The sequence below is a fragment of the Carcharhinus amblyrhynchos genome, chromosome 14 (genome assembly GCF_965287045.1).
Source record: "Carcharhinus amblyrhynchos chromosome 14, sCarAmb.v2.hapA, whole genome shotgun sequence".
Classification (NCBI taxonomy): Eukaryota; Metazoa; Chordata; class Chondrichthyes; order Carcharhiniformes; family Carcharhinidae; genus Carcharhinus; species Carcharhinus amblyrhynchos.
The window spans coordinates 38,913,393-39,040,064 of record NC_137337.1 but is presented as its reverse complement, the minus strand read 5'-3'; the positions used below and the strand labels follow the sequence as shown (position 1 = coordinate 39,040,064).

The window sequence follows — 126,672 nt, the reverse complement described above, 5'->3', positions numbered from 1 at the left end:
CCTATGAGGACATGGGGAGAATGTGAAAACTCCACACAGTCACCCAAGGCTGGAATTTAACCCAGGTCCCTGGCACTATGAAGTAGCAGTGATAACCACTGTGCCACCTAAGTTAACATGGAATAAGAGAAATAAAGTTTTGAGTAACATTAATATCTCACATCTAACTCTGAACAGTGGGACAAGGTCCTTCATGCTCAATCAATGTATCTGTGCTGTGGACAGGTCTCCAATGTATATTGAGTTTGAACAGCCTTTGTCAATTCCATGTCAGTTTTGATCACAATGGCACAAAATAGATCATAATAGACAATCACTCTCAGCAAGGTTGCGAGGATAACTGTGGTAAGAAGAAAATTGTGACAACGGTGCCCTGAAGTGCATTCTTCTCAGATTAGAAATATTGAGCAGGACAAAAGAAGCCTCCACATCAATTCTGCAGTAGAATCATTCTCATTTTGAGTAAATCTAGTGATTTTTCAAATTGGCATCAGTCAAAATCAGATACTGTGAAGACCAGCAGTATGCAGTGTTAAAATTTGAAATGCTGTTGATAATAATCCTATGATTTTGTAAATCATGTAATGTAAATAATATCATTTGATGTGAAACAACCTGATCAGCAAACTGCAATTACAAAACACCGGTTGTAGGTTATAGCCCTTTTTATCTACAAGCAAAAAAGAGGTGGTACACATACATCTTGCATTTATTAAATATACTTTTTAGATCACTGTCTCTTTTTGTGTTACTTAACTGCCCATCACTCATTATTGCTGCTCGTATAGTAGACCCACAACTTCATTTTCAGAGGTTTGGAAACATTTTTTATTTCCCTCCTGTAGGACCATTTTTACTAGTGTGCAATTTAGGTTTAAAAACTTCTAAGTTTCATTACCACAACATCATAAATTGTCATAGACATCTCAGTGGAACCTTGCTTTGGGACAGTGGCACAGTGGTTAGCACTGCTGCCTCACAGTGTCAGGGACCTGGGTTCGATTCCCAGTTTGGGTCACTGTCTGTGGGAGTTTGTACATCCTCCCCATGTCTGCATGAGTTCCCTCCAGGTGCTCTGGTTTCCCTCCACTGTCCAAAGATGTGCGGGTTCAGTTGATTGGCCATGTTAAATTGACCTTAGTGTCGGGGAATTAGCAGAGTAAATATTAGCATTTACAGGGATAGGCCTGGGTGGGATTATGGTCAGTATGGACTCAATGGGCCTAAAGGCCTCCTTTTGTACAGTAGGGATTCTATTCTATTTGTTCACTCAGGAAATTGATACTATACAAAAAAAAACTTAATTTTCACAAATCCATTGCTTCATAAGAACACAGATGCAGTGAGGAATGTGTTAATTGCATTGCTCCTCAGTGAAACTGATTTGCCTTAAAACTGTAATCATTTTTTCACATACTTGCTTTGTTGTATAATAAAAACTGTTTTCTAAACATAATGTGCTTTTAAATGTGAAGAATGAAAATATTTCTTGAAATAAGATAAACTGGGTATTCATTTATTGGGACAGGTACAAACTTGACACTGATTACATACAATCAGTCATTTTACAGTTGAAGTTATTATGTCATCTAATTGACTCAATAATCATAGTATAAACTATAATATTGTAGAAACCCTGCAGTGCAGAAGGAAGCCATTTGGCCCATCAAGTCTGGACCGACCACAATCCCAACCAGGCCCTACCCCCATAACCCCACTTATTTACCCTGCTAACCCCCTCACGCTGAGGGGCAATTTAGCATGGCCAATCAACCTGACCTACACATCTTTGGAATGTGGAAGGAAACCAGGGCACCCGGAGGAAACCCACCCAGTCACAGGGAGAATGTACAAACTCCACACAGACAGTGACCTGAGGCCAGAATTGAACCTGGGATCTTGGCACTGCGAGGCAGCAGTGCTAACCACTGTGCCACCCCCACTGTGCCACCAAATAAGTATTTCATAATACTTATGAAATCATAAGTATTAAAAATGATGGTAAGTTTTAACAGAGTACTCAAAGCCTTTTATAGTTGGTAAATAATTTGTAATGCTTAGACAAATAAAAATTTTTTGTGATTTGGCTACAACAGGATTTCATTCATGGGAGAAGGGCATTGCTGTCAAGGCCACCATTCATTACCCACCCGTATGCAATTCAGTAGCTTGCTACTTCCTTTCAGAGGGCAATTAAAAGTCAACCAGATTGCTTTGGGTCTGGATTCACATTGGACTGGATTCACTGACTTTGTAAGAATGTCTGATTTCCTTTCCTAAAGGATATTTGTAAATCAGATATGGTTTTATGATAATATTGTAGTTTCATGGTCGCCATTACTGATGTTAGTTTTTTAAAAATTGCAGATTTATTGAAAAAACTGAATGTAAGTTCTTGTTGCTATGGTGGGATTTGAATTTATATCTTCAGGGCTTCTGGATTACTACTCAGTGATATAGTAACTATCACATAGTGTGGCAAGAGGATTTGGAATCACGCTGTCCACAAATTATGCAGGATTAGAATTACTGAAGGTCATTGCCACTGTCATCTCCTGTGATACAGAAATGTCAGGCTACGGGCACAGTATCATAAATAGAATTGGCGAAAGGGCATGCAATAATTTCTCAACACCCTGTTCCATGGCAGCACTCTGTTGTGCCTTTTGTACTTCTGCCCTTAAAATGTAAAAATACAGACCAATTTATTTTGTCACTGTCACCTCCCTGAATACCCATTTTTCAATTTTGTACTTAGCCTAACTGGATACTTGTTCTCAAAAGGAACATTTACTGCTGAGTAAATGTGCAGGTGAAATATAATTAAAATATCAACAAGAATGTGCAAATCTCCAGGCGTGACACTTTTAGACACAAGAATGATGTAATAGCTGACTGTGAGAAGAGATATTTTTATCACTGTATTTGTGCTGTGCATTTCTTGTTCCTTATTAATGATAGCTTGAGGATCCAAGTCATGATTTCATGCAAGTTTTAAAACCCTGGCTCAGAATCATGAAACGGTGTACATTTAAAATTTTGAAAATGTGTTTTCACGATAAGATTAGATTTAGGAATTGCTTCATAAAATTGTCCTGAGGTAAAACAGAAACAAATCTGTTGCTGCATTTATAATAGTGTTTAAGACTAATCAGAATCATAGATTGGATACAGCACAGAAGGAGGCCATTTAGCTCATCCCACACATGCTGGCCCAGGTGCTGCATCTGGTCCTGTTGGCATCCCCATTCTTGTAACCACTCGAGTTTAGCTGACGTGATTGAAGGATCCTGAGGGTGAACGTGGAAAGGTGTTTCCCCTTGTGAGGGAATTTAGAACTAGAGGCCACTGTTTAAAAATAAGGGTCACCCATTTAAGTCAGACTTAAGAGAACTTTTTCCTCCAAGGTTCTAAGTCTTTGGAACTCCCTTCCTCAAAAGGCAGTGGAAGCAGAGTTTCTGAATGTTTCCAAGGCAGAGGTAGATAGATTCTTGATATACATGGGAGTGAAAGAATCTTGGGGTTAGTTGAGAGGTTACAGCCAAGTCAAAATCTTAACAGGTGGTAGAGCAGGCTTGAAGGGTCTGTTCCTGCTCTTAATGCATACACTTGTGTGTTCATATGTTCAATGCTGTTAATGCCCAGCAAATCGGGGCAAAAGACTGAAGCATTTGCAACAATGTTCAGCTAAAATTGATATATGGATGATCTATCTCAGTGGCCTCAAGGTCCCCTGCATCACAGATTTTTAACCAATTTGATTTACTCCACATGCTATTAAGAAACAGCTGAAAGCATTGGATACTGCAAAGACTATGGGTCTTGACATCATTCTGGCAATAGTACTAAAGTATTCCAGACCAACCACGCCCCGAGTCAGGTTGTTCCAGTGCAGCTACAACACTGGCAACTAATCAGCAATGTGGAATATTACCCAGGTATGTCCAGTACAAAAAGCAGCACAAATCCAATTACTGCCCCATCAGTTTATTCTCAATTATCAATGAACTGGTGGAAAAATGTCATCAACAGTACTATCAAGCAGCACTTACAAAGCAATTACCTGCTACTGATGCTCAGTTTGGGATCCACCAGGGTGACTCAATTCCTGAACTTGTTACAGCCATGGTCCAAACATGAATAAAAGATTTGAACTCCCAGAGGTGAGAGTGGCTGCCCTTGACATCAAAGCAACAGTTCATAGAACCATAGAATCCTACAGTGCAGAAGGAGGCCATTTGGCCCATCGGGTCTGCACCAACCACATGTGCACTCAGGCCCTATTCCCATAACCCCATGCATTTACCCTAGCTAGTCCTCCTGACACCAAGGAGCAATTTAGCACGGCCAATCCACCTAGCCTGCATATCTTTGGAGTGTGAGGTGAAACAGGAGCACCCAGAGGAAACCCACTCAGACATGGGGAGAATGTGCAAACTCCACACAGACAGTGACCCAAGCCAGGCATTGAACCCAGATCCCTGGAGCTGTGAGGCAGCAGTGCTAACTACTGTGCCACTGTGCTGCCCCATCTGAGTGTGGCATCATGCAGCCCTTAAAAAATGGAGACTGTCTGGGAAAACACTCTACTGGTTAGAGTCATATCTAGCACAAAAGCAGATAATTGCAGCTGTTGGGGATTAGTGATCTTACTCCCAGAACATTGTGACAGGAGTTCTGCAGAATACCGTCCTAGATCCAACCATCTTCAGTTGCTTAATCAGATACCTCCTCTCTATCATGAAGTCAGAAATGGGGATGTTTGCTGATGATTGTACACTGTTCAGCATGATTCATGACTTCTCAGACACTGCACAATATTCAGGCTTGGGCTAGCAACATGAACATCACACAGTTCCCACGTATTGATTATCTCCAACGAAAGAATCAAACCATCACCCCTTGACAATTGATGGCATTGCCATTGCTAAATCCACTACTATCAACATCCTGGGGAGTTATCATTGACCAGAAACTGTGGCTAAAGAGCAGATCAGAGACTGGGAATCCTGTGATGAGTAATTCACTTCGTAACTCCCCAAAGCCTGTCCACCATCTGCAAAAGCACAAGTCAGGAGTGTGACGGAATATTCTCTACTTGCCTGGATGAGTGCAGTTCCAACAACACTAAATAAACTCTAGATCATCCAGGTAAAAGTAGCTTGCTTGATTGGCACCCGTTCCAGCACCTTCAACATCCATTTCCCCCATCATGCACCACACAGTGGCAGCACTGAGTACCATATATAAGATGCACTGCAAGGTGGCACGGTGGCACAGTAGTTAGCACTGATGCCTCACAGCACCAGGGACCTGGGTTCAATTCCTGGCTTGGGTCACTGTCTGTGGAGAATGCACATTCTCCCCATGTTCCAGTTTGTTCCCAGAGTCCGAAAAACATGCTGCTTAGGTGCAATGGCCATGCTAAATTCTTCCTCAATGCACCTCAACAGATGCCGGAATATAGCAAGTAGGGGATTTTCAAATTAACATCATTGCAGTGTTAATGTAAGCCTGTTGTGACACTAATAAAAAACTTTAAACAAGGCTCCTTTGACAGCACCATCCAAACCTGCGACTGATACGACCTGGAATGACAAGGACAGCAAATGCATGGTTTTTGATAAGAGAGGGGATTAAGGGTTATGGGGAGAGGGCGGGAATGTGGAACTGAGCCACGACAGATCAGCCATGATCTTATTGAATGGCGGGGCAGGCTCAAAGGGCTAGTTGGCCTACTCCTGCTCCTATTTCTTATGTTCTTATGTTCTTATGAATACCACCTTCTTCATGTTCTCTTCCATGACACACACCCTCCTGACTTGGAATTGTATCGCTGTTCCTTCACCATTGCTGGATCAACATCCAGGAATAGCATTGTGTACGTACTTACACCAAATAAACTGCAGTGGTTCAAGAAGGTGGCTCACCACTTATCCTCGAGGGCTATTTAAGAAACAAATGTTGGCTTTGCCAGTGATACCAATATCCTGAGAAAGGATTAAAAAAAACAGCCTTTTTAACACCTCCACTTCTCCAACTGTTAGGCCATTAAGTATCTCAAACTACTTCCTCTTCTACTATGACTTCTGCAATATCTTCTTGCTTGTTAAAGACTGATTCAAAGTACTCATTAGTACCACAGTCATAGGCTTTGTCACCATGCATATGCCTCTTTTTGGCTCATTTTACTACAATTTTACTCTTTGTATGCCTAGAAAATACTTTTGGATTCCTTTTTATGTTAGTTGCCTGATCTTCTAATATTCCCTCTTTGACTCTCTTGGTTTCTTTCTCACTTCCCCTCTTGTTACGAAATGGAAACCTATTCCAGGGGAAGACTGAGGATTCCATTTCTGGCAGGCTCAGGAGTGCTGTACGTGAAATAAGCAGGGAAGAGTGACAGGCAGCTAATGCTCTGCTTTGGGGTTTGATTTGTTCAAGGGCTCAGCTATACTATATAGTACAGTTCAGTTCAGATCAAAACAAGAATCTCGAGACCCAAGTTTTGGGTGTCATAATGAAGGGATCCCAGGGGAAGTTCATAGAGAGGGAGGACCTCCAGGAGAGGAGCTATCAGGAGGAAGACCACTAGGGAGAGGAGCAAAGAAAGGGATTCCAGGCAGTAAAATTGTCAAGGTTGGCAGGCTCCAACTAGACTTGGTAGAGAAAGCTCAGAAGAAGGCTTGGAGACTGAAAAAGCAGTGGAAGATTGGTGACACCGTGCTGCGTGCCATTGGGGTAAAAATAACCTATGGTTCAGTGGTGTTCAGCTTAGCCAAAGAGCTGGAGTTGAGCCAGTGAATCAGTGCTAGAGACCAACGTTGGGAAGTGAGTGGAATTAGTATCAGTTGAAGAAATTAAACCATCAGGAGGTGTGCAGTTATTGACAAAGTCTGAATCAGAGCAACATTTGGAAGGAATTAGGAGGCTGCATCTTTGATAGTGAAGATCAGAAATCCTTTGTGAGGGAGGCAGAGTTTTAATGAAAATTAATTCATAGCGAACATTGACATCCTGATGGGCTGTAGAGAAATCCGTGGGATCTGTCTTGTCACTTATGTCATTTATCATGCAGTACCATGTGTTTGACCACAATTTTCTTGTATATTCACATTTATTCAAACGTTCAGAATCAACATGAGGTATAAAATTAATATTGTAAATTGTTTTACTTTTCCAACTTGGTATAGTAATTGGTTTCGTTTATTCAAAAACAGTAGAATCTTGTGGTTTTATTCTCTTACTAAGTTTCTTGGATCTCAGACTTTGTCTACTTTAAAGTAAAATGTTACTGGTCTGAATCAATTTGAGGATCTGATCGAGGATCACAACACTTTGTACTTTCTATTTTCAGCTAATATGTTATCATTTGTATTATCAACCTGTTATCTGTCACACCCTGATCTTATTTTCTATCATCTGGATTTGTTTGCCTTACTTCTTCCCAATAGGCGTATACCTCAACTATATCTGAACCATCTCTTCTTAAAAGGCTGCTTATTCCTTCCTAAATCTACACCAAAACTGACAACCCAAGGGAAATTACTAGGCACGTGTGCACTTAAATTTGAATCCAAGGCAAGAGTGAACCGTGGTTGACATGCTATAATAACTTTCCTCAGGTTTCTTAGTCAAAATTATCACCTTCCCCTCATTCAATGTATTTTAACAGGGAAGGATGATGGCTTAGTGTAAGCAGTTGCGGCAGAGAAACTAAATTCATCCACATCACTTTGACAAACTCTTACAAAGAATGAATAACAAGTAAGAAACTGTTAAAGTGAAAACAAAGAAACAAAACTTAAGTAAAATTCCAAATAAAAGACACAATATAACTAACCACTTCTTGGCACCAATTATGCAGAAACGTTTCACATAGTTTTTAGAAAAGATATTCTACAATCTAGTAACGAATGTTTGTTAAGCACAGCAGGAATCCCATTAAAAGGCAAAATAAATGTAAGTACCCCATGAAAACTTAGGGCATCTAACAATACAAAATTAAGTTACCATACACAATAATAACAGAAAAGTAGAATCAGGTCAGTTGGTTTTAGTAAAGAGAAAAGACAAGTTACAATTAAATGTATATCTCCAATAAGTTCTACATTTCCTTGGACTGACTTCCAATATCTCCTATTTATATTTCTGATTTCCTTCATTAACAGCTCTTCCTTCTTATTAAGTTACCTCAGCTTTTGAAAATGAACTGAAAAACTCTCTTCCAGTTTAGTAATTCTTGCCTCCTCACCATGCCCCATGTCAGGAGTGATGCCCCTCAAGCTATGTAATCAATTGTCTCTCTCTCCCTCTCTAACGGTTTGATTTGATTTGATTTATTATTGTCACATGTATTTGTATACAGTGAAAAGTATTGTTTCTCACACGCTACACAGACAAAGCATCCTGTTCATAGAGAAGGAAAGGAGAAAGTGCAGGATATAGTGTTACAGTCATAGCTAGAGTGTAGAGAAAGATCAACTTAGTGCAAGGTAGGTCCACTCAAAAACTTGATGGCAGCAGGGAAGAAGCTGTTCTTGAGTTGGTTGGTACGTGACCTCAGACTTTTGTATCTTTTTCCCGACGGAAGAAGGCAGAAGAGAAAATATCCAGGGTGTATGCGGTCCTTAATTATGCTGGCTGCTTTTCCGAAGCAGTGGGAAGTGTAGACAGAGTTAATGGATGGGAGGTTGGTACGCGTGATGGATTGGGCTACATTCACGATCTTTTGTGGAGTCCTTCGTGAGCTATGGTTAATTATCTTCCTTGCCACCCTCTGAGCAATTATCTTCCAAAAAGGGAAAACGCATATCAAATAGCCAAAAAGACTCCAATTGGTTTGTCAGAGACAGGTATGAAAGAAAGATTTGCATTTATATCACTTTTCGGGACCACTAATAGAACTCAGAAATTAGATACAATCAAAGAGAGAAAGAATAATTACTTCTAACACTGAAAACACATGTTTAGGAAATGCAATTCAACATTACCCTGGTTTACTAATGCTTTGGGAAGCCTGGCTCAGTGATAACACTCCCTCTGCGTCTGAAGTCGTGGACTGAAGCCTTCTTTGCAGAATCTGAATACAAAATGTAGGATGGCATTTCTGGTGCCACATAAAGAATGTGCTCCATTTTTGGAATTGTCATATTTCGAGTGAGACTTTAAATTGAGGACCCATCTGCCTGGTCACATGGATGCAAGCGATCCAGTAGCACAATTCAAAAGAAAGGCACAAGTGTTCTGTGACAAGAGAAAAATATTGCAGAGGCTGAAAAACTGAAATAAAAACAGAGAATGCTGGAAATAGTCAGTAGGTTTGGCAGCATCTATGGAAAGAGATGAAGAATGAACATTCCAAGTTGATGACCTTTCCTCAGAACTGGTCATTGACCTAAAACGTGAACTTTATCTCTATAGATGTTGCTAGATTTGCTGAGTATTTCTAGCATTTCTATTTTTATTTCAGAGTTTTTTGGTATGCTGATTAGCATTCATCCTTAGCCAGCCCCACCATAAATAGATTATTTAGTTATTTACTTCGTTACTGCTTCTGGAACTGCACTTCAAAGATAATTCATTGAATGTCAAGTACTTTTGAGACTTAGAGAACATGAATGGTGCTAATATAAAAGCATCTTTCTTACGCTCTTCAACATTCAAGCAAACGTTTTAGTAATCAAATTAAATGAGACAGAAGGGTCTACACATTATTGAACTTTATTTCCCAATATTCTCAACTAGTCCTTCCTTCATTGATTACATCCTATTCCTTAATACTACCACACTGCATTCTGACAGCTCTCTTAAAGGACATAAATCTTTCAGTTGATCCTTGCTATTTGTTAGAATTAAAATGGAAGGATACTTGAACAACAATGTTTGTTGCTTTTCATGGATCGAATCTGCTGTTTAGGTGTAAAGTACATCCCTGAGGAATCATCCAGCACATTCTGATATTCAAATAGAACCGACAAATTTGTACTGTTACAATTCTATTTGATGCAGTTAGAAAATAAATGTTATGATCCTGTTAAGGACCAATAAGGCTTGTAGAAGAAATTCAAACATCCAGTCATTAACTGATAGAACGTAGCCGCAAGATTTCACATTTTTAAAGAAAAACAAATTTTAGTGTATGTAGAAAGAAATTAAACAAAGCAATCTCCACTAACTTAACCCAAAGTTTAACAAAACTTATGCTATTAATTCAGTCCAGCTTTTTATTTCATTCCAAGAGTTCCCTTATCACATGAAACCTTTATGGTTTCTTGGGACCAACCCAAAAGTTATGCCATAGTCCTCCAAAGACAATTTGAATTCTCCTTAGCATTCCTCCAAGATAAAATTCCATCGGAGTGCTTCCCATGAGCTTTTTTGTACTCTTCCACATTTTTTTTCCAGAACTCAGGATAGTGGATGCCTTAGCTCCTTGTTCAGGTCCAATCAGATCTAATTATCTTCCCATGGTTTTCCAAACTAACAGTGCTGATTTTTCTTTACTATTAGGCTCTGTGAAGGTCATTGAAGATTTTTCCCACTAGCTGTGCTAAAACTAATCGTCCCCCATGAAATCCAAACTGGGTTTGAGCTCCAACTTCATTCCATGCAGTGAAAGATGAAGTTAGCATTTCTGCTCTTGAAAAGCTGGTCTAACTGAGCATCACCACCTGTTGCCTCTCTCGATATAAGGTGTGGCCTCACCAGGGCAAAGCCACAACCACTTCTGCCTGTTCCATAACTGAATCACCCACTTCCATCAACAAATACACACAGATAAATTAAACAAACATTCTGGCTAGGATAAACCCTGAATCACCAGCTCCGTGGCAACCTGTCACAAAGAAATATAAAATAATTACCTTTTAATTACAAAGTTTTCCTTGATTCTTGGAAACCTTATGTATAACCTCTATCTTGAATGGATATTTATGAATGGATTTTATGACCTTTTCTGTCAGAATTTTACGGAGATAACAATAGATACCTTGGCTCTACCAAGAGGACCGGAAATGGGCCATTCATTGTTTAAGTGTTTAGACCTCTCTCTCTAACTTTATAACATAAACTTTGACCTATAATAAATTTTCAGCCTTTTTGAATTACATTCCTTTCAGGATTATTACCAGATTCTCAATCAAGATTTTCCATTTATCTTACTCTACAACCTCCAAAACTAAAATTTATATTCTAAATTATGAAATAAATATCAACGAAAGACTTGCTGATTAAATATTAATTATAGCAGAACATTAATTGCCTTTTGAAATATACTGATTTCCCAGATTTTCTATTTGATTGCATGAGTGCAGCTTCAGCAACATTGAAGGAGCTCAGCACCACCCAAGACAGAACAACCTGTTTTATCAGCACCCCAGCAACCATCTGAAACATTCACTTCCGCAACCATCAACACAGTGATAGCAGTACATTCCACCTACAAAATGAACTACAGCAACTTGCCAAGTCTCCTTCAACACTACCTTCCAAACCCATGACATCAACTGCTTAGAAGGACAAGGGCAGCAGATGTATGGGAACACCACAGCCTGTAATTTTCTCTCCAAGCCTGTCCTTAACCCCAGCATCAGGCAGGCAACAGCCTTTGGGACTAATGGTCCCATCTTTCTGTCTATATTTCCCCCTACATTCCTTTTTACCCCCTCTACTGAATAGCTCCCTGCGCATCGGTGCAATGGTCAGTTTGCTCATCAGTGCCTACTCTCAATCACACAGCTTACATGAACTTTGAAACTGTTGGAAAAATGCAGGGGCTATGGCTCCTCCATTGCTACCTTCTGGGTCCCCACACTCATTTCACTTGGAGTTACACCCTCTGTCCCTGACCAGATCATAAGTACCTAACCTAAAGTAGCTCGACAGACTGGAGGGACTGATTGTGGACAAGTCCCCAGGACCGGATGGAATGCATCCGAGGGTTCTGAAAGAAATGGCAGAGGTGATAGTGGATGCCTTGGTGGTTATTTTCCAAACGTCGCTGGATTCTGGGGAAGTGCCAGAAGATTGGAAAACGGCTAATGTTACGCCGTTGTTTAAGAAGGGTGCCAGGCAAAAGGCAGGGAATTATAGGCCAGTCAGTTTAACGTCTGTTGTAGGCAAAATGTTAGAATCCGTCATCAAGGAGGAAATAGCAAGGCATCTTGAGGGGAATTGCTTGATAGAGCAGACGCAGCACGGTTTCGTTAAGGGGAAGTCGTGCCTGACAAATTTATTGGCGTTCTATGAGGATGTGTCTAGGGCGGTGGATAGAGGAGAGCCGGTGGATGTGGTATTTCTTGATTTTCAGAAGGCGTTTGACAAGGTACCTCACAAGAGGTTATTGCAGAAGGTAAGGGGGCATGGAGTTGGGGGTAGGGTGTTAGCGTGGATAGAGGATTGGTTGTCAAATAGGAGGCAGAGAGTGGGAGTTAATGGGTGCTATTCAGATTGGCGGTTGGTGACTAGTGGAGTGCCCCAGGGGTCGGTGCTGGGGCCTCAGCTATTTACCATTTATATAGATGATCTGGAGGAGGGAACCGAGTGTATGGTGTCGAAATTTGCTGATGACACCAAGATTGGTGGAACGGCAAATTGCGCGGAGGGTGTGGAGAGTCTGCAGAAGGATCTAGATAGGCTGGGCGAATGGGCCAGGAACTGGCAAATGGAATTTAATGTTGGCAAGTGCGAGGTGGTCCACTTTGGTAGGAATAATGGTAGAAAGGACTATTACTTACGTGGCAAAAAACTGCAGCAGGCGACGGTGCAGAGGGACCTCGGGGTCCTTGTGCATGAGTCGCAAAAACCCAGCCTGCAGGTGCAGCAGGTGGTCAGGAAGGCAAATGGGATGCTGGCCTTCATAGCGAGGGGGATTGAATATAAAAGTAGGGAGGTCTTGCTGCAACTGTATAGGGCATTGGTGAGGCCGCAGCTGGAGTCCTGTGTGCAGTTTTGGGCGCCGCACTTACGCAAGGATATTTTGGCCTTGGAGGGAGTGCAGAGGAGGTTTACTAGGCTGATACCGGAGTTGAGGGGGTTGAGCTATGAGGAGAGGCTGAATAAACTAGGCTTGTACTCGTTAGAGTTTAGAAGAATGAGGGGAGATCTCACTGAGACATATAAGATGATGAATGGGATGGATAGGATAGAGGTGGAGAGACTCTTCCCGCTCAGAAAGGACAGTAGGACTAGGGGGCACAGCCTCAAGATAAAGGGGGGGCGGTTTAGAACGGAGTTGAGGAGGAACTTCTTCACTCAAAGGGTGGTGAATCTCTGGAATTCTCTGCCCGTTGAAGTGGTGGAGGCTGCCTCGCTAAATATTTTTAAGATGCGGGTTGATGGGTTTTTGATAAGCGAGGGGATTAAGGGTTATGGGGAGAGGGTGGGAATGTGGAACTGAGCCACGACAGATCAGCCATGATCTTATTGAATAGCGGGCAGGCTCGAAGGGCTAGATGGCCTACTCCTGCTCCTATTTCTTATGTTCTTATGTTCTTAAATACAGATTAGGATTTTCCAGTTCCATTCATTTGGACAGGTTCAGCAATGTGAATGGAAAATATCTCGAGAAGTGCAAAGTCACATTTTACAACAGCGTGAAAGCTTGCCATGAACGTCGCTCAGGCCACGTTTCCTGCCATTCAATGTCAGGAACCTCATTTGAATACATTAGCATCTCATTGTCTGGTGCACAGGCCTGAGTCATACATCCCGTCAAAAGAATCCTTCCACGGCAGCACGATGTCAGAATGGCGCAAAGCACAACTTCCTTCAGAAGGCGTTTACACCTCCAAGGGGATCTCAAAGGTGAGCGCACTTTTTGTGAAGCGGTTCTGTGTTTTCCCACGAATTCCACTTGCAGTGGATTTAAAGGTGTGATGTGCTCATCAGACAGTGACCCTGAAGCTAAAACAAAGCCCCACTTAGGTATGTGTCTCTGTACTGCTGGAGTCAGTGTGGGTGAGCGCTGTGATGATTCTTCAATACTGGGGTCCATGAACACCTCTTCTGTGCTGGTGTCATGGAACTGACTGACGAACACTCTGGGCTCATTCCCAGATGCCTGCAAAAGAAAGGAGAGATCATTAGTGCATGGCAGAGGCTTGGGAAACAGGAGACAGGTCTCACAGCACGGTAGTCTGATGCAGGATTCAGAGCTGAAACCTCACTTGGTTTATCACCACTGACCTTGCATCAGCACAGGAACAGTCAGTGTCCTCCTTGGCCAGCTGAGGCATTCAGTCCTCGAAGTAGGTGAAGATCTTCAGTGCTAGCATCTGCCTGTCTGGATTTCTCCCTCTTGTTATGTGCCAGCGTGTCCTGCACGAAAACAGATGGAGAGAGTGTAAGCAGGATGTTCGTCAGGGCAGATGATCACGATGCCTGTCATGTATGTCTCTTCTTTGGACACAGGTGAGGTCCCAGTCTACATAAATGACTTGGAAGAGAGCGTAGGTGGTGTGATCAGCAAGTTTGCTGATGACACCAAGACGGCAGGGTTGGCGGGTACCGAAGTGGATTGTGAGGTGATACAACAGGATATAGATAGGTTGGTGCATTGGGCAGATAGGTGGCAGATGGAATTTAATCCTGACAAATGCGAGGTGATGCATTTTGGAAGGAATAATGTAGAGAGGAGCTATGTGATTAAAGGTAGACAAATTAGGAGTATAGAAACACAGAGGGACCTGGGAGTGCAGGTTCACAAATCCATGAAGGTTGCGACACAAGTGGAGAATGTTGTCAGGAAGGCTTATGGAATGCTAGCCTTTATAGGAAGGGGTATAGAGTTTAAAAGCTGCCGTCTAATGCTTCAGTTGTACAGAACGTTGGTTAGACCGCATTTGGAGTACTGCGTCCAGTTCTGGTCACCTTACTACCGGAAGGACGTGGAGGCTCTGGAAAGGGTGCAGAGGAGGTTTACCAGGATGTTGCCTGGCATGGAGGGGCTGGGGTACGAGGAAAGGTTGGAGAAACTGGGACTGTTCTCCTTGGAAAGACGGAGATTGAGGGGGGACATGATAGAGGTATATAAGATACTGAAGGGAATAGACAGAGACAATAGTGAGAGACTGCTCCCTAGATTGGTTACAAATACAAGAGGACATGATTTAAGGGTGAGGGGGGAGAGATATAATTTGGATATGAGAGGAAGGTTCTTTACGCAGAGAGTTGTAGGGGGTATGGAACGCGCTACCGAGTAGGGTGGTGGAGGCGGGAACATTGGACTTGTTTAACGTTCAGTTAGATAGGCACATGAGTGAAACGAGGATGGAGGGTTATGGTAGGGGTTATTAAATAAGGGTTAGAACCTCGGGAGACACCGGAAAGGCAGGCTTGTGATTAACGTTTTTGTCTTTTATTCCGCAGGTGGAGGTCCACCTCGTTGTCAAACGAGGGGCATGCACACGGTGGGTCGTGCGTGGGCTACTCTTGGAGGTTCCAGGAGTGGCCTAGTACTTCGTGTCGGTGTGTGTGCTTGATCCTGGACCGGTAGAAGGGCGCCACAACAGCTCAGTGACTAGCACTGCTAGCTGTGCAGATACATGGATTTGGGCCTGTGTCTGTGGGAGTTTGTGCATTCTCCCTGTGGATGCGTGGGTTTCCTCCGGGCGCTCCGGTTTCCTCCCACACCCCAAAGATGTGCTCTTAGGCTGATTGGTTTTACCAAATTGACATTATTCTCCCCTGAATCTGGCTAAGTCAGGGGTTCTATTCGTAGACACGCAGGGTAGAATAGGTGTGGGGTGATGCGGCGGCGCGGGCTTGTTGGGCCGAAGGGCCTGTTTCCCGTGCTGGGTTGTTCTTTGTTCTTTGTTCTTTGTTGTATGGGTGTTGAGCAGGTCCAGTGAGGTGACCCACAAGGGAGATAAGTGGTGGTGCTCCTTCAGCTGGCAGTGAAGTGAGACCCTTGTAGATGAGTTGAAAAATCATTCATCCTCTTCCTGCACTGGATGGCTGTCCTCTTCTGTAGGGCATTAGCATTGACCACTGCTGCCACAGCTTTCCTTGCTAGCTTTCTTCCTGTAATGTAGAGGCCCACACATCGAGCAGCCTCTCCAGGGAGGCGTCTAAATCTGGAGGTGCGTCTATTGGTGGCCATCACTTCCCAGCAATCTGTGAAATGTGGTTGCTATGTGTTGGGGCAGCCTTTAAATGTGGCACCCCAATGATGGCAGGAAAAGCTTCCAAGCTGCAGACCAAAACCATCAAATGTTGAAAAATGGAGTCATTCTAGAGTGGTTGACAAAATATTAATTCTTTAAAACTGAGAGATGTCCTAAACAGAAGTATTCAAGTACTTCTAACGCAAACAAAGAATCATAGAATTATAAAATGATTAAAGCATAGACAAGGACCATGCAGCCTGTCAAGTCCATTGTGCTGAGAATTTATATTAAGATTATTTTTGCAGTTAATATGTTACAAGTCTAGCTAGGAAAGCTCCAATGTTGCATCCAGTTTCAGATAATTAAATGAGATATGTAAACAGACCAAAGATGGAACATCATTTACAAGACGGTCATTATAAAATAGGTTCACAGTTAGAATAAAGAAGATACAGATGTTGAACAATGGAGGGAGTTAAGCCCTTCACAAGCAAGTGTTTTCCATTTTGATTTTCATAAAATTGTTCAGTTTAAGTATTTCTGAAACTGTCTAAGTATATTGAACATCAAAATAGGTGGTGTTGTCTTCAATTCTCAAAACGCAAAGTAAAATAACTTTGGAATAAATTGAACTAATTGCATGGATATTTCTGGGGAACAAGTGATACAAACCCAAATGACTGAATCATGAAATGGTGGTGCAACTGTCACTATTGAAGAGGATGACCACTGTTTTCAACAAAGATGGAAAACCTATTTTCATTCAAGTGGCACAGAAGGAGTAATTTCCTTCGAATGTTCTACACGGGATATAATCAGCAACAGACAGGGTCCAATAGTTCAAGGCACACCTTATAATGTAAAAATATAATTGTCCGGCTCAAAGTTTCTTTTGAGTTATCTGTTTAAGAGCCAAAGTTCAGTCACATGGACCAAAAAGTCAACATTAATTCAGTAAACTTCCTAACAGTTGCATTACGTTCGGTTGGTACGCAGCTTAACGAAACAAATGGAAGTATTTGGACTGTCAATACAACTTATGACAATATAACATGCAACTCAACTTGTATCTATTGGCTCAAAAATAGGTGCAGCAAAGCTGTCAATTTGTAGCAGAGTCTTTTGATGCGCTTAGACCACAGTTAAAATTAGCCACTCCTTTGAAAGCTTTCTTATCTTAAAGACAGTTTAAAAGGCAGTTTCTCCTGGAATTAATCCACTTGAGTCATACATCCTGGTGTGAGGCTAACACCATTTACAAAAAGGCTTGGTGTTTATATTTGCACAGTTAAAGGACAGTGTATAAGACATAATGGAAAAAAATTGAGAGATAATACATTTAAAGCTAAGGTTCAAACAGATATCTACATACACGCTGGATACACGAGGAACAGCTCAACATGTACCTCAGAAGAACACAATCTAAGCTGGCTTGCTATATCTCTGGGCTGTGACATTGCTTTCTGATCAAAAGAATTGAAGCACCTGTAACTCAGAAGAAGCCAGAAGTGCTAAAATAGAATAAAGGAATATCACATGGTTCTTCCAAAGAAAATGCTTTTGAGAGAGCATTTCAGAGATTTTTTTGTCGAACTTTATCTGAATGATACTGTTTGAGTTTTTCTCCTTTTCTCTCTGGCAACTTGCTATTAGATCTCCTCCAATAAAGGCTGCTAAGTGATTGGAATCATAGAATGCTTACAGCACAAAAACCTATCATGTCCATGGTGACTCTCTACAAGAACAACTCACCTAGTCCCATTTTCTCCCCATAACGATTTTTTTCTCTTCGGATAATTTTCCAGTTCTCTTTTGAAAGCCACAATTGAATCTGCGTCCACCACATTCTCAGGTAGTGGATTCCAAATCTCATCACTTGCTGTGAAAGAAAGTTGTTTCTCATGGTGTCAGCGCTTCTTTGCCAGTCACCAGAGTCCTCTGGTTCTCCCCCCTTCCACCATCAATGGGAACAGTTTCTTCCTCACCACATTGTCCAGACCCCTCTTGATTATGAATATTTCTTTCAAATCTCCTTTTAGTCTTCTCTTCTCTAAGTACAGCCCCACCCTATTTAATCTATCCAGGTACCAGTAACAGAATTTCCTTATCCCTACCTCCATTCTTGTGAATCCTTTCTGTACCCCCTCTAATGCCTTCGCATCCGTTCTGAATGTGGCATGGTTAAACTGCTTCTTCACAGTGCCAGGACCTGGGTTCAATTCAGATGGTAGAGCGCTCACTTTGCATGTGTGAGGCAGTGGGATTGATGCCCACATTCTCTACTCTGATTTTGGGGTGGCACAGTGGTTAGCACTGCTGTCTCACAGCACCAAGGACCTGGGTTCAATTCCAGCCTCAAGTGACTGTCTGTATGGAGTTTGCACATTGTCCTTGTGTCTGTGTTGGTTTCCTCCGGGTGCTTCGGTTTCCTCCCACAGTCCAAAGGTGTGTGGATTAGGTGAACTGGCATTTAAATTGTCCCTTTGTGTCAAGGGGATTGGCAGGGTAAATACATGTGGTTACCAAGATAGGGCAAATGTGGGATTCTTTTTGGTGCAGGCTCGATGGGCCAAATGGCCTCTTTCTACACTGAAGGGATTCAATGATTTATTCTAAGTTTGGTGGCCTGAAATGGACATAACGCTGTAGGTGGGGCCAAGTCAGTGTTTTCTACAGGTCTAACGTAACTTCTTTGCTTTTGTACTCTTTGCCCTTATTGTTAAGGCCTCCAGATGCTCTATGTCTTAACCTCTCTTGCACTCTCAACCTATCCTACCATCTTCAGGAATGTATACATATAACCTCAGATCCCTCTACTCATGCACCCTTTTAGATTTGTATCTTTTATTTCTTGTACTGTGTCTCTTCATCGTTCTTTCCAAAATGAATCATTTCACATCAACTCCTTTGCATTAAATTTGTATACCATTTGACCACCCATTCCACAAGCCTGTTATATCATTTTGATCACTATCCTCCTCATGGTTCATAAAACTTCAAAGTATTGTGTAATTTGCAAATCTTGTAAATATGTCCTGTACACCCAAGTGTAAGTTATTAATACATTTCAGGAAAAGCTGTTGTCCTACCACTGACCTGTTGAATCCCACTGCATAACTTCATCCAGTCTGAAAAGCACTGTTCACCATCACTCTATTTTCTGTCTCTCAGTCATTTTTGTATGCATGCTGCTACTGTTCTTTTTATTCCATGGACTCTAACTTCGCTATCAAACATGTTATGTGTCACTTTATCAAATGCCCTTTGAAGTCCACGTACACCGCATTACTTTCATCAACCTTCTCTGTTACTTCAAATAAAACTCGAAGTAAACACAATTTGCCCTGAACAAATCCATGCTAGTTTTCCTTATTTAATCCACATTTGCTTAACTAACTGTTAATTTTGTCCCATTTAACATTACTAAAAGCTTTCCCACCACTGGGTTAAGCATACTGGCTGCTGATTGCAGGGCTTATCTTAGTACCCCTTCTTGAACAGATGTGTAATATTTGCAATTCTCCAGTCCTCTGCCACCAGCCCTCGATCCAGGGAGGTTTGGAAAATTATGACCAGTGCTTCTGCAATTTCCACACCTTACATCCAAGGATACTAAAGGAAGTATCACATCTTGGTGACTTATTAACTTTCAGTGCAGCCAGCCTATCCAACACTCTTTATCAATTTTTAGCCCATCCATCTCAGCTATCTCCAGTTTCACTATGACTTGGGAAGCGTCATCTTCTTTGGTAGAGACAGATGCAAAATACTCAGTTGAGTACCTCGGCAATACCCCAAGCCACTATATGGAACTACCTTTTTAGATCGCTAATTGCCCCCACCTCCTCCTTTTACTACCTTTCTATTGTTTATATGCCTGTTGGTTACGTTGCCAGCCTCTTTTCATACTCCCTCTTTCCTGTCATTTGTTTTTCACTTTCCCGCTAAACCTTTTACATTGTCTGGTTCTCAGTTGCATTATCCACCTGACGTTATCACTTGCACTCTTTTTCCACTTCATTTTACTCTCTAACTCTTTCATTGTCTAAGGAACTCTGGATTTATGTGCCATATCTTTCGCCCTCATGGGAATGCATCTTGACTGTACCCAAACTCTCTCTTCTTTAAAGGCAGCTTATTGTTCAGTTACAGTTTCACCTGCCAATTTTTGATCCAATTTACCTGAGCCAGATTCATTCTCACCCCACTAAAGTTCAGCCTCCCTGCAATTAATTATTTTCATCCTGCGTTGCTCCTTGTCCTTCTCTAAAGTGAACCTAAATCTTATATTATGACCACTGTCTTCTAAACATTCCCATCCTGTCATTTGATTCACTTCATTCCTCAGAACCGTACCTAGCAATGCCTCCTTTCTTGTTGGACTGGAAATATAATGGTACAGAAAATTCTCCAAAATACACTTCAGAAACTCTTACCCCTCTCTGCCCTTCACACTATTATATCCACTAAGTATTATGTTGATTAAAATTTCCCCTTGTAACTATTTTATAATTCTTACACCTCTCTAATTGCCTAGCAAATTTGTTCCTCCAGATCTTTTCCATAGTTGGTGGCCTATAGAATACACCCAGCCATGCAATGGTGTGATTAGAGCTAAGAAACAATTTCCAGGACAGTGGTTCCCAAACTTTTCCTTTTATGCAGACCACTAGATCATCATCAAAAGCTTTCACGGACCACAACGCATGCAAGATGTTTTAAACGTTTTTTACATAGCCTATAGCTGACAAGAGTCAAACTTACACATCAACGGGTGTTAAAAAAAAAGCAGCTTTTTCTGATAATGATGCACATTCTCCACAAATGCATTGCACTTGTCATAGCATATTTACCTTCAGTAGGCCTACCAGTGGAAACAGATACCTAATGAGAAGGCTGATGCTGTTTCGCAGACATCAAACGCTGCATATCAGGTTCCTGGGATGACAGCCTCAATCAGAGATCTGGTTCAATGTTGAATTTATTCCAATATTGGTCTTCAATGTGACAAAGTCTGAAATTCCAGTTTCACAAAGGTAGGTTGTGGGAAAACGTATCAGAAACTTGACAGCCTAATCAGACAGTTTTGGTTATTCTGAATCAGTCTTAAGCCTAAAGTCAGTCAAGTAGTTCCGAGAAAAATCTGGCTTTGAAGCACTGTCACAGGGCTGCTCCATAAGGCTGTTATCACTTCTCTCAAGGTCAGGCTTTACAGGATATCATCATCTAGTCTCACAAAGGGGGATTCTGTATCCTGGTCAACTTTGTGTCAGGAACAGGGAAATATTTGCGTAGCTATGTTTTCAAAGTTTACAGGTGCTCACAGATGTCATGTTTCACACTGTAATGGAAGCTGCATTTCTGCCGTGGCCAAAAATCTGACAAATTCACAAACAAGTTGCAATTTGGCTGTTCAAGTCATTTGGTCCTCATCTCTATTTTCTTGATTTTCATTTCTAGTTTGTCCAGCACATAAAAAACTGTAACTCATTTTCCCTGAAGACTTAGATTGAGGCCACTTAAGTGATTGACTTAAGTGCCAGGTTGGCAAGTCACTGAAGCGTTGTGAGAGTTCAAATTTTGAATCAAATAAAAAAACTCACTTCATCATGCAACCTGAAAAGATATGTGAATATCTTTCCTTGAGAGAGCCAGTAGACCTTGGTGTACAGAAATAGTGGATGTTGATCACTGCTGTTACAGGAATTCAAATACCCTGGAATTTAAAACACTAATAATGACTATTAGAACCCTGGATAAAACAATAATGAAGAATATTAGACCAGAGTAGATTAGCTTAGGATAAGAGTCACAGGCTGCCTTATATGTTTATTACAGAGGTACTGTACGCATAGATGCGCATATAACCACAGCTAGAGAATTTAAACATGTATTTTTGAAAGTGTATTATTGAGTAGGCATACATCTTGGCTCGTGGAACAGGGCTCTAAGGCATCATGAGAAATAGGCCAGTGAGTGAACCACATTCCTTATAACGATACACCCAAAGAAGTATAGCTCTAATCGGCATGGACTTTAGACAGCCCTTATGAAGAGAAAATTCATAAGCCAAGGAAAAAGGTATCAAACTCAGACAGCTTAATGAGTAGAAAAAGCCTTCAACCAGATAGGAGGGTCTGGGGAAGGCAAATGGTGGCCATGGGAAAGTCAGGCAGAAACAACTAGAACTTATGGTTCCCATGCTGTCAGAGAATATCTGTAATCGGTCAAGGTACATGGCATTTACTAATAATGATTGACCTGTACTAATATGATTGGTTTATTTCCAACTGGGGTGAGGCAGGGGGTGGGGAAAATGCCTTTTGGAGGATGTATAATTGTACTGCCACTGTGATGTAACTTCAGAGGGGTGTTGGACCACCCAACATTTTCTCTCCCTGTATGTTGGTCAACAAAGAACATCTTTCGCCAGGATACCATGGTCGTTAGTCTTTGTATTAGCTAAAGTTAAGCTCAATACCTAGTCTCTGAAAAAAAACCCCTACAACTGCAATCATTCTTGAATTTATTAGAAAGACCTTGATAAAATTAATTATTTTAACTGCTTCCCCCAAAATGATCATGAGATCAGCAGGCATTTTTGTTACAGCTAACACCTCCCAACGGATGCTGCTGTGAATGGATATTGCTAGCAGAACCACTGCTCTTACACCACATAACCCCACCACTGTGTTAGAACAAAGAACAAAGGACAGTGCAGCACAGGAAAGAGACCCTTTGGCCCTCCAAGCTTGCGCCACTCACTGGTCCAACTGGACCATTTGTTTGTATCCCTCCATTCCCAGTCTGTTCATGTGGCTATCCAGATAAGTCTTAAACGATCCCAGCGTGTCTGCCTTCACCACCCTGCTTGGCAGCGCATTCCAGGCCCCCACCACCCTCTGTGTAAAATACGTCCCTCTGATATCTGAGTTAAAACTCGTGCTCCCCCCTCACCTTGAGCCTGTGACCCCTCGTGTTCATCATCTCCGACCTGGGAAAAAGCTTTCCACTGTTCAACCTATCTATGCCCTTCATAATTTCATACGCGTCTATTAGGCCTCCCCTCATCCTCCGTCTTTCCAGGGAGAACAACCCCAGTTTACCCAATCTCTCCTCGTAGCTAAGACTCTCCATACCAGGCAACATCCTGGTAAACCTTTTCTGTACTCTCCCCAAAGCCTCCACATCCTTCTGGTAGTGTGGCAACCAGAACTGGATGCAGTACTCCAAATGTGGCCTAACCAACGTTCTATACAGCTGTAACATCAGATGCCAATTTTTATACTCTGTGCCCCATCCTATAAAGGCAAGCATGCCATATGCCTTCTTCACCACCTTCTCCACCTGTGATGATGCCACCTTCAAGGATCTGTGGACTTGCACACCCAGGTCCCTCTGTCTGTCTATACTCTTGAAGGTTCTGCCATTTATTGTATAGCTCCCCGCTACATTAGTTCTATCAAAATGCATTACTTCACATTTATCTGGATTAAATTCCATCTGCCATTTCTCTGCCCAATTTTCCAGCCTACCTATCTATATCCTGCTGTGTTGGCCTAATATCGCACAGGCATCCATCTGTGATAACTCCTAAAACATTTTGACCAATCCATCCCATTTTGAATTATGAAAGTTTCAAAATGTCAAAAATAACCGTTGTTGTTAAGCATCAGGGCAACAATTTACAAAGAAGTTCTCATGTATTTCTCCATTGTGTTCATACATTATATACGTGAGCAAGTTTGAAGGCTTAGCTGTGTCCAGTGATTCATACAGTTGAAGTGCATCAAATCAACTTGCTTGTATTCTCGCAATTAGCTGATCACTCACACTGTGGGTCAACTCATCAATTCTGTGTTGGACTGTGCTGTCTGACAATGAAATTATGTTAATTTGCTTGCAGGCTTTCTCTCCCAGTATGATATCCACCATCTCCTTAGCCACTGGAAATTTCAACTCCTCCCCGATTATGTGCAGCTTACCTGTCTTTGCTATAAGCCGAGCTACCCAATACGAGGCGTCCACTGCCTTAGCATTACCATTTACCTGTTCCTGTGCATTCCATAATTTTCTTGCCACTCTGAAATTCTTTGAGCTTGTTTTGACAAAATCAGATTGTCTTGGATACGTATCCCCCATGTTTAGTCTCAAGATGATGGCAAAGATTAGTAGGCTTTAAGCTTCCACTTGATAGGACTTCGTAACACATGACACATACTGGCAACAGTTCACTTCAAGTGCCTGTGAAAGTAAATCCCAGTTTTAAGTTTTTACTCCACTTCTTTTCTTACTTTTATTGTACTGAGTTTCATTTGCTGATGCCTGTCTGTAATTTCGACCATCGGTCCCTTTTCTCTTAAGTGTGGTAGATCAAAGCCACCAATCTATTTTTGACTTTGTCAGGCTAATGTTTCTTAACCATCGCATGTGCAGAGGGAAGTGTCAGTTCAAACTGATGTCATGCAAAGGTGCCATGCAACATTGATTACGACACAATACAGTTGGCTGCTTGTGCTTAAAGAGACTTCACTTGACAGAAGACTTGCCACTTGTGCAATTTGTCTTTTACAATTGAAAGAAGCACCAATATGCTCTTCATACGGAGAAGACAGATACCCAGAAGAATCGTCATTCACTTGGACTTTCTCTTTAATGCCTTCTGTCGGACATATTCCCATATATGGGACACCGTTTGCAGATGTCCCTGTGTGAGCCAGAGCCAGAACTTTATGGTTTGGAGTCATTGTGTCCATAATAATGGCCTTATTATCAGGACCTAACATGCCTTTGGGTTCACCAGCAAGCTGAACTGAGCTGCCCTTTTTAATGTCTTTGTGCTGCCTATCTCTGAGGGATGGAACTCATTGATTGTTTTCAGGTTTGTTTACTTTGTTCATGCCAGGTTCACTATCCACTGCAGTACACTGCAATTCGATGTCACTTTCAAACCACCTTTTAAGCCACTGATTTTCTTACAATGGGGTTTCAGCTCTTTTCCATTCATCTCTCGTGGCTTCAGTGCTGATTTCTCTTGCTCCTGTTCTTCAGCACAGTTTCTTTCCATAAGTTGCCACTTAACGCAATGGGATATTCACCTTCGGATTCAGTGTAACTCATGAATGCCTGTGTGAATGCCCCAGTTACCACATGATTCATTTAGAAATTCTACCTCTGCTATTCTCTCTGTATCGTCGGATGCCATTGTTAGAATGTAACCAGTGACAACTTTGTATTGGATGTAATGTGACCAATGAAAACAAGCTGTAAAGGTCAGCTGACCCAGTAAACCATAGAACCAATTACAGAATGATGTGATGGTCAACTGATTCATTATAAATTAAAATCTGTTGGGAATCGTGCAGAGCTTGGATTGGACCAGAGCAAAGCCCCAAGTTTAAATTAATGAAGTTTCTTTATTAAACCCTTTCTTTGATTTATAAGTTGGAGTAAGTTTTGTTATATTTTTATTATCTGCATTTGAAGAGTTCCTTCTGAGGAAACAGCCATGAACTTGTTATATTGCTTCCACTTTGCAAGTGTCACTTTTTGAATTCTGAATGATATCTCTTTTTCACCGTTGGAAGTTGGTTGTTCAATGGCAAATCTTCCCATTTACAGTTTTTGCTGAGCTGAGGACATGGATTACTTGATACTTTATTTAACGTATGTTGCAAATCATTTTTAGAGATTCGTCTACATGTATCATCAGCTGCATTTGGTACCTATCTGCAATGCACATTTAAATTCACAATTTTCTGCTGTTACTGCAAGTTTATTAGTTCCTGGAACTAAATTCCCTCTTATTCTTACCCTATTATTTTAAAAGATCTCCATGCTGTTTTTCAACTCTGTGATATTCTCCACTGTACTCTCAAGTTACTATTTTGAACAGTTAGTTCTGTCAATGTGTGATGCTGATTGTTTTCTGCAATAAATTCATTGCTTAAGTAAGGTGGTCTGCTGGGAATTGCTGTTTGACTGTCTGGGGTTGATCATTTTGCACAGATTGATGCTGAATTGTGTTGGGTACTTGATGGTCTAGTAGTATTATAGCTAGACTATTAATCCAGAGATTCAGCTAATGTTCAGGGGACCTGGGCTCGAATCCTGCCATGGCAGATGGTGGAATTTGAATTCAATGAAAAAATATCTGGAATTAAGAATCTACTGCTGACCATGAAACCATTGTCAGTTGTCAGAAAAATTAATGTTCACTAATGTCCTTTGGGGAAGGAAATCTGCACCCCTTACCTGGTTTGGCCAACATGTACTCCAGAGCCACAGCAATGTGGTTGATTCTCAACTTTCCTATGGCAACTAGGATGGATGGGCAATAAATACCAGCCAGCCAGTGACGCCCATCTCCCAAAAACATCTGCAAACTCTGAACAATGATGAGACCAGATTTAGTTTCTGTAGGAGGTGGAATTTGTTGACTGAAGCTCTTGGGAATTGTGGCTGTTGTGGCCAGTTCTGAACTTGCTTTCATCTCCTTGTCCTTTGACATTTCAAACAGATGTTCCCAGTCAGTTGCGAAGAAATTGAGCAAAGAGTCCACATTGTGAGTTCATCACAAGCTTCATCTGTGCATTTACTTGAGGTGACTTCCTCCAGCTGAAAGTTGGAAAATAATCTGTATTTGCTGAACTCTCCACTTTCCCAAGAGTTCTGCATATATTTTGAAGCCACTACTTCTTCTTTTAATGGTGACCCAACTTTTCAGTTCCCCTTGGAGTCCTCTATTACTGTAGCCACCTCATGCCTGTATGCAATCTCCACATTTTGATCAGAGGAATGATCAACAGTGCTAAGGAAGTTGAGTATGTTGACTTGTTTACCAATATGTGTTCCTTGGAGGTAATAGACAGGAAGACTATTTGCCTCTGGGATTTGGTGATGCATCTTTAACCACACATGTTTATTTATTGTCAAGAGAGTTTTGGAGCTCTCACTTCTATTCTCCAACCATATTGTTAATTTCAGGAACAATTTCTTCAATCAGGTCAAATCTCTGTGTAGTTACATCCTACCAGCAGCACAACTCAAATCCATAACTAGTTGTCTGGTGCTGCTGTGAACCTCAGCACACCCCCCATCTATTTATCATTCATTCCTTTTGAATCAGATGGTGTGGTTTCAGTTTTCTTGTGTCCCAAGAGACAGCCAGCAGTGGACCTCAAGACCAGTTCAGTGCTGCAACCACCGCCATGTGTGAGAACTCAGGAGCAGGGCTATGTAGCTCCTTCTGCAGAACCAGGTAAGGTGTATGAATAAGCAACATCATGAGATTTGGACACAATGGCACTGCAGCATTTGTTAAGGCTGAGTTAATTCTGGTATCTTTTGTAATACTTCTCATATTTCTTAAGTCTGCAGCAGAAGGCCTTTCTATCTGTTCTGCTTAACATCTTCAGCAACTGAATCTTTGAGACTTCTTGCCGCACAGCGCCAAGTACACTGACTACTTTTGCAATTCATATGTTTGCTTCACTTCCGTAATTTTATGTCTTCAAAAAAGTATTTGTCGAGACAAGGTGGAGGTAATTGCATTTTTTACCCATGGACTAGGTGCAGTACCCTCGCAGACCACAAGTTGGGAATCACTGCTCTATAACATCTGTTTCCTATAGCATTTCATGCTTTCCTTAAATCAATACTACTGCCCTTTCTCCTTTATTTCCTTCCCTCAACAATACCCCAGAATATTTAATACCTAGTCCTGCCCTTTGTTGAGCCAGGTCTCCAATTATCACCACAACATCATATTTCCATATGGCTGTCTGTGCCTGCAGCTCACCAACCTTATTTACCACACTGTTGCACATTCACATACATGCACAGTCAATCTAATTTAGACCTTACTACATTCCCTCTCACTCCGACTTCAATTAAAACCTCCTTATCCCTGCCAAATTAGTTTAAGCCCTCCCCAATAGCATTCGAAAATTGATTGCAAGAACATTGATCCTGGCTCTGTTCAAGTGCAACATGTCCAGCCCTTACAAGCCCTTCTCCCCCAGAACCAGTCCCAAAATCTGAGGAACTTAAAAACCTTCCTCCAACCAGGCATTTATCTGATTTATTCTTCTATTTCAATACTCACCAGCACAGGGTACTGGGATGATCCAGAGGTTACTATTTTTGTATTCCTGCTTGTTAGTTTCTTCCAACAGCTCCCTAAAATCTTGACCATGGCACCAGGGGGTCTATGTAGCATCCTGAGTACATATCTGTAGCCTCAGGAACAGGCTAACTATGGAATCCCCTATCACTTTTGCTTTTCCAATCTTTCACCCATCCCACTGTACAGCCAATTCCATGTACAAGGCTGTGGCTACACACACAGAGGAATCACCACTTTCATCGTTATTCAGAACAGAGCACCAGCAAGGTGCACTCGGTGGACTCCTACACTATCTGACTGGTCCTTCTGACAGTCCGGTGGTCGCCCATTCACTCTCTGCCTGCATATTCTTAAGCTGTGCAATGACCATATCTAGAAATGTGCTATCCATGAAACTCTAATTCTTGCAGAAGTCCTGCAATGCTGCCACCTGTTGCTCAAGCTCCAAAACCTGCAGCTAGAGCTCCTCCAACTGACGACATGTCCTGCACGCGTGGTTGCCCAGGACACACGATGTGTCCCGGAGTTCCTACATGGACAGGATGTGCACTCAAGTCTAAGCTGCTCCACCATGCCTCCATTTACTAGCCTCTTAAACTTATGACTTAAATAAATAAAGATATACCATCAATCAGTTGCTTCTCCAAGCTGATTTTAAATTGTAACTGAAATATTTTCATTTAACTCCTACTATCCAAAAGCCTCAGATTTTAATTGATTAAAAATGCAGTCATCTCCTTCGTTAATCTAATTGATTAAATGAGCGCTGATTTTAATTATATAATAAATTATCAAATGGGATTTGTTTTTATTCTAATTAATCAATCAATGCTAACTTTATAGTTGATTCATTTAGATTAAATTAAAAGTTTTCCAGTGTATTCAGATCAAGTGAAACCTTGTCCTTAGAAACTCCTAAAATTCTAACACGATTAGACAAGGTCAATTCAGAAAGAATGTTTCCAATGGTGGGGAAGTCCAGAACTTTGCGTGGGGGGGGTTTCTTCCACCATAGGGTGGTGAATGTGTGAAATTCACTATAACCAAATGTAGTTAAGGCCAAAACGTTGTCTGATTTCAAGAAGAAATTAGATGTCGTTCTTAGGGCTAAAGGGATCAAGGGGGAAATCAGGATATCTGAATTTGATGATCAGCAATGATCAAAATGAATGCAGAGCAGGCTTGAAGAGTCAAATGTCCTACTCCTGCTTCTAGTTTCTATGTTTGTCCTGTGATGTCACTTTGCGATTACGTTTCTTTTCTCTCCTCTCCTGTTCAATTCAGACTCACAGATCACAGCCTGATTTACAGTAATCCTAGTCTGCTCCAATGCATTATATCACAAGAGGGCTGGAATACAAAGTGATAGAAGTTGTGCTTGCAATTGAGCAGAGCTCTGGTTCTATCACATTTAATGTAGTGTTCAGTCTGGGCACCACACCTGAAAAAAATTAAATTGGCTTTGCAGGATACAGTGCAGATTCACTAGAATGATATTATGGTAACAGCAACAAGTTATGAAGTTGCATAGAGATGGTGAAAGGAGTAGGTCCAGTAGATAGAGGGGAATTATTTTCTCCTATCAGGTAGATGAAAGCAAAGAAACATGAGTGTAAAAATAGGGCTAGGCTTTTCAGGTGTGATGCTAGCACTTCTTTAAAGAAAAAGATCATGGAAATCTAGAATTCCATTCCCCAACGGGTAATGAATAATCCATCCAATTTAGACATCTTGGGACAGTAAGGGGCAATTTAACATGGCCAATCCACTTAACCTGCACATCTCTGGATTGTGCGAAGAAACCGGAGCACCAGAGGAAACCCACACAGACACGGGGAGAACGCGCAAACTCCACATAGACAGTCAAAGCCGGAATTGAATCTGGGTCCCTGGTGCTGTGAGACAGTCGTGCTAACCACTGTGCCTTCGTACCACCCCAGGGTGGCCACACGTGCGGCGATACATCAATTCTAAAATTCTCATCCTGTTTTCAAATCTCTTCCTGCTCCCACACCATTGCCTCTGATAAGCCTGGGAATTGACTCTTGGCTCTCCCATTTCAAAGCTAGATGCTGCCCCTTGGCAACATCATCCAGAAGTTCAACATCAGTACACACACATTCACAGCATCCAACTCTGCCTCACCACCATCTCTCTTGAGTACACTGTTGCTAAATTATTAGACTGTTTATTTGACATCCACTACTGAATGAGCAGAAATTTCCTCCAATTAAATATTGAGCAAACTGGTGCCATAGTTTCCAGTTCCAACTCCAAAACTCTGTTCCCAGCTCCCGATTCCATCCTTCCCCATGACAACAGTCTGAAACTAAAGAGCATTCGCAATATTGGTGTTGTATTGGAAATCAAGATGAGCTTCTGACTACATATCCAAAGACAATCTGCTTCCACCTCAGTAACTGCCCAGGCTCTGCCCTTCCCTTAGCTTACCCACTGTTGAAACACCCATTCTAGTTTTTGTTACCTCTATACCCGACTACTCCAGGGCACTTCTACATTCCATTAACTTAGTCTCATCCAAAACTTGGTTGCTGGATCCTAACTAGCACAAAATCTCATTCATCCATCACCCCTGGACTTGCTAACTGACATTGTAGAATAGATAGAATCCTACAGTGCAGGAGGAGGCCATTTGGCCCATCAAGACTGCACCAACTCTTTGACTGAGTATCTTACCCAGACCTCTGCACTCCCCATCCCCTAATCCCACACATTTACCATGGATAATCCATCTAATTTAGACATCTTGGGACACTAAGCAGCAATGTAGCATGGCCAATCCACCTGACTTGTATATCTCTGGATTGTGTAAGGAAACTGGAGCACCCAAAGAAAACCCACGCAGACACAGGAGAATGTGCAAACTCCATATAGATTGTCACCCAAAGCTGGAATTAAATCCGGGTCTCTGGCATTGTGAGGCAGCTGTGCTAACCACTGTGCCTCTGCCCCAATGCAGCCACAAGTATGGCAACACGTCAATTTTAAAATTCTACTCCTGTTTTCAAATTCCTCTATGGCCATTTTCCTCCCTATCTCTGTAACCTCCTTTGGCCCCATAACCCTTCAAGGTCTCTGCACTCCTTAAATTCTGGCCTCTTGCATATCCCCAATTTTAATACTGCACCAAAGCTGCCATGCTTCCAGCTATCTAGGCTCCAAGCTCTGGAATTCTAACCTAAACCTCCCTTCCTCTCCTGTGTCTCCTTCATTACATCAACACTTCTTAAAATCTACCTCTCTGCATAAGCCTTTGGTCACATGTCTTAATATCTCCTGTGTGACTCAGGGTCAGTTTTAATGCTGAGTGTGCTTTGGGACATTTTGGTACAGAAATGCAAGTTGCCATGTCATTCAAAGTAGTTAATTAGAAAATATCATTTTAAATGCACAGGACTTGTGAATTTTGGCAATTGCCTGTATTGTTCTCTGTTGATATTCAACAAACTTCAATGCCCGCAGCTAAAAAACAAACACATTTATGCAAACTAAAATCAAGTTCTCATTCAGAGAGAGGCTGCCTGCCCCTTCCTTTGCTTTTTAGCTGTTTAGTGCTCTTTTTTCTCCCTAGTCTGTCTTCCACTGATGCTGTATATTTTCTGGCAAAATAAATAAACCTATGACAAATGTCAGACTGAACATTGGTAAGTTAATCTCGGACTTCAGAAGGTAACTAAATAACCTGCATGTAATGCATCACTAACAAACTTCTGTGACCCAAACACCTCCAATAAACACGTCTTTCTTACCTAAAGACCTTCTCAAAAAGACAGTAACGTCCTCATGTTTTCCAGTTCCAGCCATAACCTGTTCCAGAACAGTCAGAAAAAAGAAAGAGATTCTTTGCCTATGTATGTCATCCAAGTTCATCCTTATCCATATCCATATACAAATACACTCTCAATTCACATTCATTCAATCCAAGGACATATAATAGAAGTCCAGCACATCCATCACACATTGAAGTAGCACAACATGCCAAATACGTGTTATACTTCCACCTTGTGGAACAGTCACAAGTAGGCTGACATTCACACTTCAATGAAGTCACTGTGAAAATTCCTATTCACCACACTTCGGTACCCGTTTGGGTGCACTGAGAGAGAATTTAGCTTGGCCAGTTCATCTAACCTGCACATCTTTGGAGTGTGGGAGGAAACTGGAGCACCCGGATGAAACCCAGGCAGACAGAACACGCAAACTCTACACAGACAGTGACTCATGTCAGAATTAAACCCGGGTCCTTGGCGCTGTGAGGCAGCAGTGCTAACCATTGTGCCATCAATAATCATATTCAGAGAATCATAATCAGACTGTCTTTTAAAAAGAGGTAATTGTTTTCTGCTAAACTTGGGATGTCCCCAAAGGGAGTAAACAAGTACCAATTTAACAGCATCAATATGCCAATTCCCCTCTCCTCCTTGGGAAGCAGGATAGTATTGCTGCCTGACTACTTTATTATGTTAAAACAAATTTCTTAAATATTGCTTTATACACTAAAAAAAAACAAATTTCTGTTTGCAATTCAATTAACCTTTAATTGACCATGCAACATACCCATTAGGACTCCAAATACAGTTCGGAAGTAACAGACTGATTCAACATTTATAATTTCAAAGAGACAAGTTAGCTTACATTCCTTTCCATTTGGGATGAAATTGAATTTGGATCCTTGGATATAGAATTTGATGAAGTACTTCACCTACTTTCATTTTTCAGTGTTAAAGAAACTTCATGGCTTCATCTAACTAATTGTCTTTTCCTCATCAATAGAGAGTACAGATATACAATTGTTATTTTTAAGTCGTAATTTGCATTAGACTTGTGTTGCAACGTGCCTCTTTTAAAAAGTACATTTTCCTTGCCATTATATACTTATTATGAAACCCCATTTTCGAGCCATACTCGAGGCTGCAATTCCCATTGGTCTACCAGAGGGAGCTGCTACTCAGCTTTTGACGGCATTTTCTCCCACATTTGATTTTTGAACATTCATTGCATAAAGCAAATAGATTAAAGGACCTGCTGATCGATATAAATTGTGCATATATCTGCAAAGGGACTCATTAACTCTTGCGCACATTCAGTTAGCTAGTTTATGTTAGGGTGGCTGTGAATTGTCACAACACAATATCCAGTGATCTGACCCTCTGCTATTATTAACTTTGAAATGATCATTTACGTGATGGGCATTTAAATAGCAGGCATATCATTGTATTGAACAGACCGCCCTTTTGAGGCTTCCCCTCCCAGATTAATGATCGCCTTGTCCAGAACAGTGTAATATACCTCACATTATTGAGCTGAATTGCACCAGACTAGTACTCACAATTACTCAATCAATCCTGAGCGTCGGGAAAATATATATATTTCGACCTACGCATACCCAAGACAGGCCAAAAAGATTGGTACACTAAGGACATGGAAAGCGAAATGAAACTTTGAAGGTTAAAGAGATATGAATCGAATATTGCGAGCAAGAAAGGGACTAATGCTCAGATTTGATTAAAAAGATGTTTAATTGTCAATTACTTACTTGTAGGGGAAGTAATTGTATATTTCAGCTCTGATTGCGCTGTGTTTAACGGATGCTTATTCACTTGGAAATAGTATTCGATTTAAACAATATAAATACCAAATCGCAGTAACTTAAAAGCTAATCTTTATAGACGATGGCGACACACAAGATCCAAATTTCTGTCGACTGCAATTTAAATGTTTTATGTGTAATCGAAGACCACGTGGGGATTGGGATGAACAGCTTCTGGAATTGCCAAGGCGCAACCGCAGATAGAAGCGTTGCTTTTTACCTACCGCACTGAAATATTGCTCACTTATTTAAACACCAGTATGGAAGCATCGCTGGAAAGTTATTTTGATCAATCTATTGAAAATGTAAGTGTAATTTCTCCTTTTAGGAATAAGTAGTAGTAAGAAGGAGTGTCAAGTGAGGGAGAAACTTTTGTTTTGTCACAGTTCTGAATGTAAATGTTGGTGAAGCTACACCGAGTTTTTCAAAGCCAGTTGATGTTGATTGATGTAGGGAAGATAGATTACTAAAAGTAAGATAGTTAACTTTTGTATTTCTTGGGTTAGCAAAGAGATTGAGCCCTTTATTGTATGATATTTAGGCCATGGCCTTACTACGCACCCTTTAAAGTAGGTGGTTCAAATATATTAACACTGACAAAAATAAAACAGCTCCATGTATTCCTGTTTAACTCTGTTTATTAAATAGTAACTACAATTGTATATTTTAGGATGTAGTAACTGGAGGAGTTTCCTAAATCAAAGCAATGTAACATAAGATTATATGGAAAATAATATTGTGGCCATTGATTACAACTTAAGTTTCCAAAATACTTAATTTCCAAGTCTACACTAGAATAAAAAAAAGTTGGAAAAAAAAAGATCCGGGAGGCCAGCCAGCATTTGTGGCAAGAGGAACACTTTGGATCAATATGACTTCACCAGAACAGAGGAAAGATTAAAAATTAGATTTTTGAGCAACTGAGAGGGAGATAAAGGGTGATGGGCAGGAAAGATTGAATGACAATGTTTCATAGTATAAAAGGAGTTATAATCAGAATTCCTACAGTGTAAAGGAGGCCACTCAGCCCATGAATCTACACCAACTCTGACAGCATCCCACCCAGATGCCCCATGCACTTACCCTGCTAATTCCCCTTGCCTACACATCTTGGGACAATGGGAGAATTTAGCATAGTCAATCCATCTAACCTGCATACCTTTGGACTGTGGGAGGAAACTCTTGCACCTGGAGGTGGAGGATGTGCCATCAAGATGGCTATGGAAATCTATGTTATTAGTAGTGAATGTTAATTGATGACCCATCCCTAGAAATGAAGACAGATGTTCAGGAAGGAAAGTGTTAAACCAGGTGAAGGGGAGGGAAAGATGGGAATTGGAAGTGCAGAGACAATGAAATTTTTCTCTTGTTCAAAATAGCCTATAAGATGGCTCTTAGCAATAGCTGTACCTCCTTAGTTGGAAGAGGAGTGGGAGGGTGGTGGTGTTGGGAGTATTAGGTTAAGTGCTTAGATCTCCTCATGATTGGTTTGAGTAAGTTTTATTTCATGTAGTATTGTATTAGAATAAAAGCCTTTTATGTGAAATTTTAAACCTCTGTAGATTGCACTGATGTGTGGTATAATGGAGATTAATCCCAGTTATTCTGATGGATATCTTCAACTGTAACAAACTTTATTTTTGTCAAGAAGCATTAATTTCATTTAAAGGTTTTTACTCTTCAATGCGTACTGACATACTGCCAATGGGTTTTAAGAAATGTCTCAATGCAAAAGGATGTTAACTATTTTTCATGTCTGTTATATCCTTCTCGATGAGGCTGATTCTAGTATTAGGAAAGCAGTCTGCAGCCAGGAGTAAGCATGAGGATATCTGGAATGGTAGTGTTAGTGTGTGTGGAGTTTTTCATGACTGGACAGCCTGGAGTGTCCCTATATTTCGAGAGTAAACATCACCCAGTACTGGAATTCCATGAAGGCTTCATGCTCCCTTCAGGGAGATTTATCAGTAATTGTATTAAAAGACACACCACTAATCATGAAGACATTATTCTCTCTATGTTGTCAACATATCTGTCAAACTCATTCTTTGACATTACAGACTTTACAAGGAAGGCCTTTTGTATCCACTGAAATAAGACATAGGAGCAAAATTAGGCCACTCGGCCCATCAAGTCTGCTCCACCATTCAATCATGGCTGATATTTTTCTCACCCCATTCTCCAGCCTTTTTCCCATAACCCCAGATTCCCCCTTTATTAATCAAGAACCTATCTGTCTTAAAGACACTCCAATACCTGGTCTCCACAGCCTTCTGTGGCAAAGTGATTCACCATTCTCTGGCTGAAGAAATACCTCATCTGTTATAAAGGATTGTCCTTTTAGCCTGAGGTTATGCCCTCTGGTTCTAGTTTTTCCTACTAGTGGAAACATCCTCTCTATGTCCACTCTATCCAAAGCTAGTATCCTGTAAGTTTCAATATGATCTTCCCTCATCCTTCTAAACTCCAATGACTACAGACAGAGTTTGCGGAAATGTCCTCCGTGCCCTTTTCCAGCGTGCGGAGGTGTTTTCTGTACGGGGGGCTGCTGCTGCACACCTTCCACTACCGTGTCCTTGCCTGCTGCCCGGATACACCTTAGTGGGCCTTGTTGCCGGTGGAGGTCCCTCTACAGAAGGACCTTCCCCCAATTACTTCAGGGACCTGCAGTGGAGGCTGCTGCACACAGTGGTGCCGTACAACCGTAGGTTTTTCCGGTTCACGGGCTCCCGAGACTGCCCTTTCTGTGGCCACGTGGAGTCCACAGACCATGTCTACGTTTCATGTTATAGATTGCATACCCTTTTTGGTTTTCTCAAACACCTCTTACTGATGTTTTGTTTGCACTTCAGTCCCACGTTCCTGATCTACGGATACCTGGTGCGGAGAGGGAAGAGTAGGGATGCCGACCTCCTCATGAACCTGCTCCTGGGCCTGGCAAGATGTGCCATCAATAGGTCCAGGCAGCGGGTGATCGGGGTCATCCATCCTGACTGTCTGCCCCTCTACCGTGGCTACATTCACAGCCAGGTGTCCCTGGAGAGGGAGCATGTGGTGTCCGCAGGCGCAGTTGACGCCTTCTATGCCTGCTGGGCACCGTAGGGGCTGGGGTGTGTTATAGACCCTGACAATCACATTTTGATTTGATGTGTCTTAAGATTCCTTTGTACTTTTGTTTTTGTTCGGGCTGTTCCCCTTCCTTTTGGGGAGCTGCCCCTTTTACTTTGTCCTAACTTAATTTGAGTTCCTCTATTTGGTTGACCTTAAAAGAGGACAGACAGAGTCCTCAGCAGTTCTTCACATGACAGGCTCTTCATTCCAGGGATCATTCTTGTGAATCTCCTCTAGACCTTTTCCAAGGCCAGCACATCCTTATTAAGGTATGGGGCCCAAAACTGTTCACAATACCCCAAATGGAGTCTGACCAGAGCCTCAGAAGTATATCACTGCTCCTGTATTCTAGCCCTCTCAACATGAATGCTAACATTGCATTTGCCTTCCTAACTGCTGACTGAACCTGCCACTTTAAGAGAATCTTGAACAATGACTCCCAAGACCATTGTGTTTCTGATTTCCTAAGCATTTTCCCTGTGTAGAAAATAGTCGATGCCTCCATTCCTCCTTCCCAAGTGCATAACCGCACACTTTTCCATTGTATTCCATCTGCCACTTCTTTGCCCAGTCTCCTAACCTGTCCAAGCTCTCCTGCTTTCTCATTACTACCTGTCCCTCTACATCTTTGTATAGCGACCATGCCACATGGAAATAGTGTTTTCTCCCCGTTACAACTGTTTTCTTATCATGTGAGCTCATTATTCCTCCAGTCTCTAATCTGATGTTCAGTGTTGATATTGTTTCTGTTTCCATCACAAACCCTGAAGGTGAATTCCACAGCCACACCTTTTGTATGAAAAGGTTATCCGTGCTTTGTTTTTTAAACTATCACCCCTTGTATTTGATGCTTAGCTATCAAAAAGTCTATTTTTATCCACCCTGCCCGTTCTTTCCATTATTTAAACAATTCCTTCATACTGTTCTTTATTGGACTGGATGCATCTTAAATATTTTTTTCACAGTACCTGATTCAGGAAGTCTGGCAGCATGGCGTTAACTATCTTTGGGATGTCATATCTACTTTGAAACAGGTATCTCCATACCAATGTCTTCTCACACTTGGTTGTCTTGAAGAATACCAATTCTCCAGCCTATTGAGAGCCATGTGTTGCAGGTATCTAGGCACAGTGATGAATCTAGACCCGCCATCCAAATGTTATTATCATCTTTGCTGAACTCTGCCCTTTTGCAGTCAAAGTGCATCCTACATTTGAGTGTTACTGGCAATGCCAGCTTTTGTTACTTGTTCTTAATTGTCTGAGTGGTGGTGCATTGCTTTCTCATACTGTTGCAGTCCATCTTCAAGTTGGGGCCAAATTTTCACTTGGGAGCTGAGACTTTTTTTTAGGACTGCATCCTACCTGAGGGGGAAATGATAGCTGAGCTGGGATTTTCACATAAGGGTGACAGCCAACCAAAAACGCCAGCTTGAGCAGAGGAACGAGTAAAAGGTAAATAACTGAGAAGGTACTTCAATTCACCAACTTCTAAATGTTTAATTAAGTGGGGGGGGGGGGGAAAAGACCAATGCAGACAGGCCTCCACTGGGGGAGGGTAGGTAGTGGGAATCCTTCATGCAGGCAACGTTTGGCTGCACCTGCACACAGGCAGGGAGGGCCAAAGGACTGCATGGAATACAAGCACCCAGCCTCCTCTGAAGGACTCCTTCCAGGCAGTTAAACTGCACCCTCGACCCACTTCTTTTCCATCTCCCTCCACCCTCCACCCCCCCACCCCGCCAGACAGTGGGAAATTGGAGGCTGACTGAGTTGGCCTCCATTTAATTGCTTTTACTGAGCCTTGCTGGCTGGCCACTGTAAAATTAGACCTCAAATTACCACAGCATAAATGGCTAGGAATGGGTCAGGAAATTGGAAAACCAACTGGTGCCAGTATTTTCAGACCTGGTCTGTCTCTGTTCCTGACCTTGGTGCAGCCAGAAAATCCTACCCTTGGTCTCTAACTTTCATATTTCAAACAAGAAGAAAAATTCTTGTTTACAATCTCGCTCTCGAAGTAGATATTCTTCCCACCATGCAAGTGTAAAATGTGTTTTAACTATCTGTGGTTAAGGATTCAGTAGTTATTTTTTCTTGTACAAAACCCTCAGTCACTTGAGAGATTGGATCATGGAATGGATTTTCGCATACTTGTTTTGTGTGGAGGAGTTATGAACCTTTGTCATTACTAAATGTCTCTAAGTCTGAATGCTGTGGGTACAAGCACCACTTCCTCAGGACTTAAGCATATAATCCAAAATGATACTTCAGTGTCTTACTGTGGAGTGCTGCTTTGTGGAAGTGTAATCCTTCAGTCAAGGTGTTCGGTTTCATTGCAGATAATATTGAAGTTCCCTTGCACCGTTTGAAGAATAAAACCAAGTTCTCCTCAGTTCTTCCCTCAACAGCAAAAATAGTCTTGTCTTGTTGCTGGTTATTAGTATCTGCATTGTGAAATGGTGATCCTGTTGATCCTCACAACAGTATGTGTACTGACTTAAAATAATACAGAATGGGCAGTTTTTTCCCAGCGAACTTCCCACAGCCTAAGGTTGCTGATGCCTTCATTAGTACAAGAGCAAAGTAATTCAGATACTGGCATTCTGAAATAAAACTGACAATTCTCTGTTAGTCTGGCAGCATCCCTGGAGAAAACAATGATCTTTTGTCAGAACATTGTGGATTCCTTGTTGTGATGTCAGTTGCCTTCTGGTACTTCAACAGTATCAATCTGCAAAATTCCTGAGACTTGCAAGACCTTTTAAATGCAGACATTACAAAACACAAACCCACTGTTATCCTTGCCTGCTAACCATGCCACAAACTTTTTGTATGGCTAACCAAACAGGGTTGAAACAGAACCATTGTGAACTTGTCTCTCTCCTGAACCTTGGGTATTGAGGGAGAACTCCCATACATCTACCATCATCCCAGCTAGTTAATGAAATCTGGAATACCATAATCAGTATTGTTTAGCAGCCAGCTCAACGGTCAGGGGATTCACAAGTAAGCACTTGTACTTGGTGGAAAAGGATGAATTTTAAGAAATGTTATGAAACCTCTGACCACTCATTTCATGCTCTGTGTTGTGCAGAGGATGTGGTGTGAATTATGACTTGTCCTTTTTTTTCAGGATGATCTATCAACGAATGATTCCCATGTCTATAATCCTATGATTCCTTATGACTCAGACTTAATAATTGAGGACTCCTGCTACGCTCCTCAGCTTCATCAACCTCCAGAACCAACTACAGAGCTTACTTCAGCAGATCTTAGTTTTCTCAGTGACCAAGAGGAAAATGATGATACAAGTCAAGAACCAAAAGCGGAGCAGAGCCAACTGCTGTCAGAAACCCAGAGGAACAGTGGGGTTGCTACACCTGGACCTGGAAATGCTACCCAGTTGTACCAGTCAACAAATGACCCAATTTCCACCCCAATTAACAATGAATCGCCTTCAATTTTGCCAATGACACCAATGACTCCAGTAACACCAATGACCCCAGTAGAAAGTTCTGGAATATGCCCTCAGTTACAGTAAGTACATTTATTGCCATGGTTATTTCTTTCCAAGATGTACCTCTGTAATATATTAAACATTTTTGAATTTCCTGCAACAGCCATTTGTCATACTGTTACCAGTATGTCATGGTTGAACTTGCCCCTTAACTTTTCTTGCCTTGACTTGAGACATCCAGGTTTTGTTTCCAAGATGTATAACTGTAACAGAATTATCTTAATCCGTGTCTCCAAGCTAAATGATGTTGTGGTGAGGCTGGTTCCATTTTGGAGCCCCTATCATCAGGAACCAGGAAAAAATTTCAAGTAATTTAAATCATAATGAGCAGTTTTAAATTAATTTTAAAATCATAAGTTCCTGCTGTCACTGGGTTTGTACGTGGAGGGGCAGGATTCCCTATTTGAGGATTCTAATAATTTTGTGAAAGTACTATTACCATACAAAAACCTACATTCTCACTGGTCTGAGTCTGGATTCATCCCACAACGTAAAACATGGTTCCTGCTGCAAACAAAAACATTTGTTACTTGAGCTGTTTTTAAAGCACTTAATTACATTAAAGGTATTACTGAAGGTGGGGATCCATTTTAGTACTTGGATTTTCTGCATGTAAAATGATGGGGTTATTTTTGCTGTTTAAATAAAGTAGAGCATGCATATTATTCTAGCAAGCCATTTTCCTTTGCCATGCTCAATTCTAAACCCTCAACTATAAAATCTTGTTGCTCTCATCGTAAGCATGAGTATCTTCTCCATCTCCTCCTCCTCCAGTTTTACCCACTGGAATACACCTACAATTTAATTCAATGCTAATAGCCCTCCACCACCCAGTGGAGTTTTATATTCCTTTTCCAGGATTCTCCAGCATCTAAGCTGGCTGATCACAGTCCTTCTCTTCAATTATGTGACCAAACCTAATGCTACAACAGTCCATGATTCCCACCCTCCTGATATACACTGGGCTGCATATTGCCCTCACAGTAGCATGCTGGAACTATATTCCACTAGGACTTCCACAATTTTTGTACCCCATAGCTCAGCTTGGTCTTCCAGCACCTCTGGATTTCATTCCTTATCAAACACTAACAGACAAATCAAGAAACCTGAAATAATTGAAGCCCTACAACAACTTGACAGATAAAGAATTGAATTACTTATTTGAAGCAAACTATATACAAAGGAAGTCAACTAAGACCTCCATACTCTCCAGCTCCTAATGGCCAACTGTCAGCTCAACTGCTGTCCTTTAACTATTGCAACATGAGCTTGGACTTGTGCTGCAGGTCCAAGAATATTAACTGCCACCCCATCCTCAGCCACATGTTCCACCACTCCCAAACTTGTGCTTGACTCTCATGCTCCATCCCCCTTTAAATTCTTTGCAAACTAACTTGTGAGCAGAAAACTATTTAGAGGAGTGGACAAAATTATTTTTTAAAAAGTTTGGGTAATGGTCTCAAAGTTTCAGCCTATCAGGTGGTTTTCCAATTCTCTGAGAACATTTTTTTTTGGCGAACACTGCCTCTGAAGGGGCAGCATGGTAGCATAGTGGTTAGTGCTGCTGCATCACAGCTCCAGGGACCTGGGTTCAATTTTGGACTTGAGTCACTCTCTCTCGTTCTCCCCACGTCTGTGCATTTCCTCCCACATTCTGAAAGATGTGTTGGTTAGGTGCATTGATCTGAACAAGTGCCAGACCACGGTGACTAAGGGAATTTCACAAACTTCATTGCAGTGTTAATGTAAGCCTTATTTGTGACTAAAGTTCATAACTTTTTTTTAGCAATGTCTTTAGTGGTTGGTTGTTTTGCAATTTCAGTTCCAATTCCCATGGGAACAACCCTAGTGACTTCCACTGAATTAAACGGTTCCACTGAACTTGGTATTATTGAAAGAATGTTGATGGACGCTTCTGGATTATCCTGCTCTATCTTAATTTTCTAGCTTTTTTTCCTTGCCATGTGAATCGGATAGAACACGAGGCCTGTCTTTATGATTTTTCTCCCAGAGACCCAGGCTGGACCAGATTGAAAGTTCTGAACAAATTCTAAATCATTTACCTTGAATGACCTTTCACTCTTAGCACGATCTTGATTTATACCTTGTTTCAATTCTACCTTCCCTGCTAAATGTGGAAACAGCACATGGCCAAGTCTTTCCAGATGCACCTCCTCTTCAATCGTAATGGTGTGCCCTTTTTTTCATTGATTTAAGTCCAGACAACTCTTTCTGATGGGGCTGGATAATAAGGCGCCATGCACTCGTGTTTTGTTCTATTATTTTTCATAAACTGCTGAAACTCTCTGTTCATATAAAGGCAGTGCCATTATCAGAGGAGGAAACTTGTGGCAGGCCATGCATAGCAAAAGTTTGTTGTAGTTTTTCAATCGTTGTGTATTTGAGGCTAGAATTACACTTGTCTTCCCCAGTTAAATAGTTTGGCAGGGCTAGTGGTCATGCACTTGGCCCATCCTGCCTGTTAGCAACATATTGTGCTGGATGAATTCAGCACATGATGAGTGAAGTACAGGGATATTAAAAAAAAGTCTCAAGAAACTTGATACCATAAATTATTATATTTGTCTGCCATATTGGAAGCTTTGGCCATTCAGTGCCAGATCCTGCTCTTCATATATATATATATAAATATACTAAAAACAAATAACCTTCCAAATGTGTTATATTATTGTGTGTGTGTGTGTATATATATATATATTAAAACTGGTGCACATGACATCTCCTTTTCCAGAAATATTGTTTCAACTGTTAATTTGGCCTGCAAATTGGACCTGAAGAGAATAGCTTTATGTGCAAGAAATGCAGAATATAATCCAAAGGTAATTCTTTTAAACAAGACATAATTGTATAATAGTGTGATTTTTCTATCACAGTTTCAATCTTGTAACCATTTTACTTGGGAAATAGTGGAATTTATGTAAATGATTTATTTTTTCTGGTCCACTGAGCTGACGATGCATACATTCCTCCTGCAGCACTTTTTTTTTGCTATAAAGCTTATAGATATGCAGTAGTGGTCTTGGCTGGGTCATTGAAGGTGGAAGCTTCTTAGCATGGAGAAACTAGTCCTTTTCATATGGCCATCTTGAATATTGTTTTACAGCAATTTGGGACCATTCTTCTTTTTGTCAGACAAATGGGTATAGTACAAGGAATATCAGACATTGAAAAAGTAATTAAGTGAAAAAATTGAATGTGAAGTTAATGCTCCCCATTTCTGTAAGATATAGGAACAGAATTCGGCCATTCAGCCTATTGAGTCTGCTCTGCCATTTGCTCACGACTGATATGCTCCTTTTCCCCGTAACCCTTCAACCCATTACCAATTAAAAAGCTGTTTAACTCAAATTTACTCATGGTCCCAGCATCCACTGCACTTTGAGGTAGTGAATTCCACAAATTCACAACACTTTGGGAGAAGTAGTTTTTCCTCAAAGGTTTTAAATTTGTTACCCCTTATCCTAAGACTATGACTTCCCATCCTAGAATGCTCCCTCTTGTGGGGCATCCACTCCACGTCTACTTTATCCATATCTTCTATTATCTTGTATACCTCAATTTGATCTTCCCTCATTTGTCTGAATTCCAGACACTATAGGCCTAAATTGTTCAATCTCTCCTTTTCAAACAAAGGGCAGTGTGGACAAGTTGGGCCAAAGGGCCTGTTTCCATGCTGTAAACCTCTGACTCTATGACTCTCTACGCAACTGGAATCAATCTCATGAACCTCCTCCGAACTGTCTCCAATGCCACTACATCTTTCCTCAAATAAGGGGACCAAAACTGTGCACAATTCTTCAGGTGTGGTCTCACTAATGCCTTGTATAGTTGCAAACATTCCAATTAATATCCCATGATGGAGTTGTGGTCCTTTGTGATTAGAAGGCAAAAGATCAGTAGGACGTTATTTGTTCTTTATTTCTATATTTTGTTATTCCTGTGTCTGTGTTTAAAATGAAAACTGTCAATGGAATTGCACCCTACTTCTAGTGATGGCACTAGTGTCTGGTATATAAAATAAATTATGATTAGTTTCTATGAGAAATTTCTGTTTATAATAGTGGAAAAATGGGCTTTGTTTTTGTAATTTTTTTTTAACTGGAGCTTCCAGAAGAGGCTATTTTGCACTAAATTGACATGTATAGGCTCTGTAAAATCTCACTTTGAGGCAGATAAAAACAAAGTCCCAAATCATGATTTACTTAACCCTTCCGATCTACCCATTTCCTCCTTGGGTTATCACAGAAACTCCCTGCACTCCAGAACATAGGAAAAGAAAATATTAGTCAGATTTCCCACCCAAATCATGGTTAACAGCTCTACTGAATGGGAAAATATCCACATTATTTGAGGCTAGGATTGCTCTGGTGTCTCTCACAGTTAAGTGGACTAGCAGTCAGGACTCTCAAATAATGGTAACTTGGATGTGCTGTGAAATGGCAAGTGTTGCCCATGGAGCTGCCCTGGTGAAGGAATTTGGGAGTAGAGAGAAAACATTGGAACAGAAGATTTTGGATTTTTTTTCACCCCGTAGAAATTTGGTGCCAGTGAGGAGTGTATAGTTATACAATACACAACAATGATGTTGAACTAAAATTGTGTGCAGCACTTGCAATTTACTTTACACAATGTTACTAGTCAAGTAGATTTTTATGACTTTGACCCAAGGTTTTTTCTGACTTGCGCTTAATAGCGGTTTGCTGCAGTGATAATGCGAATAAGAGAACCCAGAACTACAGCACTGATCTTCAGTTCAGGCAAGATGGTTTGCACTGGAGCCAAAAGGTATAATATCCTATTTCTATTTTGAAATCATTAAAAAATAACATTTGGGAAGGTTACTCATGTACAGGATTTTAATTAACATGGATTTTTTCAACTTAACAGTGAGGAACAGTCTCGATTAGCAGCTAGGAAATATGCACGTGTTGTTCAGAAACTTGGATTTCCAGCAAAGTTTCTTGATTTTAAAATCCAGAACATGGTTGGAAGTTGTGATGTGAAATTTCCCATCAGATTAGAGGGTTTGGTTCTTACGCATCAACAGTTCAGCAGGTACAGAACACTCCAGGACTGGCTTTCTTGTAAATCATCTTGGGCCTAAATTGAGTCGTTTTGCACAAGATATTATGATGGACGTGTCGCTGTTGTAATGTTCTTAAGTCTAAAGTTTAAAATGGCCAAAGAGTGTATTGGTTTTTTTATAGAAAAAAAAGCTACAGACTTTTGGGTGATTCTGACATGCTTTAACAACTTGCAGTTATTGTGCTTATTTACTGCAATAAAATGTCTCGCTTGAAAGAGGTAGGTAGGAACTATACATGAAGCAGAGAAGAGTAGATATTGGGAAGATAGTAAACATGATCAACGATAAATTTTGAAGAAATAGCAAGGCTGAAGAATGAAAGCCTTTCAAAGGGTTATGCTCTGACGCTTTATCTGTTTTGTTGTTTAAATATATTGCTGTGAAAATTCTGTTAATGTGGTGTTAGCCTCTTGGCCAGCTGATTTTGTAAATGAGAATTGGCTCTCAATTGACTTACCTGGCAAAATAAAAGTTCAATCAAATAAAACTGAGATAGTATGGAGTCATGTTGACTAATGAAGGCTGTAATTCAAATTGAGGATGGAAGAGTGCAGGGTATGTTTAGAAATAGAATGGTCCCTTAAATTACAATAAGAATTTTGAAGGACTGGGGGAACTAGGACTAATGAAGGTTAGCAAGATAATGGTAGGAAAGTTGGATTTACTCAGAATTTTAACATTTCATACATTCTTGATTTTATTTCATCTATACATCTTTAAAATGTCATGCGTGAATATCCCAATTCAACTGGATTGACAATTATCATTAAGGAGAGTTAATCAGGAAGTAATTTACAAATTAAAAATCCATGTGTATCACTTGTCTTATTTTTCCTCCTCGTGCCTTTTTTATTTGTCGTACATTTTTTGTTTTTGGAATGTGGAGATTGTATGTTCGATCCAACTCCATCCGTGTTTATTTTGAACAATAAATCATTCTGATTTGAAGAGGAAACAAAAAAATCTCTTCAGGATTGTTACAAGTATTAGCTTCCATGCCAAGTTGCTGCTTCTGATCAAAAGAAGTTGATCAGAAGGTGACCTAGCTATTCTGTTGGGGTTACTTCAAATTGATATTTCAAATTAATTTGATACTTCTATATAATTTCTAAGCAGCAAACTTAATCTGGATTATACCACCCAAATATGATTTAAGAATCTTAAAGCTCCTTTTTATGCTCCATCCTATGCATTTAAACCAAGACTACATATTGTTGCCTTTCACCTTTTTTGGTACATAAGCTTCTGTGGTCAAAGGATCATTTCTATTTTTGATAGACTTGTTATAGCTCCCTTCCTTTGGATTATTAGTGTCTTTGTGTAACAACTATTGTGTAGTAGTTTAAGCTATTCCTAATTAGTGAATCAATTTTTGGAAGACCTTCCCCCATCTATCAATATACTATTCTAAGATTTACATACAATTGTGAATCTTGGATGTTTTGTGAGCACGTATATATCTTAGAACAATTGATGCTACATGTTTTGATCCTCCCCTAACTTCTGAATAATCTGCCTTTGGTTTGGTAGAGCTGAAAATATCTCCATGAAATGCTCCAATAATTCCAATGCACATAATGAAATTGTTGAATTTATAAAGTTAATCTCATCTCATTTAATTTATTCCAAGTCTGCCCCACCATTCAGTGAGATTATTGCTGAATTTCTACATAAACAGCACTAATCTCCTTTTATTTATTGATTCCCTTGGTATCCAAAAATCTACTGACTTTCTGTCTTGAAGTGTATATTTGTCTCCTGAACATCCACAACCCTCTTGGGTGGAGGATTCCGAAGGTACACAACCCTTTGACTAAAATTTCTCCATCTCGGTCCTCAATGGCCAACCCCTTATTTTAAATCGCTAACTCGCCAGGTAGGGAAACAGCCTCCAAGCGTTTATCCTGTCAAACCCCTAGAATTGACCTTTTTGTTTTGCTAAACTTTGGGGAATCTGGACCTAGTCTACTGTACCACTCTTAGAACAATCCTTTCACGCCAGGAATCCATCTAGTAAACCATTGTTGCCTGTCCATCCCTACACTCAAAATGTATCTTTCCTGTAAGAAAATGAAAACTACACAGCATTCCAAATGTGGACTCTACAAGCCTATGCATAAAACTGTTTTACTCTTGAGCCAACAATTCTTTTGTAATAAAGACTAACATACCATTTGCTTTCATAATTGCTTGCTGTACCTGCATGTCCACTTTTTGATTCATTTCAGACACCTGGATCCCTCTAAATAACAACAATTTTGTAGCCTCACATCATACTTCTCCATCTTGTATACTACTGGTCACATTTATGCACACTCAATCTGCCAACATCCCTTTGCCTCTGAGTCCTCTGTACAGTTTACTGTCCTGCCTGTGTATCACTGGCTAACTTAGACACCATCCCTCATCCAAGTCATTGATGTATACATTGGTTCTTGTGTCATTCTGTAAATGGCCTGTCTATCCCTACTCTCTGAATTCTGTGTAAGGAATCATCATTCCATGCTAATGGCCATGATTTTATTTAATAACCTCCTGTATGCCACCTTTTTTTTTATGGGGTACCTTTTGAAAATCCAAGGGCACAACATTCACTGGCTCCCCCTATCTACGCTGCTACTTACAACCTTAAATCTAAGATTTCCATTTCATAAACCCATACTGACTGTCCAGTCAGAGTCCCCTGTTGTCATATTCATAATAATAGATCCTATCAGTTTCTCTGCTCAAGATGTTCAGCTACCTTATAGTTTGGTATTTTTTTTTCACACTCCTTTCTTAAATCCAGGTTATAGTTTCTACATTTCAATCTGGGAACCACTTGAAACTGAGGAAATCTGGAAGATCAAGATTCACTATCTCAAACCACCTATTTTGAAACCACGAAGATATAGGTTGTCAGCTTTTAGGCCTCTTCCTGGTACTACTCTTGCGTTTCTCATTCTCAGACCCATAGTTCTTCACTATTTTCAGAAAGTTTCTTGAAGTTTGTTTAATGTACCTGCCATTTCTATAGTATAATTTCTCCTGTTTCTGCCTCCCACATTTATTTTCATCAATTTCTTGTAACCATTAAATGTGTCATGCTAAGTTTACTAATTTAGTGATGGTAATCAGTATGGTTAGTACCCTCTTTAGGATCCTAATTTGGCATGCAAGATTGGAGGCCCAGACGTGAATCTGTGAAGGTCTGGATCTAATTGCAGTCTCTTTACCGAAACAAAAAGCATGTTATCAAAGCTTTTCAACTTGCACTCATCAGGACAAACACTCTGCCAAATTTCAAGTTATCATAGTTTGTACTACAGGAGAAAAAGATTATGATTGGATGAGATTCTGTCATGGGATTGTCCTTGGAAAGTGTCATGACCCCAGTTGGTATTATAACTGGATGGCAAGATCCCTGAATAGAACCCTGGCTCAAAGACCATAATGTTTTTAAAAAAAATTAAACCTGGGAAGGGTCACAGGACAACTAATTAGTTTTTACCAATAAAAAACATTTCTAAGCATGAACAGATTATAATACAATTATCCTTTACTTTCCCCTTGGTTTAGCAAGGGCACAGGTTTTAAGATTAACATGGATGACCAAGTATATTAGAAGCTACAGTGGTCTCATTAGCACACAACTTTGTGATTGAATTATTCTTCCTCAGAATTTCCCCAGATAATTTTCATAAGTGAGTTTTCGCTTCTCTTTTTAGCAGTAATTCCTGTCAGGATTTTGAACCAACCTTTTCAGTTTCCTCGGTCTCAGTTGGCTTACTGTTTCCTCTCACGATCAATTGTTTTGACTCGGGTCCCACCTTCTTTGTCAAATTACTTCAAAACTTCAGTTGCCTCTGAAAGTCTTCTAACTCTAAATTGAATGACTTATTTCACTCTGTTCTTGTTTGTTGTCTTTGATTTCTTCTGCAGCATATCTTATTCTCTACCCATCTAGCTTTGGTATTCTGAGGTCTATTTTTGTCACTACCTCTGAACTGCCATGTTTAGCTTCAGTTTACTCCATTGTTACAGCTTTTCTCCACCCTGAGCAGAACTGAGACCCTGACCTTTCTCCCCCAGCTCCTTTATCACCCTCAACATACCTGCTACACTTGGTGATCTGGTCGTACCCCTTCTCTCTCATTTCTAAACTTGTTGCTGGGGCAGATTCTATTGGATTTAGTTAACCCCTAGATAGCCAAATGTATTTTTAACATGAAACCTATCTGCAGCTCCTTTCCAGGCATACACCGATGAAACTAAATCTACTTAAATCTTTACCTTCTAACACTTTACCCATCAAAATATAAATCCCCTAAATCTATCATTGTTCCTTAACTAAAGAAAAGATGATATATAAACAGTTTCTATAGTTTGTGTGGATATGTTCAATCATTGCCAGAGGGCACCAGGTACTTATTTCTGTCATTTAACACCAGTCCATTCCATTGAACATCCAGGTAATTTGAGATAGACAGGCACTTGGATCCAAGATGGTGGCCTTTATCCCATTTGTGTGAAACAGTGAACAACAATAAGGTTAGCGGAATATCCTGCAGAATAGTTTTGTACTGTTTCTGAGCTCGAATTGTGAGTAAATAGCTAGGGCCCTATTTATAAGATTGCTGATAAGGTCAATGTTCTAATACATCTATACAAATCCCAACAAATTTTTGACCAGGGAAGGTAGATTTGTGGGAGATAGGAGTGGAGAAACTATTACTTGCATTTCGAGTAAAAGGAGCAAGTTAGATTGTTTCAAGGTGAATTTCGGTGTGGAGGGAAGTGTGTAAGCAAATCCTTACAGCTACAGATTCAAAGGTGTATTATCACATATAAAAATATGCATGGAGTAGGAGATTAAGGTTTGTTCCATCAGAAACCAGCTTTTCTCCAAACAGACAAAGTTAGCAAGCACTTCAGAGGGAATCACATAGCTACTTTTTTTTTGAATACTTGGGAGCATGGGGACCTTTCTTTCCCTGAGGCTTTCCTTGTCCCAGTGCCTCCGCCAGACTGAGTCAACTTGCATTTTCTCCTATAGTATAAATTGTGATTGTTTGAAATTTAGCATTCTTGTATTTGTCATCTTTTTGAATGCAAGACAAGAGCTTCAGCAATATTTGAGGTAGTAAATGATTCCTGGAGGTTTTTGAAATGATTTTTTAACACTGGTGGTATCATCCATACTCCTGCCATAGTGCAATATTTTTAATATTCAAATTGGTCATGACAGTAAGTGTAGTACAGAAGCAAAATGTGACTTGTGGATCTAGCTCCGACTCCCCCAGAGGTTTTCCCTCATCTCTACATTTGTACAATAATTAACCATAACTGACATTAACTTGATTATCATTGTATCCTGTGTTCCAGGATGGTATGTGAACGAGATGAACTCCATTTTTTTAAGTTCTATGATATGTCATGGGTCATAGTCCTAGTGGTTTACAGCATAGAAATAGGCCCTTCAGCCCAACTTATCCATGCCTTTTTTTTTTAAACCCCTAAGCTAGTCCCAATTACCCACATTTGGCCCATATCCCTCCATATCCATCTTACCCATGTAACTGTCTAAATACTTTTTAAAAGATAAAATTTTACCCACTTTACGACTGCTTTGGGGGTTGGGGGGGGTAAAAAAAAATTGCCCCTCTAGACACTTTTGTATCTCTCCCTTTACCTTAAACCTATGTGCTCTAGTTTTAGAGCCCCTTACCTTTGGGAAACGATATTGACTATCGAGCTGATCTATGCCCCTCGTTATTTTAGTAGACCTCTAAGATCATCCCTCAGCCTCCTACGCTCCACAGAAAAGAATTCCAGCCCTTCATAAGTCTGGGTAGCATCCTAGTAAATCTTTTCTGCACTCTTTCTAGTTTTAATATCCTTTTCTATAATGGGTGACCAGAACTCTACACAGTATTCCAAGTGTGGCCATACCAATGTCGTGCACAGCTTCAAGATGTCCCAACTCCTGTAGTCAGTGTTCTGACCAATGAAACTAAGCCTGCTGAATGCAGTCTTCACCACTCTGTCCATCTGTGACTTTACTTTCAAGGAGCTATGAACATGTACCCCTAGATCTCTGTTCTGTAACTCTTTCCCCAACACCCTACCGTTAACTGAAGCAGTGCAGGACTTACTCAATCCATCAATGCATCACCTTGCATTTATTGAAGAATGTTTGCACACCATTCAGTCATTAACTTCTCCAGGATCCATGCAACAATCCCCAAGCACAACAGGGTCACAATGTTATCTTTTCTCTTAACCTTTCAGAGTAAACTTGACTCTAATCCTATCACCATTTGCTGGTGAGCTTTCTCCACAATTCACTGTGTTCTACAAAGGTAGCTCACTATTGGCCAGCAGTGGGATCTTCTGGTCCTGCCATTGTCAACAGGGTTTACGACTGACTGTCCTTTTACCACTGGGAATCCCTTGGGAGTGTGGTGTCAACAGGACCAGATCCCACTGGTATGAACAGCTGGAAAATTCTGGCTATTGATTGCCAGAAATAAAGATTAGGCATATCTAAGATGTAATATTTGCATCACTGCACTTGTTGTTTCAACAATGACAGTTGTATGAGGCAAAATCCAACTAACATTGCTGACTGCACGATGTATCATTGTTTTTAAAAAAAAATCTTTGGCTTACCAATGCATGAAAATAAATCACAGTTGAAAATATCCAGTTAAACTGACTACTAAGCTTAAGTAATCATTGTTCCCTCCCAAGGGGGCAAATGATTTGACTGTTCTCCAAAGTTTGTTTATTTTAAAATACCTCCAACTTCTGTTGTGGCCAAGAACTGAAGCAAATTTTACAATCATCATTCCATATAAAACATAACAAACCATTTTTTGTATGAATCAATGAGAACTTTTAACTAGTTGAACTAGAAACTAAATTTGGAAACTTTTGAAAGCGCTTACATTTTAAGGGATTCTTGTTTTTAATTTGCGGAGGTCCAATAACTTAAGCTTTGATCATGACAAAGCAACTTCCCTTCTATTTCCATGACTGGACTAATTGTTTCTACTTCTGTGACAGATTTGTTTCCCCAATTTTTGATTACATTAGTGAGTTATTTTTAATATATTCCTTGAAACATGCTCCTTGTGCTTGTATAGTGCATTTATATCCTAAGGCACTTTGCAAAGCATAATTGGACATATCAACACTCCCTCATATTAGGAAGGGTGACTAAAAGTTTGAGTTTTATGGAGGGAAATGGAAAGAGAAATCTTAGTGAATAAATAGATGAGAACATGATTGTCAGTGATGGTATGAAGAGAATGAAGCTTGAGTTGGAGAAATGCAGAAGTTTGAGCAGACTAGGCTGGAGGAGGCTATCATAGGTGGGGTCAAGGCCACAGTGAATTTAAGCATAAAAATGAGTAGGCTCCTGCTACCTTTGTAAATCTTGCATTCCTAAGGCTTATTTCCAATTTGATGTTTCTTGTGTGTTTTGAGGGTAGATGCAACATTGCTTCGTGTGAAAAATGCACCTTGCTCATGTTTCCTTGTCCTTTTTATAATGCAGAGCCAGAAAACATGCTGTTGCACCTGAATTTTGAACATGCTGATGGGAAAACATCTCGGAGAGAAAATTGAGAACCTGGCAGCAAGTAACCAAAATAACTAGGTTATTCAGTCAACATTTTAGTCACCCAAGTAACAACTGAAATCTTTCAGTAGTACCATCAAATTTAGGCCTTAAAAGGAGGCCATTTTGCCTCCTGTGTCTAATTTTTTTCAATTAAAGATATCAAACTTCTTGCACTTTCTAATATCTTTTTGTTGGAAATATGTAGAACTATATCTCTATTGATGATATCTATACTTGTCAGCCACGGCTCTAACTTTTACAGATACAACCAGAAAGAATGCTTTCTATTTTGTATCATAGTTTGGTCTGGCTGCTGCTCTGCCCAAGGCAGCAAGGAGTTACAAAAGGTCAAGAACATAGCCTAATCCATCACGCAAACCAGCCTCCCATCCATTGACTGTCTACACTTCCCGCTCCCTTGGTAAAGCAGCCAGCATAATTAAGGACTCCACACATCCCCAACATTGTCTCTTCCACCTTATGTCAGGAAAAAGATACAAATATCTGAGGTCACATACCAACTGACTCGAGCAGCTTCTTCCCTGCTGCCATCAGACTTTTGAATGGACCTACCTTGCATTAAGTTGATCATTCTCTACACTCTGGTTATAACTGTAACACTACATTCTGCACTCTGCTTTCCTTCTCTATGATTGGTATGCTTTGTCTGTATAGCAGTGTTCACTGTATGCTAATACGTATGACAATAATAAATCAAGTCACTTTTTATTTAAGGCATGGAACCATGGTGGGAATAATGTAAGTCATGGTGTATAAATTGACCCAGCAATAATGTTCTATAGGTTTACTTGGCATGTAAATTGGTCTTTTTGACCATGACATGTTACACTCGTGCTAGTAGTCAACTTTAAGTTTTCACCCCTCAAATGCATGTTTTACTTGCTGTTGCCTTATCTCGTGGAGGAGAGATCAAATGGGCAATAAAAGCTGCATTGTGAAGAAGCATGGGGATTTAAGATGCCCATTACTTTCATTTGAATGCTGATGAGATTGCAAAATGGTGACCACCTATAACAGTTGTTCACTCTTTTGCTTATCCATTGCCCCTGTTCTCTGGGGGAGAAAAAATTTGAGGCTTCAAAAGTTGGCTTGTTGATATCTATGGTAGGTAATATAATTTTTTTATGCTTACTACTGAGCAAACTATTATTTGCCCTCTGCTCCCTTGTTGCTGTTTTGACAGATCACAGCTGCTTCAGTCCTCAAAGCTCAGCCTGTGTCCCAGAAATTATTTTGTTCAACTCATTTTTACTCCTCAATGATTCACCAATGTGGGTACATCTGTATTCATGCAAGACCAACAGGGAAATTTTTGCTATCTTCCTCGTTTTGACCAGAATAAGCATTGAGTCCAATGTTTAGTTCCTAGTACATTGTTTGAAGCCATTGTGTAATAATATCAGAAATGTCTGTGTGCACTCACGTGGGGTTAGTGCTGTTTAATGAAAGAAGGGTGTCTATATTTCAATTAAATCAAGCTACTGAAACGCTTTGTGGCAGTTGGCATCAGGATAAGCTTTTAAAAGCCCAAATGGCTGTTGGAATAGCATTTCAAGCACACAACTGCAATTTGCCAAATAATTTCGACACTTGTTCAACTGGAATCTCCTACACAGGACATTTTGGTTGCGGGGAAGGGGTGGTGAAATCTGGAGCATGTAAAAAGAAACCAGATACTACAGTCTTTTGAGCCAGGTAGGTCAATTGCAACAGTGCCAGTGAACCAGTCTGGATCAGCTTATTGGTTTACAATACTTAGTACAGGTAGTTGATTTGTTTACAACTTTGCACTACACTGGCATCTCCATTTGAATGACCTTGAGACATCTCCCCCTGTGGACAAAATGTGTCTGCCATAAGGCTGACTCCAGTTCAGGATGCTGAATGACAGACTAACATAGACTGCAGTCAGCGTCGTCATATTTTTCAATTTCTGTATGATGAACTTTCCTTTGACAAAGGACCAAAGCTGAACTTGACATTGGTACAAATTATTTACCTTGCAACAAATGAGAATTTAAATTTGCATTGTTCTATAGAATCCCTAGAATGCAAAAGGCATTTCAGCCTATCAAGCATGCATTGATGCCAATCCCATCCAGGCCCTATACCTATAACCTCATGTTTACCCCAATGATTCCCCTGACACTAAGGAGCAATTTAGCATGGCTAATCCACCTAACCTGCACATCTTTACTGCATATTCTTTGTCTGTATAATTTTAACAAATTTGATGAATGGTTTAAATGTAATTATACCATTACCTGTGACCAAAAATATAGGCAAAACCCAATTTTTACACAGAATCCCTACAGTGCAGAAGAAGACCTGCACAGCCAACTGCCCCACTCAGGCCCTATCCCTGTAACCCCATATATTTATCCTGCTAATCCTTCTGTCACTAAGGGGCAATTGATCATGGCCAATCCACCTATCTTGCACATCTCTGGACTACGGGAAAAAACTGAAGTACCCAGAGGAAACCCATGCAGATATTGGGAGAATGTGCAGACTCCACACAGATAATGACCCAAGCTATGAATCAAACCTGGATCCCTGACACTGAAGCAGCCTTGGTGCCATCATGAGAATTCAAGTGTTAATGTTCTACACAAACACAGTATAAAGTTTATTTTTGATACGTTCACATTTGTACTTCCTTTAAATACAATTACGTGTTTGTCTTCTCTCAAACAAGCAACCATCTGCTTTAACAATTGAACAGAAACAACCACTTTCTCATCATCATGATTGAGGTTTCATTCAGATTTACTTTACATAATCCAGAGTTTTTAAAAGTCTCTTGAGCTGTTAACTTGCAAAATCTGGATGAAGCAAACTGCAATTAAATGCTCAAGATTGGGGGAAAGGCAAATTGTGCGGAGGGTGTGGAGAGTCTGCAGAAGGATCTAGATAGGCTGGGCGAATGGGCCAGGAAATGGCAAATGGAATTTAATGTTGGCAAGTGTGAGGTGGTCCACTTTGGTAGGAAGAATGGTAGGAAGGACTATTACTTACGTGGCGAAAAACTGCAGCAGGCGACGGTGCAGAGGGACCTCGGGGTCCTTGTGCATGAGTCGCAAAAACCCAGCTTGCAGGTGCAGCAGGTGGTCAGGAAGGCTAATGGGATGCTGGCCTTCATAGCGAGGGGGATTGAATATAAAAGTAGGGAGGTCTTGCTGCAGCTGTATAGGGCATTGGTGAGGCCGCAGCTGGAGTACTGTGTGCAGTTTTGGGCGCCGCACCTGCGCAAGGATATTTTGGCCCTGGAGGGAGTGCAGAGGAGGTTTACTAGGCTGATACCGGAGTTGAGGGGATTGAGCTATGAGGAGAGGCTGAATAAACTGGGCTTGTACTCGTTAGAGTTTAGAAGAATGAGGGGAGATCTCATTGAGACGTATAAGATGATGAATGGGATGGATAGGATAGAGGTGGAGAGACTCTTCCCGCTCAAAAAAGACAGTAGGACTAGGGGGCACAGCCTCAAGATAAAGGGGAGGCGGTTTAGAACGGAGTTGAGGAGGAACTTCTTCACTCAAAGGGTGGTGAATCTCTGGAATTCTCTGCCCGTTGAAGTGGTGGAGGCTGCCTCGCTAAATATTTTTAAGAAGCGGGTTGATGGGTTCTTGATAAGAGAGGGGATTAAGGGTTATGGGGAGAGGGCGGGAAAGTGGAACTGAGCTACCACAGATCAGCCATGATCTTATTGAATGGCGGGGCAGGCTTGAAGGGCTAGATGGCCTACTCCTGCTCCTATTTCTTATGTTCTTATGTTCAAACAAAACCAATCTGTCTGGATCCCCAACAGACAATAAGCCACTCTTAAATTCTGAGTTACTAAACTTGAACTGTTTTAAGTATCTATAATAATAGCTATCCATCAATCTCTTTCTGGTCCAAAACAATTTTAAACTGGAATTTCATTCCTTCAGAGTGAATTGTTGAATTTAAAATTGTCATTTTCAAGTTTAACATTTTCTAGTTTTTTTCTCTCAACCCAATCTTTCTTTCCCCTAATGACAAGGGGTGCTGAATGATGAACTGTGTTTCACAGTCCTTTAAATCTCATTAGTTAAGGAGCTGCACTACTGATTTCCCCTACATCTGCTTATAGTTCAGCAAGTTTGGGAACAATTTGAGATGAAAGGAAAAAATACAACTGTACACTGGAGATGCTGTTACAAATATTTCAGACCACTGGAATATGAATTACACCTCTTTTACTCCAGCTAGTCTGAAGGGTTCTCTTCTATAAAATGAATTCATTTCACTTCTAATTCAGACCAACCAAATCAATTGCTTATTACACAAATCAACAATTCCCCCATGATATTTCAAGTCTCTCTCAACTACTAATAGCTTATTTTGTATTAACCTTGCATTTGCTGTCAATTGAATAGAGCATCAGTATTCCTTGGTATATTTCTGCATAAATCATTGAACGTGGCAGGATGGGTTAAGAATATAGTTTAATAGGGAGATAGTGTACAAAAGCAAGGAGGTCTTGTATACATGACATTGGTTTGGCCTTATCTAGAGTATTGTTCTCAGTATCAACTTCAGTAAATCCAAGTTAGTAAATTCAACTTGTTGAAGAAAAAAATTTTTTTGAATTGAGCAAATAATACAACAAGCAAAGTGAAAATTTAGTGTTTTTCTGCACTAGTAACTTGGAATTAAGAGTTGACTGGTGTCATTCTTGTTTTCAGCAGTTTCTCTCTTTTCTAATTTGTTATCAAAAAATCTAGCATGGATTTGTTGAGGACAATTGGTGTTTAACTAACCTGGAGTGTTTTGATAAGGTAAGAGTTGATGAGAGTACATGGACTTTCCAAAAGATAAAGTATTACACAAGACTTGAGTAAAGTTTGAGCTAATAATAGCAAACTTGTGGCAAATAGTGAAGATGTTCAAGTTGGTTGGTAACAAGATGCAGGTTACCAGAGAATTTAATGCCCTTGATTAGAAAAGGAGAAGCAATACAGATGCTATGGCATTGTTCTAAAATGTGCAGAGACAGAAAAATATTGGGGTTTAGCTCCATAGAGAATATCCCTGTCTTGGACTTTACAGAGATATTGAGCATAAAAACGGGAGATATGGTCAACCTTTATGAAACTTTAGTTGTCACAAGTAGAATGTTACACCCAGTTATGGTCACCACAGAAGGATATGAGGCCCTTGCAAGGGTGAAGAGAATTTTACTGGAATGGAACCAAAGTGGAAAAGCTGGAGTAGCTCTCCTTTTGAGCAAAGGAATCGAGAGGAAATTTGATTGATTTTGAGGTTGACAAAGAAAAGCTGTTCCCATAATTTATCATACAGGGGCTAGCTGGATCGCTGAACGGAGCAGTTTGGAGTGAATGGACTGAGTAGATGCTGTAAAGACTAATTAGTGTCCCGTTTTCCCATAACTTTGCTGTATTAGCAATGACTTTTTCTTAAAAAAAAAGTTAGAAATTTTATTTTGGTGTTTTAGACACCTTGAACTAGCAAAAGCATCAGCAAATAGTCTAATGGTCAGTATTAATTAAGACATTTAAAATTTTATTAATCTTATTAAATGGCTATTTTGGTGGTCTTCAGCTGTCTTAAATCTCCAGGTTGCTTTAAAAACAAAAGCCAATTTATTTTCACCTGGACTATTGCTTAAAATTTTCAACATGTGGTTCTGGCTTTATTGAATTCTGTTGTCACCTTGGCTCATTTTGTGGTGCTATTTCTATGGAGTCTAGAAGATGGTGGGTTCAAATTTCATGCAAGAAACTTTGCACAATCTAAGTTGGATGTACTTCTGTTCAGTTCAAAGGAAGTGATTAAACCCAGGTTTGCCCAGGTAAATATAGCATTAATTGCTAATTGGGTATCCTCCTTGTCTCTGGTCTACATTTGTCCCACAACAAGCATGACCTAAATGATATAACTCATTTTATTCTATTTCATTACTCACTGTGGGCAATGCTTCTGCAGTTCAAATGAACTATTAAGGTAGCATATAAATGCTAGTTTCTTCCCTGTCAACATTCACCTTGTCACATACAGATAATGGGTATTTGAAAGCTGGGTCATTATCTGAGTTGGGAAGTAAATGCATATTATTTTAGGAAGTACGTTTAAATAACTTTTCTCCACTTGTATTTAATTCTCCATTAAATACCTAAACATCTGTTATTACTGCACATGTGTGTGTTTTGGACTCTTGCTTGCTCGTTATTCTTGGATTGGCCTGATTTTACTAACTTTATTTGGGGGCATTGGGTGTATAGCAGTATACAGGTTTGGCATTCATTCTGGCCTACTCAAATTGCATGCATGAATACAAATGTATGTCAGTGTTTTTACAAAGCATTTGATTGTTCTGGCAATGTGCATGTGAACTTGTGATCAAAGTATTAATGATTGCAATCTTACATGGGTCATTCTGGTCACTTAATGGACTGTGGTTACTTGTTTCATTCCACTTATACTGTTAAATCAAAGATTTTTGTTCCTTTTTTATCTTTGCCATATTTTCTTCCAATTGGCCACGAACTTTGGGACATGGACTACATTTAACTATTTAGTTTCAAACCATCTATCCCACATTCTTTTACAACTAAAGATTTTTCTCACATCTGTTAACAACCGTGAATTTCTTCATTCCAATTTTAAACATTGACTCTTAAGACAATGTATATTATTCACCACTTGGTCAACTGAATGAACTGAGCCCAAGGACTCGGCCAGAAGTAGTCAACAAGCATTGCATGACTGTGACAAGGTTTGTCCTTCAATTTCCTTGATTAAGGTCACAGTTGGTTTGCACCTCACTGATGGGTGCAAGGAAATCCCAGAACACTGGTCCTTAACTTTTTTTGGCTAAAATGTGAGGAAAGAGGTCAGTCTTTCAATTTATTCAAATTGAACATTTATTAAACTTTAAAACACAAGGCAACAGTAAAGAACAATATTTGCAATTAACACAATGGTTACTTCAGACAGTATACTTGGAAGCAACCCCTGACACCCAATCTAAATCTGTCTACTAACCTCTGAGAATACAACATCTCATAGGTTTTATGACTAGGAGCCAAATCCAGCAATTTACCGCACAGGATCTGTGGCTTTCTTTTGGGAACACTTCTAGTTTTAAGGAAGGAGTGGTGGCGGTGGCGGTGGCGACACCGATTCAAGACCAAAAGCTGAGAAGAATTGGGCCATTCGGCCCATCAAGTCTGCTCTGCCATTCAACCATGGCTGATTGATTCTCATCCTCATTCTCCTGCCTGCTCCCTGTAATCCTTAATCCCTTGATAGGTTCCTGATCAATCTATCTGTCTTAAAGACACTCAATGATCTGGCTTCCTCTGTGGCAATGGGTCCCACAGATTCACTAATCTCTGGCTGAAGAAATTCCTCCTCACTTTTAAAGGAGTGTCTCTTCATTCTGAGGTTGTGCCCTTGAGTTCTAGTCTCCCACTAGTGGAAACATCCTATTCATGTCTGCTCTATTTAGGCCCCTCAATATTCTAAGTTTCAATTAAATCCCCCCTCCTACTAAACTCCGAGTATAGACCCAGACTCAACCACTCCTCATATGACAAACCTTTCATTTCTCGGATCATTCTTGTGAACTACCTCTGGATTCCCTCCAAGGTCAACATATCCTTCCTTGGATATGAGGCCCAAAACTGCTTACAATATTTCAGATGGGGGCCTGACCAGAGCCTTATACAGCATCAGCAGTACATCCCTCCAGAAATGAATGCAAACATTGAATTTGCCTTTCTAATTGCCAGATGAACCTGCATGTTAGTCCTGAACCAGGGCTTCACATTTCCAAAGCCTTTCCCCATTTAGAAAACTGCCTATGCCTCTTACTATCAAAGTGCATAACCTCACACCGCCACCTCTTTGCAGAATAACAGACAAACGAGGAGAATGAGTAACCTCCCCACTTCCCTAACGCCACCTGTCCCTTTTATATATCTTTGTATCATCAGTGAATTTAGCAACCATGCCCTCCATTCCATCTTCTAGATCATTAAATAATGAAAAGTTGTAGTTCCAATACTGACCCCTGTGGAACACTACTAGTCAGTTGCCACCCTGAAAAAGATGCACTTATTCCCACTCTGCCTTCTGCCTGTCAGCCAATCTTTCCATGCCAGTACCCTGCCTCTAACACCATTGGCTCTTAGCTTATTTAGTTGCCTCCTGTAAGGACTTTATCAAAGGCTTTCAGGAAATACAAATAAATCATGTCCCCTGGCTCTCTTGTCTAACTTCATTACCTCCTCAAAGAATTCTCATGCATTTGTCAGACATGTCTCTTTGATGAAGTTATGCCAACTCAGCCCTATTTTAACCATGCATTTCCAAGTACTCTGCAATTTCAATCTTGCCCACAACTGAGGTCAGGCTAATTGGCCTGTAGTTTCCCATCTTCTGCCTTCCTCTGTCCCTTAAACATTGTTTTTCCATCCTCTAGGACTTTCCCTGATCTGATTCCTGAAAGATCACCACCAATGCCTCCGCTATCTCCTTCAGAACTGTAGGGTGTAGTCCATCTGGTCTGGGTGATTTATCCACCTTCACACCTTTTCAGCTTCCCTGGCACTATCTCCCTAGGATAGCCACTACATTACTGGTGTCTTCCACTGTGAAGATTGATACAAAGTATCCATTCAGTTCCTCTGCTATTTCTTTGTACAACTATATCGTTGTATGAAGTATGACTACTCCAGCCTCATTTTCCAGCAGCCTAATGTCCATTCTTGCCTCTCATCATTTTATACATCTTAAAAAAAAAACCTCTTGCAGTCTTCTCTTATGCTGCTAGTTTACCTTCATGTTTCATCTTCATTCTTTAGTTATCCTCTACTTGCTTTTAAAGCATTCCCAATTCTCTGGCTTTCCACTATTCCTCTTATCACAGTATGCTCTTTTATGCTATCCCTGACTTCCCTTGTCAGCCATGGTTGCCTTGTCTTCCCCTTTACATGATTTGTGTGCCTTCTGGATTATCCCCAAAAATTCCTGCCACTGTTGTTCCACAGCCTTTCCTGCTAGGCTCCCTTTTTAATCAAATCTGGCCAGCTCCTCCCTCATGGCCTTGTTTCCTTTTAACTCAATAGTAGCATTGTTGTATCCAATTTCAACATTTTCCCCCTCAAACTACAAGGTGAATTCTATCATTGTGGTCACAGTGCCCCCCTGCCTGGGGTTCTTTCACCTTAAGTTCCCAGATCAAGTCTGCCTCATTATACATCAGATCTGTTCTCTAGTGGGCTCTAGCGCAAGCTGCTCCAAAAAAACCATCCTACAGATGTTTTACAAATTCTTTTATCTTGGGGTCTGCTCCAACTTGTTTTTCGCAGTCCACCTGCATATTGACATTCCTCCCCCCCCCCACCCCAATGATTACTGTAATATTGTCTTTCTTACATGCCTTTCTATCTCCTGATTTATTTTCTGTCTGACATCCTGACTACTACTAGAGGGCCTGTACATAACTTCCACCACGGTCTTTTTATCCTTTGCAATTCCTCAACTCTACTCGTGCAGATTCTACACCATCCAACCCTATCACTTCTTGCTAATGATTTGATTTCTTACCAACAAGGAACTCTACTCCTGACTTTTCAATAAGACACATCCTTGGATATTCAGATCTGACCTCTGATCCCCTTGCAGCCACATCTGTGGTGCACACATTCTACCTCCAATGTGTGCTTCCAACTCATTTTTACCTTGTTCTGTATACTATATATATTTTGGATACAGCACCCTCCCTCCCTCTCTTCCCCCCCCCCCCCCCCCACCTCTCTCTCTCTCTCTCTCTCCACTCCCTCCCACCCTCTCTCTCTCTCTCTCTCTCTCCCCCTCCCCTCCCCCCACCTCTCTCTGTGTCTCTCTCTCTCTCTCTCTCTCTCTCCCCCTCCCTCCCTCCTGTCCCCTCCCCCCTGTGAGCAATAGGTAAAGATGTTGTTAACACATATATTTGTAGAGCATAGAGAAATAGCTTGAAGTTAAATAGATTGGATATAGTTAGGCATATTGATAACCCACTTTATGGAAACAACTGAGTTTAGTCACAAACATAGGACATAAGGTTCGATGCTGCTAACACAGCAATAATTAGGGATAATAAAAAGACTGCCTGTAATGTAGAGATAACATCAGAGATGTGATGTGCAGTGAAGCATACACCACATCCTGCAGGAATGTAAGAGGCCCACGTTATAAAAAGCAAATGGTCTGCAAGATGTGTTGTTTATACAACTAAGCATAAAAGGGGGAAGGGGTCACTGAGATAGTCGGGACAGCAGTGATTAAGTTGGCAAAGGATTGATTACTGCCAATCTGAACTGGACATGTAACAGTATTGGATAAGATGGATGAGTTTGCTAATGCACTCTTGTGATAACAGGAGGTGATAGGAACTTAGGGCACCTTGAGCCAATAGGAGAATGTCAACACATAGATGGGACAGGGACCACCAATTAGGAGAGAACATCACATTGCAAAGCCATTACAATGCTTGTAAAAAAAAGTATAAAATGTGCTGCAAATTTATGTGAGGTGTGCCTATTTTGCTAGACACCCAGTCTTGCAAGAACGTCAAATAAAATCTTGCTCCTTCAGAACTTGACTTGACTTGACTTGACTTGACTTGACTAAATTGTTTAACTGTGAGCTGTGTTTCTCACAACCCCCCCCCACCTCTCTCTCTCTCCCTCCCCCCCACCTCTCTCTCTCTCCCTCCCCCCCACCTCTCTCTCTCTCTCTCTCTCTCTCCCTCCGCCCCCCCCACCTCTCTCTCCCCCTCTCTCTCCCTCCGCCCCCCCCCATCTCTCTCTCCCTCCCTCGCGCCCCCCACCCCCACCCCTCTCTCTCTCTCTCTCTCTCACTCAATAGTTGTCCCTTTTATCTGTTGTGCCTGAAGTTTTATTCCTGCCAATTTCCATACTCTCTACTCTGGTTTTAGAAAATTTACTAACTTCTACTGAGCCCTACCCCCTATTAATGACCTAGTTTAATGTTCTTGTGACTTCCCTATTTAGGGACTACCCTCTTCTGTTTTTTTTTCCTGCACAACAGCTTGATTCTAAGAGCTCTGTTTTATAATAGGGCATAGCTATGATCTAGGTCCCTAAACTGTTAGTCTGCACTTAGCTTAATAAAGTAGCTAAAAGAGTTAATCATACAATAAGCTGCTATGAGAAAATTCAGAAGTCTTAATAAAAAGTCGACACAGATAAAGCTTCAAGGCATTTAATCTGAGATAATTCATTAAATCAAACATGTGGACGTGGGAGGATGGTGTGATAGCCGCAAATTGGGACATCAATGATGAATTAGGTCAGCTAAATATGATTAAGTCTTCATGTTAATTGGATATTAAGCATATGTACAATGATTGTGATTTGGTTTTAATATCTGCATCTTATCCATGATGTAACCTTAATTGCTATGAATAGATAAAATCTTATGTATTAATTACTTGTAGTCACATTTGAAACTATAACTGCTTGTGTATTCCTGAATTCTGTACTCTGACTTTGCAGTGTCTTCATTATAGTTTGAAATTAAAACAGTTGTTAAGAGAACTAAAAAACACAATATGCTGGAAAATCTCAGCAGGTATGATATCATTTGTGGGAAGAGAATAGAGCCAGCATTTTCTGTTTTTGTTTCAGATTCCAGCATCTGTATATTTTGCTTTTATCTTTAAGAACTCTGACTTGGTCTGGTTACTTAAAGGAAAATGGTTGTGCTTAAAGGCTGAACATTAAAACCCCCAACATTATCCATTTAACCCAGTTACTAGGTTGATCTGCATCTCCAGTCCTCAGTGCAGCTAAATCCCGATCAGTTTATGTATCCAATTCTTTTACTTTCTTTCCATCTTCCTAACATAGTACAAAATTCATATTTTTATTCCCAATATATTTGAAAATAAAGCCATAGAAAGATGGTCAAATTACCACGTATCAATGCTGGAATGTGTTCAAACTATTAACTTGAATGTACGGGTCTCAGTTTAGACCCAAGTAGTCTTGAATTTAAGATCTCTCCATATTTCCAATTTTTATTAACACAGCTACTTTTCACTTCCAGTTATGAACCAGAACTGTTCCCAGGTCTTATTTATAGGATGGTCAAACCAAGAATTGTTCTGCTTATATTTGTTTCTGGCAAAGTGGTTTTGACAGGTAAAATAAATCTGGCTCTTTTTTTTATATTGATCTATTGCATTCTTGGGACACTCGTAAATTGAATTTGTGCTAATTATTCAAATATTTTTGATCAACCTCCTTTGCTTTCTAATGTGGTTGAGACTTTAGATAGCTGTAACCAAATAATACAAGTACCCTTTTATGGCCTTGTACCTGCTAAGAACAGTTAATGATTTTTTTATTGATCCATTTCAATTTACATCAATTACTGAACTTGAATCAGTAACAAGTTGATTTCATTTTGATCAGCAAGGAATAATTAAAGTGTATAAAAATCAGTTTTACATCAATTTGTATTGAGCTATATTGTAGACCTTGTGTTCTCAGTTCTATATAATGGTGATTGAGAAAGAAAATACAAGACTAAATTAGGATTATCAGAGTTTGTTCATTTTACACCAATTTGGTGAATAATTATGCAGTTATGAAATGACTATAATATTTCAGCAGTATTTTCAGTAATTTATACAAGAATCTCCCCACATCTAATTGGAGCTCTGTGCAAATGTTTAATTCTTAAGCAGACAACGTCAATGAACGAAAATACTACTCTAAAAGCAATAGAGACAACTAAATCATACGTATAATGGAAATTAACTGATGTATCTTGTTTGACCCAAAATGTTTCTGCATATCCCTTTGCTGTGCCTGCTGCACAGTCTGTTTTAACCCTTATATGGTAGGCAAAGTATTGAGAGTAGACTTCTTGTTAGTACAACAATATTTATTTAAACACACAATCAATCATCCACCCAACCAACAATAAGTTACCTTACAGAAATACTAAAGTTAAAGTCCAGTACTAAACCTTGACTTGACTTTTGCGTGACTGGCAAGTACCCAGGCAGATATTGGCCTTTGTGCTGGTCTCTGTAGTCAGGTCCTTTGGTCTGGTCTGACACTCTGGCTCTGGTCTTCCTTGAGGTATGATGGCTCTCCTTGTGCTGGTTGTTGCTGGAAATGGTCACCATTGTTGTAGCTCATTTCATGGGCTCAGAGAGAGAGAGCTTCTCTTGTGCAGCATCTTTTTTATATCCAATTGGTTTTCATGCCCCTTTTGGTCATTGCCTATCAATCAATCAGGACTTGATCACCGAATCAGGTGCTGCCACACCAATCCCTGGTTGTGTTCTCAACACAGTAAAAAGTCTGACAACACCAGGTTTTAGTCCAACCGATTTATTTGATAGTAAACGCACAAGCTTTTGAGGTTTCCCTCTTCGTCAGGTGAATGGAGAGTTCTGGCCTCAGACAGAGCATATAAAGCACAGACACTGATTAGAATGCGCTAATCAGTAATCTCTAAACTGTCTGTGCTTTATATGCTCTGTCTGAGGCCAGAACTCTCCATTCACCTGACGAAGAGGGAAACCTCAAAAGCTTGTGTGTTTACTATCAAATAAATCGGTTGGACTAAAACCTGGTGTTGTCAGACTTTTTACTGTGTTTACCCCAGTCCAATGCTGGCACATCCACATGTGTTCTCAACAGCCATGTCTGTAGATGCTGGGGTTAAGGCACCCCTATGTCTGGTAAACCATTTTGATCAGAAAGTCCCCTTTTGTCCTAGAGATGGCCCATATCCTGTGTATTCAGTCATCTGAGGCTGCAGCCTGTTTATCTGTCTTAAGCAGCAGCTTGCTGTTTTAGTTCTTGCCCGATTGTTCCAGAGTGCTTTATAAATCACCATTTTAAGTGGCCTGTTTGGTCACACCTTTTTTCCTCTATGTACAAACATACTAATTAGGAGTAGGCTGCTCAGCCATTCAGTAAGATCATGACTGACCTGATTGTAACTACAATACCACATTCCTGCTTGTCCCCAATTTTAACCTTTCACCATCATTTATTATGAGTTCCTCCATTTTAGTTATAACACACTTAATTTCACTTAATACAATGTTTGCACAAAAAGTGCAAACTGGAGGATCAGTTTTGGAACCAGGACAGAAATGAGTAGAAATCTGCCTGTAAAGATGGTGTTTTACTGTCATGGACTCAAGTTGTTTTAATATTTGATACCTAACATAACTTTGTAGCATTCAAACATTTTGTTTATCCTGTAGGTGCCAAAGTCCGTTCAGAGATCTATGAAGCATTTGAGAACATCTATCCCATTTTGAAGGGCTTTAAGAAAGCGTAATGGCAAAGTAAGAATGCCTTTACAGATATTCATACACATCTACGTAAGAACCGATTACAATGTGGATGAGCACATAAAGGAATCATTCCTTGGGACTACACCTGATGTTGCAACTTACAAAATAAATATTGCAGAGGATGGGAATTTTGAGCAATTTTAATTCATCCAACCAAACTACTGTGATTCTCCCCCACCCTAAGTAATTCAATTCCATGTGTTATTCACTCCTTGTTAGAAAAACTTATTGGTATCAACCTTAGATTTTCTTTTTACTAATCTGAACTTATCCCCAACTTTACTCTTGTAGTTTAATTTGAATTAACCTTTTCTATTTGTTACTCTGTACCGACAATCAGATCAATGTTCAGTTGCCTCTGAAAAATCCTAAGTTTCTGCTTTCTTTCTCATATTTCATTTTACCCACTTGTATTCCCTAGGTTTATCTGAGTTGCCCTTTCTCATCAGGTGCCATCTTCAAATATCAGTAATAAGCAATGAGATTCAACTAATGTAAATCAGAAACAGGGATTCCAATATCATTCTCTGAAGCAGCATAAACAGACAAAATGTTCTTTTGTGAATTAAACCCAATTACACATCAATGCAATTTTTTCTGATTTCAATGTGTGGGGAAGTGTATTGAACGTGTATTGTACAATATTTGTATGGCTGAGAATTAAGAATAATGTTCGTAATTTGAAGGGCATCTGTTGCAGAAAATGAGTAAATAAATATTCTACAATTGTATTTTCAAATTTTTAAAAATTAATTTAAAAATTTTTTGCAGTATTTCCTGGACCAAATTGCTGGCAAAGTAAGACTTGTTCAATTTTCCAAATTAAGTGGAAATTTCTTCTACCTACCTTGCATGCCCATTCAGTTTGTTCTGCCCAGACAAATCCTACTTGCAGCCCAGTCATTTTATAAACAATACCTCTATCCATCATGTATCACTTTTAAGCAAAGAATGCTTTTGCAAATGGCCAGTCTTGTGACTTCAAAAGCATCTGCTGAAGAATTTCCCTGATGACTTTGACAGTGAATAACTGAAGTATACTAAACTATAAAGTTCTCCAAATTCAGTCCCCAGTCTGTGGCAAGTTAAATATCCAAATCAGGCTGATATGGATATTACAGTAGGCCGCAATGTGGTGTGTGAATATTTGGTTGTAGAACATAGAACACTACAGCGCAGAACAGGCCCTTCGGCCCACGATGTTGCGCCGACCAGTTTAAAAAAAACAATGACCCACTAACCTAAACCAATCCCTTTTCGTCCATAAACCTATCCACGGATCTCTTAAACGCCTCCAAACTAGGCGCACTTACAACTGCAGCAGGCAGGGCATTCCAATCCCTCACCACCCTCTGGGTAAACTCACTTGTGTCTGAGTCATGCAAAATAAGAGCAGAAAGAGGCCATTCAACTGTGCCATTTGATAAGATCCTAGTTGATCTGCTTGTATTGAATTTGAATTTCATTTTCCTATCTATCCCTAATAACCTCAGTCTACCTCTGCCATTCAAAAAAAATCAATGATCACACATTGAGGCAGTGTTCCAAAGTTGCACAACTTGCAACAGTTCTCATGTCCTAAAAAGGCAACTTATTCTAAAACCTTTAAATTTTAGGCCTGGACTTGCCCACAAGTCCATTCTACATCCACCTTAAGACTGCTCAGAATCTTGTATTTCAATCAAGTTGTCCCTTACTCTTTTAACTCCATTGGAAATGAGCCATCTGAACTTACCTGGAAGCAGTCTTTTTTTAATGTTCCTCTAAACTGCCTGTAATACATTTACATATTATGATTTAATGCATCACTACTCTCAGTGGAAAATCCTTTTGACACTTGCTGGCATGTCTCCATATGCCCTTTAAGAAGGGCAAGGGAGAAGATCAACAACAAAATGTAAGTGATCACTACTTTGTTGTGAATTGTATTTTGATTGTATGTCTACTTCAAATTTGAGATCTGCTGTACATCCCATCTAACAAGGTAGAATGAGTAATGCTTTTATAATTGGTGAAAGTGACGAACGAGCTTTGCTTGTCACTCGCAAGCTTGGAGTTACTCAGTGTGAAACAGAAAAATAAAATGTAATTACATGGAAAGAGGCACAAACTACCTTGCATCACTCTTTCAGCTGTCAATCTATCTCGTGTACTTGAGTATGCTCCTTTTACTTCGGCTTCAATTTTAACTAGGCTTTACACTTGCTTGTGTGTACTCTTCAATAGTTTTAAATGTCAAAGGCGCCATCAGTTGGCAGTGACAGCCCTGGGGAGGGGGAGATTATAAACATTGCATTAACTTGTTTGTGCTACAGTGATACAAGAGCCCACATTGGGGTTTGTTAGTATGTTTGTTGGTGTGTGAGGGAGTACTTGTTAGTACCTCGCTAGTGAAAGTCTCCTCTGGCTCTCTTGCGCACCCGGCCGTCGAGGTGGACTATAGCCGAGAGAGGCACGTGACACCAACCGACTGCGCCCATAATGCACCCGAATTAAACAAAACTCACGTGACGGAGTTCCGCGCGCTCAGTATGGCGTCTCCCACGGAGCGGAGGAGGGCGGCGCGAGCCGGGCTCGGGAAGACGCGCGATCAACCGCCACCGTCGCTGCTCCCGTTGCCGCTGCTAGATTCGGTGGACGATGCCGAAGGGCTGTACGTGGCCGTGGAGCGCTGCCCGCTCTGCAACACGGCCAGACGGCGCCTCACCTGCGCCAAATGTATCCTGGCCGGAGATTTCGTTTACTTCGACAGCAGGAACTCGGAGAGGTATTGTTTACCAGGAATGAAACGCTGTTGTCAGCGCTGCAAAAAAAGAGCAGGGCGGCCTGCGCCTTAAAGGCCCCACACACTAGCCCCCTCAGCAAAGTTATCACCGAGTCCGAGAGGCACTGTCTAAACGCAACATTAAGTCATTCACGCTCATGTTTCTTAGGGTTGAGAAAGGCTCACTTATTAAACATGTATTAAACACATGTTCAACGGGATTGGCTGACCTTATTGGCCAGCGGGATAAATATTGGCTGGTCACCTCTATTAGGCAGTAGCTGTGGGAAAATAGTAGCCATAAAGCCCTCTTTCTCCACTTTTCGCCCTTCCTAATTCCGCCAGTAGCCTGGCTGAAGAAAGAATACGACTTTGCTGTTGTGAAATTCCTTGACGCTCCAAGTTGTACACAATAAAATCAGAAAAATGCTCTTACACAATAAAATCAGAAAAATGCTGGAAAATCTCAGCAGATCTGACAGCATCTGTGGAGAGAAGGTAGAGCCAACGTTTAGAGCCTAGATGATCCTTGGTCAGAACGCTTAGAGTCCTCTGATGTGTACACAAGTGGGCATGTTTCGGGTCTCTTGTGGAAGAGAAAAAGACTGAACTACGAAGCATTCTGTAAATCCATGGAACTCATGCTTTTGGTTTAACGCTGTTCCAATTTGGATACCATGAAATCAAAAGCAGAATTATTGGAGATTGAAACATATTTAAACTTTGGAAATGAAAGAGGGCCAGTTAGCACCACAAAAAAGAAAAACAATATTTAGCTACGTTGAATCTTTAGCATACTGCAGGCTATCCTTTTTCATCATAATTATGCTGGGTTGCTGCAGAATTCATTAAAAATACCATAAGTAATGTAACATTACACTAAAAAATTAAATTTACAGGGGAGTCACAGTTAGCATTTTATTATGGCTATCTGGAACATCCTTCAGCACTTGCCCACAGTTGAAACACAATCATTGTGTAGGCAAATGGTGATCACCTTTGTTAGAAATCCTTACCTGTGTATCAGAACTACTTCAGAGACTTGAGCACATTACTTGGCTTCAGTGCAATACTAAAGAAGTACAGGACTATTGGAGATGTTAAACTAATAAACCAAAGAGCAGGAATATTCCCTCCATAGTCTGGACTATGTTTGTCCCATTAGCAGTAAAGGAGATTATCTCTGTTCAGTGCTGTTTGTGGGACTAGATATGGTTTATAAAGAAGGACTATTTCCTTTTGGGGAATCAAATGAAGAAGAGGAACCATGACTGGTTGAGATCAAGACAATTTGCATTTTTAAGAGACAATTCATGAATATACTTACAAGGACATAATGAACAATGTTCTTAATGTGGGATTGCTGTGTCAGATTTGGCACAAACTAAATTACTTTCAACTATGATCAATGCAATACCATGCTTGAAATTGTCATGAGATGGCCAAAATAGCAAACTGTTCCAACAACTAATACCAACAATTCTTTATACTTTGATACTTATAATTTGCCAATATATACATATAAATTGGATACATGCAAAATTATCATTACCATCCTAGTGTCAGCTGAAGTGATCAGTCTGCACATAAAGCAACAGGTTAAAACTAACATTTCTTAATTTTAATGGTTTCAGCTCTCATATCTTTAGGGTTTGTTCTGGAACCAGACTTAACTTTTGTCTTCTCTAGATAGAAATATAATAGGTTTTGGTCAGGGTGAGACAATTGAGTACAATCTGTGCAATGCACAGAGTGCTCCAATTGGCCTTGAAATTTAAACATTTAGTCGTATGTAGCGCAAAATACCATAGACACTAATTATCCCACTCAGGCATATAATCTTCTGGGAGAGACAATAAACCAGACTGAAAAAAAAACTTAGTGCTTTTAACATATTTAGATGTCGCCAATTCAATCCAGTTATTTTGTTATCTTTGATTAGTTATAAGGGCATTATTACAGTAGCTTTACAGTGAAGTGACTGGATCAGCCACTGCTGGATATTTAGCTATAAACAATTATAATTTATGAAAGATAGTTTTTTTTATAGCCTAAATAAATAAACTAAGTTATGCATAATTACTTTTAAATGTGTTCCTTTGCTCTCACAATTTCAATTATTTGCAAAAATGATAGGGAATGACTGGTTGTTCTTTGTTTAATGTTTCTGCATGTTCTTTATATTTGTGATGTACATCTATCAGAACATAGACACAAATTTAAAAAAAAACTGCTGAAAATTGAAATAAAAACAAAATGCCAAACTGGCAGCATCTGTGTAAAGAAAGCAAATTAATGTTTCAGGTCTGTAAACTTCCAACAGAACTGAGAAAAGTTAGAAATATAATAGGTTTTGGGCAAATGAAAAAAGGAGAGTGATGAGAACTGCAAAAGAGAAGTTGGTAATGAGGTGGAAGTCAGGAGAGATTAAGTGACAAAATGTTTCATTGTATTCAATTGTCTCATCCTACAATCTATGCAATACAGAGTGCTCCAATTGGTCCTGAAATTTAAACGTTTAGTCACATGTAGTGCAAAACACCATAGACATTACCCATCTCACTCAGGCATATAATCTTCTGGGAGAGATGATAAACCAGATAAAAACTACAACTTAGTGCTTTTAACATATTTAAATGTCTCCAGCACTTCACAAATCTAGACTTAGTGGTTGGGGGCGGGGGGTTGCTGGTGAAACATTGATAGCTTCTCTCTGACTCCATTATGCATTAAAAACTATTCTAGATTACATTTGTCCTGATTTATGTTATGGGAGATCTATTTCACGGCGGAATAATCTCTACCTTAACCAGAAACAAGTACATTTTATTTTGAAGGAAGACAGCAAATCAGTGTTCTCTATGATAGCCCGTTCCATGGGTTTTCTATTTGATTGATAAAGAAAAAGTGCCTAATATTCAACTGGGTTCTGCCCTTAAATAACCTACAAGCATGATCCTAATTTTCCCTAGGCTATTCAATGAAATAATTAGTCAACTTGAAGATGATCCTGTCCCTTCATTGCATTAGAAACCTCGATCAAGTTACCACTGATTTTGCACATTCATTTGACCCTTTCTAGGTGACCTCCTTATGTTTTGAAACCCTTTTATGCTATTGTCAATGATTCTGACTGTTTAGAACAAGAAACAATTTCATAGATAAAAACCAGAAGCAGAAGGAGACCTCACCCCTTTGAGCCTGCTTCGCCATTCATTTTGATCATGGCTGATCATTGAATTCAATATTATGATCTCCCCCCCCCCCCCCCCCCCCCCCCACACACACACACACACACACACACACACCCCATATACCTTGATCCTATTACCTGTAGAGCTATATCTAATTTCTTCTTGAAATCAGACAATATTGTGGTTGAATTTCACACATTCACCACCTTCTGGTCTCCTCACCACTGTTCTAAAAGGTTTACCCCCAATCATCAAACTAATATCTCTAGTTTTGGACTCCCCCGGGGAACATTCTTTCTGAATCTACCCTGTTAGAATTTTATACATTTCTATGAGATCCCTTCTCTAAACTCCAGTGAATCCTAATCGACTTAGTCTCTCTTCACATGACAGACCTGCCATTCCAGGAATCAGCCTGAAAAACCTTTGCTGTACTCCCACTATAGCAAGGACATCTTCCTCAGATAAGAACATCAAAACTGCACATAATACTTCAGGTGTGGCCTCACTGCCCTATATAGTTGCAGCATAATATCCCTATTCCTATACTCAAATCTTCTCGCTATGAAGGCCAACATACCATTTGCCACCTTTACTGCCTGCTGTACCTGTGTGTTTACTTTCAGCGACTGATGCACGAGGGCACCAAGGTCTCGCTGAGTATCCACATTTTTCAATTTACACCCATTCAAGTAACAATTTGTCTTCCGATTATTGCTACCAAAGTAGATAACCTCACATTTATCCACATTATACTGCATCTGCCATGCATGTGCCAATACACGTAGCCTGTCCAAATCACTGCATCCTCCTCATAGGTCATCCACCCAAGTTGTGGAGTTGCTGGCATTGGACTGAGATAGGCGCACTAGGTAGTCTCACAACACCAGGTTGAAGTCCAACAGGTTTATTTGGTGACAAAATAAATTTGTTAGACCAAATAAACCTGTTGGGACTTTAACCTGGTGTTGTGAGACTACTTACTGTGCCCACCCAAGTTTGGAGACAATAGTCTGGAAGAGGGAAATATAATGTGAACAAATGGGTCCTAGCACGGATCCCTATGGAACCCCACTAATCACTGACCACCAATCAAGTAACAACCCATTTATGCCAACTCTTTGCTTCCTATCTGCTAACCAGTTTTCAGTCCATCTCAAGATGTTACCTGCAATCCTATGTGCTTTAGTTTTACGTTGTAGTTTATAATGTAAGACCTTGTCAAAAGCCTTCTGAAAGTCTAAATAAACCACACCCATTGGTTCTCCTCAGTCAACTCTACTAGTTAATCCTCAAATAATTCCAATAGATTTGTCAAGCATGATTTCCCTTTTATAAATCCATTTGACTTTGGCTGATTACACTGGTGCCTTCCAAATGCTGAGTTATGAAATCCTTGATGATGGACTCTAGCAACTTCCCCAGTACTGACGTTAGGCTCGTTGTCTGTAGTTCCCCGTTTTCTCTCTGCCTCCCTTTTTGAATAGCGGGCTTACCTTAGCTGCCTTCCAGTATGTAGGAACCAGTCCAGAGTCCAAAGAATTTTGGGAAATAACTGCCAATGGATCTACTATTTCCAAGGCTACTTCCTTAAGTGCTCTAGGATGAAGATTATCAGGATCTGGAGATTTATACACCTTCAATTTCCTGAAAACTATTTTTGTGCTAATGCTGATTTCCTTCAGCTCCTCATGAAAACTTGTTTCTCTCAGAATTTCTGGTACATTATTCAAGTCCTCCTTTGTGAAGACTAAAGCAAATTGTGAATTTAATTCTTTGGCTATTCCTTTATTCCCCATTGTGAATTCTCCTGTTTCTGACTAAGGGGCCTAAATTCATTTGTAGAATCATAGAATCCCTACAGTGCAGAATTGTCAATCCTTTTCTGTTTACGTACCTGTAGAAACTTTTACAGTCCGTTTTTAGGTTCCCACTAGCTTACCTTGATACTCTACTTTTCCCTTCTTAATCAATCCCTTGGTCCTCCCTTGCTGAATTTTAAATTGCTGTCAACCCTCAGGCCTATTGCTTTTTCTTGCCAATTTGTTTGCTTCTTCCTTGACTCTGACAGTACCTCTAATTTCCTTTGTAAGCCATGGTTTGGCCACACGTCCCTTATCACTCTTGCACCAAATAGGAATAAACAATTCCTGGAATTCACCTGTTCTTTAAATGTCTGCCATTATCTGTCCACTGTCTTTCCTTTCAGTACTGTTTTCCAGTACATCACGACCAATTCATGCCTCATATGATCATAGTTATCTTTATTGAGATTCAGGACCTCGGACTCAGAATCAACTACATCACTATCCATCTTGACAAAGAATTCTACCGTATTATGGTCACTTGTCCATGGTGCTCTCTCAACTAGATTGTCACTAATCCTTTCTCATTGCATAACACCAAGATGGCCTGTTCCCTTGTTTGTTCCTCAATTGAATGCAGTCGGTGTAATACATTGAATGCTTCAATTTGTGCCAAAATTCACATATTCAGATATGTGTATCGTGCATGGCGCAATAGAAGCCTATAGAATAGTGCTCTAACTTTTACAAACAGCTGAAATGTACCACCAGGATGAGTTGTTTCACAAGACCAAATGTGCAATAAAAATTGGGTTAGCAATAAGTATAATAATTGTTCTTAAGTACAAGGTTCTTGTACACAAATTAGAATTGATTTACGTTGTAATTATTTTCATTATATTTTGGCAAAGGTTACGTCTAATTTCAAAATGTAGTAAAAACTTGTGTGCGCAGTATTATGCACAAGATGTGCAAGGTTATAAAGCATATCATTAAAATGCCAGGAAAATGCATATTTTCAAATCTCCTTTTTACGGAATATTATATAAATACAATATGGAATTGTTTCAGGCTATCTCAGGTTTAATGATTTGTGGTTAAATTGACCTACTATAGCTTTTAAAACTGACATATTAATATCCAAGAAATTTACTGTGGAAAACAGTCACCTGACAGTTTTCAGTATTGATTTGTTATAAAACTTTGCACCATCTTTAATTTGTTATCATTTAAGAAAATTTTGAATTTGTTGTATTACAGCTGCAAATTCATTGTGCAGTTCTGAGCAGTCAGTCATTAGAATCTAAGATTTGATTTTTCACAGGTATGCTGACAAGATGGAACGGTTAAAACATTTGAGAAGTAAGAAGGAAAAGTATCAGCAACAGTAAGATTTGTTGTTTTAGTTCAAACACTTCCTTTTGCTTCAATATGTGGCTGAAATTTTACTATTAACGTTTAGTTTGCTATCTTCAAGAGTAAATAAAATACATTTGGCATGGCATTAATGCTTTTGGTGTGTACATACGTATGATGAATCTGGTTTTCAATTTTGTTCATTTTAATTTTGAAGAGTGATAAAAGCTATTGAAGGCAAGTGGAAAACGGATCAGTTGGTGAGTTGTTTATACAATACATTCTGATACTTGGTAACATGTGTATTTGATGTGTGCATCATTCAGGTTGCTGAATGAAAGTTCAGGGCCGGGATTCTCCCCAAAAAATTCTAAGTCCCCAATTCGCGTGAAAATGCCCAATTTTTTTTTAATAGTATGATTTCCAGAATGAATCTCCGACATTCTGACCTCCCCCAATCTCCCGGCCAGCCCCGTTCTCTGTCCTCTCCCCATCGGCCTGCAATTCCTATGCAGAATTGCGGTGGGGATCCCCCCAACCACTCCCCCATTGTCTCCATAGGCCCCACCTCCTTGGCATTGCCTGATTCTTGGTAAGCAGTGCCAAGATGTCCCATGGGCATTGCCAGTTTGTCCCTTCAGCAGTGCCTGGAGGCCTGGGAGAGCCTCAATGAGGCCTGGGAGAGCCTCAATGACCTCTCTTCACTTAATGGTGACTCTCTCACCCCATCCTAGGTGGGTAACTTGTAGAAGTTGGAGCTATTGAAGGTCACTGGAAGTGGTTTGGTTTTCTTCTGTTGGCGGTGGACATTACTTCGCATTTGCATGGTGTGAATCTTATTTACTATGTATTAGCCTGACGTTGGATGTTGTTAATGCTCCAGGTAGCATGGCTTTCTTCGTTATAGAGGTGCTAAGAATGCAACTGAACACTTAGAGACACGTCACTCAGCAAATCTACCCATGACCTAATGATAAGAGGAAAGGCCCTTCATGGCTGAACAGAGGATGCTACAGTAGTGACTACATGGGGCTGCAATGATCTGCTCTCACGCCTGTCCTACTGCACAAACATCTTCAGTGCTCTTACTTCAAACAATCATTACATATTGTTTGTTCTCTGTTCAGTTGTAATTTTTAGTAGCTTCAGTATCACCCTCGCCAATTTCAAAATTCTGCAATTTATACTCCCAGACCCACAAGTGATTGTTACCATACCTCAAAGACCTTGAAACATTTTACCGTTGTCACTCCTTTGGATTCCTTTCAAAGTATTTTCACACAGACCTTCCCCAAAATTGTAATGATTGTCATCACCCAGCGTTTCTAGAGCCAAAAATGATTCTATTATCAATGCTATTTATATCCTTTTCCCACTACTTCTGAATTCGCAGCAGATTTCCAGACGATTGAGCTTTATTGTGATTCTTCCAAGACCTAGGGAATCTCTCTGAAAATACACCCACGAGCCACTATCTATGAGATGCCACTTTCAAACCAGCTTCCAGATTTTTGAATCATTCTCTCAGTACCTTGAAATTGCATCACTAGCAACTTGAATTCTAAGTGAATCTGTCATTCGTTTCAGGAAAGTAGATTACACTCTATCTTAAGAACAAAGAATAGTACAGCACAGGAACAAGCCCTTCGGCCCACCAAGTCTGTGACGACACAGATGACTCTCTAATCTAATACTTTCTTGCCTCTTGTGGTCCATATCTCTATTCTCTGCCTATTCATATATCTATCCAGATGCCTCTTGAACGTTGTTATAGAATCTGCTTCCAGCATCTCCTCTGGCTGCACATTCCAGCATTCACCACCCTTTATGTGAAAAACTTACCCCTTAAATCTCTTTTAAATTTCCCCCCTCACTTTCAATCTATCTCCCCGAGTAATTGACCCTGGGAAAAAGACTCTTGACTATCCAGTCTATCAAAGTCTGTTACAATCTCGTAATCCTCTATCAGATTTCTCCCATGCCCCCCCCCACCCCCCACCTCATTTTCTGATGCTCAAATGAAAACAAACTAAGTTTGTTCAGCCTTTCTTCATAGTCCATATTCTCCAAACCAGGCAACATCCTGGTAAATGTCTTCTACACACTTTCCAATGCATCAACATCCTTCTGGTAGTGTGGCGACCAGAATTGTACACAATGCTCCAAATGCAGCTTAACCAGTCTGAGAGAGCTGCAACATGATTTTCCAATTTTTATACTCAACGCCCTGACTAATGAAGGTCAGATTACCATATGCCTTCTTGACCATCTTGCCTGAATTGCCAGCTTCAGCGAACTGTGGATTTGCATGCTGAGATCCCTCTATGCTAATATTTCTAAGCACGCTACCATGTACTGCATTCTTTCCTTATGCAATAGACCTTCCAAATCACAATCACCTCACATTTGTCTGGGTTAAGTTCCATCTGCCATCTTCCGACATGGGTCTCCAGCTGATTTATATCCTGCTCTATCCTCTGACAATCCTCCTCACTATCCACTGTTCCCATAATTTTTGTATCTGCAAATTTACTAATCAGACCACCGACACTTTCCTCCAAATTATTTATATATATTGCAAACAACAGAGACCTGGTGGAACACCACTTGTCACAAACCTCCAGTTAGAAAAGTACCTTTTCACTGCTACTGTCTGCTTTCTATGCCCAAACCAGTTTTGTATCCATCTTAACAGCTCATCTTGATCCCATATGACTTCACCTTCTGTATCAACCTGCAGTGAGTAACTCTATCAAAGGCTTTACTAAAGTCCATGTATACGACATCCACAACGCTGGTCAATTTTTTTCTGTCACTTCCTGAAAGAACTCCATCAAGATTGTTAGACACAACCTCCCCTTCACAAAACCATGCTGGCTATCGCTAATAAGCCTATTCTCTTCCAGATGTGAGTACATCCTTCCATAAGAATCTCCTCCAATAAATTCCCCATCACTGATGTAAGATTTACAAACCTGTAATTTCTCAGATTGTCTCTTCTATCCTTCTTAAATAGAGGAACAATTTTAACTACTCTCCAGTCCTCTGATACCATGGTTAAAAAGGATACAAAGATTGTAGCCAAGGCCTCAGCAATTTCTTCCCTCGCCTCTCTTAGTGTTCTGGGATATATGCTATCCAGCCCTGGGGACTTGTCCACCTTAATGTTTTTCAAAACCTCCAATACCTCCTCCCTTTATATATTAACATGTCCTAGAATGTCAAATTCTCCTTTCTATACTCACCATCCATCACGTCCTTCTCCTTTATGAATGCTGATGCAAAGTATTTATTAAGGACGTCACCCACCCCATCTGGCTCCATACACAAATTCCCTCCACTGTCCTTAGGTGTACCTATCCTTTCTTTAGCTACCCTTTTCCTCCTTATGTACGCATAAAAGGCCTTGGGATTCTCCTTAATCCTCACTGCCAGGGACATTTCATGGCCCCTTTTTGCCCTCATTAGTCTCCTGTTTAAGCTCTTTCCTGCTATCTTTGTATTCCTCAAGAGCCTTATCTGTTTTCAATTTCCTGAAATTTATGTATGCCTCCGTCCTCTTTTTCAGTAAGCCCACAATCTCTCTTGTCATCCAGGATTCTCAAATCTGGCCACCTTTATCCTTTATTTTTATAGGGACATGCTTGTCCTGAATTATTAACAACTGACTTTTAGAAGACTCGGATGTGGATTTACCTCAGACAGCTGCCCCCAGTCCACATTCCCGAGCTCCTGCCTAATACTGTCGTAGTTAGCCTTGATGTGGATGTGCCAGCGTTGGACTGGGGTAAACACAGTAAAAAGTCTGACAACACCAGGTTTTAGTCCAACCGATTTATTTGATAGTAAACTCGCAAGCTTTCGAGGGGATTCCCTCTTCGTCAGGTGAATGGAGAGTTCTGGCCTTGGACAGAGCATATATGAAGCACAGACAGTTTACAGAATACTGATTAGAATGCGAATCTTTACACCTAACCTGCTGTTGTGTGTGGAAGGAGCACTGATCACAGGTTAAAGAGATGTGTATTGTCTCCAGACAGCACAGTGAGTGAGGTTTTGCAAACCCAGGCAAGTCACGGGGGTTACAGATAGTGCGACATGAACCCAAGATCCCTGTTGAGACCATCCTCATGTGTGTGGAACTTGGCTATCAGTCTCTGCTCAGCGACTCTGCACTGTCGTGTGTCATGAAGGCCGCCTTGGAAAACGCTTACCCGAAGGTCAGAGACTGAATGCCCGTGACCACTGAAGTGTTCGCCAACAGGAAGGGAACAGTCTTGCCTGGTAATTGTCGAGCGATGTTCATTCATCCGTTGTCGTAACGTCTGCATTGTCTCCCCAATGTACCTTGCTTCAGGACATCCTTTCTTGCAACGTTTCAGGTAGACAATGTTGGCCGAGTTGCAAGAGTATTTACTGTGTACCTGGTGGATGGTATTCTCACGTGTGATGATGGTATCCGTGTCGATGATCCGGCATGTCTTGCAGAGGTTGCTGTGGCAAGGTTGTGTGGTGTTGTGGTCACTGTTCTCCTGAAGACTGGGTAGTTTGCTGCGAACAGTGGTCTGTTTGAGGTTGTGTGGTTGTCTGAAGGCAAGAAGTGGGGGTGTGGGGATGGCCCTGGCGAGATGTCCGTCTTCATCAATGATATGTTGAAGACTCCAGAGAAGATGTCGTAGCTTCTCCGCTCCGGGGAAGTACTGGACGACGAAGGGTACTCTGTCCACTGTGTCCCGTGTTTGTCTTCTGAGGAGATCAGTGTGGTTTTTCGCTGTGGCGCATCGGAACTGTCGATCTATGAGTCGAGTGCCATATCCTGTTCTTATGAGGGCATCTTTCAGCGTCAGGAGGTGTCTGTCACGATCCTCCTCATCTGAGCAAATCCTGTGTATACGGAGGGCGTGTCCATAGGGAATGGCTTCTTTAACATGTTTAGGGTGGAAGCTGGAGAAGTGGAGCATTGTGAGATTGTCTGTGGGCTTGTGGTACAGTGAGGTGCTGAGGTGACCGTCCTTAATGGAGATGCGTGTGTCCAAGAATGCAACTGATTCTGGGGAATAGTCCATGGTGAGTCTGATTGTGGGGTGGAGTTTGTTGATATCATCATATAGTTGTTTCAGTGATTGTTCACCATGAGGCCAAAGGAAGAAAATGTCATCGATGTATCTAGTGTATAGCATCGGTTGAAGATTCTGTGCAGTGAAGAAGTCTTGTTCGAACCTGTGCATGAAGATGTTGGCATATTGAGGTGCAAATTTGGTCCCCGTGGCTGTTCTGTGTGTCTGGATGAAAAACTGGTTGTTGAAGGTGAAGACATTGTGGTCCAGGATAAAGCGGATGAGTTGTAAAATTGCATCTGGAAGAAGGCAGTTGTCAGCATTGAGTACTGAGGCAGTCGCAGCAATGCCATCGTTGTGGGGGATGTTGGTGTAGAGCGCCGAGACATCCATTGTGACGAGGAGTGTCCCTGGTTCAACTGCTCCATGTGTGCTGAGTTTCTGTAGGAAGTCCGTAGTGTCACGACAAAAGCTGGGGGTTCTTTGTACAATGGGTTTCAGGATGCCCTCGACGTAGCTGGAGAGGTTCTCACACAGAGTTCCATTGCCCGATACGATGGGACGGCCAGGTGTGTTTGCCTTGTGTATCTTTGGGAGGCAGTACTCCCAATGCGGGGAGTACGTGGAATGAGAGCACGGAGGGTGCTCTGAAGGTCCGGATCAAAGGTCTTGATCAGATTGTTGAGTTGACGAGTGTGTTCTTTGGTCGGATCTGTGGGTAACTGTCTGTAGTGTTCCTCATTGTTTAGTTGTCGGTACACTTCTTTACAGTAATCCGTTCTGTTCAGCATGATAATGGCCCCTCCTTTGCTGGTTTGATGACAATGTTGCGGTTGGTCTTGAGAGCGTGGATGGCGTTGCATTGTGCTTGGGTGATGTTCGGGGCTGTCTTGTGAGTGCGGCTGATGAATCTGGTGTTAACGCACCTCCTGATGGTTTGGGCATACAAGTCCAGTCGAAGGCAGCGGCCTTCCGGAGGAGTCCAATTGGATTCCTTCCTCTTAGGTTGTTGCACTGTGGATCTCTCTGTCGGCTGTTCTGGTTCATTGGCTATCTCATTGTGTTCGCTGCTGGCCTCTTGGGGTTTGTGGAAAAGCTCCCGCAGCCTCATTCACCTGATGAATTCCTCTGTGTCTGCTGCGAGACTGATGGGGTCCATTTTGGTGGTGGGGCAGAAATTGAGCCCTCGGCTGAGAACTTCGATTTCATCTGGTTGAAGTGTGTAGTCCGACAAGTTGACAGTAGACCTCCCTGCGGTAGTGCTGTTTTCTGCTGTGGTGCCGGGGGAGGCCTGGTTGTTGCTGGCGGTGATGCCGAGTTTTTCAAGTTTCCTGTTCTTGGTGTGCATGTAGGTGGTGTAGTTTCTTTGTCCCATCTGCTTGGCAGAGTTTCGCAGTTGGTCTGCATCCTGAGCGCAAGTTGAGAATATGTGTTCCATTTTAGTTTCCAGGGTGTGGCATTTGCTGTAAAGCTGGTGTATGAGGTGGTAGAGGAGTGTGAGAGAGGTGCGGCGGCGAAGTCTCTCAGCGTAGTCTGTGTTATAGGTTGACCTGAGTGGGTTCGTGATCTGTAGTCCTTTTGGTATCTTGTCTGCTTCCTTGCATCTCTGTAAAAACTTGATGTCTGTGTCGATATGCGCAATCTTCTTGGAGATCCTCTCCACTTGGATCCGGCAGTTTGCGGTGTCGATAGTAGTCATGATGTGGATGTGCCGGCATTGGACTGGGGTAAACACAGTAAAAAGTCTGACAACACCAGGTTTTAGTCCAACCGATTTATTTGATAGTAAACTCACAAGCTTTCGAGGGGACTCCCTCTTCGTCAGGTGAATGGAGAGCGAAAAACCGCACCAATCTCCTCAGAAGACAAACACAGGACACAGTGGACAGAGTACCCTTTGTCGTCCAGTACTTCCCCGGAGCGGAGAAGCTACGACATCTTCTCCGGAGTCTTCAACATATCATTGATGAAGACAAACATCTCGCCAGGGCCATCCCCACACCCCCACTTCTTGCCTTCAGACAACCACACAACCTCAAACAGACCATTGTTCGCAGCAAACTACCCAGTCTTCAGGAGAACAGTGACCACAACACCACACAACTTTGCCACAGCAACCTCTGCAAGACATGCCGGATCATCGACACGGATACCATCATCACACGTGAGAATACCATCCACCAGGTACACAGTAAATACTCTTGCAACTTGGCCAACATTGTCTACCTGATACGTTGCAAGAAAGGATGTCCCGAAGCATGGTACATTGGGGAGACCATGCAGACGCTACGACAACGGATGAATGAACATCGCTCGACAATCACCAGGCAAGACTGTTCCCTTCCTGTTGGCGAACACTTCGGTGGTCACGGGCAATCAGTCTCTGACCTTCGGGTAAGCGTTCTCCAAGGCGGCCTTCATGACACACGACAGCGCAGAGTCGCTGAGCAGAGACTGATAGCCAAGTTCCACACACGAGAACGGTCTCAACGGGGATCTTGGGTTCATGTCGCACTATCTGTAATCCCCGTGACTTGCCTGGGTTTGCAAAACCTCATTCACTGTGCTGTCTGGAGACAATACACATCTCTTTAACCTGTGATCAGTGCTCCTTCCACACACATTGTCAGCCACTTCAGGACTTAAACAGCAGGTTAGGTGTAAAGATTTGCATTCTAATCAGTATTCTGTAAACTGTCTGTGCTTTATATATGCTCTGTCCGAGGCCAGAACTCTCCATTCACCTGACGAAGAGGGAATCCCCTCGAAAGCTTGCGAGTTTACTATCAAATAAATCGGTTGGACTAAAACCTGGTGTTGTCAGACTTTTTACTGTAGTTAGCCTTCCCCAGTTTAGTACTTTTGCTTTGGGACTACTTCTATCCTTTTCTACAAGTACCTTGAAATTTATAGAATTGTGATCACTATTCCCAAAATGGACCCCACTGAGACATCAGTCACTTGCCCTGGCTCATTTCCCAGAACCAGGTCTAAGATAGCCTCTTCCCAAGTTGGATTATCTGCATATTGCTTGAAGAAGCACTCTTGGACACACTGAACAAACTTTACCCCGTCCAAGCCCCTGGTACAAAAGGAATCCCAATCTATATTGGGGGAGTTAAAATCGGCCATCACAACAACCCTGCTGTTTTCACATCTTCCCATAATTTGTTGACAAATCAACTTCACGCTGTTTGTTGGGAGGTCTGTTGTACAACCCCAATAGTGTGATTGCACCATTCCTCTTCCTGAGTTCTACCCTTATGATCCCACCAAGATGTCCTCCCTCGGTATAACTGTGACATTCTCCCTAATCTGTAAAGCAACACCCCCACCGCTTTTGTCATCCACTTATCTCCCTTGAAGTATATAAATCCTGGAATGGTAGGTTTATATCCTTAGAGGGATACAAACCCACCATATTCTGTACTTGTAAAACTATGCACTTTCTGATTCACCACTGATAATATTATAGAAATAAGTCAATCATGCACTTCTTATTATACATAACAGAAAAACAGTTTAACAAGAAAACTGTACCAGAACACACAATATTGAATCTTGGATTCCTACTGTGCAGAAAGAGGCCATTCAGCCCATCGAGTCTGCACCAACCACAATCCCACCAGCCCTATACCCAGAACCCCGCATATTTACCCCGCTAGTCCCTCTAACCTATGCAGTGTGACACTAAGGAGCAATTTAGTATGGCCAATCAACCTAACCTGCACATCTTTGGACTGTGGGAGGAAACCCATGCAGACAGAGGGAGAATGTGCAAACTCCACACAGTGACCTGAGCTGAGAATTGAATCCAGGCCCCTGGAGTTGTGAGGTAGCAGTGCTAACCACTGTGCCACCATTACGCCCACTGTATAGTTACAGTAAAATAAAGAAACTGCACATCAGAGAGCATCAGTGAAGGGAACAAAGTAAAGTTAATGTTACCAGTCGACCAAGAATAGCTTCAGACTCTAAGTCTAATTTTAGTTAATAAATACTGAGTTATTAAGAAAATTTATACAGCAAAAAGCTGTCCTGTCAATTTCATCATCTTTACAACATCCATTACCAATAGTTGTTAAAACTTTGGTGGGGTGGGTGGGTGGTTGTAGTGCTCAATTCACACTCGTTAATCACTGAGTTACAGCAGATATTAACTTGTGTAACATTGCCAGGGCAAGTATTCAAGTAAGCCCCACATTCAAGTAAGGCCCAAGTCTCTGCCACTGTCTTTTGCAGTGGCCAGGGCAGTGCAAATCAATCCATTGAAAGTTGAACTTTGCGGGCAATTATAAATCACATGTATGTGTCAGGACCTAAAACAAACAAGCCCATATTTCACATTTCTGGGCATTGGAAGATTCAGGCCATTTTGCTTAAAAAATAAATAAGCACAATCATTTCTGATATGCTTAGAAACTTCTTCAGCAACAAAAATCATATTCTAAATTCACTTCCGAAATAAAAAGCCAGTCAGAATTTGAACAATTGGTCTCCAAAATGCTGAACAGTTACACCTTATGTTTGAAGTTCACAACTGTACTTTAGCAGTGGAATAATAAATTTTATCATTTTCAGAAATGGAAAATTATGTCATGCCAAATAAGGATTGAACAGTTGAAAGACGCAATTTGTTGTGGAAATGAGGAAGTACAAAGAGGTACAGAAGCTTTTCTTTTTAAAATTCTCTTTTTAAATTTTGAAGATAATTGTGAATAAATTAATGTTTTGCTGAGGTATTGATCTTGAATCTAGTTTTTTTTCTACTTGCTGCTTCACTGTGTACTTTACTAACTGAAGCAGTGCTCTACACCTGCTCATAGATGTTTCTCAGTTATGTCTATAATCGATCACATATGGGTTCAAGAAAGCAGCCAAGTTAACATGCTTCTAATTTACCCTTCCTGCTGACATTCAGGATGTCCTTGTATTAAAATATGACCAAGTGCTTGATGTGACATGGTTGGATAACCCAAAATGGGAAATTACGAATGGAAGTTTGCGTCTTGTCTTTCTGCAGTGCATTTTTGATATGACCATGCAAAAGGTGTTATTCTCAAAGTGGCCTGTAAGCTAAGAATTTGTGTGTTTGTATGTAGCCCCTTTTTAATGTGTGAGTGACTCAATTTAAAAATAAACCAACAGCAAAAATTTAGTCTTAAACCAGAAAAGTTTAGCATATTACAAAATGTTGTTGTAAGTAAAATTAATAAAATTATTAACAAAAAATATACAAAGATTAAATGCAAATAAGGATAAAGAATACTTAGATGAAATTCAGTTTAGTCCTTGAAGATATTTCTGTAGCTGCCAAACCGCTCAGCCACTTCTGATGTCCAAGTCTTCATTAATCACATTATACTCATCATGATTATTGTCCACAGTATGACCATCACTTCTGCCCCCTTGGATCCAAGGGATACAGACTGGATAAGAAATGGTGGGCAACTGTTTTACTCTGTTAGTGATTATGTTACTGAAGTGGTAATCCAGCTCTGAAGAAGTCATACAGACTTGAAACATTAATGCTGTTTCTCTTGCCACAGATGCTGCTAGACCTGCTGAGTTTTCCAGCATTTTCTGTTTTTATATAAGTAATCCAGGACCAATGATACAGTGACATGAATTCATATCCCACCAGGGCAGCTGAGGAATTTAGCGTCATTTAATTAAATAAATCTGGAATAAAATTTGCTTTAAGTTTGCTGTGGTAAGTGCCAACATGTTTGGATCACAGATGTCTGGTTCTTCACGGGGGAACCTGAGAGTAATTTGGACATCAGATAAAGAATAATAACACTGGATGGACCACCCCGCTGACTTGGGAACCAGATATGACAAAGAGGCTCTCAAAGTCAGCCTCACTAACATCTGCGGTGTGCCAAAATTTTGAGAGCTGGTCCACAGATTAGTCAAGCAACCAAAAGAGAAAACGCTGGAAAATCTCAGCAGGTCTGGCAGCTTCTGTAAGGCGAGAAAAGAGCTGACGTTTCGAGTCCAGATGACCCTTTGTCAAAATTTAGTCAAGCAACAGCCTGACATCATTCTGTCAGAACCACACTTTTCAGCCATCATTGCAGACTTTCAGCTATTGTTCCATCACTATCCTTGGATATGTCCTGTCCCACAGACAGGACTGATCCACCAGAGGTGGTAGTACACTGGGATAGGGAGTGGCCCTGGGTGTCCTCAAAATTGACTTTGAACCATGGAATAAGACCAGACATGGGCTGGGAAACCTCCTGCTGGTTATTCCCTGGAGGTTTGTGGAGCCAATGAGGAGCCAACCTTATTTGTGGTTTGTTGAAACCGCAACACAAGAATGCTGCTTGCCAGACAGCAGGAGCAAAGTATTATGGACAGGATTAAGCAATCCCACAACCAACTGCAGTCCTGGCACAACTGGTCTTGAATGATAGTGGACAACTAAACAGCTAATGTTAGAAGGTTCAATGAACATCCCCATCCTCCATGATGGCCGAACTCTAATCTAAGACAAACCTGAAACATTTGTAACCACCGTCAGCCAGAAATGCTAAACATTGATATATTTAAGATCCCCAGCATAATTTTTATTTTCCCTGTATTAGTTGCTAATGACCAGATTTATTTCATCACGTGCATTTAACTAAAAACCTCTAGGTTGCTAGTCTAGTTATGTAATCATGACTTGCTGTATCAGAACAAATCTTGTGCCAGTTTTTGTCCTGCACATTATCTGCCATGTTTTCTGCCACTGTTGCCCCAATTAATTTTACTTAAATCATTTGAGTTCTCAATGCTTACTCTCAATGGTCAGTACCATGTCTAACCCTGCAATCTCCTTGCTGTTTAATTTAGGTACTGAATTTTGTGACTTAGTTCCACGATCTGTAAGAAAGTGGTAAGAAAAATGTTTTGAGGAGATGGGAGGTATGTGGAAAGCTTGGGGAATAGGAATATAGACCATCTTTTGAGGCTATGAATAATAGGAAGTTTAAAATGAGACTTGGTAGTTTTTTTTTGAGATTTTGGAAGAAATGAAAGGCAAACTGCAGTGTTGCATGGTGGAAAATTGATTGAGGGATCAAGGCAATTGGGAGCTATGGCATTCAGTGCCAGCTCTTATGGAAGTGGAGCTGATAGGACATGAAGTATAGTACAGGAAGTCTGTGACATACAAAATACTTAGTATGGATATATGTATTTGTGAGAATAAGATATCACCGTAGTAGCAAAATTAAAAAGGGAGCTTTAAAATAAAATCTTAAGACATTAAAGAACAAGAAAAAGTCATTTTACTGACATTTTATTTTTGACCTGTCCTTATCCATTTTCCAAAGAAGTGACAGAAAATATGATAGATAATTCCTTGCCTTGAATATTATTTGATTAAAAAACCTGGCTGCTCTGAGTGTCTATTATCATTTTGAAAGGTCCCTAATTTATTTAACATCACAGAATCTGTACAGTGCAGAGGGAGACCATCTGCCCATTGAGTCTGCGCCGACTTTCCAAAAAAAATCTTCACCCGAACCTGCACCCCCACCCTATCCCCTTAGCCCCAAGCATTTACAATGGCTAATCTACCTAATCTACACATCTTTACTAAGTGGTAATTTAGCATGGCCATCTCATCTAGCCAGCACATCTGTGGACTATGGGAAGGAACCCATGCAGACGTGGGGAGAAAGTGCAAACTCCAGACTAACCCAAGGCTGGTCCCTGGTGCTGTGAGGCACCTGTGCTAACCACTGTGCCACCCTGCCACCCAGCAATGTAAGAATTTTGCCTAGTTTAAGTAAATAATTTACTTCATTTTTAACGTTGTTTTGTTTTACTTAAACAGAAAGTATGTTTCACTTGCTGTCAGATTTACCTGGTGACTAAAGTCACCTGGGGCGCAGACATAAGAACATAAGATATAGGAGCAGGAGTAGGCCATCTAGCCCTTCGAGCCTGCCCCGCCATTCAACAAGATTATGGCTGATCTGAGATGGATCAGTTCCACTTTCCTGCTTTCTCCCCATAACCCTTAATTCCCTTGTCGATCAGAAACCTATCTACCCGTGACTTAAATATATTCAGCGAGGTAGCCTCCACCACTTCAATGGGCAGAGACTCACCACCCTTTGAGTGAAGAAGTTCCTCCTCAACTCTGATCTAAACTGTCCCCCTGCAGTTATTTTGAGGCTGTGCCCTCTAGTTCTACTATCCTTTCTAAGCGGGAAGAATCTCTCTACCTCTACCCTATCTAGCCCCTTCATTTTCTTATATGTCTCTATAAGATTCCCCCTCAGCCTTCTAAACTCCAACGGGTACAGACCCAGTCTATTCAATCTCTCCTCATAGGCTAACCCCCTCATCTCCGGTATCAGCCTAGTGAACCTTCTCTGCACTCCCTCCAAGGCCAATATATCCTTTCACAAATGCGGCAACCAAAACTGCACACAGTACTCCAGTTGCGGCCTCACCAGTGCCCTGTACAGTTGCAGCAAGACCTCCTTGCTTTTATATCCTATCCCCCTCGCTATAAAGGCCAACATTCCATTTGCCTTCTTGATGACCTGCTGCACCTGCAGACTGGGTTTTTGCAATTTGTGCACAAGGACCCCAGGTCCCTCTGTACCGTAGCATGCTGCAGCTTTTCACCCTTTAAATAATAATCCCTTCTATTAGTTCTACCAAAGTGGATAACCTCACTTGCTAACATTATACTCCATCTGCCAGGTCCTCGCCCACTCTCAGCCTATCCAGATCTCTCTGCAGACTTTCCGTGCTTTCCACGCAATTTGCTTTTCCACTCATCTTCGTGTCATCAGCAAATTTCGTTACCCTACACTCAGCCCCCTCCTCCAGATCATCTGTGCAAATGGTAAACAGTTGAGGCCCCAGCACCGATCCCTGCAGCACTCCACTAGTCACCAACTGCCAACCAGAATAGCACCCATTGATTCCATTCACATTTACAGCATATAATTTAGGAAAGCTAAAAAGTTATAATTTCTTGTGAGGGGAATTATAAAAGTTGGGGACTTATGCTTCAGTTGTACAGGGCATTGATGGGATCAAATCTCGGGGTATTGGTCTCCTTATTTAAGGAAGGATATAAATGTATGTGAAACAGTTCGGAGAAAGTTTACTCACTAATACCATAAATGGGTGAGTTGTCTTATGAGCAATGGTTGGACAGATTCGGTTCATATCCGCTATAACGTAGAAGATTAAGAGGCAACTGGATCAAAATCTTTTAAGATCCTGATGTGTGTTGACAGGGTCAATGTAGAGAGGGTGTTTCCTCTTGTCAGAAATCTAGGGGCCACTGTTTAAAAATAAGGGGTCGCTCATTTAAGGCAGATGAGGAGAATTTTTTCCTCTGAGGGATGAGAGTCTTTGGACCTCTGTATCTCAAAAGGCAATGGAAGCAGAGACTTTGAATATTTTTAAGCCATAGCTAGGTAGATTCTTGATTAACAGGGGTTGCAAGGTTATTGGGGGGTTGGCAGGAATGCGGGATTGAAGTTACAGTCAGATCAGCCATGATCTAATTGAATGGCGAAGCAGGATCAAAGGCTGAGTGTACTACCCCTGCTGTTAATTTGTATGTTCATTCTAAACAAGGTGCTTAAACACTGACAAAGACTGAATGATGGTAGATATTTCCCTTTGTTATACATCAGATAATGGAGCAGTTCTGTGGAGTATACCCTTTAAGTTTGGAAAAAGTTCCTGAAAAAGCATATACATGTTTTTGCTGTGCAACAATAAGCAGAGCTTTCATTGTTCTTTTCCCAAGTTTAAAGAAGAATTAAGTTTACCACAATAAGAACAAATACATAATACTTAACAGGCAATGGTAAGTAATAGTATTCGTTGTGGAACACCAGTCTTTGACCTCCAGCTGACTGTGGCGTTCACTTCTTAATGGTCGTCCATCTTTTCTTCTACTTGATGTGCACTTTGTGTCTCACAAATTCTTATTTTATACACTTTACATCAGCATGGCTTTGTGCCATATGAGGTGAAACTCCTTTCTGACTATCTGTTTGGTCAGTAATTATCAAATCAATTTTTCTGCCAGATTATACTTTGAGCTTGAATGAATTTAAAAACCCCCAGTACCATATGATTCATTTCTGGTTTGCAGGGTCTCAGGCTCACCTTTTTGATATCATTAGCACTATGCAACTCATGCTTTTTGTCCTTCACAGCAATACAACGAAAAGATCACACCACACCTCTAGCTACAGTGCTCACAGGTCAATCACCTAAAAATGGCAGCTTAAAAAGGTTAATTTGTGCAGACTCTGTCTACAACTCTTTGCCAGATACAGTGTATAATCTTTTATTGAAAGAAAGGTCAGAAGTTTCCCTGAAGCTGTTAACAATTTAAAGCATTTCCAGGAAAGTTTTACAATAAATGAATTAACCATTGTACATAACTTCTCAGCATTTCATGTCACTTATACAAAACTTTAGCTAGCTAACATTCAGCTGAGGTCACCCAACATTCTTTGTGATTATCTTACCTATACAGTACATTCTTAACAGATATATTTAAAGATAGTGCAGTACAATAATACCAAAAAATCCCTAATCCTACAGAAGGAAAGTAACTGCTGTTGCATAGCTCCTAGTTTAAAATAACATTGTCTGAGGTCAGGAAATGTGCCTGAAACATTGAAAAGGGAAATATTAAAATATACTTTTTACTTAATTGAAGTTTAGTAAAATTGGAAGATGATGAGAATGTAGTGCTATTAACTTTTAACTTTGTTGCTAAATTCAGAGAAAGAATTGGTGTTTAAAAATCAGGAAAACAACCAAAAGTTACAACGGCGGGCCCAACGGCATCAAGAAAAAAAGGACAAAATTCAGAGACTCATCCGTAAACTTAATGATTTGGTTGAGAAGAAAAATATCGAGTTCTGGAATCGACAAGAGCACCTAGCCCTCAACCGTTGGACACACATCCTGGAACTAACACATGTGATTTTCCCTCTACAGGAGGTGAAAACAGGAATGAGGTAGGGAGGAGTAAAACAAGAGTCGAAAATGATTTTATGTTCATTTACCTTTAAGAGAACTATAAGCCCTGTGGAAATTTTAAGGCTACTTATAGTTTCTGATGGTTAATACTCACATATATAGTTTTAATATGAACATATAGCATTTTAAATAATTTGATCAAAATACTGCAGCAGCCTTCTCCAGACTTTCAAAATGGAAGAGAGTAACACTGATTAAATGATTAGGTAGAGACTATTTTGCATCCTGCAGTGCTCTTTTGAGACCCAAATGTGACTGGACTAAATTATGGCAGAATCTGAACAGTGTAAAGAGCAAATATTTTTCTTCTCTTTTCTTTTGATTCCACACATCAGTATTAGCTGTTTGCTGTTTTTCCAGTGCCTTTTTAATTTCCTCTATCTAATTGGTCATTAGAATATGCATAAATCTGGTTTTGGACAACTATGCAACTAATTTTTACCCCGACGTGGAGAAGTACCAGGGCCGCATGCATTTTCTCCTCACAGTTAACAATTGATAACTCAATAGGATTAATTATACTGGAAATGTTGGATTTATGAATTTTTGGGAATAGGTTTATTAAAGTTAGTTCATTAATGGTTGTAACTTAATATTTGATTTAAATAATAACTATCCTTCTAATTGAAAGGGATCTCTAGCAACTAAACAAATTGATTAAAAGTGATATTATTAATGCAAAATCTTAATTTCTATTATCACATTTTATGTTTTGTATGCATATATATCCTGCTTAAATGTGACTTTATGTTGAAATTTCAGTTTTTCTGATGCACCACAGTGATTCATATTCATTAATTAGGGATTGTAATATATTCCATTCACTATAAAATACGCATTATCATTAAATTTTTTTGTTGGTTCTGCTAGGGATCCAGCAGATGCAACATTTGAAGCTGACAGTGGCATGACCTCCAGTACCGTTAGTGAGCTGGCAGAGGCAAGGAGAACTACTTATCTCTCTGGAAGATGGATTTGTGATGATAACAATGGAGAAACCAACATAGGGATTGTAGGCCGCTGGATATATTTGCCCAGCAATGGGGATTATTCAGCTTATTATAACTGGGTGGAAGAGAAAAAAACTGCACAAGGGCCAGGTGAGCTTCTTAAGTGTGCTTTTATGTACTAAAGGCTGTATATTCTACTAAAACCACTATTTTCAAGACTTAGTAACTTTTGAACATTGTTAACATTTTTGTTATCACAGTCTTCAGGCAGTAAATTGTTGTGTTGATTTTATATGTTCAATGTAATGTAGGAATGATGTGGAGATGCTGGCATTAGATTGGGGTAAACACAGTAAGAAGTCTCACAATACCAGGTTAAAGTCCAACAGGTTTATTTGGTAGCACAATCTTTCAGAGTGTCATTCCTTCTTCAGGTGAGTGAGGAGTTGTGTTCACAAACAGGACATATATGGACACAAATTCAATTTACAAGATAATGGTTGGAATGTGAGTCTTTACAAGTAATCAAGTCTTAAAGGTACAAACAACTGAGTGGAGAGAGGTTAAGCACAGGTTAAAGAGGTGTGTATTGTCTCCAGCCAGGACAGTTAGATTTTGCAAGCCCAGTAGGATGTGGAGACATGGATAGTGTGACGTGAACCCAAGATCCCAGTTGAGGCCATCCTCATGTGCGGAACTTGGTTATCGGTTTCTGTTCAGCGATTCTGCATTGTGTGTTGTGAAGGCTGCCTTGGAGAACATTTACCCGCAGATCAGAGGCTGAATGCCCGTGACTGCTGAAGTGTTCCCCGATGAGAAGTGAACACTCCTGCCTAGTGATTGTCAAGCAGTGTTCATTTATCTGTTATTGTAGCGTCTGCATAGTCTCCCCAGTGAAACTTGCCTCGGGACATCCTTTCCTCCTTTCCGCAGCGTATCAGCTAGACAAGTCGAAAGAGTATGTGCCATGTACCTGGTGGATGATGTTCTCATGAGATGATGGCATGCATGTCGATGATCCGGCATATCTCGCAGAGCTTGCTGTGGCAGGGTTGTATGGTGTCATGGTCACTTCTCCTGAAGGCTGGGTATTTTGCTGCGGACAGTTGTCAGTTTGAGGTTATGCGGTTGTTTGAAGGCAAAAAATGGGGGTGTGGGGTTGGCCTTGGCAAGATGTTAATCTTTATCAATGACATGTTGAAGGCTCCAGCGAAGATGTCATAGCTTCTCTGTTCCGGGGACGTACTGGACGAAGAAGAGTACTCTGTCCGCTGTGTCCCATATTTGTCTTCTGAGGAGGTTGGTGCAGTTTTTCGCTGTGGCGTGTCGGAACTGTCAATTGATGAGTCGAGCACCATATCCTGTTCTTATGATGATGTCTTTCAGCGCCTGTAGGTGTCTGTTGCGATCCACCTCATCTGAGCGGATCCTGTGTATATGGAGGGCTTGTCCATAGGGGATGGCTTCTTTAACGTGTTTAGGGTGGAAGCTGGAGAAGTGGAGCATTGTGAGGTTATCTGCGGGCTTGTGGTACAGTGAAGTGAGTACAGTGTACTGCCCTCAACTCAACACGTATGCCCAAGCCGTCAGGAGGTGTGTCATTGCCAGATTCATCAGTCGCACTCACAAGACAGCCCCAAACGTCACCCAAGCACAATACAATGCCATCTGTGTTCTCAAGACCAACCACAACGTTGTCATCAAACCAGCAAAGGCAGGGCCACTGTCACACTGAACAGAACGGATTACTGCAAAGTGTACCAACAACTGAACAACGAGGGACACTACAGACAGTTACCCCCAAATCCGATCAAAGAACACACCCATCTACTCAACAGACTGATCAAGACCTTTGATCCGGATCTTCAGAGCTCCGTGCTCTCATCCCACATACTCCCCACCGGCTATGGCCATCCATCGTAACAGGCAGTGGGACCCTGTGTGAGAATCTCTCCAGCTACATTGAGGGCATCCTGAAACCCATGTACAAAGAACCCTCAGCTTCTGTCGCGACACTACAGACTTCCTACAGAAACTCAGCACATGTGGAGCAGTTGAACCAGGAGCACTCGTCGTCACAATGGATGTCTCAGCACTGTACACCAGCATCCTCCACGATGACAGCATTGCTGCAACTGCCTCAGTACTCAATGCTGACAACTGCGAATCTCCAGATGCAATTCTACAACTCATCAATTTCACCCTGGACCACAACGTCTTCACCTGCAACAATCAGTTCTTCATCCAGATACACGGAACAGCCATGGGGACCAAATTTGCACCTCAATATGCCAACATCTTCATGCACAGGTTCAAACAAGACCTCTTCACTGCACAGGATCTTCAACTGACATTATACACCAGATACATTGATGACATTTTCTTTCTTTGGACTCATGGCAAACAATCACTGAAACAACTATGTGATGACACCAGCAAGTTCCATCCCACCATCAGACTCACCATGGACTAGTCTCTGGAACCGGTTGCATTCTTGGATACTTGCATCTCTATCAAAGATGTTATCTCAGCATTTCATTGTACTGCAAGCTCACAGCCTCAGGATGCTTCACTTTTCCAGCTTCCACCCTAAACACATTAAAGAAGTCATCCCCTACGGACTAGCCCTCCGTAACACAGGATCTGACACAGATGCTGAAAGACACCCTCATAAGAACAGGATAATGGCGCTCGACTCATTGATCGACAGTTCCAATGTGCCACAGCGAGAAAGTGCACCAACCTCCTCAGAAGACAAACATGGGACACGGCAGACAGACTTCGTTGTCCAGTACTTCCCCGGAGCAGAGAAGCTATGACATCTTCTCCGGAGTTTTCAACGTGTCATCAACGAAAACTAACATCTCGCCAAGCCCACCCCTACACCCCCACTTCTTGCCTTCAAACAATGCACAACCTCAAACAGATCATTGTCTGCAGCAAACTACCTAACCTTCAGGAGAACGGTGACCATGACACCACACAACTCTGCCACAGCAATCTCAGCAAGACATGCTGGATCTTCGACACGGATGCCATCATCTCACCTGAAAACACCATCCACCAGGTACACGGTACATACTCATGCATCTCGGCCAATGCTGTCTACCTGATACACTGCAGGAAAGGATGTCCCGAGGCATGGTACATTGGGGAGACATGCAGACGCTATGACAACAGATTAATAAACACCGCTGGACAATCACCAGGCAGAGAATTGTCTTAAGCAGTCACAGGCATTCAGCCTCTGATCTTCGGGTAAGCGTTTTCCAAGGCGGCCTTCACAACACACGACAACGCAGAATCGCTGAGCAGGGACTAATAGCCAAGTTCTGCACATGAGAGTGGCCTCAACTGGGATCTTGGGTTCATGTCACATTATCTGTAACCCTCACGACTTGCCTGGGCATACAAAGTCTCACTAACTGTCCTGGCTGGAGACAGTACACACCTCTTTAATCTGTGCTTAACCCTCACTCCACTCACATTGTCTGTACCTTTAAGACTTGATTATTTGTAAAGACTCGCATTCCAACCGTTATTTTGTAAACAGAATTTGTGTCTATGTATGCCCTGTTTGTGAACACAACTCCTGACTCACCTGAAGAAGGAGCAACACTTCGAAAGTTTGTGCTACCAAATAAACCTGTTGGGCTTCAATCTGGTATTGTGAGATTTCTTACTATGCTGTAGGATTTCAGATAATAATGCATTAAAGAGGTTGTGGTATGCAAAATGTGTGATGTCCAATCAAAACTGATTCAGTAATAATCTATCTTTTTTACTCTAAGGACCATTAGGGAAGTGCATTTGGCTGATTTAAATTAAAGGACAAGACTGTCCATGATTTAGACCCTCAATCACATTTGGAGGCCATCGACACTGATAATGTGCAGAATTGAAATAGCGTGCAGCAGTATTGCAATCCTCTGAATCCCATTGTTTTGAGAAAGTGTAACCTCCATCAAATAGGCATCCTCTGCTCATTCGATGGCTACCAGCCCAAAGCTCAGCAGCATTAACTGCGCCCCCTCCCCCATGAAGCTTATACTGTGACCGTCCCTTGGCACAGGGTGGCACTGCCAGGGTGACATGTTGCCAACAAGGCAGTGCTAACCTGTGTCACGGAGCATTGCCAGGACACTGCCTGAGCATGTCTCTCCCCCCACCACCCACCCAACCTCACACACACACCCACCAGGCCAAACGTTTCTTTGTGCTCCTGGGGAGACCTCCATGACAGGTTCACGTGTGTGAACCTGTTGTGAACCCCGCAATGTGACATCACGTTGGCACGGTATCAGTATGTGGAGAGGGGCATTAATAGTATTGTAATGCATGCAAAGCAGGTTCCCACCCACTATGGGCATGAACCTGATGACATTGCCAGCTAGTGGTGAGGAAAATCTGAAGTCGCATTCTCACCAGCGAGAACTGCAGCTTCCAGATCAGAGCCCTCACCACCAACCTTGCAGACAGTGAACATGGGCTCAGGATTTAGTCCATTGTCTCCAAGTCTGCCTATGTTTAGTTAGCTTCTAGTTGTTATGTACATGTAAATTGTGTAAACGAATGGTTCATGGCTACCCCATGATGCTGCTCATGAATGGAATGAATGTGCATGTCAATCACTTGCCTTAGTTATGTAAAGAAAGAAACCTCCGCCCTGTGCACCTGAGTTCAAAGTTTAATATTGTCCTGGTTGTAAAGATGCACAATAATTCAAACCTTGTTTTGTTACATGCTGTAAAGAACAGATTTGGATAGCTAATATAGAAGTAATTATCAAAAACTTTTGTAATAAGTTTTTTTTAAACTCAAATTTTGAGTGTTACATTCTAGAATAAAAATTACTGTTTTATACCTTTGAAAGTGTATGTCATATTGATATTTTGCTCCGTTTAATCTAGAGAAATAGGACCTGTAGAGAGTATTGAAGAAGATTCTGTTGCCCTCTCTATATCTTCCTCTATCCCTACAACGTTCTGATATTTGTGCTGCTCTAATTTTGGCCACCATTGCAGCCATCCTTCAGCTGCCTACTCCTTAAGCTCTGGAATTTCTTCCTAAATCTCTCCATTTGAGTATTTCTCTTTGCTCCTCTTAAGTTGTTTCCTACAAGGGTTAAAAAGTTCTGACATTTGATCATGGAATTGCACCCTTTTATTTGTTTCTGAAACCCCTCCCAAAACCCCGCTCGCATGGTCCAGCTGCCACCACCTTCTCCAAAGCAGTCAGAGTGTGGGAGAGTATCTAAAAGCCAGTTACAGAGCTGGAAGCTAGGCCTGAGGGAGCCACCACTTAGCTTCCCTCCCAGACCTGGCTGCTACTATTTTGCCTCTCAAGCCTGGAACAAGTTGCCATCTGTTTCCACAAACTGCCCAAACCACTCCTGGGCTATCTGAAGGCACTAATTTGATCCTGTTCACTTCCAATGATACTATATTAAGCCACTGGTGAGTTAATTGTTTATCGATTTGGCGATATTGATCAGGGTGATTACTATATCACTTTGTGGGTTTTTGCCTACTCAGGTATAGGGTCGGTCATGCGAACTCTTGGTGAGGTTGGGTGGATTAATGAAGGACGGAAGAAGGAGGGTGTGTGTTCCTATGTCCTTTACTCCCAAAATCCCAAATCTCTCACAAAGGACTGGAAACGGCATTCACTTGGAGACATGTTGAGTGGTCACAATGCAGTTAATGTGCAGCGACTGCAGGGGCTCCTTCCCACTTCTCCCTTTCTTCCCCTCCTCCATTTCCTCTCACCCATTTTCTCTCCTCTCCCCCTTCTTCAAGTACCACTGGTACTTGATAGGGTGTGTGTTCTGTTCCTTCATAATGAAGTAACTCAAAAGTCACCATCCCAGCTAGATGAGTGAGATGGTTGTTAGATTTAGAATCAAAAAATTAGCTCAAATGCAATCATCTCATGGTGCTTTTACAATTCCTTATGCGTCAGGGGTTGCTTTGAGTGATGTTCCAAGGTTTATTGATCAAAAGATACCAGTTTACAGTAGTTAATAATAGAACAAAAACAGTTGTTAAATAACTAGCAACTGCAGTGGTTATTAAATGGTTGCTACCAGTATTTAGAGCTGACCAGCCTTCTGTGGAATGTGGTGAAATACAAATATTTCCCATGATTTTGCTGATCATTTGACTTCAAGTTATTTGTAAAATACTTTGTCCTCACAAGCAGCTGTATATTGAGAAAACATTTTTGAAGAATTTGACCAGAAATCGTCTTTAACCATCAGCAAATGTATGGATGAAAATGCTCTCATAATAAAAATAGCTTTACTCTCAATGCAGAGATTTGTTGGGGACTATAATTTTTCCTTTTGCCCTTTCAATTATTCACATTCAGCTTAATATTTACAAATTGCAACATACAAGTTATGTTTACATTGTCAAGATATCTCTGACCTAGAATTTTAATATGCACAATGATCTGACAAGTGCCTCCTGTGATGACTACTTATTTGCTCCACCGATAGAAACTGAGCTTGACGAAGCCTATAAAACATTTGCATTTAACTATAGATCATTAAAAGTGCTATAATCTTTGGGCTGCTCATGGAGTAAATTTGTTGCTTTGTGTTATGATGTGTACATGATTGCTTATCAGAAAAACATTTCTGATCTTTTTGTCTTTGGCCATTAATATTCAAACCTTTTTTGTATCCAGCCACTATCATCCCTGTTCCTTAAAATATCTTCTTTGACCAAGCTTTTGGTCAGTCTCTGTTTGATAACTGTTGAATTCCCTTGCGGCATTTTACTACGTTAAAGGTACTATTTAAATGCTTTTTGGTTATACTCATGTTAAAATGCTTGGGATATTTTACAAGGTTAAATAAATGTGTAAGTTGTTGCTCTCTAAGTATTTTTGTGATATTAAAAATTTGGAAATGCATGTTTGTGGATCTTTTTCAATCTATATCTTGCTCTGTGTTGTTTATATACAGATATGGAGCAAAGTAACCCAGCCTACACCATCAGTGCAGCATTGTGCTATGCTACACAACTAGCAAATATACTTTCTCACATTCTTGATGTAAATCTTCCCAAAAGACTTTGCAACAGGTGAGTATCCTAAAATCACATAATTATAATGGTAAACCTTCAAAAGCATGCGAATGAAATTCTCCACTAGTTAAGAAGAATTTTTGGTTTATTATCTTAAGACTAATCCATTGACAGTTGGACTACTAGAAATGCCTTGGCCCTGATTTTCAAAATCAAGACGTTGTTAGAGGATGACTAAAAAGAAATATCACAAGAAACTTTCTCTGACAAGAAGAAAACGCGTTCTAAGAGAGATTCAACCTTTTCTGTTTTAATGACGTAGTGGAACTGGCTAAAGATTATAAAAGTGCTAAATCAAATACCAGAAATGGTATTCTGTAATATATTCTCTTTTATACTTCCTCTGTGTACATTTTGCAGATGATTCCTTATGGTTAGGATGTGATTCAACAAGCACTAGCACCCGCCATAACATTAGTGAAATTTCAATTTTTGATAAGAGATTGGACAGTAAGAACTATTAGGCTATCCTACCGTAGGGAGCATTTACAGCCAACTGAATCCTGCTCTCAAATGCAAAATGCTGATAATTATCGGGTCAGGTGTGTGTAAAGAGAAACAGTTAAATGTCTCAGCTCTGATTCATCCACAGATGCTGGCTGACCTGATGAATGTTACCAGCATTTTCTGTTTTTTATTTTAGATTTCCAACACCAACAGTATTTTTCTTTTGTATCATTCATGTTGTTACCTAATATTCACATAGAGACAGGATACTTGATTCCAACAGAAGTTAGCATTCAAGCTCATTTTCCTATTTCTGGGCTTGGAAGACTGACGTGTAGTTGCTCTCAAACCTACCAGCCCTTACAATCTTTATGTACATGTGCTAACCTAGTATTGGAATTAAACCTAGAACCTCTGGCATAAACTTAGTTCCACATTATGTGGTGCCCTTACTCATTGAATCCTCTGGAAAGGAATTCAGATTTTGAGCTGTCAAGATAATACGGGCTTGTGAGCAGGTTTTCTGTCTGTTGCCCTGATGAAATTTGACTTCCATATCTCGAGTTTAAAAAAAAATTATTACTTCAACAGTGCAGAACTTGTGACTGACACTAGTCTAAATGAAAGCAAAATTTACAGGTGGTTGGACTTGACCAAATCCCAGAAATGACTTGAAAATAATAACAATTTTACTTTCTTCTTTTAAAAGTCAGTACCTCATATCTATGACAAATAACAACCATCATACATGACATGAACAAAATATAAATTGCTTGTAATTGTTCTTCCCAGTTTTTTCCCCAATCTAACTCTAGATGACTGCCTTTCTGCATATAGGATTAAACTAATTTAACTGCAAAAGGGCAGTGCCTGGTCGATGACCTATTGTTTATAATTGCTGAATTGAAATAGCTTTGCCAATATGCTGTTGTTTACTTGGTTTTCAGCATTCAGTCTGAAAATTCTCAAAGCTTTTAAATGCTATCGTGCCAATATATTTTGTTCCAAAATACATAACGATGTTGCTAATATATTGAACTAATTCTATTTTGGTCACTATAAAAAAAATTTTCTAGTTTATTATAGTTCTGCAAAAATGTAATGAATTTTGTATTACTAAGGTGCTTTGTCTTCTGCAGTGAGTTTTGTGAAGAGAATATGAGCAGAAAGAAGTTCATTCGAGCAGTGAATAAGCTAAACACAAACATCCTGCATCTCTGCTTTTCCCAGGTACCACAGTTGGATGATGCCAATTAGATTGAAGTTTTGAATTTCAGTTTTTTATTAAACTGCGTGACTGGCTTTGTACCCACTAATTTTATTACTCTTAAATACCTCGGCACAGTTTTAAGTTATTAGAAGCTGAAAAATGCAGCAATGTGGTAGTTCAGGTTTTTTAAAAACCATGTTTACGAGTAGTTCACGCTGATTTAATTTCTAACATTGTTAATATTTTGTAACGTTTTCTTATCACACAGCATGTTAACCCAGAACTGTTGCATCCCTTGCACACACTCCGAAATATTATGCACTTGGTCAGTCCTGAAAATAAAAACCTGGGCAGGTAAGTTGGATCTTTAGTAGGTCTGAGAACAGTCTTTGTAATTTCAGATAAATTACTCTTCAAAGTTTAATTCTGATTAATTTGTTTCTCCTCCAACTATGATGCTTTAAATTATGCATATATTGACATGATTAAAAAAAGGTGCTTAATTAATTATGTTAAATGCTTTCCATGTAAAGGGCAAAGGTTATGCAACATGCATTAGGGGAGGGCATTAGGTGAGCCTAGAATAAATCTTTCCTGCATGACTTATTGGGGTGACACAGTGGTTAGCCCTGCAGCTTCACATTGCCAGGGACCCGGGTTTGATTCCAGCCTTGGGTGACTGTATGGAGTTTGCATGTTCCCATGCCTGTGTGGATTTCCTCTGGGTGCTCTGGTTTGTTCCGGTGGATTGGTCGTACTAAATTGCCCCTTCATGCCCAAAGATGAAGGGGCAATTTAGTATGGCCAATCCAACGGAACAAACCAGAGCGTCCAAAGATGTGTAGTTCAGGGGGAATAGCAGAGTAAACGTGGGGTTATGGGGATAGAACCTGGATAAGATGTTCTGTCGAAGAGTTTGTGCAGATTCTGAGCTGAATGGCCTCCTTCTGCACTATAGGTATTCTAGGCATATCTGTTTGATAGCAGTGGTCAGCAGCAGTAGGAAAAGGGGTGTATACACATGAGTTGATATACATGCTATATCTTCACTCTTATCTTTCCTAATCCAAGTTGAATTTTGGTTAGCAGTCTTCACCCATAATATATTCCAATCAAGTTCCATAATGATTGGCTTTCCAATTTCACAAATTGTAACTTGTGTAAACAAGTTGTGCTGATTAGGTTGTGTATTGGTGACAGTTCCAGTGTCAGTTTGAGTACAGACTATTTTTATATGTAATTATTTTACTGGCTTTGGTCAGGGTTCTGAGCACGTGCAGGCTTTGGTGGGCTTTTCAGAGTGCAAGAATGTGTTCTGCAGGCAAGACCAGTTTTACTTATGCTCCTGTTTTCATTGTTATTACTGTTCTGCTGGGTTACTGTGACTGTTAAACTTCGGTATTTATTTACATGAAGAAATTCCATCTCTTAAACAACACATTTGACTACCTATGTTGTGGTCTCAAGCTATTGCATCTTTTTGACATTGAAGAAAAAATGGACAGTGAAGAGAAAGCAAAAATGTTTCGATGTTCAATGTCACAACACGAGATTGCATACCATGAGTAGCTAGTTTACGTCATGAATTTATTTGCCAGAATTTCGAGTTAGCCATGGCTATGTTTTGGGAAAATTGGAGAGTTTGATGAGAGAAGAGAGGACCAGACTGAATATATGGAGAGGGTACTGCATTTCATTTTAACAATTGGAATAGAAGATGAGATGAAGCAGTGCTCAATTCTGCTTTGTGTATGTGGGGCAAAGACTTATAAGTTGATGAATCAGGCCATGCCGTGGAAACCAGGGAAGTTTTCATTTGTTGTGGTCCGGACTCACCATAATGTGCAAAGATTTAAATTTCATAACCATTTTTGAAAAACAGCTCAATTGATAACTAATTATAAAGAATGTCAGCTTTCTGAACACTGCTTTTGGAGCAGTTTTAGATGATATGCTCACCAGGAGACTGGTCTGTAACATTAACAAGGACACCATTCAGCATTGATTGTTGGGGGAAGCCAGACAGTTTTAAAAAGGTTCTAGAAATTTCTCAGGGCATGGAAATAGCTGCCAGAAATACTAGACGTGTTCAGCAGGCAAATGATAGGGCATTGTACCAAGGACAGAAAGAAGCTGCAAGTAGAAAGGTGAAAGCACTGGAGTGTTTTAGATCTGATGGACCACACTCTGCCAATCATTGCAAGTTAATGGATGCTGTTTGTCGCCAATGCAGCAAGAAAGGACATTTACTGAAGAAATGCAGGGCTGCGACAAGTAAGCTGAGGGCTGAATAAAAAGGTTTTAATTCAAAGAAGTCTCAATCAGCTACACATCATGTAGAAAGCTCGGAGTAGGCAGACATGCAAGCTTACAACATGTTCAAAATCAATGAGATGCAAGCAGAGAATATTTTTGCCACAGTTGTGTCAATGGTAAACAAATCAAAATATAGATGGACACTGGAGCTTCCACATCTGTAATTAGTGAGGAAAACTACAGGTTAACATAGGATTCTAACCAAGAGCCAGCACGTTCCAGCAGAGATTAATCTCTGTACACCAGAGAATACGTATCTTTGGGGTGTCGGAAGTCAATATTACATATAATAGTCAAGAAGCAAGATATCGCCTCCTTGTGGCCAAAGGAAAGGGTCAACTTTGCTAGGGTGTGACTGGCTCAGCAAAATTTCATTGAATTGGGGCAAGATCAAGCACACAAAGGTGACCGAGGATGTGAAGTAGTATTTGGACATGTTCAAGTCAGTTAGCACAGTGATGAAGTGGGCTTATCTACAAACTACATATTCTGTTTGTTATTTTGATCTGTAAAAGCTTGTTTAGTTCAGATGGATTATGATTTTCTGATCCGGTAGAAATAAGGTCTGCTGTTTTCCACCAGGGAGCACCCAACTCTCCCAGAATAAAATCCCAGTAACCAAATGGTGAGCATTTGAGAATACTTGAAAATACAAGGGTAGAATAGCATGATTCTGGCAGCATTTACTTTCTACTCTGAGTAAAGGGGGTATAAAATTTGGAAATACTTAATGTCATAATTAGTATTAACTGCATTCTTTATCATTAAAATTATGCCCCTAGGAAGCTGGACCTAGAGAGGGGGAAATACTGGATTCTACTATAAAATACTGGATTCTACTATGTGAGCCTGTGTTGCTCACATTCATCTGATGGATGACAGTTATATACACAAAGTCCTGTGCAATGAATTAGTCTTTGAGTCACAAGGATGCTTGCAAATGAGATATAAAGATGGCAGATATTAACATAGAAAAAGTCACTGATGGCTCTAATCTCTGGAGGCTGTTTGGAAAAGCAAAATTAAAACAGACAATGCTGGAAAAACTCTGAAGCTTTTCACTTAGATGAGTTCTACACAGCCTGAAAAGAGGGCTATATAGGTTGCATCCTCTCCCTCCTCATACTTCTGATGCTGAGCTGCTTGTCTCCAGCAACAGAAAATGAAATGTTGTTAGCCATATTTGAATGGACAGCTGAGGAGCAGGATGATGTTGAAAAGAGGCAAAAGTCAGAAAATGGAGTGTCAACAGAACTCAAGCAGAACTCAAGCAGAAGCTTAAGCATTCCTTTTAAATTTTTATTTAACTGGTAAGGCATTGCAAATATCTCCAGCCTGGAAGGAGCAGTTCATATTGAAGTTCATCGCCATGTTCACCTTTACTAATACTGGCAGTGGCAATTTTAGTTGCAGCAGGTGGAAAGTTTCTGTGCAGTCATCCTTACACACTGTTTTCCCTGGGTTCATGTAGGAAAGTTCTCCCAAGAGCCTCTCCCATTTGCAGCCGTCTATCCTGCTCTCTATTTCCGCAGTTAATTCTGTTAAGTCATGTAGTATTCCCTGGAGAATGCCTAGTATTGCACCCATGTTCAGGAGGAACTAGTTTCTGTAGAAGCCTTGAACTCAGCAATAGTCCTTCAGCACATTACGCACCACTCTATGTAAAGTCTTGCAACTTTGAGCAGCTAAAGAAAGCACTAAACACTTGTCAAAATTGCAACAGTCAGAAGAAATCAACCAGAAATTAATCTGTCCCTTGTTGATCCTTTTAAATGGTGCTGGTGCGGTCAGCAAGTTGAGTCTTCCTGTTATTGAATATGTTTTCATATGTGCAAGGTGAAAAGACCTGTTGGCTAGAATATTAAGCTCCAAAATGGCACCACTTACGTTAAATCAGCATTGCATGTGGATTGATGTCATGATCTGTCTATTTTGCATACTTTCAGCAGATGTTTACTGCAAGTGCACCCACATCTGCTCCAATATGGTGTCCAGTGTGATTTGTCCACAAATGTCATTTTGGAACTTAAAGTATTTGTAGCACTAACCACCCCACTTTCTCATCAGTTTTCCATGAAGGACATTACAACAAAGCAGTGGGGAAAAAAGTCTGAAATTACTTTTGCTCTTAGTTTTCACTCCTTTTCACTTTTTCCTGCTCTTCAGTTTATTCCATTAATTTATTTGTCTCTTATTGTGGTTTGTAGGCAGGGACAGTTAGCAGCAACCTATTCACTTATGGTTGGTGAGGGAGTGTATAGCTCAAGAGTTGGATGAGTAGGGAGAAGTAGCATGAGGCAAAGCATCTGAAGCCAGATAGGCAGGAAGAGGCAAAGAATTGGGACTCAGTCAGGTTGTAGTGAGAAGCAGGTGCAATATGGAAACTTGATCTGAACAGACAGTAATATAAAAGCAATTGTTTGAAGATCAGTGTTCATGAAATGCAACAGATGTGGACTGTGGACTGCAGGCAGCCAGTCAGTAAAAGCTATTGTATTACTTGCCATGATTGTATTTTTTTAATTTAAAACTTGCCTTGCAATGACAAAGTCACTCCCACTTGGTATTGTGAATCATTAAAAATATAGCCATGATTCCCATCCAACCTTTGGGGAGGAAGTGGAAGAAAAAAAATGGAAAGAAAAGTGTTACCCACTAAATGGTGAATTCTTTAAATTTCTACTTTGCATTATCCCCACTTAAGTTAAGCATTCTCAAGTCTCAATTTGAATATGCTGTATTGGTCATGACTTGCTGTCATCTGTAGTTCATGAATATTGGTAGTTCCAGATATTTTATGTCTGCTGTCTGTATCTGAACGTAATTATGTTAAAATATTATTTTCCTTTAGCTGTTGAGCAAGTCAGAATGAAGGGAGTAGTGTAAATTTCACACCCTGTATCATTGCACTCTTTTTTTTCCCTTTGGCATAGGTTGATATAGCTTTTTGTCTATATCCATGATTTCTATTTGCCCACAGATGAAATGTATTATAGACATATGAACAGAGCTTCAATATTTCAAAATGTGATTTTCATCCATTGGCAAGTAGAAGTAATGACTATTTTAAAACTATACTGCCTTAGATAATCTGAACTAATTGTACATTCAAATGTAAGAATTTGCAATATTCTTTAGGGGTGAAAAATCAATATTTGAGAATTTGTACATTAATATATGTGCATTAAATGTAATGTTTTTTAATTTAGGTCCGGGCCTTTCGAAATCAGTGCTGATCTTGAAGATTCAATGGAGTTGGTAGACCCTAATATTGCTAGTCAGACGGATGAGAGTGGTGATGAATATGTAACTGATGAAGAGACTGATTTGGGAACAGATTGGGAGACGGTCCCCAGTCCTAAATTTTATGATATCCCTTCTCAGCCAGTGGAAGTACTGCAAAGCCAAGCCATGCAAGCATCTCAACCAATCAGCAATAGCAACAGCACAGGTGGTATGATCTCTTCTGCAGCAGCTTCTGTTACATCATGGTGGAAACAGTACTATGGACACCGCTGATGATTTGCTGAACTAGAACACAAACATGTGAAAACAACACTTGAATAGTGCCTATAAAACACAATAACAAAACTAGACAATTGTGTTTATATGCATTAGAAGCGTAAAGCCACTGAAAGCTGCAACTGGCCAAATTTAGTATGATGGAACTATCTTCTCTGAGTAAATTAGTGTGTGATTGAATTGAGACTGGCATTGCTTGGAGCACTTTTTGGTCAAGTATTACTCATTTTTACAGAAAAGTAGTGATCTCAGTAAATTTTGTTTTTAAAAAAAATCAATTTTATTACTGACATTGTGATCCATAAGTCAGACCTTCTCTGATAGACTGCATTGGTGAAAGGAGTGTGTTGAGGAGGTGTACTGGGTAGTGTGTTCAAGGGGAATCCAGATTAGAATGTAGTTTCATCAAATTAGATACAATCCAATTACCTCTTGAACTGTTTTCATTGGCACTTGACCCCCCCTCCCCCCAAATTCAACATACCCTGATATGCTTCCTATAATTACCATCACAACAGACACGTGCAAGGTTGTATCTAAAGCAACAGGTCAGTGATAAAATTTACCTTTCATAAATAAAACTATGAAGAAGCATGTGCCATTGCCATTATTTTCTTGTATGAAAGGGAATTAGAATCAAACAGAAGGGCATTTGCCCATTAGACCTGGGCTGTCTAATTAATTTTCATTATCTACTCTTCTTCCGTATCCCATCAATTTTTTCCTTTCCAAATATTTGAACATTTATTGAATTGCTTCCACTCTGAATGCAGATTATAAGGGGAAAAAATATGCAACCAGCTGCTATGTGAAAGATTCTCCTTATTTAACGTATCAAACCTTTCAAGATTTTGACCATTAAAGTAAATTCACTTTACCCTATTTCCTTAAAAGAGAACAATCCCAGTTTCTATGGTTTCTCCACATAACTTAAGTCTTTCATCCCTAGTTCCATGCTATTAAATCTCTGCACCCTCTTTGTGCCATTGCTATACTTTTTAAAGTGCAGTGTTCAAACATGGTTTAATATCCCAGCTGGGAGCTAAGCAGGTCTTAAAATTTAAACAGAACGTCCTTCCTTTTGTAACAAATTCTTCTATTTATATAAAGCCAAGGATCATATCTGCTTCTTAACAACCGAAGGGAGCTTGTGATGCTCTCTTCAAAAAGACTTGTGTACATACACCACAGTCTCTGTTCCTGCAGTCCTTTAAAATTGTGCTATCTTGTTGGTATTGCCTGTCCTCCTCCTTCCTACCAGAATTAATCATTTAGCATTTGTGTTAGTATGCTTCTCATTTTCACCGCATTTGCATTTTGTTTTATTTGTAAACTTTGAAATTCCATCCTCTCAACCCAACTCAGGATTCTGTAGTTCCAACACTGAACTCTGGCCAAAGTTTGTATAAATAGATTTTATTCTTTCCTCTGGTCTGAGAGCAAACATTAACCATACTGAACCTTCTTCCTCAGATAATTTTTTTATCTAATAAATTCCTTGGGCTTTAGTTTTGACAATCTTATGAGGCACTATATCGAATGTCTTTTGGAAGTCCATATTTACATCAGCTGTACCGTGCTGATCCATCCTCAACTAACTCAAATTTGCAAATAAGATTTGTCAGCAACATATTTCTGCTGACTTTCATTTATTCACCTATATATTTCTAAGTGCCAATTAATTGTGTCCCAGATTAATGTTCAGAGTATCTCCAAACTTATATCCATCTCTAAGCTTATTGACCTGTAATAGCTTGGTTTTCTTTGAACAGCAGTATAATATTTGCTTTCCTCTCCAATATAATTGCTTCCAAATTTGAGGATTCAAAAACTGTGGCCAAAGCCTTGGCAATTTTCCATCCTTAGTTTTCTAGGGAAGCCCAGATCTATCTAATTGTGACCAGATGATTCTTCAATTAGAGTGATGCCAGCTTAAGTATGTATTTTTGTGCATATTTTAAAAATTTCTCACATTGACAACATTCATTTCTTTAATGAAGACATGAAAAGTGATCATTTGTTGCATGGTCATGCTCTCTGATCTCCACAAGATAATCTCCTATTTGAACCCTAGTTGACCCCACCCTTGGATTATATTTATCCACGTTTACAAACCAGTTTTAGATACCCTGTTATATTACCTACTAATTTTTTTTGTATATTTGTCCTTATTTTCTTTTTCATTTCACTCCTTTACTAGTATTCTTTACTTAGTTATGAACCTGACATCAAAAACTTCTTCATCTGTTTAATTTTAATCTTTCTATTTTCTGTCATCCAGGAAACTGTACCTTTGAAGTGCCCTTCTACTTTCCCTTGTGGAAGTGTGCCTAGATGTACCCAATCTATATCCTCTTTGAAGGGTTCCCATTGTTGAATTGCTGCTTTAGATTGCCAATCTTTGATTCCAATCCACCTGGGTAACTTTTAAATTCACTTAAACTAGCCCTCTTGTTGAAAGAGTCATACTTTGCATAAACATTACTACACCTCCGGTTTCCTTCTCTTTTCAATAATCAAACCCAATGTAAAATTGTATGTATTTTCCATCAAAACTGAATTATGTGAAAGTACATTTTAAAGAATAGTCCTAGTCTGATGAAGAAGGGTTATGTTTTACCATCATCAGTTTTACTGGGTCAGTATAGTTAGACAGCTGTGGGCAATGAAACATGTTGAGTAACAAGGCACTAGAATAGCAAATATTTGTTTTTTTTAAACACTTGCTAGTTAAATTGAAACAATTGCATGGGCTGATCAACATTTAACTTCTAAATCATGCAGTTAATTAATTTCACTACCTTTTGATCAGATGCCATGAAAATAAAGCTTCAGAGTTTTGATTGACTTAAATTTCAAACAAATTAATTTCACTTTACAATTTTACAAGGCTTTTTATAAAATCACTTGTAATATTAATGGCAAAACCAGCAGTATTCACTAAAATTACATAGTTATGGCAGGTTAAAAAGGGACTGACTAGTCTATTCTTGAATTACATATTTTAGGTTTTTGGCATAGTTGACATAATATTATAAACCAATTGTTTTTAATGTTCACATTTTCATTTTTAGTTAACTGATTTGATAGGAAGTTTTGGCTAGGTTAGTATTTCTTGCCCATTTCTAATTGCCATTAAGATGTTTTACATCAAAATTGTAAATCCTGAATCTAAGATTAGCATAACTGTTAAGTGTTCAATCAGATACAGATTACTTATTCACAAGATCTAAAGAGCAGTCAGTAAGAAAAGAGAGTGGAGTAGTGATCCAACTTGCAAAAGCAATAAAATGATCAGTCCTTTAGAATTGATCTTGCATTTAATAATTTTGATTTTGTGATTTGAATTTTTTTTGTCTCAGGGAATTAAGGGCTATGGGGAGTGGGCAAGAAGGTAGAGTCGAAGCCCACAATCATATTGAATGGTGGAGCAGGCAAGTTGGGCCAAATGGTCAACTCCTGCTTTTATCTCTCATGTTCATTTCACCTTTCACTAATAGCAATGGTTGCTAAAAGAAAGATCCTTTTTATATTTATAATTTAATATGCTGTATAAAAATAAATTGATAATGAATTTATAACTACAAAAATGCCAAATCGTTTGTTAAACATCAAGATGAGAATTTACTTACCTTAATTCTTGGAACAAGAATGATCCTTGACAATCTTATAAGTTCATACTGAATGAGAGTTAAACATTGTTGGCAAAGGGATCACATTGTTATTTTCCCTTCATCTACTTTAGCTTGATGAAAATTTTGTCCCAGAGCAACAAAAAATAATTTGCAACAGTTCTAGTGGTAATAACTACATGTTGATTTGAAATGAAGAATAGAACGGTGGCACAGTGGTTAGCGTTGCTGCTTCACAGCACCAAGGATCCAGGTTCCAAAATAGGCTTGGGTCACCGTGCAGAGACTGCACATCCTCCCCATGTCTGTGGGTTTCCTCTGGGTGCTCCGGTTTCTCCCCTCAGTCCGAAAGACATGCTGGTTAAGTGTATTGGCCATGTTAAATTTTCCCTCACGTACCCAAACAGACGCCGGAGTGTGGCAACTATGGAATTTTCATAGTACTTCAGTGTTAATGCAAGTCTACAAATAAATAAACTTTAAAAGCAGATAGTATGGAAGGAATTAGGGCTGTTAGGAATGTGGGAATTATTGAATGATAAAGATCTAGTTATACTTTTGAAAGTTGTATGACACAATGCTAATGGAATTGTTGAGTAATGAATCTCCATCCTTCAGTGAATAGACCCAGAAATGATGCAGTGAAAAGCTAAGTGGAGGAGAGCTTTTGCTTGCCAAATGTACTGTTTAACATATGCTGGATCCCAAATTGTTATTTTCTGAATGAAATCCAGTTTGCATTTGAATGAATCAATACAAAATCTTTCCATCATTTCCTGAAGAAGTCATTTCTATAAATTTCTACAGATTATTGAATTTATCCCAGATCCTGAATTTTAGGATTGGTTGATTTTTATTGTGCCTTATTTGGTTAGGTTTCCTTAATGATTTTCTAATATTTTTTATTTGTGCAAGTGACTTCAGTTCTGATTTGCCGTAGTTTTACTTGGAGTCAGTCAACAAAATGTGATGGGAGTATATGGCTAAGTGAGTGACACTTGGGAAGTGAGTGTTACGACATATTTATTTCCATTATGTATGAACTTCATGCTTTAAAGAATGCAGCCTTCTACTTCCCTCAGAGTAGCTGATGCCTGGCCTGTGACACATACTCATCCTTGGTGTCCTCAGATATTTGTGAATGAGATGATCATGTGATCAACTCAAAAGCCTGGTCCCTCCACCTTTTGGACTTTTAGCTTAATTTCCTATTGACTGCCAAATCCTTGATCATGAATGTATGTCTTAATTTGTACACAATACAATATTGCTGAAAAATTTTTATGAACATTAACATAAGGGGGGAAAAAAAACAATTTATACAACACAACAAGAGTGTGTTGACGATTGGTTGAGAGGTAGATTCTGGTAGAGGTGTTGCCATAGAGACTGCACCAGTTGATAGTGACTGACAGTTGATGTACTGCACTTATTGGATAGAAGAATGTATGGTGATGTAGTACATAGGCGTGGGTGAAAACAACAATGCTGGTTTATTAATAAACTGTTGACTCTACAGAAGCTTGATCTAGACTAGCAGCTGATGTCTTGAACGATACATGTGACTAGAGTCAGTGATAGCACAACACAACAGCAGCCCTATATATATCACATCCCTCCACCTTCTAAAGGTCCCATAGCAACAAATAATCTGTATGTATATTGGGCAGGCAGTACATTATTACATAGTAATAGTACAATTAATAGGAAAGACGATCAGACAGGCATTTATTTCACACTGGTTGCCTGCACACTTAAGGGACTTGGTTGTTCTTGATCTTTGAAATACTCTCTGGTTCTTCAGAGGGTGCCTCTACTCTGGAAGGTGTAACAATTAATCTTGCAGACAGAAGATTAGTAGCAGCAAGGGATTCTTCAGCAATCTACGTTTCTGCTGATTGAACCAAAGTCACAATTACTGCATCCAATGATATGGACAGCAGTTCATCCAGAGGTAGTTCTGGCATAGACAGTACTGGTACATTGGCATGTGTAGCCAACAATTGGTCCAAATGTCGTTTCCACCCTAGTTCGTCTTCAGTTTGTACTATATAGGAGATCTGAGCCAATACACTTGCACGAACTCACTTCTTACTAGTGGTATAGCAGCAAGCCAAAACCGGCTCTCCTTGTTGAAGCAAGCATCTTTTAGAAAAACGTTAAAATTTGTGAGTTCTGATTGCGTTCTACCATCTCTGATGTCTCTTATAGTAAGAGTAGATCAAAGATCGTTCTCAGCTTCCTCTTCAGTAAGAGCAAAGTTGGGGAACTCAAGCAGTTGAGTGTGTGGTGTTGCAATACATTGTCAAGAAACTTCAGTCGGCAATTTAACGAACCTTGGTCCTCATAGGCTTTCAGTGAATGATGCAAGGACTGAACAAATCTTTCACCTAATCCATTCGTTGATGGGTGGTGAAGTGTTGATTTATGTTGGATGTCACTCATCTTCAGATAGTCTTCACATTCTTGAGCTGTGAATTGTGATCCATTATCATTTGCAATTCATGGTGTTTTCCCAAATCTGGTGAAAATCTGAGCTTTGATGGTTTGTTCCACAGTTGTTAACTTAATTAGCACAATTGTCAACCATTTGGAATATGCATCAATGACAACTGTGAATATGTGCCCCTTGTATGGACCAGCAACGTCAATGTGTAAATATTGTAAAGGCATTATAGACCATTTCCATGGATGTAATAGAGACAACGGAGGTCAACCTGTGCAAATGACTGGTACAATCCTGCTTTTTCTTCAATCTAGACATCTAGTCCAGGCCACCAGAAGTAGTTCCTCACAAGTTCTTTCATTCAAAGTATACCTGGATGTCCTTCATGTAATTGATCTAATACTGTCGCAAGTTGAGGAATTATCTTCACTTCTCACAACAGGCATCCACTTTGTACTGTCAACTCAAGTTTTCTGGAAACATGGCTTTAATTCAGGATGGGTTGATTCCCACTGACCTTTTTAAACACCATTTCCAGTACCTTCCCCATCACATCATTATTTCTAGTCTGTCTCTGGACTTGAGCTGCAATCATTGGGACATGTTAAATCTGCAAATAGAAAATATCGGAGGCACAACTAGGTGATCCTTGATCAGTGGTCAAAGGCAACTGCAACAATGCATCAGCACTGTCATGGTTTTCAAACTGATGGTACTTTATCTGATAGTGTGTGGATATGTCTGCATGGGGCAAGTGATGGAACATCTTTATAGTTAAGGGACAATGGTCCATCAGCAATGTGACATGATGACCATGAGGTATTGGTGAAATTTTCACATTGTGTTATGGCAAGCAGCTGTTGAGATTCAGCTGCAACATTTGTTTGTAGGTAGGCCTATGATGTCAATTTTGTTGAACTTCAGACAGCAAACAAATCCTCAAAGTTAGCAGGTATTAAAGTTTATTTATTAGTCACAAATAAGGCTTACATTAACACTGCAATGAAGTTACTGTGAAATTCCCTTAGTCACCACAGTCTGGCACCTATTTGTGTCAATACACTTCCTTAGCATGTCTTTCAGAATGTTGGAGGAAACTGGAGCACCTGGAAGAAACCCACACAGACATGGGGAGAATGTGCAAACGCCACACAGACAGTGACCCAAGCCAGAAATTGAACCTGGGTCCTTGGCGCTGTGAAGCAGCAGTGCTAATCACTGTGCTACGATAACGATACTACCGGCACACACAATTGGATTTATCATCATTTTGATGTGTCTACAAGTCTCATTGAGCTACTTTTGGACATTTGATGTAGGATACCATTCTTGCTTAGAGATATTTAAGATCAAACAAAAGTCAGTCTAAGTGCCACCTGTACATCTTTGATGGATCTTAGGATCACCTCAAATACCCTACTGTATTTCTCCAAGATGTTCTAAAGATCAACTATACTGATCACAGCACAGTTCAACTTTATCTTCTCCAGCCAAGAGCAGCCAAAGCAAGCTGGAAAACTTCCGCTGACAACATGAAGTCGCAACTCTGCCATTTGCCCACTTAATTCTGACTACAATGTATCCTCTCAGAGGCACTATTTCCTTAGTGTAGATCCTCAGATTGACATCTGCTGGCTTTGATACATAATTCAATTCTTGCTTTGAGGTGATCTCAGAAATTAGGGAGATGGCAGCCCCTATGTCGATTTGCATTCTGTTAAGCTGTCCATTTAATTTTGGAACCACCCAGAACAGATGTGATTCACCTTGACCTGAAGGTTCATTTAGATCAGATTAATGTGCTTTGTTACTGATTTCATTATTTTCTTCCACATTATAACTCTTATTTGTAAAATTAATTTTATTTTCTTTGTAAAATTCCTTTTAGGTGTGTCCTTCTGTGGACAATCCTTTCTGGGGAAACTCATTTATGCCAGTATGTTTGTTCTATGTGACCAATTTTGCCATGATTCTTGTTCCAACAGTCAGCCTGTGAATGGCTCATTTTTGCAGAGCAATGACACACCAATTGCTGGGTAGGTTTTCTCTGGGCAGTGCCTGCTCCAAAAGGAGAAGCCTCCTTAGTAGCAAGTTCCATCGAAATGACCAATCTCTGTAGCTGTTTTCAAACCCAAATTCCATTCTGTTAGCAATCTCTGCTGTGTAGCCTCATTTTTCAATCTACAAACCAGATGGTCTCAGATCGTATCATGCAGAGTCACCACATTAACAATGCTCTGTGAGGCACTTCGGGGTCACAATATTTTCTCCTTCAAGCTGATTACTGATATGAAACTGAAGATGCTTCGCTACAATCAACGGTTTGAGTGAATAGTGGCTCTCTAATATCTTGGTTAATTCCTGGTATGTTTTGCTATTAGGTTTCTCAGGCTGGACCAGATTCTGAAGTAAATCAAAAGTTTTACTGTCAATGGTACTGAAAAATGCAGGGACTGCTATATACTCAGGAACTTTGTTTGCTAGAATAATACTGAAATCTTTCTGGACTGTACTTCCAATCCTCAAACTGCCCAGTGGTGCCACATTTCCCTGTCATTTTGCAAGAGTACTCAGCCCTGCTCAGCAACGTTCCTTCGGCAGCTTCCCTTATACACGATAGTCTAGCTTATTTTGTAGATCGTGAGCCAACTATCACAATTTTTCTTAGATTTAAAGCAATGTACAAAATCTTTCACTCTACCTCCACACCTCATGTAACTGCTCATGGCGAGCTCTGCAGCCTGAACTCTTTGGGGTGGCAATTTTTATTTGGCCCTCTTTCTGCCCAACTGCCTTACCGGTCCATTGCCAGGTTCGATCACTAACCTGCTATTGATTCTGCCCTAACATCAAAAGTATCAAAGTTTCCAGTTGGTAAGTGCAGCTCCAATTTCCTTTTTCTTCTTTTACTCAAAGAATTTTATCTGTTCCTCGTTGCCAGTATTTTTATTCTGTTATATACTGCACTTGTTGGATAAAAGAAAATAAAGCGATAGCATGTGGAGCTGGGTGAAAACAACAATGTAGGTTTATTACTTAGCTGTTGCCTCTAGAGACTCATTCCAGATTAGGCAAAAGTCCGCAAAGCAGCCAAAGATGTCTCAAACTATGCACGTAACTAGACTCTTAAAGTGACAGTGCAACATAACAACAGCCCCAAAAATAACAGTTAACTGCCAAGCATTGTTCAAAATTTAAACCAGGCACTTGTCTCAAAGCCTTGCCCTGGGCACTGAATCAGCAAATGGCTGTTACTTATTTTGTTTGCACCTGTTTCAGGTAATGTGTGTATGCTATCTTTGTCTTCCGTACATGCAAATGCGCCACACTATTCTCCCCCCTCCCACTGAATCTTAAACTGGTTGTCAGCATAATTAGTGCACCGATTATTTAATAAATGTTGAATTGCAGAATCAGTTTTAATGTTGGAACGAGAAAGAGTGCCAGTCACCATCACTTGGTGCATTCTCTGTGGCAGTGCCACTACCAGAGTCTGCTTCCAAACCATTCAGCATTCTTAGTATAGAATTGTTGTTGTCCCCTTACGTTGGTATTCTTGCAAAACATCCTGATGAGTACAAGACACAAAACTTCAACAGGTCTCTTTTTCAGCAGGACTCAAGTTCTGTATGACCAATTGACTGTTCATTAAATAATGTAACACTAAGATCTTTTACAGATACATTCCACCAGTAATTCAATAGATGGCTTTGAAATACATTAAAATTAGATCATTTAGTAATTAATATACTAATTTTACATCAGTATATTATAGTCAAAATCCTTTCACTTACCTTTAAGTGGAAAAACAAACCATTTCATATTGTCCCACATTAATGTTTTTCCGATTCTTATGACTAAGCTCTTAAGTTAGGCCAGGCTCCATTCTCAAAATTAATTTGACTTACTGACTTGGGGCCTTTGACTGCACTCTCAACAATTCAGACATTACTAACCCATAAGATTACAAATAAACCAGCTAATGCCTGCATGAGTGTGAAGATCTAGAAACTATCAATGATTTTCAAAACAAATGGAATAGCTTGGGTGCATCAGTTGATTTTTTATTATCCTCAGTTTAAAGTGGTTTATAAACTGAAAATTGTTCAATGTTGTGTTTGATTAATTAGCAATGTTTCATTGTTAACAATTTTGATTTCATTAGCTGCATATAGTCTCATGAACACATTGATTTAAAAGATTGTTCAAACTGTACCTCCTATCCAAATTTGAGATATGCCCAAATATCTCAACCTGACACCCCTGTGCCACTTATTCTTCCTATCATTTCAGACGTTGTATACTGTTGCATACTTTTTTTTAAACATTAAAGGAAAAGTTATTTTTAATCAGAGCACAGAATAATCAAAGCTGCAATCAGATCTCCCACAAAGTCTGGTTTCTAGGGGCTTAGAATGTTATAATGTATGTTGATATTTCGAATAATGTTTATTATGATCACAACGTATAGAACAGTGTTCCCAGTACAAGAATCACTGCTAGTTTTCATTAGACTGGGGGAAATAGGGGAAAATTTGCTAGTTTTGTGATTACCATTACTAGCTTTAAGATTGTATTTATTAATTAATTGAATTTGAATTACCCAGCTACTGTGGTGGAATTCAAATTCATATCACTGGGGGATTAGTCCAGGCCTCTTGGATTATTAATCTAGTAACGTAATCAGAAGGATAAATACCCCTATGGTGGAAAGGTAGAACTGAGTGTCACCAGCATATATGTGGAAGATGATCTAACATCTTATAATGATGTTACCAATGAGCAGCAAGATGAGTAAAGGGCCAAGGATGAATCTTTGTAGGATGCCAGAGGTTGCTGGATAGTGGGAAGATTTATCATTGTTGTAGTGGTTGTTACTTGATTGGCAGGAGTGGAATCAGGACAGGGCATTTCTACTTGACAACAGAGGGAGGAACTTTGAAGAAGGTCAATTCTGTCAAAGTTGCAGACAGGGCAAGGAAAGAAAATGCACCACGGTCAAAAGATGTAATCTATGACTTTGTCCTGTCAGTGATGGAGGGACAGCAGAAATTTAATTGGAGGGATTCAAGCTTGGGTTTGTGGGAAAGAGAAACATGGATTTGGGACATGATGTTCAATAGTTTGGAGGAGATGGAACAATAGATTGCAAAGATTATTTTAAGGAAGTATTATGACGGCAGTTTCTAAACAGGAAGGTGATAATGTTAGTTACGAGGAAACCATTTTAATGGTCAGAAGGAAGGTACACATTCAGCAATTTAACAGGAATAGAATCAAGGAAGCCTCATAGTCGAATGAGAGCTTGGAGGGAAAATGAAGGAGCCAAGAGAAAAGCTAATGAAGAACATCAAAGCCAAGGTAGTGGGTGGAGAGAGTCTGAGGGAGGGTTAAATTTGTGCACAATACAAGGGCAAGGAGGGTGGAAACAAAGGTAATGGAACAGTTTTGATTTTACTGACAAAGATGCCCTTGAGCTTCCTGTATTCATTTTTGAGAGTGAAGGTGGAGGGAACTGGCAAGTGGATGAAATAAATTGGGCATTATTTTTGCTCTCCATATTTCTGGTATGAGGACCTAGACGTGCTTGATGTGGTCCAGTAAAATTTAATAAAGCATTCTATAATACATTTAGATGGTTATGGGCCAAATGCGGGCAGCTGGGACTAGCTTAAGGGTTAAAAAGGGGTAGCATGGACAAGTTGGGACAAAGGCCTGTTTCCATGCTGTAAACCTGACTCTGACTGATGGCAGCTGAAAACTTTCACTGACATTAATATCACTGAATCCCCATAATCAACATCATGGGGGTTCCCATTGACCAATAACTAACTGGATCAGCTATAAAAATACTAAGGCTTACAAAAATAGGTTGGAGGTTGTGAATTCTGAGATGAATAACTCACATCCTGACTCCCAAAAGCCCTGTCCACCGTTTATGTCTGGATGAGTGCAGGTACAACACCACAAGATTGACTCCATCCAGGGCAAAAGCAGCACACTTGATTGGCATTCTGTCCACCACCTGAAACATCCCTTTCTTCCCCACCCCAGCAGTGTGCACCATCTGCAAGATGCATTGCAGCAACTCACCAAAACTTCTTCAACTGCACCTTCCTGACCCATTTTGCCATTGAGGACAATGGCAGCAGAAGCATAGGAACACCATACCTACAAGTTCCCCTCCCAGTTACATACCATCCTGATCTGGAACTATATTGCCATTCCTTCACTTTGCCAGAGTAAAATCCTGGAACTGCTGAATCCATTTATACTATATGGACTATAGTGGTTCAAGATGACAGTGCTCCACCATCTTCCCGAGGGCGATTAGGGATGGGTAATAAATGCTGGCCTAGCCGGTAACACCCACATCCCGTGAAAGAATGTAAAAAAAAGCCAAATCAACCCTTTTTGGGTTAGTCATTCTGCACTCTTGAAGCTGAGGGAGCAAAGATGGGAACAGTTGCTACAGTGGAAGTGGATGAAGGTTTCATGGCGACAATATCAACTGCATTACTATTGTTGTTTATGGAAGGTGAAAGCCGAGGCAATTGGGAGTTTGAGTATAAGGAAATTGAAGATTTTTTTCTCCCTCGGGAGCAGACACAGAAGGAAGTCAGGTTAGTAAAAAGTAGGAGGGTACGAATTCGGAGGGAAAGGAGACTTGAGATGGAGATTGAAATCACAGAATCAGTCGCCCCTCAGTAAAAAGTGGAGGAGGAAAAAGAGAAACTCGGGAGTTTTGGGAAGGGCAGTAAATAAAATGGTTATAACCCTAAAGTAAAAAAGCAGATGCAGATAAACTTCTGCTGAATACACTGATTTACACAGCTAGGTTTGAACAATATATCGTGCAAATTTTTTAATTGCCCAAATATCTGTGGCAGTTGCTGGGATGAAACAATGCACCGGAGATCCACTAATCACATGATATCAGTTTCTCACGATGTGACTGGTTGTCAAAGCTACGGTTGAGTTGGGGGTGGAAAGAGAGGATCCTAACCCGGCTCTCACTTTTGGGAAATTAGTTGAATAAGCTAGAGCGATAAAAACCCAAGAATCTCAGGATTCCTTGATGAAGACTTAAGGACAAACCTCCTCCCAGAGGGGACATCTTAAAATTTCCCAAAGCACTTAGAGAACCTTAACGTCCTGGAGTTTTAGTAGAGTCAGTACTCACCAGGCTTGCACACCAGAAATCAACTAGAAGTGATACAGGGAATAACTAAATACTTAAAGGAACTAAAACTTGTAATTATCTCCTTAAAACTCACTGGAAACTGCAAGAACGAGCTAAAAGCAACTTGTGATATCCAGGGCATCTTCTACGCATTTAGATGGCTTACCTCATTACTGTTCGTGGGATCTTGCCGTGCGCAAATTGACTGCTGCATTTGCTTGCGAAGCAACAGTGACTAGACGTCAATAACTGAAGTGTTTTGCGAGCTCCCAAGGATGTGAAAGGTTCTGTTAAGTATGAAGTTTAGCCATTTTGCATATCAGTGTGTGCTCAAGTTCCTAAAGATGACCAGCATGAGAACAGCTTCGTGTGAAGGGTTGGGCATTTTAGTTTAGCGCGGTATTAAACCATAATGTACAATTTAGTCATACTGTAAAGACAGACAAAAAAAGGGTTGCACAGTTAATATTTACTGTACTACTCCATACAGGTTTTCAATCAAAAGAGGCAGCCTGTTAAGCAAACAGCCTCGAGTTACATACAAGATGACTTTCAAATCCTGATAGTGACGCCTAGGGAAGTCGCCCACATATTGGGCCATCTCTGCTGAGCAAGTACTTTCACATTATTTCATGGTCCTCGAGAAAGTCTCGACAGACTCCAGTTTGAGAATCACTGCAATAGGGGTCCAAGTCTTCCACTCTACCTGGCTCCGTAAATTTGCTGATGTCTTGGCCGATTTTAGCTCATGGGAATACAATAATTCAATGTTTAACTTAAACTCAATTATTTCCCCAAAGGTCATTCCCCATCACACCCACTCTCAACCCTGTAAAGCTGTTCTAATCTTAATGATCAGCTAGCTCCATCACCTCCCCTCACTTTTAACTCCAACGCCCACCGGCTGCCTCTGACCTTCAGTGGCAGTCTTGCTCCGATTTAACTATAGGAACAGGCAGAGGCCATTTAGCTCTTCAAGCCTGTTGCACGATTCAACTGGAGTTGCTCTCCAACTTGACACACTTGTCTTTTTCTAAACCCAGGCCTTAAATTCGATAACCTTTGATTTTAACTAACAATTTGATTATTGTCACATGTATTAAGTGAAAAATATTGTTTCTTTGCGCACTATACAGACTAAACATACCGTTCGTAGAGAAGGAAACAAGAGAGTACAGAATGTAATGTTACAGTCATAGCTAAGGTGTAGAGAAAGACCAACTTAATGCAAGATAAGTCCATTCTGAGCAGCAGGAAAGAAGCTGTTCTTGAGTAAATTGGTACCAGACCTCAGACTTTAGTCCCTTTCTTCCGACGGAAGAAAGTGGAAAAGAGAATGTCAGGGTTGCACGGGGTCCTTAATTATGCTAGCTGCTTTGCCCAGGCAGCAGGAATTGGAGACAGAGTCAATGGATGGGAGGCTGGTTTGCGTGATGGACTGGGCTACATTCATGACCTTCTGTAGTTCCTTTTGGGCTTGGGCAAAGCAGGAGCCATAAGCTGTGATACAACCATAAAGAATGCTTTCTATGGTGCATCTGTAAAAGTTGGTGAGAATTGTAGCTGACATGCCAAATCTCTTTAGTCTTGAGAAAGCAGAGGCATTGGTGGGCTTTCTTAATACAATGTCAGCTTGGGGGACCAGGAGACAGAGATATGTTGCAGAAAAGTTCCAAACTTCTATCATCTTGTGTTTAGAGGTGTTTCTCCTGAAAAATCTGGTTCTAATTTAGATTAATTCCCCACTTAATTTCCTCCCCATTTACTCAATCACTTTCCCTTCAATATCTTGAAACATTCAATCAAATCACCCACTAGCCTCAAATTCCAGGAAATAACATGTCTTTATAACCTCTCCTCTTCATTTAAACTTTGGCGTCCAGGTAAATCTACATTACACTCCTTCCAGGCCAATATACTCTAATATGTGGCACTTAGCATTGCTCACTGTATTCCAAGTGTGATCTAACTAAGGCTTATCTATAGTTGTCCATTGGGTATAAAAGCCATTTCATTAGCATGTTTGATTTTCTGTACCTGTTCTGGACCTCTATTGTTTGTAATTTATTTAAAAAGTATATTTTTAGGACAAAATGATCTTACACCATTTATTCTATTCATTTAATCTATTAATGTGATTTTCACTTCCATTTATAATCCTTACAAAGTAACCCTTTTGTCATCAGCAACTTGGACATATGGCTCTATGCTTTCATCCAAGACTTTAATCTACATATAGATTGGGCAAACCAAATTAGCAACAGTATTATGATGGATGGCTGGATTCTGCAAAAGATTTTTTTTTCCGACCAGTACGTCGATGAACGAACCAGGGAACATGTGATCCTAGGATTCGGTATTACACAATGAGAAGGGTTAATTAATCATCTTGTTGTGCGGGGCAAGAGTGATCATAACAGGATAAAATTCGTTACAGTGGAAAGTGGAGGAGTCTGATTTGAAGCTAGAGTCCTAAATCTAAACAAAGATATAAGGTATGAGTTGGCTAAGATAGATTGGCGAACTTCATTAAAAGGCATGATGGTGGATCGGCAATGGTTTATATCTAAGGAACTAATGTATGCACTGCAACAATTATACATTCCTTTCTGCAAGAAAAGCAGCCCAACTATGGCTTACAAAAGAAATTATAGTATTAGATCTAAAGCAGAGCTGCTTCAGCAAAGCAGGATCAAGAGATTGAGTACTAGTAAACTTAAATTTGAAAGTAACAAAAATTGAAAGAGAAGGAATTGAAAGAAATGAGTATTATTTTAAAAAGTGCTGGAGAAATTAAAGTGACCAAAAGCCAATAAATCCCCAGGGCTTGATAATCTACATCCCAGGCTTCTGAAGGAAGCAGCCATGAAAATTGTCAGTTGTCATCTTCCAAAATTCTATGGATTCTGGAATTATCAGCAAATTGAAGGCTAGCAAATGTAACCCCATTATTTAAACAAGGTGGTAGAGAGAGAAAACAGGTAATTATAAACCGGTGAGTCTAAAGTCAGTAGCAGAAAATACTAGAGTCTATCATAAAGGACATGATGACAGGACACTTAAAAAAACACTAACAGGATTAGACAGAGTCAACATGGATTTATGAAAGGGAAATAATGTTAGATAGAGTTGCTGGAGCTTTATCAGGATGTAACTAGTGGAGTAGGTACATGAGAACCACTGGATGTGGTACATTTGGATTTTCAGAAAGCTTTTGATGAAGTCCCACACGGGGGGTTAGTATGCAAAATTAAAGCAAACAGGATTGGGCATAGATTGAGCATTTTTTAGCAGATAGAAAACAGAATGGGAATAAACGTCTTTTTCAAAGCAGCAGATGGTGACTTGGTCCACAAGGATGAGTGCTTAGGCCTTTATTCACATCAATGATTTGGATCAGGAAACCAAATGTAATATTTCCCAGTTTGTCAATGACAAAACTTGATGGGAATGAGTGGTGACCAGAATGTTAAGAGGTTTCAAGGTGATTTAGACAATTTGAGTGAGTGGGAAAATACATGGATAAATGTGAAGTTATACACTTCAGACAGAGAAACAGAGTAGTAGACTATTACTTAAGTGGTGAGATTGGGAAATGTTGATATACAAAAGCAATCTAGGTGTGCTAGCATTATCAGTCACTAAAAGCAAGCATGCAGGTACAGCAAGGAGTTAGGAAGACAAATGATATGTTGGCCTTCAAGGAGTGTGTACCTATATGGAGTTCTAGAAGGCTTTTGATAACATCCCTTCTAATTAGCTATCAGCAAAAATTGAAGGTCATGGAAGGCTGTTTGGCCCTTTGAGCCAAAGAGGATTTGAGCGCAGGAGCAAGGATGTCTTACTGCAGTTGTACATGGCCTTGGTAGGCCACACCTGGAACGTTGTGTGTGGTTTTGATCTCTAAGTAAGGATGTATATCACAGGGGATAGTTCGAAAGTTCACCAAATTGATTCTTGGAATGTCAGGGCTGTTATAGGAGGAGAGATTAGGTTAACTGTACCTGGAATTTAAATGAATGAATGAGAGGATCTAATTGAAACATTAAAATTCTGACAAGACTGGACAGACTGGATACCGTTTTCTCTAGCTGGGGGCAGGGGGTCCTACAAGAGATCTCCGTCCCTGTATCCTCAGACTGTCATTTAGAACTGAGAGGAGGAGAAACATCTTCACTCAGTGGTAAACCTGTGGAAGCCAATATATTTAAAGGAGGAACTAGATAGATTTCTAAACTGTGTCATGTAGGATGAGAAGAATGTAGGATTATGGCGTTGAGATAGAGGATCAGCTATGATCAGACTGAATGGTGGAACAGACTCAAAGGGCCAAATGGCCTACTCTTGCTCCTATGTTTCCGTGTCATTAATAAAGATAGCAAACGGTTAGGGCCCTAATACATCCACATGCAATACCATTAAATCACATTCTGCCAATTGAGTATCTGCCCATTATCCTTACACTCAGTCTCTTCCTGTTGAGCCAACTTGTAACTAGGTCAATAATCTTCCTTCAATTCATGACCTTCAACTTTTACTGATAGTTAATTATGAAGGATGTTATGAAAAAAGCCCTCTGGAACTCCATATAGATAAACACTCTTTATCCACTACTTCAGTCATCTTTTCAAAAGATTCACCTACCTTTTACAAATCAATGGTGGCTTTCCCAGATCAGTGAAAACTTTGTGTTCAGTCACTCCATTTAATTAGAGGCTCTAGTAATTTCCCTTTTTTCTGCCAAACCCTTGATGGGAAGACTCCAATTGGTTTTTGGCTATATTTCAGAAGGCCTTTGAGAAACCTAAGTTTTCCAAATGTAAACTTTTTTAGGCAATGCTTTGAATAATGCAGTAGAATCCCAGATTCAATGCAGTTACTTTTAAATACACAAGACTTCATTTTTTATTAAATGTTGGAGAATAGTAATTGCAATTGATCAGACTGGAAAGACAATGGCAAAAAGCATTTAACTGAGAAAGTACGCATGGTGGTAAGAATATCAAGTCTAATTATTCACTAAAGGGTATGTATTGTAAAACTGAAGCAGAAAATGATATTTATGTGTACCCAGTCA

General features: G+C 40.3%; 2 protein-coding genes across 2 annotated transcripts; both read left to right on the top strand.

Annotated features, from left to right (window-relative positions):
* The first annotated feature begins 34,107 nt into the window (after nt 1-34,107).
* On the top strand, nt 34,108-68,200 carry tbpl2 (TATA box binding protein like 2). Its single transcript, XM_080201989.1, has 7 exons — nt 34,108-34,152; nt 40,094-40,497; nt 43,230-43,317; nt 45,192-45,283; nt 45,386-45,553; nt 65,314-65,408; nt 67,499-68,200. Exons 1-7 carry the CDS (start codon nt 34,108-34,110, stop codon nt 67,573-67,575), a joined length of 969 nt encoding a protein of 322 aa, XP_080058115.1. The 3' UTR covers nt 67,576-68,200.
* Nucleotides 68,201-70,108: 1,908 nt separating this feature from the next.
* On the top strand, nt 70,109-115,029 carry atg14 (autophagy related 14). Its single transcript, XM_080202746.1, has 10 exons — nt 70,109-70,358; nt 76,679-76,741; nt 76,928-76,970; nt 86,349-86,430; nt 92,539-92,776; nt 93,669-93,898; nt 100,719-100,836; nt 102,426-102,516; nt 102,765-102,850; nt 108,022-115,029. The coding sequence occupies exons 1-10, from the start codon at nt 70,123-70,125 to the stop codon at nt 108,329-108,331; spliced, it is 1,497 nt and encodes a 498-aa protein (XP_080058872.1). The 5' UTR covers nt 70,109-70,122; the 3' UTR covers nt 108,332-115,029.
* The last annotated feature ends 11,643 nt before the right edge of the window (nt 115,030-126,672 follow it).

Bases quoted from the DNA above. Each gene is read 5' to 3' on its own strand.
- tbpl2 (XM_080201989.1), top strand. From the start codon at position 34,108: ATGGAAGCATCGCTGGAAAGTTATTTTGATCAATCTATTGAAAAT. The intron at 43,318-45,191 runs GTAATTCTTTTA...TGCGCTTAATAG, and splicing joins ATGCAGAATATAATCCAAAG to CGGTTTGCTGCAGTGATAAT. The intron at 45,284-45,385 runs GTATAATATCCT...TCAACTTAACAG, and splicing joins GTTTGCACTGGAGCCAAAAG to TGAGGAACAGTCTCGATTAG.
- atg14 (XM_080202746.1), top strand. From the start codon at position 70,123: ATGGCGTCTCCCACGGAGCGGAGGAGGGCGGCGCGAGCCGGGCTCGGG. The intron at 76,742-76,927 runs GTAAGATTTGTT...TTAATTTTGAAG, and splicing joins AAGGAAAAGTATCAGCAACA to AGTGATAAAAGCTATTGAAG. The intron at 102,851-108,021 runs GTAAGTTGGATC...TTTTTAATTTAG, and splicing joins GAAAATAAAAACCTGGGCAG to GTCCGGGCCTTTCGAAATCA.